This window comes from Giraffa tippelskirchi, chromosome 2, assembly GCF_054371585.1.
Source record: "Giraffa tippelskirchi isolate mGirTip1 chromosome 2, T2T-mGirTip1v1.2.pri, whole genome shotgun sequence".
NCBI lineage: Eukaryota > Metazoa > Chordata > Mammalia > Artiodactyla > Giraffidae > Giraffa > Giraffa tippelskirchi.
This window is the reverse complement of record NC_137276.1, coordinates 29,310,687-29,454,370: the sequence shown is the minus strand read 5'-3', so window position 1 is coordinate 29,454,370 and position 143,684 is coordinate 29,310,687. Positions and strand designations below refer to the sequence as shown.

Genomic DNA, 143,684 nt, shown 5'->3' with positions numbered 1-143,684 from the left:
TGTCTGGGAGCCATCTTAAACTTCTCTACCTTCTGTTGCTACGGTATGGTGTAGAAGTGTTTTTTACGTTCAGAGTAATGATCCTGAGGCATTGCAGGATGCTGAATCAGTAAGACAAGGCTTAATTATGTTCATTAGACTACCTATTAAAGCAAGAAAATGACTGAGGCGATATAGAGAGATTTCAAACAAAACTGTCTTCTCATAACACAGTTAATCCGAAACCCAATTAACCAGTATGCTCCAGTCCAAGAGTTTACAGTTTTCAGACTTATTTATTCTTCTTTACAATCATGACCAAGTCACTGATCCAGATCCCAGCCATTTCACACTGATTGCACTAAAATCAGTGGATTATGTCTCCTTCAAACAACATGAGATGAACTGAGAACTTCCAGATGTACAAGCTGGATTTAGAAAAGGCAGAGGAATCAGAGATCAAATTGCCAACATCCGTTGGATCATAGAAAAAGCAAGAGAATTCCAGAAAAACTTCTGCTTCATTGACTATGTTAAAGCCTTTGACTGTGTGTATCGCAACAAACTGGAAAATTCTTAAAGTGATGGCAATACCAGATCACCTTGCCTGCCCCTGAGAAATCTGTATGCAGATCAAGAAGCAACAGTTAGAACTGGACATGAAACAATGGACTGGTTCCAAATTGGGAAAGGAGTACATCAAGGCTATGTAGTTTAAATAAATAAGTTTATTTAATTTATATGCAGAGTACATTGTGTGAAATGCCAGTTGAAGGATAAGCTGGAATCAAGATTGCTGGAAGAGATATCAATAACCTCAGATATGCAGATGATACTACCCTAAGGGCAGAAAGCAAAGAGGAACTAAAGAGCCTCTTGTAGGTGAAGAGGAGAGTGAAAAAGCTGGCCTAAATTCAACATTCAAAAAATGAAGATCATGGCATCCAGTCCCATCACTTCATGGCAAATAGATGGGAAAACAATGGAAACAATGACAGACTATTTTCTTGGGCTTCAAAATCACTGTGGACGGTGACTGCAGCCATGAAGTTAAGACAGTTGCTCCTTGGAAGGAAAGTTATGACAAACCTAGATGGCATATTAAAAAGCAGAGACAGTACTTTGCTGATGACGGCCCATATAGTCAAAGCTATGGTTTTTTCAGTAGTCATGTACGGATGTGAAAGCTGGACAACAAAAAAGGCTGAGCATTGAAGAATCAATGCCTTCTCAACTGTGGTGCTGGAGAAGACTCTTGAGAGTCTGTTGAACAGCAAGGAGATCAAACCAGTCAATCCTAAAGGAAATCAACCCTGAATATTCATTGGATGAACTGATCCTGAAGTTGAAGCTCCAATACTTTAGCCACCTGATGGGAAGAGCTGACTCATTGGAAAAGACCCTGATGCTGGGAAAGATTGAAGGCAGGAGGAGAAGGGGACAACAGAGGATGAGATGGTTGGATTGCATCACTGACTCAAGGATGTGAGTCCGAGCAACTCCGGGAGTTGGTGATGGACAGGGAAGCCTGGCGTGCTGCAGTCCATGGGGTTGCAAAGAGTCAGACATGACTGAGCAACTGAACAACAACCACCACCAAAACAATCACTTCAAAGACAGGAAAAAAAGTTATTTAAATAAGAAACAGACTTATATAAGACCTATATAAGTCTTTTTATGTTAAATAAGAAACAGATTGAGTGAAATGATACAATTCTGAGTTGTGTGTGTTTTAAATGAAGGGGCCAAGGCCCAGGATAGGTTAGACACTTAAAGGACTAGGTGCCTGAGACAGAACAGACACCAAGAGATAGCTCAGTAGACAGAAGGCATATAAAGTGGTAGGTGCTCAGGAGAGCTGGGAATTTTTCAGGAGACTAAAGGCAAGCCTGGAAGACATTTAAAGAGGCAAGAGCTGGGGTATGAGAACATATTTATTAAAGAGGCAGGAAAAGGGAGTATCTTGTCAGGGGCCTGGGTAGGAAGAAAGAACATCCACTCCTTCTCTTCTCCATGTGAAAGAAAGAAAGGAAGAGAGAAAGAAAGAAAAAATATGAGCCAAGTGATAAGGTTCTGAGTTTTGTTTTACAACATTCCAGATGTATTCTATCAAGTATATGTGCAACTAAAAAGCAAGTGAAAATAAGAAATAAAACATCTCTTTTCCAAGTATGCTTTTACTTCAATAAATCTTAATCCTGTCTAAATTCTAAGCATTAAAATATTCGAAGTAAGGGTCTCTGGAAAACATGCCTCGCTGATAAGGCTGAGTGTTGGAAAGGCTGCAGTGGCACTAGTGGTAAAGAACACACCTGCCAGGGCAGGAGACATAAGAGACGTGAGTTCAACTCCAGGGTTGGGAAGATCCCCTGGAGGAGGGCATGGCAACCCACTCCAGTACTCCTGCCTGGAGAATCCCATGGCCAGAGGAGTCTGATGAGCTACAGTCCATAGGGTCACAAGGAGTCGGACATGACTCAGCGACTTAGGACGGACGGATGGAAAACATGCCTCACTGATAAAGCTGAGTGTTGGAAAGGCAAGACTGTCCTCCTCCTCAATTCATGGTATCTAAGGAGCTAAAGCTGGAGAAGGAAATGGCACCCCACTCCAGTATTCTTGCCTGGAGAGTACTGTGGACAGAGGAGCCTGGTGGGCTGCTGTCCATGGGGTCGCAGCTTGATTCTTATAGAAGAATAAAGTCAGATTTCAAAATGGCTTTGGTCTTCAATATTTGATTGTAACATGCAGGAAGAATTTGAAGTCTGGCCTATTGTTTTAAAGCTGTGTTCATTCACCAACTGGGTGAATTTACAACTCACACATTCCAAAAGTATAACTTTCTTTCATAGGATACCTTTTGAAACATTCATCTTGGTCATCATTCAGTGAAGAAATCTTATTTTCCTCGTGTATGAATCACAATATCTCCTCAGAAGTTATTGTCCACAGTAGCATTTCCACTTTTTGAAAAAACTAGACTAATTTCCTCCCTTCATGTCGCCTCTGATTAGACCTTCTCTTCTGTTTTCCTTTTCTGAAACTACTTTCTGCCACTGGTCAGTTAAATCAGTCTTTTAGAAACATTATTTTTTACCCCTTTCACTTTCCTGGCTCTCCTTCACCTCTCCTTCTCTTAAAACACCTCTCCCCATTATTCAGTCAGCCCAAACATTCATGCTGACCAGACAGTGCACGTCCAACAATGTAGGTGTCTGAAGGCTAGAAGAGATCTCGGCTTGGAACCTTCAGTCAAGGGGCTTTCAGTCTGGTTAGGGAGACAGCAAGCATATCTGAGCAAACAAAACCACAAGGAAACCAGGACACTAGACCCTGTGATCCAGCTACCAGATCTGAGCTCTAGAGTTCAGAAAACCAAGCAGCCTGAAGTTGCAAAGCAGAGAAACAAAGCCACACCATCATCTGCCAAGAAATTGTACACAAATCTGCAGAGACACAGATCCTGCCCAGTGTGACTTCCCAACTTTGGAGCCAATATGGAACTGTTACAAAACAAGAAGAGAAGGCAACCAGGTAGACTATGATTTTATGTACACTTTTAACATCTTCTTTCTAGCTGTATTAATTTGTTAGCTGGATCACTAAAGATGATTAGGCCATTGAAAAAGGTGTCCATAAATATCAGAAACATGAGTGTGTGCATGTGAGAAATAGACACACAGAGATGGAGGGAGACTTAGCCAGGTAGGAATCAATCAAAAGGTGAATAATCAGAACACAATGTACCCCAACATGCTCCATCAATATAGCCAATGTGTCACTGTGGAGAAATAGCACCAGTTAAGAGTTCTGATATATTAATTAATGCTTGAATTATCATATGAAAAATAAACATTTCCAAGATATACCTTACAGCAGGTACTACCTGAGATAGATTTTTTTTTTTTTTGCTTTTGTGTAATAAAGTTTTATTAAAGTATAAAGGAGATAGAGAAAGCTTCAGACATAGGCGTCAGAACAAGGGCAGAAAGAGTACCCACTTGCTAGTGTTAGCAGTGGAGTTATGTACTCTAAGATAACAGGATTAGCCAGAAGGTCTAATCCAGAGACTGTCCTCAGGCAGGATATATTATTGTTATATAATCCTAAGGAATGTAGAGAGAAAAGAAAAAAGTTTGTCCTTTCTTCCTCCTTGAGAATTACAGACCCCTCTCTCCTTGGGGACCCCTAGACTTCTTATCAACCTGCCTAGGAAAGGACTTTCTCATTCCCCCCTTTTCTTTTAGGAGAATTATGTTGCCAAGGGAAAGGGGCATCGTTTTCATTCCATAACTACTTCCTGCTGTTTAGGGTAGTAGTCCCTAAATTGTTGAGGCAACATATTCTCCTAACCCTCATATTCAGGGTCTCTGATCCGGGGGCTCCAAGTAATAGTTGGAGGAGGCTGTGGCACTCGTAGGGGCTCAGACAACCATTTGTAAATTAAAAGCTTTTAGATGGTTAGAAAACCCCATTATACAGTTACAGATGTAAGGCAAAATAGTCATTTAACCAAGTTAAAATCAAAATGAAAAGTCACATTATGTCCATAGTTACATCAGTCCATCTTAAGGTCGTTAGATGTCATCAGTTTAAGAAGAGGCATCACATGCGATTGTTGTTGAAGGTATTTGCAGACTTGTTGTTGCTATGTTGCTAAGTCGCTTCAGTCGTGTCCGACTCTGTGCGACCCCATAGACGACAGCCCACCAAGCTCCCCCGTCCCTGGGATTCTCCAGGCAAGAATACTGGAGTGGGTTGCCATTTCCTTCTCCAATACATGAAAGTGAAAAGTGAAAGTGAAGTCGCTCAGTCGTGTCCGACTCTTAGCGATCCCATGGACTGCAGCCCACCAGGCTCCTCCGTCCATGGGATTTTCCAGGCAAGAGTACTGGAGTGGGGTGCCATTGCCTTCTCCAACTTGGAGAAAGTCTTTTCCTTGAAGTGGAGATGTATGTCTACCACGAGAAGCCTTCTACTGATGAAGAGGGGAGTGCTCCACAGATCCAGCAGTTAGACCGATTATGAGAGGCAGCATAGGAGTGAGCCCAGGACAGGAAGACATTGTCTTGAGGATCAAACAGCAGACTCAGGATCTTTGGCATCAGCAGAAGTAGGCTCACATAGATTATCAGGCTCATCTTTTGGCTTGTCCAGACAGTCACATTACGGAAGCGGATCGGGGAAGAAAGTGGGCCAGGGGCTTCAGTAAGCACGGAGTAAGTCGCCCCAGTATCTAAAAGGGAATGGACGGAGTGGCCTCCCACATTTATTAATACCCAGGGTTCCTTGGGTGTAATTAGGATGGGAGCTTGTGTGGGGACCCCTGGGCACCTTCAGTCCTGACTGTCTTGAGAGTCTGACCCCTGAAACCTACGTCTCTGGGGGCAGTCTCTCTTCCAGTGTGGTCCCTTGCAGACCCGACATGGAGCAAGGGGTGGCTTAGATGCCTGAGGGCAATCCCACTTGAGGTGTCCCTCCTTTCCACAGTAATAACAAGCCCATCCCTTTTCACCTGGGTCCCTCTGGGCATTTTTGTCAGGCTGTTTAAGAACAGTTCTTACAGCCATTGAGAAGGCTTCCGCCTGTTTGTCTTTTTCTGCCTTTCTTTTTTTCCCTCATATTCCCTACCATAATAGACTGTCTGAGCCAGTTGTAAGAGATTATCTAAAGACTGGTTAGGTCCATACGCCCGTTTTAATAGCTTACGGCGGATATCTGGAGCCGACTGAGTGAGAAATCTATCTTTTAAGATCACTTTTCCCTCCTCATTTTCAGGATCAATCTCAGTGAATCTGAGAAGGGCTTCTCTCAGTCTATGTAGGAATTTACCAGGAGCTTTCTTCTCCTCCTGTTCTATGCTTGCCAATTTGCCATAGTTCAAAGGCTTAGCACCAGCCTGCCTGACCTTAGCCAGGCTAAGACCGCTGGGGGGAAGCATTAGTCATCTGAGTGCCTGTGCATGACCCTGAGTACATTCCTGACCACAATAAGACCGATACGAACATAAAACTGAGATGTTCCTTCTACATGTCACCACACCAGTATAAGAGTCTCCTCTGGTCCACTAAGAGCCAGCGCTACCAAAGGAAATAACCATTGCAGTTCCAATCCGAATATCCTTTAACCTCAGAGATGTTCTTGTAGCTAGAGCTCTGTCTAACTTCCGAACTTTCGATTCCTAACGAGGCTAGGTACTTCCTGACTACCAATCCAAGCTTGGGACCTAAGTCACAGTACACAGTAACAGCATAAATCACAAGTCCCTTGAAAGTCTATGATCCGATAGATTAGGTTAGTACTTCTAATTCCCAAGGAGTTATGAAATGGTCAAAGAGACTGAAAAGTTTGACCGAGAAAGGAGAGTTCGGTCCACACGCTTTGCCCATTTCTGGTTGGTCCAAAGGAGACATTGGGTGCCTCTTGGCATTGGCAGGTCGGTATAAAAACCCCACAGGTTTCTGCCATAAGCCATATGAGGCCACCGCAGAACCGCAGAGCAGGGCTCCTCGCTGCTTCCGCACAGGGCATTTCATTCATTCACACAAGCACACCGTAGAGTTAGTAAAGTACAGCAGAAAACGTGTTCGCTAGGAGAACTAGAGCTCCAAGCAGCCTTACCTTGTCCTGAAGAATCCCCGACGAGCCCCCAGGATGAAAGGATTTTGCTGAATCACGAAAAGACGGGGATTCTTGGCCTCCGGAGGAGAAGAATTCAATCCGGGGTCAGAGACAAGGCTTGATCGCTCAGAGCTTTTGTGTAATAAAGTTTTATTAAAATATAAAGGAGTCAGAGAAAGCTTCTGACATAGGCATCAGAAGGGGGCAGAAAGAGTACCCCGAGATAGATATTTTTTAAATGAAGTCATATATTGACTGAGAAACCGGGACCACTCTAGTCTTTCCCTGAGCAAGACAGTCACAGAGCTTGGCATTTAACATCAGCAGAAGGCTTGGCCATGCCTGCATACCTAGTCATCCCAGTTTGTTCTAGTTTCACAGCGAGGAGATTTTTGGTTTCTATCTGTCGCAATGTTCCTTCCACCTCGTGCCTTTCTTTAAGGATGTTTACTAAGGTCACCCCACACAGGTAAGGAAAGAAACTGCCTCACCTAAAAATGTAAGGAAATGGTGCTCTCTGCAGGACAAAATGGTAACCGCAGCCGCAGTGACCCATGAGGACGGCGTCGTGCTTTTTGTAGTACAATACTCTTTCTCTCCACAATGTGGCGCTGCTGCTCTAAACGTTTTTCAGCCAGTTTTGGGTGGCAAAGAGGGTGATGGCGACAGTGAAGATATAGGGTGGGAAGTACAAGCGAATTACGCGGAGAGATTGGCTAAGGAAGAAAGCAGACTCTTTCTGCCCGAGAGGGCTTGTCTGGCAACTCAAATCAGACCCATTCCAATTAGGAAAGTTACCCCCGAGCCCAGGTAATTCATTTTGGATCATTTAATCCAAACCTTCTGACCAACAGAATCACCAGGGAACTTTTAAAAAAAGATATAGATCCCCAGATTCTACCCCCAAGAAACTCTGATTCATAAATCTGGGGAGGAGCCCAGCCACTTGTCTTTTTAAAAAGCTCTCCCAAAGATCATTGGTGTTTCATTTATGCAAGTTTTGGAGAGGAAAACAAAAATTTTAAGAGGAATCAATTCTTGCAGCATACAGTTTCCATTTCTCAATTCAATAACAACTAATGCCATGAGAATCTATTCTGTGGTTATGAGCATCTGTTCCTGAGTTCTCCAGGAAATCAGAGCACAATTGATTGACGATGCCCAACTGTCTCCTTGAAGTGCTTACTAAACAGACCTCTATTCCGTGTTTCCTCTCACCAGCTATGGGCAAAGACTGTGACCCAACAAACAGAACCATAAATCCCTAGTACCAGACCACACTGTCTCCTTTCCATGCACTGATCACCCCAGTTAGAGAGCAGAGGTGGTCTGGCTAACTTTGGCATCATTTAGAACTGAGTTTGAATCCTAACCCAACAACTCATCGGCTACGGGGCATTTAAAAATTTACCTAACCTTTCTGAACCTTTATTTATAATAGGAGATAGTCATACTTGCCTCTGAAGGCTGTAGAAGACTCAAATGAGGTGATTTAATGCCCATACATCCTGCCTGGCACAGGATGGTTAATGAATGGTATTTATTACTGGCAGTGTTAGTCATGCTGCCTGTGATCTCTGGAACTTCTCTCCAGCACCCGCACAATCTAAAGATTCTCTCCATACATGATAGTTTCTGCATCCTAATGCCTTGTTTTGAGAAAGACTGCTCAGCCTTGTTTCTAATAACCTGTTTAAAAAGTAAGGAAAGTGTCTTTCCCTTCTCTGAATCATAGCAGATAGACAAAATGAATACCTTTAGCAATCCTTAATCCCCCAATCATTCATGTTAGAATGATACCATTGGAACTTACCTTAGCAGGAGTTGTCAGGTTTTGGTGAGTGATCGAATCCTCCAGAGCACATATTGAAAGTGCAGTTTCCTAGGCTATGGCTCATGATTCTTGATTAAGTTAACCTGGCATGGAGGCCGGGCATCATTACTTCAACAATCCGCACACTTACACTGTGAAAAACATGGCCTTAAAAATAACTTAGTCCCAGGTGATGGGTGTTAACAAAACAGGGTGGTGATCCTCTTGCAATATATATGTCTGTTGAATCAGGTTGTACACCTTAAACTTCTACAATGCTATGTATCAATTATATTTCAATAAAATGGGAAAAATTACCCAGTTCCAGGGTATCAAACTCAAAAGCTTTCAGAAGCCAAGCAGATTGTGCATGTACAGGAAGGGACAGGGTGTCAGGTAAAAATGGCGTGATGCTTACCAAATGGAACTGGAAAGCACCTGCCCTGTCTTCTTTACTTTTTAAAAATTAAGTTACGATGCATTTGGAAACAATTTGCTAGACAAATGGAATTTGTCTCTGAGCATAGGAAGGTAAAATGACTTGCTCTTTATCATTTGAGGAGTGGTGGAGCGATACTCACTTTGTGAATGTCCTGGTTACTGTGCCATGTTACAGCCTCTTGAGTGGAACTCAGTAGTCTCCTTCTTTTTTGGCCTGAGACTAAATTTTATATTCAGTTGGAGAAAAGGAAAAACAGCACTGAGAGAGCACAGCTCAGAGGGTGACTCCAGCCTAGACTGTTCCCCTAAAGAAATGTTTTTTTTTAAGCAAAGAAGCCTAGAGTTCACAGAGGAGGTCTTTATCCGGTGGTCCTGGGTGCCAAGACCTCTCAAACTGCAGACAAAGATGTCCCATCAATTATTTTTGATGGACTTTAACACTACTTAAATGTTTATTTTCAAAGCAACCAGAAGCAGCTTGTCTCCTTCCTGAGAGAACTATCCACCTGGTGTGTGCTGTGCTTAGTTGCTCAGTTGTGTTCACCTGGTAATGGTGACCAATAGAGCCAAGGAAAGACAGAGGCTGATTAAATGGGGGAAGGGAACAATGTCAGGAAACTCGGGGAAAGCAAGACATGGCATTTTTAAACATGATTCGCCTGTCTCATAAAATTTCAGGAAAACCAACATCCCATAAAAATAAGCAACAGAAAAGTATCAAGGTTAAATCCAGTAAAGGTTATCATGAGGAAAAGGAAAATGAGAAGCAGATAACATTTTTACGAACAGTGAAAATGAAAGCACACCATGAACAGATGAAAGCTACTATATTCTGCTCCAAAATGAACTGAAAAACACTTTTAAATGATACAAGACATAAAACAATAGTAGAAATCAGAAGTAGAGATACTTGAAATAAACTGACAGAACTTATGAAAGGACTAGAAATAAAAGAAAAAATTCAGAGACTGGAACACCAGAGTGAACAAACAGAAAACACCTTAACAGACATAGAAGGTGAAAAAGAAGAAAACTTTAAAATCAAAAAGAAATTTAAAATATTAAAGAGAAAGTGACAAATATTAAAGGCAAACTAAAGCGAAAGTGAAAGTCGCTCAGTCATGTCCGACTCTTTGCAACCCCATGGTCTATACAGTCCATGGAATTCTCCAGGCTGGAATAGTGGAGTGGGTAGTCTTTCCCTTCTCCAGGGGATCTTCCCAACCCAGGGATCGAACCCAGGTCTCCCACATTGCAAGCGGATTCTTTACCAGCTGAGCCACAAGGGAAGCCCCCAAAAGACAAACTAAGGGCATCCAATATACCAATGATAGCTTTATACTATCATAGTTGGGAGAGATCCCAACTAAATTGGAAACATAAATGTTTAAAAATTTTAAATTTTTTAGTTTATCTTAAACTTTAGGATTAAAATTCATTCAATGATTTTGAAGTTTTTCACTGATTAGAACCCAAATCCACCCCCTTCCTGGAACTCATCATGTGAACCAGCCATTCCATTTCTAAGTATTTACCTCCAAATAAACGAAAGTATATGTTCATACAAAGACTTGTATTAAATGTTAATAGCAGCTTTCTTTGTAAAAGCTAAGAACTGGAAGGGCTTCCCTAGTGGATCAGTGGTAAAGAATCCACCTGCAATGCAGGAGACCAGGTTCAGTCCCTGGGTTGGGAAGATCCCCTGGAGAAGGAAATGGCAATCCATTCCAGTATTCTTGCCTGGGAAATCCCATAGACAGAGGAGCCTGGTGGGCTACAGTCCATGGCCTTGCAAAAGAGTCGGATATAACTTTGCGATTAAACAACAACTGGAAACAACCCTTATGACCACCTACAGGTGAACAGGTAAGCAAAATGTGGTACATTCATGCAATGGAATACTACTTAGCAAAAAGAAAAGAAAAGAAATGAACTTGATAAATGAACAATTTGGAAAAACCTCAAAAACATTATATTGAATGAAATAACACAGACAAAAAAGTACATACTGTATATGATTCCATTCACATAAAAAATTCTTGGGCTTCCTTGGTGGTCCAGTGGTTAAGAATCTGCCTGCCAATGCAGGAGACATGGGTTCGATCCCTAATCCGGGAATATTCTACATGCTGTGGAGCAACTAAGCCTGTGTGCTGCAACTATTGAGCCTGTTCTCTAGAACCCAGGAGCCAAAACAAATGAGCCCACGTGCCACAACTATTGAAGTCCTCACACCCTACAGCCTGTGCTCCACAATAAGAGAAGCTACTGCAATGAGAAACCCACGCACTGCAACTAGAGAGTAGCCCTTGCTCACTGTAGCTAGAGAAAAGTCCTTGAAACAACAAACACTCAGCACGGCCAAAAATAAATAAAATTTTTTTAAATTATAAAAAATGCAGACAAATCTAGAGTGATAGAAAGATGAGTGGTTGCTTGGAAAATGTAATAGGAAACGGGGGTGGGGGGGTAGAAGTTGGTAACATGATATCATATAATTGAAATTGTCTAGGAGAGTAGAATTTCTAAGTGTCCACACACAAAGAGAAAAGATGAATATGCAAGGTGATGGATGTGTTCATTAACTAATGGGAGGGAGCCTTTCATATGTACATGTATATTAAATCATCAAGATGTACATTTTAAATATCTTACAATTTTATTTGTCAATTATACCTCAATATGGCTGAATTACAGAGAGAAAGAGAGACTAGGGGAATGACTGATAAAGAAAGGATAACCATGACTAGTGGGAAACACACCAATAAATCACCCTCACAGGGAGCCACCTAGGCTGGTGCTCAGAAAACCTGGGTAGTTAAACAGTTCAGGCAATGGCCAGGCCAAAGCTATCTAAAGCTGTAGGTGAGGTGTCACTTCATCACGGCTCCTCTAGCACATTAGCAGAGGTATGGGCATTTGGGTGAGGATAGTTTTGTGTATTGCTTGGTGCTTTTTTTTTTTTTTAATATTAAATGTATTTCTTCAGAAGTCCAGAGTAAAATAAAACACCAGAGGGTTTTTTGGAGGGCAGGCTTTTGGACAGGGGGAGACCATTAGATACTATGTTTCAGTCTTGCAGAACTTAAGCTGAATAGTTACCATGGGTCCCCTTGACTTGTCCTGGTTACCATGGGTCCCCTTGACTTGTCCTGTAATTGACTGTACTAAGGCATTCTTCTCTCTCGCCAGCCTGTCTTTTGGTAGATTGCAGCTGCTGACACAAAATAGCTTGCCTTTATTACCCTTTCCTTTATTTCCTCTTTGTTTTTTTTTAAAAAAAATTGTGATTAAAAATATATAATATAAAATCTACCATCTTAACTATTTTTAACAGTATAGTTCAGAAACGTTAAGTATAATTCTCATCATTGTGAAACAGATCCATTCTATTTCCTCTTGCCCCAAACCATCTCCTTTTCTGTTCTCCACTTTCCCTTAATAAGCATCCTACTTTTCGATTCAAAATCTCAGAAACAACCTTTGTCTACTTCTATTCCACTTGCTAATTCCAGTCAGTTCCATCTGTAAGTTGTGTTAGAGGCTGTAAGTCAGCCTCCTAACTTTCTCATCTCATCAGTTCCTTTCTTTCTCATCTGTCTCTATCCTAGTCTAAAGCCTTATTACTTCTTGCCTGGATAACTGTTTTATAAGTGATCCTCTTATCTCCAGGATCTCTCCCCCTTTGAGCCATTCTTTACCAAATTAACATTTTTTAATAAAAGTGTTTAAACATAGTATTCATCTGCTCAGAAACATCTTCCATGACTCCCCCATAAAATATAATATGGTGTCCTTACCCTATCATACAAGGGTCTGCATGATGTGCCATAAATTATCTTTCTAGCCTCTTCACTAATAAGCATGGTGCAACTTCAGAGGACTGAGAAGAAAAGAACCATTGTCAATGTACAAAGCAGAGAACATGTCTCCATCGAGACCATTCCGTAACAGCACATGACACTGATTTCACCAGTGCTCTTGTTTCAAGGAATGCCTTTCCCTTCCCCCAGATAATGTAAGTGTACAAGCCATTGTGAAATCATAGGCACTAAAAGTTATATGGTCATGCTTCTTGCATGCCTACATTATTTTTCTTTTGGAAATAAAAATATTAATTTCCTTGGACAATCATAGAACCAATGTACTGGAAAAAGTCTTCATATCTGTCTACTTCTCTTTTCATCTACTGCTACCACTCTTGGCCAAACCACCATCATCTTCTGCTTGGACCTCCAGAGAAGTCTCCTAAATGTTTCTCTCTGTTTCTATTCAATCATTTGTCTAAAATGTTCTTCACACAGCAACCAGGATACATTTTTCAATAATGTTAGCTATATTATGATACTACTCTCCTGCTTAAAATCCTCCTATGACTTCTCATTGTCTTAGAATCAAATCCAAATATCTTGTAGGCTCTTCCTGATCTAGTTTATTCTATCTATTTGATCTTATCTCCAACTATTTTCCCCTTTCTGCTTACTAGGCTTCAGCCACACAGGTTTTCTTTTGGTTCCATAAATCTGCCCGACTTGTTCCTACCTCTGGACCTTTGCATCTACTGTTCCATTCACTGAAATGTTCCTCTGTGAATCCATGCCTGGTGGCTCCTTCCTGTCTTTCATGTCTCATTTCATATATTCCTCTCTTCAGAAATTCCTTCCATCATCACCTGATCTAAAGTAGGTCTCTGGTCATTTATTTTTTTAAACTTAAGTATAGTTGATTTACAATGTTATGCCAACCTCTGTTGTACAGCAAAGTGACTCAGTTACACACATATATACATTCTTTTTATATATTCTTTTCCATTATGCTTTATCCCAGGATATTGAATATAGTTCCCTGTCCTATTAGTCATTTCTTATTAATTATCCTGTTTGATAGCATGTATCATCTGAAATTGCTGTGTCATTTATTCATTATCTATCTCCCCTACCATCAGCACCTCTGTAATGTGAAGTTCCATGACAAAAGTTCATTTCTATGTTTTCACAGCTGTCTCTCTTGTGCATAGAACAGCATCTAGAACAATAGAGGCACGTATTAAATATGTGTTGAATGAATGAATGAACTACTTCCAAGCAGACTGAAGGGAAACAGATTGTCCTCTCCTTAAACATCTCCAGAGATGATACCACCATTTTTCTGAAAATGAATTCCAGCATCCAATAATTTTTGTCAGAAAGTTCTTCCTAATATCCAACCTAAATCCTTTCTAAAGCAATTTCTGTCTCTTCCTATTTGGTTCTCAATGGAATCATTAAATTGTCTTCTTACAGTCAATCATAAATTTGTTATTAGACCCTCTTAACACTGTTTTTACTCTTCACATTTTCTAACATTGTTATCTTCTTCTGTCCTTGTCAAATTCTCCATCCTAAACTTTGTGAGCCCAATATTAGACACAAATATTACTGCTTAAAATAATGCCTATGTAAGAAAACCTCAGCTTATAAGTACCTACCTTAAAGAAGAGCAGTTCTCCGCCAGTCCAGGTTCGATGCATGAGACAAGTGCTCAGGGCTGGGGCAATGGGATGACCCAGAGGGATGGGATGGGGAGGGAGGTGGGAGGGGGGTTCAGGATGGGGAACACATGTAAACCCATGGCTGATTCATGTTAATGTATGGCAAAAACCACTACAATATTGTAAAGTAATTAGCCTCCAACTAAAATAAATAAATTAATTAAAAAAAAGAGCAGTTCTCATTGTCATCCCACCTCTTTCTTAATCTCTTTTTCTACAGGTTCCATATGTGTTTTTATAAGAGACTTTTATGAAAATGCTTGGATTTTATGAGACTCTGTAAGTTCAAATGAGAATTGAAATAGCTGAAGGACACAGATCCTAGAAAAGATCCTCAATTTGACTGATCTATCTGTATTTTAGCCTAAACTCCACACAAAGCAGATTATAGGCACAAAGTCTGAGGTTCCAGCAACCCAGAGGAAGGTTGAATGGATAACAGTGAAAGCACACTTCAGTGAGAAGTTATTAAGACTAAAAGAGAGTTTTAGGGGTAAATCTCTTCAAAGATGAGATGGGGAGGAAGTAAACAGAACTTTTAAACTAGCTGTTTAAAAGGAATCTTTAAACTAGCTGATATTCAAGAATGTGGCATAATTTTATTTACAAGAGCCAAGACATGGAAGCGACCTAAATGTCAATCAACAGATGCGTGGATAAAGAAAGATGTGGTACATATATATAATGGAATACTAATAAGCTGTAAAAAAGAATGAAATAATGCCATTTGCAGCAACATAGATGGACCTAGAGATTGTGATACTAAGTGAAGTAAGTCAGAAAGAGAAAGACAAATACCATATGATATCACTTATATGTGAAATCTAAAATATGACACAAATGAACTTATCTATGAAACAGAAACAGACTCACAGACATAGAGGACAGACTTGTGGTTTCCAAGGGAGAGGGAGGATGTGAATGATGGATTGGAAGTTTGGGATTATCAGATGCAAGCTATTATATAGAGAATGGATAAACAACAAGGTCCTACCGTATAGTACAGGGAACTGAATTCAGCATCCTTTGATAAACCATAATGGAAAAGAATATAAAGAAGAATGTGTGTATGTGTGTGTAAAACTGAATTACTTTGATATACAGCAGAAATTAACACAACATTGTAAATCAACTATACATCAATAAAATAGATTTTTTTAAAAAGAAACCCATCTTTAGAAACAGTGTGGTGTAGCTGCAGGATGCCCAAGACAAAAAAAAACTATCTTAAAATCAGACAGAAAGTCACTCCTTTCAAAGGAAAGATTATTAGATTTACATCTGACATTTCAGTAGGAACAATGGAAGCCAGAAAACAGTAATGTGTTCAATATGCTCAAATGAAATAAGCATAAACTAGAAATGTGTATTTAGTAAAACTGTCTTTCAAAAGGGGCTTCCCTGATAGCTCAGTTGGTAAAGAATTCCGCCTGCAATGCGGCAGACCTGGGTTTGATCCCTGGGTTGGGAAATGCTACCCACTCCAGTATTCTGGCCTGGAAAATTCCATGGACTGTATAGTCCATGGGGTCTCAAAGGGTCGGACATGACTGAATGACTTAATATCTTTCAAAAACAAGAATGAAATAAAAATATTACAAACAAATATTGAGAGTTTGCCACAACACTGCAGGAATTCTAAGAGTTATAATTGAGGTAAAGGAAAATGACCTGCTTCTTCCAAAATAATTAGCAAAGAAAATGGTAAATATGTGGATGACTCTAAAAAAACAGTAACTAGATGAAATAATGACAACATCTTATGGGGTTTAAATAAAACAAGATAGAATTAAAATGCATGAAAACAATAGCATATAAATTGCAAGAGAGATCTTTGGAGGCAAAATTTTCTACTGTCTTTTTTATTGTCAGGTGTGGTAAAGACATTGATTACCTCTGGACTTTGAAAAGTTGAATATGGATAATAAAATCTCAAGGGTAAACACTAAAAAAAATAGAGCAAGTGTATAATTTCTAAGTTACTGCTGGGAAATAAAGAATGAAAAAATATTCAATCACTTTAAAAGAGGCAAGAAAAGATAGAAAAAGATACATGCGGAAAGGTGGGACAAAGAGAAATCACATAGAAAGACAAATACGTCTGTAATCACAATAAATATAAATGGGTTAAATGGTTCCATTTAATCAGATTGATTAAAAGTAAGTTCATCTATATGAGGTTTTATAAGAGAGACATAAACCATAACAACTTTTCAAGTAAAAAGATGGAAAAAATACACCAGGAAAACACTAGCAACAACAATTTGGTTAGTTATATTAATATTGGACAAATCAATGTTAAAGCAAAAAGCGTTACCTGAGATAATGCAGATCAATTCAAGAAAGTTCAGCAATTCTGAAAAACATAATTCACAATTTAATCTAATAGATCTAGCAGATACCCAACACTACAAGGTATATACTCTCTAGAATTCAAAAATACTTTAAACTGAGTGACATATACCATATATGTGATACAGCTAAAGCAATACTTAAAAGGAAGTTTATAACATTAAATGCTTTTGAAAAGAGGATGATCATACTAGGGCTGATAAGCGTTCCCCCAACACAGCAGTTAGATTCTCCCAGAGCAAGTCATCCAGGAATGAGAAAAAAATGGCATATAGCTTAAGAAGTTAAAAAAAGGGAAATAATAAATCCAAAAAAAAAGTAACTAAAATGAAGGAAATAATCAAGATAACCTCAGAAAGTAAGACTTTACATAGAACTTTCCACGTGCAGGGTAGTGTTCTAAATTCTTAGCACTTATTAACAAAACCATGCAAAATAGAAAAGAACATAGGCAAAACAGTTTTGGGCATGCCAAGAAGAACACGAAAAAATGCTCAGCATCACTAATTAATGGAGAAATGCAAATTAAAACCACAATGAGGTATCAACTCACATTGAGTCACAATGGCCATCATCAAAAAGCCTACAAATTACAAATGCTGAAGAGGGTGTGCAGAAAAGGGAACCCTCCTGTACTGTTGGTGGGAATGTAACTTGTGTAGTGACTATGAAAAACAGTATCAAGATTCCTTAAAAACTAAAAATAGAGTTACTACATAATCCAGTAAGCCCACTCCTGGATATATATCTAGAAAAGATGAAAATTCTAATTCAAAAGGGTACATGCACCCTTATGATCATAGCAGCACTGTTTATATTAGCCAAGACATGGAAGCAACCTAAATGTCCATTGGCAAATGAATGAAGAAGTGGTTTATATAGACAATGGAATATTATTCAACAATAAAAAGAACAAAATAATGCCATTTGCAGCAACATGGATGGACCTAGAGAATATCTTACTAAATGAAGTAAGTCAAATAGAGAAAGACAAATATTGGTATAAATTACATGTGGAATCTTAAAAAAAAAAGTGACACAAATGAACTTATTTACAAAATGGAAACAAACTCACAGACATAGAAAACTAGCTTAAGGTTACCAGAATGGAAAGGGATGGGGAGAAGAGATAAATTAGGAGTATGGGACTAATAGATACAAACTACTATACATAAAGTAGATAAGGAACAAGGATTTACTGTATAACACAGTGGACTATATGCAATGTCTTGTAATAACCTATGATGGAAACTAATCTGAAATATATATATCTGAATCACCTTCCTGTACACCTAAAACTAACACAAAATTGTAAGTCAACTACACTCCAATTTAAAAAGAAAGAAAATCATATAACAGAAAGAATGAACAAAATCAAAGCTTCATTTTTAGAAAAAAACTGTTAAAAATTTAAAATCTCTGGCAAGGTTGATCAAGTAAGGGCAGGGGGGTCCAAATAGTAATAAGTATAAAAATGACAGAGATTAAGTAGGTAATAAGAGTATATTATGATAAAAAACAACATAAATGAAAACTTGCATGAAATGAACCAACTTCCAGAAAAAAAATATAACTTTCTCAAACAGACTTAGGAATAAACAAAAATCTTGACTAATTCTATAATCATTAAGTCATTGAAACAATAGTTGAAAATCTTCCCAGATAGAAATCAGGTCCAGATTGTTTTACCAGTGAGTTAAAATACACATTGAAGAGCCAAGCAGTTTCACTTTACATAAGCCAATCCAGAGTATGGAAAAAAATAAATTACTCCCCAACTAATGAAAAGCAAAATCCCAGCACCAAAACTTGACAAGGACTTTATGAGAAAGGGGGCTTCCCTGGTGGCTCAGTCGGTAAAGAATCTGCCTGCAATCCGGGAGACCCAAGTTTGACCCCTGGGTCAGGAAGGTCCCCTGGAGAAGGGAATGGCTACCCACTCCAGTATTCTTGCCTGGAGACTCTCATGAACAGAGGAGCCTGGTGGGCAGAGGAAGATTGTAGGTCAGACTCATTCAATAACATAGATGCAAAAATCCTAATAAAGTAGTAAAAAACTAAATCCAATAATGTAAAAAAGGATAATACATTATGACCAAGTTGGGTTTATCCTAGAAATACAAGCTTGTTTTAACATTAGAAAATCAACCAATATAACTAATCATAGTAGTAGCGTTGTGTCACTCAGTTGTGTCTGAATCTTTGCAACTCTGTGGACTAGAACCCACCAGGCTCCTCTGTCCATAGGATTCTCCAGGCAAGAATACTGGAGTGGGTTGCCATTTCCTCCTCCAGGGGATCTTCCCAATCCAGGGATCAAACCTAGGTCTCTCCCATTGCAGGCAGATTCTCTACTGTCTGGGTCACCAGGGAAGCATAGCTAATCATGCTTGCATATTAAAGAATGATAATATGTTCACTCACTAGATGGATAAAATTCATATAATATTCAACATCAATTCATAATTGTAAAAACTATCTTATGAATGTAGAAATCAATGGCAACTTCCTTAATCTGATAAAGCTTCTACAAAATCTCCCTGTATTTGTTGTTCATTTTATACAATAAATTACCCCCAATGTTAATAGCTTCACTCAATAATAAGCATTCATGCTTTCACATGATTTCTGTGGGTTAGAAATTCAGGACAACTGGTTAGGGTTTCAAACAAGGTTTCAGTCAAGAATGTTGGCCAGTACTGCAGTCTCCCAAAGACTTGACTAGGCCTGGAGGGCCCACTTCCAAGGAGGCTTACTCATAGAACTGGCAAATTGATGCTGGCTGCTGGCAAGAGGCCTCTGTCACACTGACCCCGCCATAGGGCTGCTTGAGTAGGCGCCCAACACAGCATGTTTTCCAAAGTAGAGCAAAGTGGAAGCAGCAGTATCTCTTACAATCCAGCCTCAGAAGTCGCACATGGAAGTGACACACTGTCATTTCCACAACATCTTGTTACACAGGTCAACCCTATTCAGCATTGGGTTGTGAATATCATTAGGCAAAAATCATCTGAAGCCATCCTGAGGACTGGTTATCACAAAGCTATGACAAATGTTTTGTGGTGAAGCATTGAAAATATTGCAATTTCACAAACAGGACAAAGGACTATCATCACTTCTATTCAATATGGAACTAGAGGTCTTGGCTGATACAGAAAAACAAGAAAAAGAAACAGTCACTATTTTCAGATTATATAATGTATCAACAAAGAAACAACAAATAAATATACCACAAAATAATAGAATTAAGGTGAATAATATTATGTTTCTAGATAAAAAGTCAATTTATGAAATTCACTTTAAAAAATTTACATTAAAAAAACATTTGTTTTATTTATTTGACTGTGTCAGTGCCTAGTTGCAGCACTCAGGATCTTTGATCCTTGCTTCAGCATGAAGGTTTGCAGGATTTTTTTTTTCGGCTGCCACATGCAGGATCCAGTCCCTGACTAGGGATCGAACTCAGGCCCCCTGCATTGGAAGTGTGGTGCCCCAGCCACTGGACCACCAGGGAAGTCCCAATCAGTTGAATTTTTACACATTAGCAGCAATGTTAGAAAATTCAATTTAAAAGATGATTTAACTTACAATAGCATAAAAATTATGAAGTACCTAGGAATAAACCTGACAAAATATATCTGAGACCTTGGAGGAGAATATCATAAGACTTCGCTGAGTAACATTAGCGATCACCTAATAATGGAGGCATGTATCACCATCGTGGACTGGAAGACTCAGTGATGCAAGGGTGCCAGTTCCCCCCAAATTAATCTGCAGATCTGATAAATTCCAATCAAAAGCCTAAGAGAGTTTTGGGAGGAGAGAATTCACAAAGTGATTCTAAAGAGCTAGACAGGAGGACTTGCCATACAAAATATAAAGAATGATTATAAATCCCTAATAATTAAACTATATCTTACTAATATAGAGATAAAAATGTAGCCATTGAAATAAAGTGGCCCAGAAACAGACTCATGAATAAAAGAAAACTTGACTTATGATAGATCTGGTAAAAAAGGGCAGAGGAAAAAGGATAACTTTTTTTGATAGATACTTGGTTATCCATATGAAAAGTAATTAAATTGGACCCCTACCTTACAACATAAACAAAAATCAATTCTTAGTGAATTCAGAATCTAAATATAAAGGGCAGACTATAATATTTTTATAACACAATATCAGAGATTATCTTTATAACCTATGGATAGGAAAGAATTTCTTAAACAAGACAAAAAAGGTGCAAGTCGTTAAAAATAATGATACTAATAACAACAGAAACACTAAATTTCATAGAATGTCAGATGCCAAAGATTATACAATGCACAACTACTTCTAAAATAGGAAAAATATGTCAATTAAACTATAGGACAGTTATCTTACTAATCAGGATTTTTAACCTTATATTTTATAAACTTACTTAAACAAAGATTTTATGTACGTACATGCATAAGAAAGACAATTTGAGAGAAATAAACTGATTAAAATATTCAATATCCAGTCTATACAAAGAATTTATATACTTCATTAAAAGAGGAAAGGCAAATAAAGCCAATAGAAAAAAATAGGTGAAAGATTTGACATTACACATCATAAAGTACCCAACAGAGTATAAAATACTAGTTGGAATGTAAATTAGTATAATTGCTTTGGGAAATAATTTAATATCATCTTCCAAAGTGGAAGCTGAACTAGCCCTATGATCGTGGCATTTCACTTTAGGTATATATTCTAAAGAAACTGCTGTGAATGTGTACAAAAGACATCTATAATAACATTCACAGCACCTCTCTTATGGACTAGCAAAAGATATGACATAGCCCAAATGCTATCAACAGTAACATGGATAAATTGTAAACTATTTATACAATTAAATAGTCTATCGCGGTGAAAATGAATGCACTACAGCTATACATTAACAGCATGGATCATCTCAGGAATGTAATGTTAAGTTAAAAAAGGAAATTGCAGAAGAATACATACAGTATGATTTCATTAATATAAGTTCAAAAACACAAAACCAGGGGACTTCCCTGGTGGTACAGTTAAGAATCCACCTTGTAATGCAAGGGGTGCAGGTTTGATCCCTGGTTGGGGAGCTAAATCCCCACATGCCATGGAGCAACAAAGCCCCTGTGCCACAAGTACAGAGCCTGCATGCTGCAACTAAGAACTGACGCAGTGAAATAAACAAACACTAGAAAAAACAAAACAAAAACACAAATCAAACATTGTTTAGGAATAAAACATGTGAACAGCAAAAGCATGTTAATGGAAAAAAATTCAAGATATTATCTTATCTATCTCTGAAGGGGGAATAAAGGAGCTTGGGATGAGATATAAAGTACATTTCAAATATAATAGATTATTCTATTACTTGTATTAAGCTACATAGGTGTTCATTGTATCTTGTCTTTAAATTTTTAATGTATACTTATAAATTTTATTTTCATATTAATTAATATCTAAAGACAATTTTTAAAAGCTAGATATAATAGTACATGTAAGACTCACACCTACTTTTCAAACACAAATCAAACAGTCATGTAACTTGAAAGAAAATCTCAAGGAACTTAAAAAAAGTCATGATTATACAAGCTACACTCTTTGATCACAATATAATAAAGTTAAAGATTAACAATGATTTTTTAAAAGGCATCCATTTATAAAATATAAAATGCCTAATTAAATAATTCAGATTAGAGCTGAAATCAAGACAGAAATGTAAAAATATGGGATATGGCTAAGCAGTTCTCAGAGAAAAAATTTAAATGCATATACTAGAAATTAATGATGGAAAATGAATAAAGCATATAATGCAAGAAGCTCTAAAAAATAAAATAAATTAATTGAAGCAGATGAAGTTAGTAAAGTTAAAAGTCAAAATGAAATAGAAAGCAAATGATAGGAAGAAGCAACTCATGGAATAACAATCTGAATAACTGTCATTGGTAATCAATAAAATGCAAATTAAAATGAGATACCATTTTTACAAAAGAAATACTATTTCACACTCATTAGATTGAAAAAATGTAAAATGTAAAAATAACCACTATAGAATCTAAAGAATCTTTCATTTAATAAAAAGGAAAAGGAAAAAATTGTGAAAATACCAAATGTGGATGAAGATGTGAAGAAACAAGAATTTTCATATTGCTTACGGGAATATAAATCGGTATGAATACTATGGAAAAAAATTTGGCAGAATCTGGCAAAGCCAAGAAAGCATATTTTGGGGACAAACAATTATATTTATAGTTATATATTTCATAGAAACTCTGATATAGGAGTTCCAGGACACACGAATATCTGTGTAAAAATTTCTTAAATATACATCAAGAAAGAATGGATAAATAAATTTAGTATATTCATGAAAGGTATTGAGAGAGTCCTTTCCTAGGCAGGTTGATAAGAAGTCTAGGAGTCCCCAAGGAGAGAGGGGTCTGGAATTCTCAAGGAGGAAGAAAGGGCAAACTTTTTTTTTTCTTTTCTCTCTACATTCCTTAGGATTATATAACAAGAATGTATCCTGCCTGAGAACAGTCTCTGGATTAAACTCTCTGGATTCTAATTCTGTTATCTTAAAATATAAATTATGGGAGTAGGTCTGTCTTTACAAGGATTATAACAATAATGTATCCTGCCTGAAGGACAGTCTCTGGATTAAACCTTCTGGGTAATCCTGTTATCTTAGAGTATATAACTCCACTGCTAACACTAGCAAGGGGGTACTCTTTCTGCCCCCTTCTGATGCCTATGTCAGAAACTTTCTCTGTCTCCTTTATACTTTAATAAAACTTTATTACACAAAAGCTCTGAGCGATCAAGCTTCGTCTCTGGCCCCGGATTGAATTCTTCTCCTCTGGAGGCCAAGAAGCCCGGCGTCTTTTCGTGATCCAGCAAACAACCTTTCAGTATGTTATGTGGTAGTCTAAATGAAGAAACTAGGTTACGTGAATCTACATGAATAAATGACTAAAGAAGAAAAAAAAAACAAGGAAGACATAAAATTATGTGGCATGTGATTGCATTTGTAGAAATATTGAAAACATCCAAAATGATACTACATGTTACTTACGAATACATATGTATTAAAGTATAAAACTTGCTTGGGAATTATAAGCACCAAATGCAGAATAATGATATGCCTAGGGAAAGAATGAAGGGAAGAGAATTGGGATGTAGTATGTCAGAGACTTCGAGTAAATCTGCTATCCTTTATTTCTTTTTTAAAAATTAAGCAAATAAATTATGACTTCCCTCATAACTCAGTTGGTAAAGTATCCGCCTGCAATGCAGGAAAGCCGAGTTCAATCCCTGGGTCAGGAAGATTCCCTGGAGAAGGAAATGGCAACCCACTCCAGTATTCTTGCCTGGGAAATCCCATGGACAGAGGAATCTGACAGTCCATAGGGTTGCAAGAGTCAGACACGACTTAGCAACTAAACCACCATGAAGCAAATAAAACAAAATGTTTGGATTTGATGGAGGCAAGATGAGTACAGATGTTTGTTATGTTTCAGTTCCGAATGATATATTTTATAATATTTTAAATACTTTTAAATGACTCAAGAATATGTAGAAAACCTGAAAAGACAGATATTTACAAAAGAAATGAATATGTTCTACTCAAGACAACAGCATCTGATTCATATAATTTTATATGAGTCCTAACAAATCTTAAAGAAATGATAATTTTTATGTTATTTGTATCAGGACTTAGAAAAGGATGAAAGTCCTTCAGTTTGTTCCAAAAATTTAGCATAATCCTGCTACCAATACCAAACTAGGATGACATTTAACATTTTAAAAAGGGAGGCAGGTAGGGTTAAATTTACTTACACTCATAGATGAAATATCTGAAATGATATGTTAACAAATTAATCCAGCAATACAGTAAAGTAATAATACATCATGAACCAGAAAGTTCATCCCAGAAATCCATGAATGATTTTGAATTAGGAATTATGTTGATATAATTCACTACATTAACATAGTAAAGGAGGAAAACCTATCATCTCAATAGATACCACCAAGATAATTTAATAAGATCAAAACCCATAACAGATTTTTAAAAACTCAGCAGAAATATTAAGAAAATTTCTCAGTCTCATGTAGGATACTAATCTACAACAAAAATCATATTTAATGATGAAATATTTAGCAGCATTGCCACCTAAATAGAATAAGATAAAAATGACTACTATCAACATTACACTCAAATTTAGTCAAAGCAATAAAATAATAGAAAAATAATATAAGAAAAAATGGGCCTATAAGAAAAATAAAATAAGAAAAAGTGATGGGCCTATAAGAAAAATAAAATAAGAAAAATAATTGAGAAATATAAATACTAAAAAGAAAAAGCAATTTGGTAGTATCTACCAGAAAACTAAGTATGTATATACACAAGTTTCAGATGGCTGTGAACACATAGTTTTCCTCATTCCCTATTGGCACCACACTCCATTAAAATGGTGTCAGAGAACTTATGGTTGCCAGGGAGAAGAGATAGTTAGGGACTTTGGGAAGGTCATGTACACAGTGCTACATTTGAAGTAGATAACCAACAAGACCTGTTGTATAGCATGTGGAACTCTGCTCAATGTTATGTGGCAGCATGAATGGGAGTGGGGTTTGGAGGAGAATGGATACATCAATATGTACGGCTGAGTCCCTTTGCTGTTCACCTGAAACTACAACATTGTTAATCAGCTATACACTGATACAAAATAAAAAGTTTAAAGTTTGGGTTAAAAAAAATTATGACAGAGAAATACACATAAATTAAGTGGTACAAATACTGAGGTAGTCTATAAGCAAAGGAAAGATTTCAACCAATATTTGGAAGTTAGAGAATGGATAAAGAAAGGGAAATGGATGAAGCCAGTAAGAGGAAGTTACTGCTCAGAGTATGGAGAGAGGGATACAGCCAAGGGCACTAACCAGTTTGTCAGAATCCCTGAGAAGCTCTTAGCTGGGAAGCCCCAGGTACAACAGAGGGAAAAAGTGAGATGTGGTGCTTATTAATTAAAAGTCCATTTACACAAGAGTTAAGCCATCAATTTTACACTCCCTCCATCAGTCAAGTATCTATCCCTCTGGCAAATAAATGAAGAGTTTTCAAAATAAACCAGAGGGTGCAATGAGAAAAATGGCTCAAAGGCTCAATATGAAAAATGCAGGCTCTAGAGTCACAGAACTTTCCCTCATCTGATATGTGGGATTTGATCACCCAAGTGAAAGGTTCCAAAGAGATAAATATGAGATTATACAACATCTGAATAAGAGTTGGAAGCTTGTTGGAGTCATGTGTGATAGGCTCAATTGTGATCCCTAAAAGATATTTTGAAGTCATAACCCCGAGTACCTCAGAATGTGAACTTATTTGGAAATAAGATCACTGCTGATGTAGTTAGTTAAGATGAGGTCGTCTGGGGTAGGGTGGGCTCTTAATCTAATAGCTGCTGCTGCTGCTGCTTCACTTCAGTTGTGTCCGACTCTGTGTGACCCCTAGACAGCAGCCCACCAGGCTCCCTCGTCCCTGGGATTCTCCAGGCAAGAACACTGGAGTGGGTTGCCATTTCCTTCTCCGATGCATGAAAGTGAAAAGTGAAAATTGAAAGTGAAGCCACTCAGTCGTGTCTGACTCCTAGCGACCCCATGGACCGCAGCCTACCAGGCTCCTCTGTCCATAGTATTTTCCAGGCAAGAGTACTGGAGTGGGTTGCCATTGCCTTCTCCAAATCTAATAGCTAGTATCCTTATAAGAAGAGGAGAAGAGACACAGAGAGGCAGACACACAGGGAGAGCACCAAAGAAGGACACAAGCAGAGACTGGAGTGATGGGCCTACAAGTTATTGTTGTTATTTAGTTGCTAGGTTGCGTCTGACTCTTTGCAATCCCATGGACTGTAGCCCACTAGGCTCCTCTGTCCATTGGATATTGCAAGCAAGAATACTGGAGTGGGTTGCTATTTCCTTCTCCAGGGGATCTTCCCAACTCAGGGATTGAACTCGTGTGTCCTGAGTCTGTTGCATTGCAGGTGGATTCTTTATTGCTGAGCCACCAGTGAAGCCACCTACAAGCTATTACAGTGTTTCTAGATTCCTAAGTCATCTACTTTAGAAAGCATTTTGCTATCCCATGCTTTTCTTTTCTGTTCTCAGCATTCTTCTCCTTTTGGAAAAAAAAAAAAAAGGACTATCCAGAAGTTCAGCTTGACAGAGGTACTGTTTCCTCTCTGTCTTCCAAATTTCCAGGGAAGGAAATGTGACTGGCTCAGCTGGGGTGAGTATCAACTTTGTTATGACCACTGAGGGTGTTGGGGAAAGACTGCTACATGGTACATGGTACAAAATCACTTCTGGAGGTCAGCCATTGGAAGTAAGACAGTCCATAAAAGCAGTCACCATGAGCTCGGTAGACATTGCAAAAATTTTCTACTAAAACTATTATTTATAATAACTCAATAGATATCCTTGTAAGTATGTCTTGACAGACATTATCTGATTACTTCCTTATGATAAATTCCTAAAGGTAGAATTATTGGCTCAAATGTATTATTATGATTAAAGTTTTAAATTCATGTTATCAAAATTGTTTTTCGTTGGGTTAATTCACACCCCTATCAGCAGTATTACAAAATGACCACTTGATAAAACACAATTCCTTTGTCAGTACTGGGTCTCATTTTTCTTAACCTTTGACAATGTGATAAATGAAGCTCATGTCTCATTGTTTTTATCTATCTTTTCTCTTATAATCAAGAAAGCTGAATATTTTTATTTGCTTTGGGGATATTTTTACTTCTATGTTTTTGAAGCATCTAATTATATAAATCAGCCATTTTTAAATAGAGCTACTTTTTTCATCCTAATGGCTCATAATAGCTCTTTATATATTAATATATAAGAAATTTACTTTTTAAGATCTATGTTGAAAATATTTCTATTTCTATTTTTGTTTATAGAGAGGGGTTTTTTTTTTGGATGCCAGATTAAGTCTAAGAAGATGATTTTACTTACATATGAATTGTCTTCAGATCAACTTTAATAATAGATTTTTAAAAATAATATGGAGAACAATAGAGTAAATATTAACAAATGAATCTTGAATACTTAATGAGTATGAGGTGCCAAGCAAATATGCACTCATGGAAGCCTCTGTTATATTAATGGCGATCTAATTCCATCCTCTTTTAATCATTGTGATAATTCAGTCTTTGTCTCTTCTCACCTGGATTTCTTCAACTGGCCCTAAATTCTCTCTGCCTCTAGTTTCAGCCAAGCCATCTTTCACCACTGCCCCCAAATAATCTTTCTGATATACGTATTTCATGTCACACATCTGCTTAACCCTCTTTGATGGGTTCTAGTTGCCTTCACGATAAAATCCAAACTCTTAGCACAGGGTCCTTCCCCACCTGGATCCTACCAAATGTCTCTGGCTTTTCTTCTGTCTTCATGTCACACACACTTCAGCCAAACAGACTAATTATAGTTCTCCAAATGTACCTTGTTGCTTCACAGATCTGCAATACCTTCTGTTATTTCTTCTATACGGAACCTCCTTACTCTCAGTCACTACTGATGAACTCGTTCATTTTTTTAAGACCTACACAAGTATTTGTATACTCTAGGAAGTCTTTCTACCTCTCTCTCCTGTTCCTGTATGGAGATGGCCTCTAGGCTGCCACAGCACTTTATACCAATCTTTCCCTTAGCACTTCTGAGTCTAAGTCTGCAAGTCTGTTTCTCCCAGAAGACCATCAATGTGGTGAAAGCTTCCTCTCTCCTCATAAGGCATGGTCTTACACAAAGCAAGTGAACCAATGTCAAAGTTTTAAATAGGGATTAAACAATACAGCAGAGAGTCAGGACGTTAATAGCAATCATTTGTAAAGTTCATATCATTTAGAGTACTCATTATATTGCTTTTTTTGCATATGCCTTAATTTCCACATTTTTAGGTTTAAAAGAATATTATCAAGCAAATATCTTCAGACAATAAACTAGAATTGAAGGAAATTAAGAAACTTAGTTGTAAGATGCTTCAATATGTCAGAGGCTGCTATAAAATTCCAGGAGACCTAAGAACATCTTATTTTCAAATATCTATAATATTGAAAAGTTATGGAATAATGCAATATAGTTCATTTTTAGAGGAATAATGCAAATGTAGTTCATTTTTAAGTCAGACCCCTGATTTGAGACATCAAGTGGAAACTCCAGACCTAGAGTTTGGAGAAGATGAGAGGAGATAAGAAGGTAATAGAAACCTCGAAGTTGCTAAAAGACTAAGACTTGTTCTCACAATAAAAAAGAAATGATAATTACGTGACATGATAAGGCACTAACACCTTAATGGTAATCGTCTTGCAATGTTTCAAATCAGCATGTATCGGATCAGCTTACACAATGCTGCATGGCAATTATATATCAATTAAGAAAAGAAGATTAAAAAGTTGAGCACAAACACAAAGGTACTGTGAAACTCATAACTTTATGTAGAATCCATTGTACCTCAGACATTGAGATAACTCCTTTTTCCAGTATCAAAGTGATTAAAACAACATTGTGTGCAGGTGTGCTAAGTCGCTTTGTCGTGTCCAATTCTTTGTGACTCTATGGACTGTAGCCTGCTGGGCTCCTTAACTCCAAATTGAAATAAATCAAAAAGTTTCCAGTTTCTTTGCTAGACTGAAAATAACCCAAGGATTCAGCAAAGTAAGAGTGCTGACAATTTATATTACCATGGTCTTAAAATAAGTGAGAGGTCTTTAGGCCCTAGCACAGGGAGCTGTATAATATTAAATGAGGAAAGCAACTTGCAAAATATAATCTATATAATCTCATTTTTGTGAAAAATCTTAATATACATGTTTATATTCATATATTTATTTATTTATTTAAAAACCCAAAACACCATCCAAAATTTAGTTGTTATCCTGGAGTAGGGAGAAGGCAGTTCAGCAAGGGGACGTGTGCTCTCTCCTTCATACGTTTCTGTTAGGCTTGAGTTTTCACAATGAGAAGGCATTAGCCTTGTTCAAAACAATATGAGTATGAAATCTTTCCTTCGTGGGAAAAAATTCTGAGGGAGTAGGAGAGCACATCAAAAAACTTGTTTTAAACCAGATCTCCCTCTTCACAGAAAAGTCACCCAAGTCCGTTCTACTTCCTACAAGTCTTTCCCTCCCCTGGGAATTTCCTCGTCAAGTAACTGTAGAGAACTCTGTCCCTGTTGTCAGGGAAGAAGTTAGGACTGAAATTCATGAGTCATTGTGCCTTGTTTTCCTAGGACTTAACTCTGGGTCTTAAACAGACTCTGTGGCTCCCTTTCTGAAAGATGAAAGAGAGAAAGACCTACAAAGGGTACAAACTTTCAGTTACAAGATGAACAAGTTCTAGAGATCTAATGTAGAGCATAGTAACTATAGTTAATAATACTGTATTGTACACTTGAAATTTGCTAAGGGAGTAGATATTCAGTGTTCTCATCATACACACACACACACTGTTACCATGTGAGGTGATGGATGTATAAATTAACTTGATTGTGGTGATCATTTCACAATACAGACATATATCAAACTGTCACATTGGACACCTTAAGTACATACAATTTTCATTTGTTAATTATACTTCAATAAAGCCTAGGAGAAAAAAAGAGAGTGTGAAGGACCTAAAGCTCTTTGTGTGGGGGTCAAAACTGACTGAATTTATCTCACTGAGATCCCTTATCTTAAGAGATCTCAAATAAAGATCTGGAAGATTCAAAATGGACAACAAAGTTCATGGTCAAAATATTCAATACAGGAGTTCTGTCTTCTGGCCTGAATAATCCAATAATGAATGGATCTAATAATTCTTTATTTTCAGTTCCCTTTGCCAGTGTAGATCTGGCCAGAGAGCGTTCTGAAGCAAGAGAAATAAAGATGAAGGGAAGGAAACAAAGACAGACCATTGTTTCTGGGGAGCCCTAAGGAAAGGTGATGCAGACACTGAAGCAGATGTGACCACATGGAAGTGTGTTGGGGGCCCTTTGGGTTCCTGTGCTGTGACTCAGGTGACCCTTCCTTCCTAAGTGGAACAGAAGGGAAAGCAGCTCTGAGATGTGAGAACAAGAAGCTTGGGTGCCCTCTTGGCTTCACCTTAGGGACTTGGTTGCCTTTTGAAATCTCATCCTTTCTTTGAAGCTCAAATTCTACCTTCTTCAGAAAACCTTCCCCAAATAAGCCTACATGATTTATACTCAGTTTGTAGCAGTTTAATACCTTATTAAATGACATTCTTGTATTATCACCTTACTAGGTTGTAGGTGTCTTTAGGGTAGAAATCCTATTTTGGTTTTAAAAAATGTCCACAATGTCTAGTGTTGGGTTGAGAAAGTAATGTGTTCAACAAGTAAGTGTTTAATGGAAAAGTTGAAAGGAAGAAACCATCAGGCTCCTAAAGTTGCCTAAGCTTCATTCTAACTTGAAGAATACAGAGGGTTGAGTCATATCCCTGCATTCTCAAATCAGAGGGTGAGGTTCACCGGGTACATGGTATATTTTTCTCTGAAGAAAGCTACCCTGAATGCAAATGAAGTCTCAAAGCCCTACAGAGTACAGTCGGGAAAACACAGTTCCTTCTAAATCCCTTTGGGGACCAGGCTCCCCTCTCCGCGTGTCTGTGTCTGCGGTGAGTATGCCTGGGTGGGGGAGGCTGGGGTGGGGTGTGAGGAGGCAGAGGGAGGAGAAAGACTCCATGCAGTGATTATGTGGAGGGGATTTGCTATGTCCCTTTTCTCCCTCCCCCCCCTTTTTCTTTGTCCTCTTTCTCTGTGTTCCTCTCTTTGTCCCCTTTTCCTTGTCCCCTTCTTCTGCATTTGTCTGGGAGAGGATCCTGGAGTGTTCTTTTGATCGAATCAATCTTTCTCTGGCACTTGAGTTCTGATTGGCTGAAGGACTTAGGGAGGAAAAAAAACTTTAATTAAGGAGATAATCTCTTCTTTGGAAGTTTGGCAGCTCCATTTCACCTCCCCTTAACTCTGTTTGGGATCACTTACATACCAAGGAAGTTAGGGTTTGAGGGGAATTCTACCCCACTACCACTGAAGAGAATACTTTTCCGTCTTACCTCTCTGTCTCCCAAAGTTTAGAATTTTCTATCCTTATTACTCCAAAGGATTAGGATGCTTGTGAAGCCTTCTGTGTGCATCTTTCTTTTCACCTGTGTCTTCCAACTCAGCCATACCTGGTAAGTAACCTGGACCCTTACCTGGAACTGGGAATAGGTAATTGTGTGTAATCTATTGGAGAGAGCTTATTATTTCATTTCCAGAACTGTAGGAAGTCTTGGGATCTCTCCTAGGGGGAAAAAAAATTGTTCCACGGAGTAGGACTCTTTCTAAATTTACAGTCGGTTTTAGTAAATCTTTAAGATTCTTGGCAATATAGGAATGGATTATAAGATGAGGGGTTCTTACTTGTATAAATTGCTGGACCACATATATTCAAGTCATTTTGGGGGAAACGGACAGTAGCCCTTTTTACCAAATTCTGATGTCAGCATTGTGGTGAAGAAGAAGGTGGTTCAGAGCAAGATCTACTGTAAGCTGAATCTGATCTTTGAGGTGGAAGCGAGAGACAAAATTCAATGGAATCTTATTTTGCACTTTCTGACTTAAATATTTTTTTCAGAACATTCTAAGTAACTGCTCATATCGACACTTCCTAGACACTGAAAAATTTACTCAAGCTACTGAGTTGGTACTAGGTTAACAAACATGTTTGAAATAAACTGTTTTAGAAACCTAAACTTCTCTACAAATGTATTTAATTTATTCCATTTACACATATTTCTAAATTGCTCAGAAAATGAGAAAATGTGTCTGAAAATGCTTTGTAATCTATAAACTATTACACAAATCATAGATGATATTATCATCCTTTTCATTTAGCTCTTGGAAACCATATAAATATCTATATAAGGAAATGTTAACAAGCAAGTATGCAATAACATACAGAAGAAAGACCTGGGAGATACATGTCACGAGGTGTTTGGAATTTCTCCCCAATTAAAATATAAACTCAGTTTCTCTCTTTATCTGTTTTAGCTTTGCCCATCTATGTAACCAAGATATAAATCCAATTGCTGCATAAACTATTGAGAAAACAAAAATAGGAATTTCATTGCTAAAATCAGCTTCCTATGCTAGTTGAGAGTATATTCTAATTTTAAATGAGTAAAGCCATCTTTATTAGAGAGTCCATCAGAAGTGTGTCAAATGAATACAACAACTTGCAAGCTAACACAATAATTTGCAACATCGATGATTATGAACTGAACCACCAAATAACTGGTCAGTTTTTAATTGGCATTTTAATTAAATATGTCATGTTAAAAAAAAATCTGTCTTCTCTCTCCTTCATGAGAACAAAAAGACAAAAGGGAGAGGAGACTATTTCAGAGCATTTCTACTGACGTTCATGGTATTCTTCAGCTGATTCAGTATCCGCAAAAGAGAAACACGAGATTCCTTTCCCCAGTCACCAGGGCAGTGTGAAGAATTGTTCTATAAAAATACCTTTACTGTGTGTTCCTTCCCTGCTGGAGGGGGTCATGTTCATTTCATTCCGATACTGACACAGCCACACTGAAAGGTGGCTGGGTTGCTTGTCTGTCCAAATTCAAGTGTCTGGATTCAAAAAGAGACAAGAAAAAAAGAGATGTGAAAGAAAGTTCTAATTTAAAAACAGGGTTTAAGAACCCCTTCTTGCCTCGCCTGACTTTGAGGAGAAAATGTACAAATCTCCTGTATAATGCAATTAGATTTTAATTGCCTTTCCCCTATAAGCCCCAATTTGAATGCAACATTTATAGTTTGACAAGAGTCTGATTTGGGTAGAGTTTGAAAGTGATTTTTAAGCTTCACATTAAATCTTGATTATTCTTATAATGGAACTATCAGGGTTTTACATAAGGTCATCCTTCCCTTTGTGCCATGCAGAGAAATTTGACCAACCGCAGCCTTTCAGAGTTTCTCTTAATACTTCATTATCAACCTTTTATGTAAGGATCCCAAAAGCATTTAACAAATAGAGAACCACAATTTCTGCTTGGCTGTTCAATTGTACGCTTTCTTGAAATTGCTGTCTAAAGGAGTCTATCAACAGAAATTCCTGAGCTTGAAAAGGAGAGAATAAAGATGACATTCACCTATAATCTGCAATTTTACTAGATATCTCAGTGCAAGATAATTAGGAGGAAAAAAGTATTCTCCACAGTTCCTTCTTGTTGGGACTTCTCTGTGAATAATTTTTTTTAGTAACTTGAGAAAAATCTTTTCTTTGAATCTGTTTGTCTTAATCCTAATGGCTTAAGAGAGAGAGAGAATGGGAATATATGAGTGCATGACACAGCCAAGCAGATGGTGATGGTTATAATGGTGGCCAGAGATAAGCCAATTTGAATTTTCACTTCCAATACTGGTATTTATCTGGAGTGAACAGGCCTAGAACATGTTTTTTCTTAACTTTTACTTCATTTTACTCCAAATGATGTCTCATAATGATACTAGGTCTTGCTCAGTACTATCCACTTCTCTTTCTTTCTGCTCCACTCAATCACCAAATCAGAAAGATGCACTGGGACACAGATGTTAGCCCTGGCTCTGCCCTCATGCTTTAAAAGAGGTTTTTAACTACCTCACCTTCTTTACAGAGGAGTTAAACAGGGTCAGTCTCTTTTCTGCAGTATAGAAAGAATTTATCTGAAAACTTAGGGTTTTAAGGCAGCTTTGAAATATATAATTCCTTGGTTCTCTGCAGGTGCATTTTTTTGGGGTAACCTTTCTATGGCTCTTGAAATTTCATCTGATAATGACATGCAAAACCTCTGATTTGAGATTATGTGTGTGTGTTTGGGGCGGGGCTTGAGTCCATATTCTCACCAATCATCATCTATAGTTTATTATTTTTTCCATGTATGTGAAACTATTTTTCATATAAATTATGAATAATAAAACACACACTCATTTAAAAATAATTGAATTCATGGTAATTTGTTGCATATTAAGTTTTTGTTGAGTTCTTCCCCCTGATAGATATGAAAAGAACAGGTGCGATCGGGAGAGAATCCATTCCATTTCGTCAAACTAAGAGGATTCTCATCCCCACAGAAGTTGGGGATTTTCAAAGTTGGGGACATAAAAAGTAAGGTGTGTGAAATTGCTTTGGAATCTAGAAAATAATATGCCAATATGAAAGATTCACGTGCCTAATAGCTTCCCTGCTCAATAAAAAAGGTTTATAGCCCATTAAAAAAAAAGGCTTGAGATTTGTGGAGTAACTTGGAGGTGGGTTATGTTGGCAGCTGCACAGTAGGAAGTCCTTCTAAGGGCTTGCGACATGATTACTGAAATTTAATTTCCATTTTGTGATTGATTTCTCAACAGTGGAGCCATGCATCGTTTCTTTCAGAGTCTCTGTATCTCTTGCCACATATAATAATATTAATATAATAACTATTATTATTTACAAATGCTGTGAGGTCTGGAGGAGACACTTCATTATAGCTTTTCTTAGAAGCGATGATGACAATGCTCCATGATACATCTTCATTTTTGTGTGTGTTGATGATAATGTGATACAAAGAAAGATCTTCTTTTTATGATATTATAGAAAGAAAATTGGGCTTTCCTGATGGCTCAGTGGTAAAGAATTTGCCTGCCAATGCAGGAGACGTGGGTTCAATCTCTGGGTTGGGAAGATCCCCTGGAGAAGGAAATGGCAACCCACTCTGGTATTCTTGCCTCGGAAATCCCATGGACAGGGGAGCCTTGTAGAATACAGTATATGGGGTCACAAAGAGTCAGACATGACTTAGTGACTAAACAACAACAATAATAAGCAAATCAGGGGTATTTTTTAAAAGGGTCAGAAGAAAAGAGGTTTCAAACCAAACCCTCTCTCTTCCATGGAAAGATTTACTTTTTCCCCTTTTTCCCAGCTGGGACAATTGGCTTAATGCTACTCTGTATTGGGTAATGCTATTCTCTCCGGGACTATTAATAAAATCCCTTTTTCTTGGACTCCATTTAGTCTTTTCTTTTTTTTTATCCAATTCATATAATCAATTTCTCTTAATCTGCTGGCTGATTATTATTATTATAAGTCAGGACATTTCTAAAGGATTTCATTTGCTCACATTTGGTTGAAATGGGTTTTTGGCTCAAAGATTCCAAAGATTCCACTAAACCTTGCCATCTACTCATCCTTAAAGACTTAGCTCAGGTACTCCCTCCTCCAGGAAGTCTTCCTAAATTGAATTAGCTACCTCTGCCTCCATTTTTCATGTTTTGTAGTTTAAAAATAGAAAGTTGCCTGGCTTACTGAAGTTCTTACTGCTGTATAGCTATAAGCTCCTGAGAAAGGGGAACTTATGATTAGCTTTGGCTTTGTCCCAGATTTGTCTTGGGACACAATCTATACTCAGGAATAATAATGATGTGAACCAATAGTTAGTGAGCATTCACTCTGTAACTTCGCCAAAGACACATAGCTTGTTAGTAGTGTGACAGGAATTCGACTCAACATCACTTGCTACGATGAACCACCAAACCATCCTGTGTCAGATAGGATTGCTTTGTTTCCTCTGCCCATGATTTGTAGCTCAGTAGCCAGAATACTGGACCGTGCTCCTTCATACTACGGCCAGACTTCTTTCTCTGTCTGGCACTCCAATTCTTCTGGGAATTTTAAATGATATTAAGTTTAGTCTGACAAACATGCAGAAATCTGGCACTGAGGAACAAAAGCTTATACCTGTCTAATATTTTTATTTTTAAAAGGATTTCTTCTGTTAGCTTACTTAAATTGTCTCTTACATTAATTATCCATAGAATGCACTTTTATTTCATTCCTTTCATCTCACTGAAGACTATCTTCTACCTCTTGATTTGGATTAGATATATGAAGTACTGGCTTTTGTCCCCAAACTCAAATTACCTGTTCTTTTCAAGATAGCAGGTTTGTGTTTGTATGGAGATCAGTGCAAAAACTTCTGTGCTATCTGTACTGCTTCTGACGTTAGATGTTTACTTGCAATATAAGGAAGCTAGTTCTGACTATATTCTCCTAAGAATAAAGACATATATTTGTAGCATCTGTTAGAATTTCCAGGAGTCCAAGAATGATTATGAATATCCTCCATTTCATCATTTTTCATTTAACAGTTTTTAAATAAACACTTGGGAATCTTTAGAGCTCTTTTGCCTTTTGGTTATCAAAGTAACTAGCCAATAGTAAAAACAAATTACCCAATATTCCTAATTTAATTGCACGACAAGGAGACATATAGAATAAATGTTTAGTGTTGATCTTAAACCAAACACACCCAAAAAACTCTTCCCTATTTACATCAGAAAGGCAGAGGAGATTTCATAGAGTTTAGAGAGAAAGGGCAATACAATTTTTCTTAGGATAAACTCTCATTTTTCAGAAAGCAGATTTCTCTTCTTAGGTAAAAGATCAGGCTGGGTTAATAGCTGGGGGAACTCTGAGCTTGGTTCACATAAACAACATTCCCCACTGCCTCTCATTTGAAATATACCTACACTCTGAGGGCCTCTCGCAAGAAACTACCAACCACTTTGGACAGACTCTCTAGTCTCATTATGAGCCAAACTTTTACGGTTTGTTTTTCTCAATCTTTATTGTTGGCTGTTGTTATTGATCATATCATTTCACTGTATGCTTCTAAGATCAGAGCTTTCTCCAGACCAAGAGAAATCAAACCATAAGGGGATCATTTAAATCCACTATTATCTGACCAGTTCAAATTCACTTTTCTTAATAGGATATTTTCCCAACTTCAGCATCCTCTGGTACCAGCACAGTGTGAGGCTATGTGCCAGCAGTCTCAAAAAGACCCTGTAAGTTAGACAATAGTTCAATCTTTCTATGCAATTCCCTAAATGAAATTCTTACATTTACTAGGTCAAGCTTAAACCATCCTTCAAAAGGAGAAATTCCCCTTCATTTAAAACTAATTCTTTTTTGCTCTCATAAATCACAGCCCTTTTGCTTTACTCAGGCCCTCCATATCAGACTTTGAAGGTTTCATTTCATACTAATATCCAAGCTAATAAATAGTGATAGTTGAACCATTTTATCCTGTCTGGCATTTCTTCATATTAATCTAAGGCATCTGTTAGAGACTAGACTGCACAGATGGTTGGTTCTGTTCAGACTATTTACTCTGTTGTTTAATTCTATATTATAAACATTTTCTTAGAAAGATAGAGTAGCATATAGAATGAACTGCCATAGTTCAGCTTCAACAGTTATCAACTGCTGGCTCATCCTGCTTCATCTATACTTTCTGTATTATTGTCAACTGCATATATTTCTCTTTGTCTAAACTTTCCATGGTAAATACTACGATGGTTCAAAATAGGAAAAAGAAGGATAGGAAAAGGATTCTTGTGCCTGAGAGATCTTGAGCCAGTAATTAGAGTGAATCTTCGGGAACATCATACAGATATGACTGCCCTTGTTGGGGGGGGCGGTGGTGAATCAAGAATACAAATTAGTGAAAAGAGAAAATTTATTCAAACAGATATTTGAGTTTATTTCTATTTGAGCTGTGGCTGGTTAGCATAGGCAACAGAAATTGATAGTTGGGTCAGATTGAGGAAAGAAAACTTTTACCATCCATTTGGATTTAGTTCCATTAAGTAATGAAAATGGTACCAAAGTGCCAATGCTTGTCAATTTTCCCACCTTGAACTGGTCACCTAATTGTATTGTAAGATAATTCTTACAGTTACCATACATATTTTCCTCCTTGATCCTGACATAAACCGACTGACTGATCCATCAGTGCAACTGAGAACATGAATATTTTCTAAAGTCTATACTAGGGACCAAAGTTAAAGATCATAAGACAAAACAAAGTTTTCTGCCTTCATAACAATCCTGGAAGAGGTTCCTGCAATCCCAGGCTTTCTGGGAACCACAGAACAGAGAATGAGTTCAGTTTATTCCCAGTTAGAGTCCTCATTTACATGCTAAGTGTTGAAGTGCTTTTTTGTAGCTCAGTGTTTCTCAGCAGAGTTTGCTACAATACATAAAGAAGGAGGGAAATGAGGACAGAAAGACGGCTCTATAAAATATCCTGGAATACAAATGCCTTTTCAGTTTCAAGGGAAAAGATTATCCCTTGAATATTTGCGATTTCCTTGGGAAAGGAATCTGCCTGAGATTGTTTTGCAGAGACGCATGATACATCGTTGCCTGTGGGCTACTATATATTATCTTTGCCTTTGCTGGTAGTTACTTGGCAAGGGCTAGATCTGAGATAACGGGATTTTAATACAAGTGTTAAGGACAACTGTTAAAACTGAAGCATCTATTTAACATTTCTTTCTTTATAGCCAAGTGGTGAAACGCTTTTTCTTAGTATTTTAGAGCACTGCATTATAATATAGAAAATTTACATTTATATAAAACAGTTTGAGAATTATTTATAGAGCTGAATTCCCTTTGAAGAATGAGAAGGAGTTTAAAACCATGAAACAGATAATGGGGATATGGCCAAAACTACACATTCGTTACTTTTTCCTTTCCTACTGATCTTGAAAAAAACCTTCACTTGACTCCAGTCTTCACCGCAATCATTTCTCTCTTTCCTTTCACATCCACACTCCTTCAATGAATCTATGCTAGTTGCTTTCGTTTCACAACTGTTTACCCGCTATAATCTGGCCTCTGTTCTATTTCTCCGTTGAAATAGATCTCTCCATTGATATCACTTCTGTTCCTTCCTGACAAATTTTTAAGTTGGAGGAAGCTTATCTTTGAAATCCTGAATCCTTCTCTTCCCTTCAAGACTTTAAATATCTTGGGCCTTCTACTTTCTAATCCCATCCAATGACTAAATCGGAAGGAGCCCGATTTCAATTATTTTTACTTTACAATGTGTAAGAATTAGTCATGCTGGTCACTCTTGGAAAAGTCTTCATTTTAAACTTAACCCTCTCTAATTGTACAGTGAATTGTTTCTAGCTCAAATCTCCTTAGATACTATCAGCAAAGGTAGTGAAAATGTTTGGATCAATGAGATATTATTTCAGTCACCAGTAAGGCTTGCCTTCTATGTATATAATTGTGTATATGTACATATCTGTGTGTGTGCGCTGCAGGTCCGATGTTGCAGAGGCTAGAGTCACAATGAAATTTGCTCAGAAGAGCTGACCTTGGGTTTTCCCCAGCCCAACGCATCTTGTAAATTCCATGGGGTGAAACACCCGGCCGTTAGACATACATTCTAAGAGAAAGCTCTTTCACTGGTGTGTCTGCCAGCAGCTCCACTAGTCTGGACCCTCCCCTCAACCTTCTCCTCCTTTCCCCTGCACTCTCTCTGTGCCAAACCACCAGCTCCAGCTGAAGATCTGTATCTACATTCATTTACCACCACTTCTCCTCTTCCCTGGGCTTCACCCAAAGTTATTATTATCAGACTGTCTTCCTGAAGCAGGCCAACTAGGACTTCATGACCCAGAGACTCTGCGGACCTCAAAGGCCAAAGAGAAGCCAAACCTGTTACTAAAGGACTTGTGGGGAGAGTGAACCAAGGAGGGATCAGAGGGCATAGAGATGAAAGTCCTGGGCATTGAGAAGACATCAAATCCTGGAAAATTCTGTTTAGAACCTTTAAAAAAAAATTAGGTGTGTGAAAGGAGAAAAGGGAATCCTAACTTAGAGTGAAGCTATATCAACCACTGGAGTTCCAATGTATCTGGTTATACTTGCAATCAGTGAGGTTGGCCTGTAAGACTTGCTGCATGAGTCTGAGTTCTTTCCTGGGAGAGACTCTCGTCCTGAGGGGAGAGCGAGTCGTGCCCACAAACTTGGCACAGTAACAAGGTCCTGGTCATGCAAAGGGATGAGTAGGTCTGCAGGTAGCATGCTGGGTGCTCCTTCCTGGGGCTGTGCTGGTCTGTGCTGTGGGGCTGTACAGAATCAGGCATGTATCCTCACGAGGGCTGCCACACCACTCAGAGCACAAGGTGATGGGCTACAGACCTCCTCATGGGTTACACTAGTTTGGAGAAAGCCTACAAATAGGGAGAAATAAGTAAAACTAATTGGACAGTGTTTGCCCACAATTAGATATAACTAAGAGTGCCCAGGTGATGCTAGTGGTAAAGAATCCGTCTGTTGATGCAGGAGACATAAGAGGTGTGGGTTTGATCCCTGGATTGGGAAGATCCCCTGGAGGAGGGCATGACAACCCACTCCAGTGTTCTTGCCTGGAGAATCCCATGGACAGAGGAGCCCAGCGGGCTCTAGGACTCCTGAGCAACTGCGCACACATGCAGGCAGGAAGTTCCAGAAAATTGCAGGTTCCCATTCTCTATTAGTTATGTCTGCATGCATGAATGCTAAGTTGCTTCAGTCATGTCCAACTCTTTGCGACCCCACGGACTGTAGCCCGCCAGGCTCCTCTGTCCATGGGACTCTCCAGGCAAGAATACTGGAGTGGGATGCCATGCCCTCCTACAGGGGATCTTCCTGACCCCGGGATTGAATCCAAATCTCCTGAGTCTCCTGCATTGGCAGGAGGTTCTTTACCGCTAGTGCCACCTGGGAAGACCCTAGAACTTCCTAAGCGGGTAAAATAAAGTACATTTCTTCAAATAGTATCAGGTGAAGAAGGGCTTTGAAAATCTGAGTGTATGGCTCTATGGATAATAAATGTTAGGTAAGAAAAGACAAACAAAGAAACTTGGAGGCTTTCCAAGAGCTAAAAGAGAGGCTTGTGGCATTTGTATTTGGGTTGATCCAAAGTCCCTCCTGTCCTGTACCAGCTCCCTGGGAAAATTTTGCTGGTGATCAGGCTGATTCTGGAATAGCCAATTCAGCAGGCCAGATAGCTCATGAAAAAAGCTGTGTAATGTTGGAAGCTGTGGGTGTTTATGCTCTAGATTAAAGAATTTTGAATTATGGTTAGATTGTGGGCAGATTACAGCTACTGAGGTACTTCAAGTTTAGAAGGTCCCCAGAGCAGAGAAGCAATGGGGAAATTATTAAAAAATAAATAAATAAAAGGTCCACAGGGCTCTGCTTCAGCAGTTATTCACAGCCTCAGAACTGCTAATGTATCTGTATCTATGGATGGTTGCTTAACAAGAGTTGAAAAGATATTTAGTGATGGAGAAAACAGCAAGGACCTAAACTCACATTAAAGGGGAGGGGAAGGAACTTGTTAATGTTGATATTATAGGGGTTGTGGCAAAAGGTAGTGAAGACAAGACAAAAGGACACAATGTGGCCAGTCAGCCCAGATGGGAGCAAGTAAAAGCAGAGGTAGTTCCAGTGAAACATTGAGAGATCTCAGAATGAATGATGGAGAGAGAGTGGTGGGGGTGGTGGGGGGCAGGGGTGGGGTGGGGGGAAGATCTGATTGCTCTTTCAAATGTGTCCCGTTGGTAAATTAACTTGGAAGGAGAATGAAATAGCTTTAGAAGCTTGTAGGAAAAAGCATAAAGCAAAACATGAGTCACAGACTCCCTTTAGGGTTAATGACGAGAGTGTGGAGGTGGCCTGAGAATATAGAATACTAGTTATGGCATTAAAGACTTCTGTGAGTGAAAGTAGTTAGCATGTTTCCTAGAGGACAGAGGGCCCCTAGATAAAGATCCAGAATCCTTGTGGGCATATCCCACTCTCCTCAAATAAATATTTTACCCTTGGCATGGGAAAGATGGGCATCAACAGGGCAGCTGAAATTGCCAGGAAAACTGGTACCAAGAATAAACTGCAGGGAAGGAAGGAGATCCATGGTTTTCATTCTCAATGCAGTCAGACTCAGCCCCTCAAGACAGGGACCAGCAAGAACTTTGGGAACCACACAAACCTGAAGGTGCTCCATCCAGACACCAAAGAAGAGAATGTCCACCTGTTTGTTACTGTTGCAGTTGGAGCAGCCATTTTCCAGAAGATCGAGGCAATATTTGAGTCTCCCAGGCCCTCAAATTATACCTAGGCATGGGATGCTTGTCGGGACCTCCCTGTTCTCCCTGTGACCAGTGCTTCTCAAAGCGGACTCTCAGGATCATCAGCAATACAGATTCTACCCACTCTCCCATCAACACTCTACTGCCCAACAAAGAGTCTCTGGAGCTGCGGGCCTTCATGTTTAATAAACTCCCCAGAAGATTCTCATGCACTCTATGGATAATACATCTGGATTGATTTTCAAACTCTGTAATGAAGTCCATTCTCCAAATCTCTGGCACTCCAGATTATGTATATATACATGTTGTGATTTTTACATAATTATTATAAAAGATTTACAGAAGGTTGCAAAGAAATGTACAGGGAAGTTCTATGCCCTCTTTCCCCAGCCTCCCCCAGCATTAACATCTTACAAGTATAGTATGATATTCATAAAGCTTATTCAGACTTTACCAGTTTTACATACACCACAGTCAGCACTTCACTGTCCTAGACTAATGGAATACCTCTAAAAGATCACCAAAGGAAGACAGATGGGAGGAGAAAGGAGGTTGGGAAAGAATCAAGTCCTGTCCAGGTCAGGCACTATGGTGCAGCATGGCTGTGGCTTACACCATTTTCCACTGGGACTAACAGTAAATCCGGGGCAGGTCTGAGGAGATACTCTCATCAAATTCGTTGTCTTCAGGCATCTGAAGACAAGGGAAGGGCTGGAGCTTCAGTTGGAGTCTTATTGAGGAATCATCCTGCTTCTCTGGCCAAATCCAAGTCTCCGTGTCTTCGCTTTTGAGCCACTGGAAACTGTTAGCTTCCAAGGTAATAGTCTTCCCTAAAATCAGAAATTCTTCAGAGGTTTTGTAGGAGTGGAAGTAGTCCTGGGTGGGTGAATCAATAATGGCCAGAGTGCCAAGACTAAGCACACTGTTCTTATGTGGGCAAAGCACTATTTGCACAAGATTCCTAAAGGCTAATCCCAAGAAAAGTACTGAAAGAATACTACAGAGTCTAATACTTAAAAAAATTTCCCATTTCCTTGCAAAGATGGCACCCTTTGAAAGGGCCACCTTATGAAGGGGCTCCAGGCTGGGATCACTGCTTGGATTCAGCATATTGCAGGCAGATCAGGAAAACTGGGAGAGCTCAGGCCCCAGACGTTTATCTAAAGGAGTAACTATGGAGTCTTCCTAAGAGAGCATTCTCTCTAAAGGAAGGGAATTGAGAAGATCAGCTCTTAAATCTGGTCACTGGAATTTGCTAGCAAGCCCCTCAGTTTCAGTGCAGTGAAGGAAGTTGGAGGGTGACCAGGAGGAGGTTATAAGCAAAAACAAAAGAACAGTTTCATGAAACCCTGTAAGACTTGTACACAAACAGCAGTTTTGATACGAAGTGGAAAAGTAAAACTCTAAAAGGGGTTAAAAGATATTTGCCTTGACATTTAAAAAATACACTTTTAAAAGGAGAAGTTTTAGGTTTACAGAAAATCAGAGCAGAGAGTACAGAATCCACATCTATCTGCTTCCCTTCTCCCCTGCACAGTTCTCCCAATTATTAATATCTTACATTAGTGTGGTACATTTGTTTGTCCCTGCTTTTTCATCTGTTGAGCCCAATGGGAGCAGGAACAGTACCCCAAAATGTACCCAGGAGACGTGGTGGTAGATGAAGCAGAGCCTGGCAGATATGGGTGCTTGGTGGGCATGAAGGCAAAGAAAGAGTTAGAGCAATGGAATAATAGAAAACCAGCAGAGACAAGGTGATAGTTAACTGAACCTTTTATGACTGTGGGCAAAGCACCCCTAAAACCTCCAAGAAATACCAAGAAATTTTCGGGGATCTGGAGTCCTCAATTAGCATGTGGGAATAAGAGCAAGAGAAATATGAGTTGCAGAAAAGCACAGCAGTAAGGGAGTACATGCTCCAGAAATCAGACCGACCAGGTTCCAATTCTGTCTTTACCATTTAACTAGCTGTGTGACCCTGGCTAACACTCTGTTTCTGTGACTGTAAAACGGAAGATACACTAGCTTCTACCTCATATAATTGTTGTAATAATTATGTGAGCTTAAAACATGTAAAGCACTAAAAAGAGTATTTTGTGTGCATAGAATAAACACCCAATAAGTCGTGCAGTAACTACTCCATGGGGTTGTTATAAAAAAATTGAAAATGATGATACAGGTAGAGCACCCAAAAGAGTTCCTTATGTATCTAATAAATTCTAATTATTACTTGTGTGATAAAAATTAAACTTTATATGGGATAGTATATATACTGGAGGAATAACCAAAGGAGAGGAAACAACTGTAAAATTTTTATTTGGCAGCGTAAAAGCAAAACTAACTACAGTTATTTATGTAAATTGCTTGCTACTTATGCCTAATTGCTATGAAGCACAATAACAATTATACACAGCATTAAGTGTGTCAGATTAACGTTGCTAAAAGTTCTGATTATAACATCAGCCTCTGTGTACATATGCTCAGTGTTCATTGATGCTCTTGTGGAATGATCTGCTAATGTACCATGCTCATCTGCTCACCATGCTAGAAAATTAGTGGGAGCACAGGCTTGTCACAAACTTCTTTCTCATATCCCCCCAAATCTTTTTTCAGTCCTTTTTATGCTAGAATTTTCTGTTGATTCTGATGATCCTCTCATTATTTTTGCAAAATATTTTAATTTATTTTTATTGGGTACTTGCTATGTTCAAGGTACTATATTAGGAGCTGGAGGGGATACAATGATAACAAAGACAGCCTCTACTTCAAGTTGAGTATAAGGGAATAAAGGAAAACCTTTATATGAGGCAGAAAAAAGTTGCTGTGAGTCTTCAAGAAACTGGTTGTGGCTTTTGAGTTAGATACTAATTTAAGAATAAGTAAGATTTTTTACATATTCAGTTCAGTTCAGTTCAGTCGCTCAATCATGTCTGACTCTTTGCGATCCCATGGACTGCAGCATGCCAGGCCTCCCTGTCTATCACCAACTCCTGGAGTTTACTCAAACTCATGTCCATTGAGTGAGTGATGCCATCCAACCATCTCATCTTCTGTCGGCACCTTCTCCTCCCGCCTTCAATCTTTCAGCATCAGGGTCTTTTCAAATGAGTCAATCTTTGCAACAGGTGGTCAAAGTATTGGAGTTTCAGCTTCAACATCAGTCCTTCCAATGAATACTCAGGACTGATTTCCTTTAGGATGGACTGGTTGGATCTCCTTGCAGTCCAAGGGACTCTCAAGAGTCTTCTCCAACACCACAGTTCAAAAGCATCGATTCTTCGGCTCTCAGCTTTCTTTATAGTCCAACTCTCACATTCATACATGACTACTGGAAAAACCATAGCTTTGACTAGACGGACCTTTGTTGGCAAAGTAATGTCTCTGCTTTTTAATATGCTGTCTAGGTTGGTCATAAGTTTTCTTCCAAGGAGCAAGCGTCTTTTAATTTCATGGCTGCAGTCACCATCTGCAGTGATTCTGGAGCACCCCCAAAATAAAGTCTGTCACTGTTTACACTATTTCCCCATCTATTTGCCATGAAGTGATGGCACCAGATGCCATGATCTTAGTTTTCTGAATGTTGAGCTTTAAGCCAACTTTTTCACTCTCCTCTTTCACTTTCATCAAGAGGCTCTTTCGTTCTTCTTCGCTTTCTGCCATAAGGGTGGTGTCATCTGCATATCATTGGAGAAGGAAATGGCAACCCACTCCAGTATCCTTGCCTGGAGAATCCCAGGGACAAGGGAGCCTGCTAGGCTGCAGTCTATGGGGTTGCACAGAGTCAGACAAGACTGAAGGGACTTAGCAGCAGCAGCAGCATCTGCATATCTGAGGTTATTGGTATTTCTCCCAGCAATCTTGATTCCACCTTGTGCTTCATCCAGCCCAGCGTTTCTCATGATGTACTCTGCATATAAGTTAAATAAGCAAAGAGAAAATATACAGCCTTGATGTACTCCTTTCCCGATTTGGAACCAGTCTGTTGTTCCATGTACAGTTCTAACTGTTGCTTTCTGACCTGCACACAGATTTCTCAAGAGGCAGGTCAGGTGGTCTGGTATTCCCATCTCTTGAAGAATTTTCCAGTTTGTTGTGATCCACACAGTTAAAGGCTTTGGCATAGTCAATAAAGCAGAAGTATATGTTTTTCTGGAATTCTCTTGCTTTTTTTGCTGATCCAGCAGATTTTGGCAACTTGATCTCTGGTTCCTCTGCCTTTTCTAAATCCAGCTTGAACATCTGGAAGTTCATGGTTCACGTACTGTTGAAGCCTGGCTTGGAGAATTTTGAGCATTACTTTACTAGCCTGTGAGATGAGTACAATTGTGCAGTAGTTAGAACATTCTTTGGCATTACTTTCTTTGGGATTGGAATGAAAACTGACCTTTTCCAGTCCTGTGGTCACTATTAAGTTTTCCAAATTTGCTGACATATTGAGTGCAGCACTTTCACAACATCATCTTTTAGGATTTGAAATAGCTCAACTGGAATTCCATCACCTCCTCTAGCTTTGTTTGTAGTGATGCTTCCTAAGGCCCACTTGACTTTGCATTCCAGGATGTCTGGCTCTAGGTGAGTGATCACACCACTGTGATTATCTGGGTCATGAAGATCTTTTTTGTATATTTCTTCTGTGTATTCTTGCTACCTCTTCTTACTATCTTCTGCCTCTGTTAGATCCATACCATTTCTGTCCTTTATTGTGCCCATCTTTGCTTGAAAAGTTTTTTGGTATCTCTAATTTTCTTGAAGAGATCTCTAGTCTTTCCCATTCTATTGTTTTCCTCTATTTCTTTGCACTGATCACAGAGGAAGGCTTTCTTATCTCTCCTTGCTATTCTTTTTTACATATTAATTGAGATATAATTCATGCATTATAAAATTTACCCTCTTAAAGTGTACACATCAATGGGTTTCAGGATATTAAAAGATCTGTACAACCCTCACCACAATCTATTTTAGAACATTTTCACCACCTTAAAAAGAAATCCCTTATCCATTAGAAGCCACATCCCATTCTTCCACCCCTTAGTCCTTGGCAACTACTAATCTACTTTTGGTTTCTATGGAATTGCTTGTTCTGGACATTTGCATAAAAAGAATCATATAACATATGGCCTTTTGTGTCTGAGTTTCATTTAGAATGATATTTTCAAGGTTCATTCATGTTGTAGCATTAGTAGTCCATTCCTTTTTATGGCCAAATAATATTCCATTGTATGAATAGACCACAGTTTATTTATTCATCCATTCATAACTTGATAGACATTTGGGTTGTTTTCACTTTTTGGCCATCATGAATAATGCTGCTATGAACACTCATGCATTACAAGTTTTTGTTGGACACATGCTTTTACTTCTCTTGAGTAAATGCCTAGGAGTGGAATTGCTGGGTCATATAGTAACTCTGTTTAACCTTTTGAAGAATTGTCAGACTATTCTCCAAAGTAGTTACACTATTTTGTAATCCCACCAGCAATGTATGAAGGTTTTGATTTCTCCACATTCTTGACAATACTTCTTATAGTTTTTTTAATTTTTTAGTTTAGTGGGTGTGAATTCTTGTTGTGTTTTTTATTTGTATTTTCATGATAACTAACAATGTGGCTTCCCTGGTGGCTCAGTAGTAAAGAATCTGCCTGCAGTGCAGGAGCCACAGAAGATCCCTGGGTTGGGAAGATCCCCTGGAGGAGGGCATGGCACCCACTCCAGTACTCTTGCCTGGAGAACCCCATGAACAGACTATAGTTCATAGGGTCGCAAAGAGTCGGACACAACTGAAGTGACTTAGGACGCATGCAATGATGTTTGGCATCTTACGTAGTTAGTGGCCATTTGCACACCTTCTTTGGAGAAATTTTTATTCAGATCCTCTGTCCATTTTATTTTTCTTTCAATTGATTTTTGTCAGAGTATACCTGCTCTACAATGTTGTGTTAGTTTCCAGTGTAGAGCAAAGTGAATCAGCTATGTGTATACATACAACTCTTTTTTTTTGGATTTCCTTACCATTTAGGTCCCCACAGAGCATTGAGTAGAGTTCCTTGTGCTATACAGTAGGTCCTTTGCTCATTTTCAAATTAAGCTATTTGCCTTTTCACTCTTTAGTTGAAGCACTCTTTATATGTTCTGGTAGTGTCTAACCAGATATATGACTTGCAGACATTTTCTTCCATTCTATGGGGTGTCTTTTTACTTTCTTGATGGTGTCTTTTGAAGCATAAGAATTTTTAATTTTGATGAAGTCTAATTTATCTATGTTTTCTTTGGTGACATGTGCTTTTGGTATATCTAAGAAACCATTGCCTGATTCCAGGTCATGAAAAATTAAAACTGTGTTTTTGTCTAAGAGTTTTGTAGTTTTAGCTCTCACACTTAGATCTATAATTCATTTTTAGTTAATTTTTATGTGGTGTGAGGTAGAGATCCAACCTCATTCTTTTGTATGTGGATATACAGTTGTCCCAGCACTATTGGCTGACAATACTAAGAATAGGTAAGATTAACGGAACAGCATAATCAAAGGAATAGAGGCATGAATGCATGGATTTCCAAGAATAGCAACTGGTTAGGGCTGACTAGGGGCTTCCTGTTGGCTCAGACGGTAAAGAACCTGCCTGCAAAGCAGGAGACTTGGGTTTGATCCCTGAGTTGGGAAGATCCTCTGGAGGAGGGCATGGCAACCCACTCCAGTATTCTTGCCTGGAGAATCCCATGGACAGAGGAGCCTGGTGGGCTACAGTCCATGGGGTCACAAAGAGTCGGACAGAACTGAGCAACTAAGCACAGCAGAGGCCTGACTAGAGGACTAGACAAGTAGTGGTGTTTAATGGGAAATGAGGCTGGAAAGGGATGTAGGGTCAGATTATGGAGGGCCTGAAGTGGCCAGAGTTGGAGAACTACAAAAGACTCGAGTAGGATGACATTGGAATCAGGCTTTCAGAAGACTGATCTAGCTCAGACCGTTCCTGACAGGAATTGGATAAAAACTGTTAAGTAGAGAGATTAATCAGCAGAGTTCTACAGTGGTTTAGGTCGGGGGCCACAACTCATGCTGCAACAGTGAGAGTCACTGAGACAACGAGAAAGAAAAGAGGGAACTTGTATGTGTAAAATATCACAAAGGTAAGATACACTCGGGTTTTAATAACTGGTTGGGTGCTGAGAATGGATTGAGAGAGACTGGGTAGTGGGGGTGGGGGAGTAGGAAACAGTGAAGTCAGGAGAAGTGGCTAGTTGGCAGGGAATATGAGTTAACTTTTAAATATTCTGTTCTCCATTGTTTACTGGCTATTTCTCTTTCTTTTGGGATTTGTTGTTCATATCCTTTTTTTAAAAAAATGTTCGTTCTTGTTAATATGTAAGAGCTCTTCATGTGTCATATATTGTAAGCATTTCCCCCAATTTGTCATATGTCCTATACAAGTAATATCTCATCTGACCCTCTCAATAGCTTCTTAAGTTGCCACATCATCCCCCCATCAGTTATAGTTGAGGTTAACTGAGCACAGACTAGTCTCTTTCCCAGGGTCACACAGTTAGCAAGTAGCAGAGCTGGGACACTGACCCTCTGGCTCTAGAACTTCTTCTCTCAGCTTTTCTGTCTAATAAGGCAAATTTAGTAATAGTTTCCTAGAGAATAACTTAAAATGAATTTTAAAGAAAATAGGATATATTTAAATCTTTTATAGTATTTTCTTTGCACACACCAACTTAATTGCATGTATTTGTGTTTCTCTTTTCTTGATGGCTCTAGCTAGAGATTTGCTCTCTTATTATCTTTCAAAGACAGCCCTATACAACTACTGTTTTTCTGGCTTCTAATTCTTTAACTTTTGCTCTTATCTTATAGTTCCCTATTTTTCTTACGTTCACTTTGCTGATTTCAAGAACACATAGCAAATTTTTTTTAACTCTTAAAAAAAGTGCTTAGAGTTTTTCTCTTAATATAATAGTGACTTTTAACCAGCATGAGAATGGGGATGCAGGCTAATTATAATCTCCAGGAGGACTTTTTCATAGATAATCTACTATTCTCTTGTCCCTTGCACCAACTGCCCATGCCCCCCCCAACCTATGAGGAATATACTATTTTGAGAATGCTTTCTAATAGCAGTGTGTTTCCCCTGTAAGAAAAAAACTCAAGTTTTAACCACATCCCATGAGTCTTCATATGATATTCTCATTGTTAATATTTAAATAGGCATTGAAGTTATTTGGAAGGTGTGCTTTTTCATATTAAATGGTAAAAATTAAAAAAATAAACATACTGTCATCACAGTCTGAAGCAGTCCCAGCAGAGAAGTCTAGCATTTGTCTGAAAACATAGTTCTGGATCTCAAGATGGAAGTCAGGGTTGGAGGTAAAGATTTGGGAGATATTGCATATTCACGGTGGTAAGACCTTGCGCATGAATGAAGGATTCTCTCCTTTCCCCGTCTCTCTAGATTGCTGTTCCTTCTGAGTTTCCTCAGATGATACTTCTTCCTGCTCCCACCCCTAAATGTGAGTTCCTTTGTTCTTTCATTCAACAAATATTTATTAAATGGTTACTATCCTCAGGCACTGTTCAAGGCATTGATAATATTTGGTGAACAAAACAGACCAAAAGAAAAAAACAAGGGGAAAAAAAACCCTTGCCTAATGAAGCTTACAATTTAGTGGAAGGAAAATATACAAATAAAGATGTAAAACATGGCATTTAGATGATGAAAAGTGCCATGGAGAAAAATGGAGCTGAGAGAGGGAGTGGAAGAAGTTGCAATTTTTAAATAGATGACCCAGGAAAGCCTCAGGGAAGATGACACATTTGATTAAAAGGCCGGTGCAAGTGAAGGAACAAGCTATATGGTTATATGGGAAAAGCATTCCAGACAGAAAAGATAGCCCATGCAATAGCCCAGAGGCTGGAGAGTACCTGGTGTGCTAGAGAAACAAGAGGACCAGTCTGGCTAGAGCAGATTAAGTGAGGGGAGAGTAGCAGATTAGGCCGTAGGCATAACTGGGTACCTGATTGCATAGGATCTCACAAACCACAATGAGAATTTGGCTATCATTCTATGTGAGATTTAAGAATCAAAACAAGACACTAGAGGATTTTGAGCAGAGTGGCAAAAATTTGATTTATATTTTAAATGGATCACCTTTTAAAGGGATCAATCATTTTGAGCATAGATTGTGGGAAGATTAAGGGTAGAACCAAGGGGTTCAGTTAGCAGGCTATAACAACAGTCCAGGCAAGAGATAATGACAGCTTGGACCAGGGTAATAGCAGTGAAGGTGTTGGGAACTGGTTAGAGTCTGGATATATTTTTAACTGGAGCTGGCAGGAGTTGATGACAGACTGAACACAGGATCTGAGAGAAAGGAAGGAGTTAAAGATGACATCCAGCAGCTGGAAGAAAGAACTGTCCTTTCCTTAGATGAGGAATACAATGGGAGGAACAGGTTTGAAATGGTGACAGCGAAGATCAAAACTGTTTGGACATGTTAAGTTTGAGCTGCCTATTAAAGCCTGAAGTGATGTCAAGAATACAGTTGGGGGAATTCCTGTGGTCCAGTGGTTAGCTCTCTGAGTTTCCACTGCAGGGGTCCCAGGTCCAGTCCCTGGTCAGGGAAGTAAGGTCCTGTAAGCCATGCAGCGTGGCCAAAACATAAATAAATAAATAAATTATGCCTCAAACCCTAGTTCCTTTATATATATATCGCTTCCCTGGTGGCTCAGTCGGTAAAGAATCTGCCTGCCACGTGGGAGACCCAGGTTCAATCCCTGGGTCAGCTGGAGAAGAGAATGGCAACCCACTCCAGGTTTCTTGCCTGGAGAATTCCATGGACAGAGAAGCCTGTCAGGTTGTATTCCATGGGGTCACAAAGAGTCAGACACAACTGAGTTTTATATATTATATATATTTATGCAAGGCTGGAGTTTAACAAAAGGTCAGAGAAGAGCTGGGAGGGTCCAGAAAGACACAAACCCTTTGACACCAGCCTGGGTCGTGTCATCAGCAACTATGTAAAGGGAATGGGAAGCTTACACCTCCATGTAGTAGTAGTATGCTGCTTGAACCACATTCTGTAGAGCCGTCTCCATCTTCCACTGTCTGTTAGCATCTTTCCTTTAATCATATTACTGTCCCTAGGTGGCACACATATACACTTAAGTCCTTCCTCTTTGGCTCTCCTCACATTATACACTCACTATGCCTTCTATAATCCATATTCTTTGTCACTCCCTAAAAGGACATATAAGACTGCAAACTTAATCAATAAATGTGTGGGTTCTGACTGATCCACCCACCAGCCCTTCTCATCTCTCTCCCTCTCCTCGGGCTTCCCTATTCCCTGACACAACAATATTGGAATTAGGCCAGTTGAAAACACCACAATGATCTCTAAGGGTTCCAATGAAAACAAGAATCACTCACTTTAAATCAAAAGCTATAAATTATTAAGTTTAGTGAGGAAGTTAGGCTTCTTTCCCAAACATGGTGAATGCAAAGGAAAAGTTCTTAAGGAAATTTAAAGTGCTGCTCCAGTGAACACAAGAATGATAAGTGAGAGGCTCTTCCTTGGTGGCTCAGTGGTAAAGAATCTGCCTGCCAATCAATGCAGGAGACAGATTCGATCACTGATCCGGGAAGATCCCACATGCTATGGAGTAACTAAGCCTGTGCACCACAACTACTGAGCCTGTGCTCTAGAACCTGGAAGCCACAACTACTGAACCCATGTGTTGCAACTACTGAGGTCCACACGCACCTTAGAGACTATGCTCCTCAGCAGGAGAAGCCACAGCAATGAGAAGCCTGCACCCAGCAACAAGAGAATGGCCCCTGCTCTCTGCAACTAGAGAAAAGCCTGCACAGCAATGAGGACCCAACACAACCAAAAAAAAAAGAATGATAAATGAAACAGTCTATATGGAGACAGTATTAGTATTAGTGGTCTGGCTAGAAGATCAAACCAGTCACAATATTCTCTTAAGCCAAAGCCTAACCCAAAGCAAGAACCTAACTTTTTAATTCTGTGAAGCCTGAGAGAGGTCAGGAAGCTGCAAAAGAGAAGTTTGAAGCTATCAGAGGTTGGTTTGTGATACTTACAGAAAAGAAGCCATCTCCATAATATCAAAATGCAAGGGCAGACAGCAAATGCTGATGGAAATCTGCAGCAAATTATCCAGATTCCAGATCTAGTCAAAATAATTAATGAAGGAGGCTAAATTAAACAACAGATTTTCAATGTAGATGAAACAGCCTTCTACTGAAAGAAGATGCCATCTAGGACTTTCATAGCTAGAGAGAAAAAGTCAATGTCCAGTTTCAGAACTTCAAAAGACAGGCTGACTCGTTAGGGACTAAGGCAGCTTGCGATATAGACTTAAGTCAACGTTCATTTACCCTTTTGAAATTAAGAATTATGCTAATTCTGCTCTATAAATGAAACAACAAAGCCTGGATTACAGCACATCTGTTTACAACATGGTTTACTGAATATTTTAAGCCCAATGTTGAGAACTACTGCTCAGAAAAAAAGATTCTGTTCAAAATATGACTGCTTACTGACAATACACCTGAGAACTCTGATGGAGATGTACAGTAAGATTAATGCTATTTTTCATGCCTGCTAACACAACATTCATTCTGCAGCCCATGAATCCAGGAATAATTTTGACTTTCAAGTACTATTATTTAAGAGATACATTTTATAAGACTATAACTGCCATGAATGAGTCCTCTGTACAAAGTTAATTGAGAGCCTTCTGAAAAGGCTGCACCATTCTAGATAACTAAGAACATTTAGGATTCATGGGAAGATGTCAAAACATCAAGTTTAACAGGGGTTTGGAAGAATTTGATTCCAATCCTCATGGATGACTTTGTGAAGTTCAAGATTTCACTGGAGGAAATAACTGCAGGTGGAAAGAGAACTAGAATTAGAAGCAGAGTCTGAAATGTGACTGAATTGCTACAATTTCATAATAAAACTTGAATGGATGAGAAGTTGCTTCTTATGGATGAGCAAAGAAAATGGTTTCTTGAGATGAACTCTACCCATGGTGAAGAGGCTATAAAGATTGTTGAAATGACAACAAAGGATTTAGAATATTACATAAACTTAGTTGATAAAGCAGTGGCACTATTTGAGAGGATTGACTCCAATTTTGAAAGAAGTTCTACTCTGGGCAAAATGCTATCAAACAGCACTGCATACTACAGAGGAATCATTCATGAAAGGAAGAACCAACCAATACGGCAAAATTTATTGTCTTATTTTAAGAAACTGCCATATCTACTCCAGCCTTCAGCAACCATCACCCCGGTCAGTCAGCAGACATCAACATCAACACAAGACCCTCTACCAGCGAAAAGATTATGACTCAGGAAGCCTCAGGTGATGGTTAGCACTTTCAACAATAAGCTATTCTTTTTTTAGAACTTCCCTGGTGGTCCAGTGGTTAAGAATCCGCCTGCAGAGGACTTGGGTTCAATCTCTGCTTGGGGAAGATTCATATGCCATGGGGCAACTAAGCCTGGACACCATAACTACTAAGTCAGCACTTTAGAGCCTGTGCTCTGCAACAAGAGAAGCGGTGGCAATGAGAAGCCCATACACCACAGTGAAGAGTAGCCCCTCCCCCCACAACTAGAGAAAGTCCGCATGCAGCAACGAAGACCCAGCACAGCCAAAGATAAATAAATAAATGTCAAGGTTGTAAAATCCATTAAAAAATAAAGTATTTTAAAATTAGGGTACATATATTGTATTTTTTTAAGACGATGCTATTGTACACTTAATAGACAACAGTATAGTGTGAACATAGCTTTTATATGTACTGGAAAACCAAAAAATTCATGTGATTGGCTTTATGGCAATATTTGCTTTATTGCAGTGGTCTGAAACCAAACCAGGAATGTCACTGAGGTATGCCTATATATTTGCTGAAGTAATTCTTAAAACTCTAGGCATCAGAAATGAGTCAGTGTATCTCTATTGTGCTCTGTGGTTTTTCTCTCTTCTAGGTCAGTGAACAATTTCCTGATGACTGGTCCAAAGGTAAGAAAAAAATTCCTTTGATTTATTTGGACTTCACTTAGCTTCTTGACTGAAAACTATACATGTCAATTTCTTTTCATTATATCCACATCTTTTATTATCCTGTGTATCTTTTAGGCAGAAAAACTGTGGCACAGACAGGGATACACCCCAAATCACACAGCAAACTAATGTCAGAGCCTGGACAAGAACTCAGGAATATTGACTCTGAATTTATGGCCAGAATAAAAGTTTTCTTTCGTAGTGTCAGGCTATAGTCAGCCATCCTTCTCAGGGCGGGGTGGGCAGGCCGTCCTCCAGCTTTAAAATGCTGGCAGTCTACTACATGACCTCTAAGAATATTTCCAGATACAAAATGTTCTCTTCATAGGATGAAAACAGTTGAAAATTCATGAATCACGTAACCGAGTCTCGTTTTGAAGTGACAGAGTACAGTGAATAGAGGTAGTGAGGTCTAGAGTCTAATGAAACACCAGTTTCATTCCTGCTTCCACCATTTGCTAGTGGTGGGACCTTGAGCAAATTGTTTTACATCACCTCTCCGAGTCTTAGGTTTCTATTCTATAAAATGGTACCAATTTCACAAGGTTATTTGTGAAATCACATGAGACGGCATATTGAAAGTGCTTCAGTTCAGTCACTCAGCCATGTCTGACTCTTTGCGACCCCATGAACCACAAACATGCCAGGCCTTCCTGTCCATCACCAACTGCCAAAGTTTACCCAAACTCATGTCCATTGAGTTGGTGATGCCATCTAACCATCTCATCCTCTGTCGGCCCCTTCTTCTCCTGCCTTCAATCTTTCCCAACATCAGGGTCTTTTCAAATGAGTCAGCTCTTTGCATCAGGTGGCCAAAATATTGGAGTTTCAGCTTCAACATCTGTCCTTCCAATGAACACCCAGGACTGATCTCCTTTAGGATGGACTGGTTGGATCTCCTTGCAGTCCAAGGGACTCTCAAGAGTCTTCTCCAACACCACAGTTCAAAAGCATCAATTCTTCTGCACTCAGCTTTCTTTATAGTCCAACTCTTATATCCATACATGACTACTGGAAAAACCTTGTAAGTGTTTACTCTGTCATTAATTTGGAGGAGTGGCAAAGTGTGCAGGAAAAGACGTGCCTGGACACTTTAAGGCAAACACCTACTAAGTTCAGCTGCTGTGAGTCTGAAGTTTGACTCCTGTGTCCCTGCAGGCTTACCTGATCTACTCCAGCAGCGTGGCAGCTGGTGCCCAGAGTGGAATTGAAGAATGCAAATACCAGTTTGCTTGGGACCGCTGGAACTGCCCTGAGAGAGCCCTGCAGCTGTCCAGCCATGGCGGCCTTCGCAGTGGTAAGGAAAGCTTCAGCCACAGGTCCCTGGACCCCTTGGCCACAGGTTAGAGCTCCACTCTCCAGGGATGGAACTCAGCCTCCTCTCTATCTTTGTTCCTCAGCTGGTCTCTGCTCTCAGGTCATCTCCCTCTCCAGTATCTTCTGTTTTTTGCTCCAGCTCCTCTTTTTCTTTACCGACACCCTCTCTACTCAACAAATGGCCCTTGCCTCATCCCCAATCCTATACCATCTGCAGCCGCCTAGCTTCCTCAAAATATAAATAGGTAGGTAGGTAGAGGTCATATATTTTCATGCCTGTTAGCCTCCTCCTTTAGCAGGCTCAGTAGAGAGGTACAGGGCAAGTGGGAACTGACTTGGAGACCAGATTCCCATACAGAAGATTAAAAAGTGGCCATACCAGGAAATGATTCAGGACTAGCTAGCACCTCTCAGAAGCCTCTCAGACTTCGATGTTTCAAGAGAAAGTGGGGATGGGTTCTTTACAACCTGACCTTCAGATTCTTCCCCATTTCTTTCTTGGTCTCTTTCCCACCTAAATGCCACCCATATCAACAATACTCTAACCACTCAGTCGTAAAACGTGTAACCTGAAAAGATAGGAAGAGAGAAGAGCTGAGCTGAGACCAGGACTGGAGCAGATCCTGGAACAGAGTAAGGTACATTATAAAGGTGGTAAGATATTGAGTTGGCCAAACAGTTTGCTGGGGTTTTCCATAAGATCCTGTGGAAAAACCTGAACTAACTTTTTGGCCAACCCAATAGAATGGAGCAGAGTGAGGAGGGTATAATGATGGTATTAAAGGTATGTCTTTGGGCTGTAACTCCTCCCTCTAACTCACTCAATTTTTGGTTCCTGTCAGCTAATCGGGAGACAGCATTTGTACATGCCATCAGTTCTGCCGGGGTCATGTACACTCTGACTAGAAACTGCAGCCTTGGAGATTTTGACAACTGTGGCTGTGATGACTCCCGCAATGGGCAACTGGGTAAGTAGTGAACTTGGGGGTGGGTAGGGCAGCCCAATGAAGTTCACTCAGGCAGTGAAAAGCTTGGCAGGTACTTGGTGGAGTGAAGAAGGTTTGTAGTCTTCTAAATCTGAGGAAAATCAAGGTGGACCACTTTGAGCCCAAGCACTACAGTGACAAACAAGGATATAGGTAGCTGGGAGCCCTTCTCTCACTGGGTGGTTCCCTTAATTTAAATACAATAGCGATAAAGGAAAAACATTCCCTTCAGATTCTAACCTATTACTGTCTCAACCATGGGGGGGGGGGGCCCTTCCACACTGCCTAATGAAGGAAATCTATACAGGTCCTCCCCACCGTTCTATACAGAATAAAGAACTTTCTCCCTGGAAGAAAGGAAGGGACATTAAGATTGATTACGTTCAGCTCCCAGCCGATCCGTCTCCGGCCAATCTCAGGAATTCCTTGCCTAACTAACTAACTAACTTCCTAGCTAACTAATCAAAAATAATCATGAGGAAAAACAGACCCCCCTCAAAATAATGTATCTACACACATACATGTTTTCTATATATACCTACTCTCTTTTTGATTTAGTGCAGCAGCCCACTAATCTGACTTGCTGCCCCTTCTCGCCTCATTAAAGGTGATCTGTTTCTGTAAAGTGCCGGTTGTTGTTTTTTTTTTCCTCGAACATCACCTTCTCTAACTCCCTTACCTTACACCTATCCCTATCTCATTTCCCGTTTACCTCCACTGTCCTCTGCAATCCTCTGCCCTCCACCTCAACTGCCAACTGCTGTTCCGTATTATCTCAATTGGCCTCTCTCCCTCTCAATGTCTGCGCTTTCCTCACCTTTTCCACACCATTTTGTGCCTTGCGGACATCAGTCTCTGGCAGAGCATGTGTACACTCTGCCTGAAGGCCAGAAACATAGCCTGGTGAGCAGGCACCTGCCTCCCCTGGTAGCTACTTATGTCATGGAGTCCTGAGCAGGGGATGGGCTGAATCTAGGAGTACAAAGGTGTCAAAAATAAATCTGGGGTGAAACTAATCTGGAGCGAGGGCACTCACCTCACCTGAATCCTTCCCTAATCCCCCTAACCCACTTAGAACCACCACCCCAGGAGGCTCCCTGCGGCCTGCTCAACGGCCTTTCTTCCCACCACTTTTTCCAGGGGGCCAAGGCTGGCTGTGGGGAGGCTGCAGCGACAACGTGGGCTTCGGAGAGGCAATATCCAAGCAGTTCGTCGATGCCCTGGAGACAGGACAGGATGCTCGGGCAGCCATGAACCTGCACAACAACGAGGCCGGCCGCAAGGTGAGTCCTGCAGCCCCTGGAATCAGGCACCTGGCTCCATCCACTACCAGGCCTAGGTGCAGATAGCCCTAGGCTTGTCAAGTCTTTTATCTGACTGGGCAAACGTGGTACCGAGCCGGGTGGCCAAGTAGACTTGCAGGAAGCCTCGCAACTCGCCAGAGGGCGAGACTCCCCAGGGGCGCAATCCCTGGCCTGCTCACTCCTAGCTCTCTCCCCAGGCGGTGAAGGGCACCATGAAACGCACGTGTAAGTGCCACGGGGTGTCTGGCAGCTGCACCACGCAGACCTGCTGGCTGCAGCTGCCGGAGTTCCGAGAGGTGGGCGCGCACCTGAAAGAGAAGTACCACGCAGCTCTCAAGGTGGACCTGCTACAGGGTGCAGGCAACAGCGCGGCGGGCCGCGGCGCCATCGCTGACACCTTTCGCTCCATCTCCACGCGGGAGCTGGTGCACCTGGAGGACTCCCCGGACTACTGCCTGGAGAACAAGACCCTAGGGCTGCTGGGCACCGAAGGCAGAGAGTGCCTGCGGCGTGGCCGGGCCTTGGGCCGCTGGGAGCGCCGCAGCTGCCGTCGTCTCTGCGGGGACTGCGGGCTGGCGGTGGAGGAGCGCCGCGCCGAGACCGTGTCCAGTTGCAATTGCAAGTTTCACTGGTGCTGCGCGGTCCGCTGCGAGCAGTGCCGCCGGCGGGTCACCAAGTACTTCTGCAGCCGCGCGGATCGGCCACGGAGGGGCGCAGCGCACGAAGCCGGGAGAAAACCCTAAGCGACTCCTCTCCCCTCTCGTTTCCCCGTTGGTCCTTGGCTTTTTTTAGAGACCCCAGTAGTGAGGAATCTAGGGAATAGGGACCCCACACTACCAAGGCCAGGGATCCCGAGGGGGAGAGCTGCTGCATTCTCTTCCAGAGCTCGCCACTTTCCAACCTGTTTCCACAGTTCCTCTGCTGTCGGCATCGTCCGCCCACCACACTGAGACCTGACAGCGATCTGTTCTGAGACTCTGAGCTATTGATCTTTCCAGGACTACGAAGAGAATGGGCGTTCCTTCTCCCGGTCCTACCTGCCCTAATGCCTGACCTAGCCTGTGGAACTTAGGAACTGGAAGAAACCTTCTGAGAGATGCAGGGCCCAGAGAAAGCATGGCTTTTTTTTACCCATCTTCCCCCCCTCTACCCTACTCCCCAGTTTTCTGCTGTCAGCTCTCTGCCACAGCCACACCTTCCTTGGGCAGAAGCCCTCCTGTGCTTCTGATACCCTAACTGCTGGCATAGTCTCCCCAAGAATCTCTACTTTCCCTCCCCTTATCCTTTCTTCTTTCTCTGAAAGAGATACTGAGGAAACTGACCCAAGAAAAAGCATGTCTTTAGGGGTTGGTTCCTAGAGGTGGAAGTTGAAGATGGAGGAAGTGGGAACGCTTGAGTGCTGATGATGAAAACCAAGGGTGCCACTCACCCCTGTCATGTCTCTAATGGACTTTGCCAGTGGGGCAACGACCTTCCTAGATAATCATCCAAGGTGCCCCAGACACATACCCACAACATCCAGGAAAGAGGTAAGGGGGGAGTGCCAGTTATTTCCTACCCTTTCAAATAAGCTTCTCCGTGCTCCTAACCTACATTCTCCTAGCAACCAACTTTACCTCTTCTCTTCCCCAAAGGATCTTATTTCCCTGAGCCAAGACTGAGATAAATAAAGCTAATTTCCCTTCAGACCCTGGTTTGTACCTCTGAAGACAGGTCATGAGGAATGAGAAGCTGGGATCCCTCCTTTTCACTAACCTGATTTTCAAACAGGCAGGATTCAGGCACTGGATACTTTCCTTCAATATGTAAACTTCCTGCAATGAAACTGTTAATAGGAAGTTCAGTACCTTGAACCTTAATTTATTGCAGTTACTGTGACATCTGTCTTTTTTCCCAGGTATTGAACTTATTCTTGGGGCTATGGGGAGGAGTGTATGGAAGATATAACCCCTAGGCCCTCTCCTCACTCCCACCTTGCCTGGATACTATCCTCCTGTGGGCCTCACTTCCCTGATGGCCTAAATAGTTATCCTGGCCTGACTGAGGTTCATCTGCCAAGTGTTAGGAAATCATGCCCATAAATCTTCCACTGACACATTGACTCAGTGGCTAAGACCTTGCTACTTGTGGTGCTTGAATATTCTGATTCTCTTCTCAGAAGGAAGCAGTACAGCAGGGACTTGCTGATGGAATAGGGCTCGGGAAGGGAAGAACTAACTCCTGACAGACCCTCTGCAGCCCAAGGAGCCTCCCAGTCATCTCCCTTCCCTAGGCTGGTCCTGGATCTGGGTGCCAGGCAACCCTCTGGAGTAGAATGGGTCAAATGCTAGAAGACTTCATCTCATCTCTTGTAGAGGAGAGCACAGGGGAAGAGTAGCTCCAAGTGGGTAAAATGGGAGGAGGCTCTAAGGGTCGATCAGTGAGAGCAGAATGGCTCCTATACTCCAAACTGAGACAACAGCAAGGGAAGACCTCAAATCCCTGGCCTCATCCCTACACGTCTTCTGGTCCCATTAACACCTACTGAGGAGAGAGGCTCACCTTCCCTCCTTACAGGGTCCATGCTGCCCTTCATGGTATTGGAGTGCTTCACTTCCAGTTCTATCAGCAAAGGGCTTTTGCTCTTTTCCTCAGCTTTGATCTGGGCCTTATGGATCTCCCAACTAGCCCTTTGTCCCTAATCAAGCAGTAGCATGCACTAACTTGGCTGTCCCACTTGGCAGAAATGCTTGACAGTGTTCAGTAAGAAAATCTGGCAAGGCAGCTAGAAAATATAAAAGTAAAACCTTGTAAAGGAAAGCAACATTCCCCAGGAGGTCTCTCAGCATACTAGTAGGAGAACCATCGTGCTTCATGGGTGACAACTCCAGGTTGGTATTTGAAACATGTCATGCTGCCAGAAAGTTCTTTCACAGGTTATTGTTTTATATCCCCAAATGGCTATGATTGATACCACACTCATTTGTGTCTATAAAGAAAACAATACTGAGCTACCTTAGATCTGGATTGCTTCCCCCCCCCCCACCCGGCCCCTTACATTATCCATTGATTCATTTATTCATTCAACAAACACCACAGTAGAAATACAGTGGTGAACAACACGCTGACCTCCTGCATTCGTGGAGTTTAAGTTCTCTCTTATAATCAATCACCAGTGCTGTGTTCCCCTTTATAAATGTGGACAACCAGACTGGCTGCTTGGGAAGACAACTTCAAGGTCAGCAAGTGAAAAATCTTTTGTTTTACAGATTTAAACTGATGCTGAGAAAGATGTCTGGCTTGTTCCACCAACTAGTAAGGTACCATGGGGTGAGTTCTGGAACCCAGGCCCCTCCCCTCCTCTTGTGTGCTCCTCTTGTGTGCTCCTTAGGAGTCCATCTGTCTCAGCCAGGGGACCCAAGCGGAGGGAGGTCCTGAGAAGTGACAAGGATGCTGGGTGGAGGGGACAAAACACTGTCTCCTTCCTGTCCCTGGCCTGTGAGCCTGCACACAGGCAGGGCTTTCTTTCCTTGAAAAGAATCTCAGCCTCAACTGGCCTTAGCAGCAGGTTAGGGCAAAGACAGAGACAGGGTCGTGCTCAGCGCTGGCGGTGCTGGGGGTGGTGGGAGAGAAGGGCAGGCCAGGGCACTCGCCTATTGTGGGTCTGGATTGGATGCTTCCACTCATTCATTTCCTTTTAATTAACCCGCATTCCTGGAGGAGAAATATTTATGTTGGCTCCCATAGAGGCAATCTGCGGACTGGAAAGAAGGGGGAAGAAAGCCGGCCTTAGCAAAACAATATCTCTAAAGAGCTCAAGAAGAGAAAATAAGAGAACAAAATGCCATTAAAATAGCCTTCTACCCCCACCGGAGTCAATGAAAACTTCATTTCACATGCTAATCCCCCACTCCGCCCCCTTCCCTTCTCACAACACCTTTCCGAAAGTGTTTGGGAAAAGTCTTCGCAGTCAGTACACAGCTCCCCGCAGCTCAGACTTCTCCTTGTGTTAGTTCAGGGCCCCAAGTGGGGCTCTCGCTCCAGCAGCGGCTTTTTTCTCCCCCCCTTTAATTTAAACAAAGACTTCAGAGTTCATCAACCTCCCACTGAAATTCACAGCTGCTGAACAAACTAATCCCCTCTCCCGGCCTTTCTTCCCCTCAATGGGCTCTTGGCTTCAAAGACACTTTGGGAAAGGACTTTGCTGGGGCTCACACTGCTTCATCAATAGAAGTTAGTGCAAGTATTATCTGAAGAGCAAGTGGCTTTACAAACAAATACTGCCTAACAATCCCTTCCTCCCAAACACACACATCTAGCCTGCAGACATGATGGGATCTACAACAGGATTAGAGATCATACCCCTGGCTTCACACCCAGCCCCTTTGTGTAGCTGAGCTCAGCCCTGACATGGTGTGAGGAAAACCCTGGAGCTGAATGTCAGGCATGGATGGAGACACACACACACCTACATACACACACACACAAAGTGGTGTGGGGAAAACCCTGGAACTGAATGTCAGGCACAGATGGAGACACACACACACACATATGAAGTGGTGTGGGGAAAACCCTGGAGCTGAATGTCAGGCACAGATAGAGACGGAGACATACACACACACACCCCCCTCCAAGTGGCCATAAATGCTGCAAGGAGAGAGCCTAATTCAGTGCCACCTCCTTTCTTCAACTCTGACTTCCTATCTGTCCCCAAGCCGCTCCCCTGCCTTACTGAGGTACAGGGAGCAAGAACAAAGGACTGGGAAGACAGGTAAGAGCAAAATAGGACCCAGAGGAGATAATAATTGGGAGATGACTGGGAAAACCAAACTAAAGCAGCTTTATTACACATAAAGTACATCAGGGCTTCAGTGCAGAGTCCAACCATGAAAGTGCAGCCAGAGAGAGAAGGCAGCCCTGAGATGTGTGGGGGTGGGGAAGAAGGGCCTCCAAGCCTTGAAGAAGAGTGCCAGAAGAGTCTTTCATTAATATCGCTCCTATTCCAGAACCAGGCTTCTAATCACAGAATGAATGGGTCTAGATCTTGCCTGGGCCAGGACTCAGGCAGGCTGAGTCAGGAGCTGCTCCCCACGGGCAGTGGTCCCTCTGCTCCTATCCCATAGCTTAAGACAGCTCTCAGCAAAAGGCAGTGCACCCCTTCCACCCTCCACCTCACCTAGTTCACCCTTAACAATGCTGGCAGAGGAGAAGTCCCTTCTTAAAAGGGCCCGAGTTCCTTTTCTTGGTTCTGCTCAGCACCTATCACTCATGTCTAGGATTTGTTGAAAGGGTGAGCAGCGGTCAACTCTACCCCAGTCTCTGGGGCTCAGAGAAGTATGGAAACATGAAGTGAGAGGCAAGGAGAAGGTAAAGTCAGGCTCATAGTCAGGCTCCACAGAAGGGAAAAGACAAAAGACCCACACGATGGGTTCGGCAGAGGTAGACTTGAAAAAATGATCCTGCTCACCCTCTCAGAAACCACTTGAGAGAAGGCACCCTGTTGAAGTATAGTTTTAGGGAAAGTGAAGGAGAACAGGCTGAGCGAGCCCTGGGCAGATCCCAGAGGGCCAGGCATAAAGGGGTAGAGAGCAGGCACTCTGCTAGTTCAGAGCCAAGCCTACAGCATCATATACCTGGCAGCAAGGGAGGAAGGCAGGGAAAAACAAACAGAATCTGTTCCAAAATTCCCTTCCTGCAGGAAGGAATTAAGTAACAGTAAAAGTGGTCTCCTGGCAAGAGGAGCTGCCTGGTTTAGACGTGCAGCTTATGAGCAATGGTGAGGACAGACTTCAGGACAGGCATGAAGCTGGAGACCTCACTGAAGCTGCTGCAGCCCACCACCTGGGCATGTACCACGAGGCCCTGCTCAGAGCTTCCTGCGTCCACACATCGGGCAATCTCATGGAGCCCGGCCAGCACAGGAGGCAAGAGCTGTGAAGGGATTGGCCCAGAGTTAGTAAACCCAACTCCACCCCTACCCTGGAGGCATGGAAGGGAGAAGCGAGGACTCCCTTCTGGCGTTCTGGAGCCCAGTCCAGGCAACATGTCTATATTCTGTAGGGAACCCAAGGTCAGTGGGGCTTATGGGAAGGGACACTACATGCCCGTTGGCCATGGGTGGGGGTGGAAAAGCAGGAGCCAGAGGAGCACCACTGAGTGTACTTACTGTCCCCTCACAGAGCTTGTCATACAGACATTCTAGACGTTGCGCAGCTTCATCTAGCTTCCGTTTTGTCTTCTGCAGGGAGGGAAATGGATTCTAATTCCAGCCCCTAAGCCTAATACTACACAGGACCGTAAAGAATCATGGTACCTTAGAGCTAGAATGGCTCAATGCTCTTTCTTTCATTTGACAGAGGACAAAATGGAGACCTGAAGAGGGTAAGTGACTTGCTCTAGCTGACTCAGCCAGGAATGAATGGCAGGTCTCCTCACTACTGGTCTCACCCTCCTTCCAGTACTCCCTGCTGCCTTTCCAAGAGCTAAGTCTCGGTGCTGTTGGGTCCTGCTACCAAGGAGCTAAACTCCAGACCAGACAAGTCCTCCCCAACTCCACACCGACAATATCAAATAAGTATAAGCTACAGACAGCATGTCCAGGGACAGTAAGAAGATTCACACAAGGAACTAGTGTTACAGTTAAGGGATCCTGGGACCAGCTGGGGTCGGAAGGGAGCATCATGGGGAAGGTTCAGACTCACTAAGTCAGTGGCAGACAGGGAGCAGCGCTGCAGAAGTGCCTCAAAACTGATCTTCAAGGACTGGTGTTCAGGGGGCTGCTCCTTCCTGTCCATCTTCTCCAGTGGCCATGGACATTGCTGAGGAGAGAGCAGGGAGACAGGAGACATAGGCAAGCTGTCCTGCTTATGGCTCTCCTCAGGACTAGTCCTCGGTGACTTGGGGTCATGCTGCTACCACTGGAGCAGAGCTGGGGAGGGGCATCCCCCTTCTCTGCAGTAGGGACACTTGGTATCTGCCTCCCACCCCATCTCTTTCAGCCCAGAGTCTGCCTCCAACTTGAGGAATGAAGCCATCTTCCATGCTCCCTGCTTTTCTACACCCAAGAAAAGAAGGTTTCCAAGAGGAAGGAAAACACATCATTCCTGTCAGCTGCCGGCTGAGTTCTCGTGGGGCTCCGGGGGAAGCATGACTCACATTGGGGACAGCGGGTTGTGAGGAAAGGACCCCTCAAGGCTCAGGGGCGAGGCACATAACTGGAGCAGTAATTGGTGCTGGGGGCATAAATGTCTCTGGCAACTAAAGAGAGAGAAAAGAAAGGCACATGAGTCTAAGCTGAAAGACCCCTTCCACCCTGCTTTGAAGGAGTAGCAGAAACTATGAATGAACACGGGCACAGAACAGTGAGTGGGGAACCTAGAAGTCAGAAGATGGAAAGAAGGAAAAGAGGAGGTGGCTGAGGGGAGAAGAGTGAGTGGGGAGAGAGAGGGGACAGAGTGCCCGTCTGAGAATGGGAAGGACGAGGCTGCTTCTGTAAGGAACTAGAGCGTGGCTCGTTGGTGAATGTATGAGGGTTGAGTGGGGAGAGATGTATTCACCTTTTTCCTCTGGAGGTTTCCCTTGGGCATTGGAGCATTTTTCAAGGAATCCTGAGGTCCTGCATAGTATAAACATAGGGGTATTCATGGGCATGACCAGAAACACTGAAATTTTTCGTCTGAAGATCAGTAAAATTATTTTAGTTGGAGTCTTCCACACACACCCTCTGCAGACCAGCCACACTCTCAGGGTTGACATTCCTAACCCTAGTTCACTGGGTTGAGGAAAGAGACTCCCAGAGTGGTAGTAGGGAGGGGAGGAGAGGGAGGCCATGGGAGAAGACTGACCTAGGTGAGGAGTCAAGATGCCAGTGGTTGGGAGGACACCAGCGCATGGAGTGCCTGGCCCTCCTGGAGGGTGGGCCGCAGGGAAGCTGACAGGAGGGGCTGGTGGCTGGGAGCTCATAGGGCTGAAGCCTGGCGCTCTCACAGGAAGCAGAGGGAGCACTGGAGGAGCCCCAGGCAGGGGGACAGAGCCAGGCTGCATAATGTCTGGGGGTGCTGTGGGTGGAGCCAGAAGAGGCCATGTTCCAGGGAATCCCACAGGGTTAGGAGCTTGCGCCTTTTGCCCTCGTAGCAGCTGAGGCTGAGATAAAGCTGAAAAGGGACAGAGAAGAGATTCAGACCACATCAGAGAGGAATCACGGAGGAATAAAAACAAAACTATAATAATAATAAATAATACAAGTGTATGTGAAGTGAAGTGAAGTTGCTCAGTTGTGTCCGACTCTTTGCGACCCCATGGACTGTAGCCTCCCAGGCTCCTCCGTCCATGGGATTTTCCAAGCAAGAGTACTGGAGTGGGTTGCCATTTCCTTCTCCAGGGGATCTTCCCAACTCAGGGATTGAACCCGGGTCTCCCACATTGCAGGCAGACTCTTTCTCCTCTAAGCCACCAGGGAAGGGGCATAAGTGTATGGAGATCTACCATTTACAAACTACTTTTAACTATATTCCTTATTTGACCCTCAAAACAATCCTGTGGGGTTGAAATGACCAATATAACAATCACTCTCAATTTTCAAAAGAAACAAAGTGGCTAGGTATAGTGCCCAAAGTACAAAGCCAAGTACTGACAGTATTAAGAATTCAGACTCCAAGCTCCTCTCACTAGATGGACATATTACTTCCCAAATCCATGCCAGCCATGCCAGCTGTTTTTCTCTGTGCTCTGGCTAGACAGATCTCCACTCAGTTGGTCACTCACCAGGCCTTACCCCAGGGCCCAGAGGCAAAGGCTGTTCTTCCTGGACCCCAGATGGCCTATAGTCACTTGTATTCTGCATTCTGGAGCCCTGATAAGGGCTAGGATGGGAAGGTATCAAGGACATCATTAGTGATGACTGAGGCATTCTGGAACCCTGATAAGGGCTAGGATGGGAAGGTGTCAAGGACATCATCAGTGATGACTGAGGTGTAAAAATCCTTGGCCTTGGAGGTAGAATTGGAACCTGTAGGAAGAGACAAAAGGATCAGCATCTTGGAAAGGAAAAGAAAGTACTAAGTAACTGAAAATGGAAAAACAACAGGGAAAATGAAACCAAAGGCTAACTTTTAAAAAAAATCAACAAAATTGATAAATCTTTATAAAGACTGACAAAGATAAAGAGAGAAGACACAATTCATCAAGATAAGAGGACAAAGCAGGGAATACTCCAACAGACCTTGCATCCATGAAAGAGATGATAAGGAATGTTACAAATAACTTTACAAATAATTTGACAACTTAGAAAAATGGACCAATTCCTCAAGAACCACAAACTACCAAAACTCTGCCAAAATTAAACCAAACACCTGAATGTTCTATAACTATTAAAGGAATTAAATTTGTAATTAAAAACCTCCTCCCACTCCCTTCCCCAAAAAGTTTATAGGTAGACCTAGACAGTTTCACTGGAGAAATTTTACCAAACATTCAAAGAATTGACACAAAGGTTCCATAATCTCTTCTAGAGTATAGAAGGACCATTTCCTAATTTACTTTATGAGGTCAGTACTACTCTGACACCAACACCACAAAACAAAACTACAGATCAATAGTTCTCATAAACTTAGGCACAAAAATCCTCAGCAAAATTTTAGTAAATCAAATCCAACAATGTATATAAAAATAATATACCACAACCAAATAGGATTTATTCCTGGTCATGGAATATATATCATGATATATTTAAAAATCAATCAACGCAATCCACCATATCAGAAGAAAAATCATTTGATCATACAAAATGATGCAGAAAAAACATCTGATAAAATTCAGCATTGATTCATGATTCAATACACCAGGAAAAGAAGGAATTTCCTTAGCTTCACAAACAGCATATACAAAAACCTAGAGCTACTATTATTCTTGGTGTTGAAAGACTGAATGTTCTCCCTCTAAGACTGGAAGCAAGGTTAAGGTGTTCATACTCACCATTCTCATTTTAATACTACAAAAAAGCAAGAGAAATTAAAGGCATGTAATCTGGGTAAAAAGGAAGAGGGATAGCCTTTTTAATAAATGATTCTGGATATCCATTGGCAAAAAAAATAAACCTTGACTCAAATTTCACACTTACACAAAAATTAACCCAAAGTGGAACATGAACTTAAAACATAAAACTACTTCTAGAAAAAAAGAGTAGGAAATTTAGGGGACCTTGTACAGGCTAACAGTTCTTTGACTTGACATGAAAAGCATGAACCATAGAAAGAAAACTTTATAAATTGGACCTTATAAAATTATTATTTTTTTTGCTCTGTGAAGGACTATTAAAAAGATGAAAAGAAAAATTCTTACATAGTTATACACACACACACACGAGGACATGTAAAACCAGTGAAATGTGTGGATAATACTAATGTCAATTTCCTGGCCTTGCTATTGTATTGTGGTTGTCTGAGATACTGACATGGGATGTGGTGGGCCTGTTATGCATGAGACTTTCCAGTACATTTCATTGTGTCTTCTTGTGAATCTATAATTATTTCAAAATAGAAAAGAAAGAGGAAGGTTGGGGAGGGAGGGAAAGAAAATGAACAAGTAGGAAAATACAAGGAGGTTGAGCAGAGGGAGGGACAAAAATGAGGGTGGAAATTAAAAGATGGGACAGGATAAATCATCAGAATTTTCCTGCCTAATATCTTTATCTACAGTCTCCCTGGATTTTGCTCCCCTCTGGTAGGCTCCTGGTCTCATAAATTAACAGCATCCTATCCATCTGGGCACTGTCCTCTACACCATCATCAGTTTCTGTCAATTCTACCTACTAAATATCTCAAATCCAACCTCACTTTCTAGTTTTAGATCATTTCATTCCTTCATCATCTCCCACTATGCTCCTAACCGTCTCTAGCCTTGTCCTTCCTAGACACATAGCTAATCCTTCCTCTGCATAAGACCACTCAATAGCTCCAGAATGCCTTCAGGGTCAAGTTTAAACTCTTGAACATAGAAATGCCAGGTCTCTCCTGATCTAACTATACATACTGTTACCCCAGCCTCACTAACTCATTCCACTGCCACAAACACCTGCTTTGTAACCTCATTAAAATGTTAGTCATTCCTCAAACAGGCTTTGCTTACTTTCCCTTTACTGCCTTAGCAGATGCCATTCCCTCTGCCTGAAATAACCTTACTTCTCTCTTCCTTTGCTTAAATAACTTTTAATCTTTAAGACTCAGTTCAAATATCAGTAAATTGCTTTCTGTGTAATCTCAGGGCTCTTTGATCATATCCCAATCAGGGCATTTATGAATTTTACTGTAGTTAATTTTTACATATCTATCTTTTCACTAGACTATGAGCAAATTAAGGGCAAGGATCATGGTTTGTATACTTTTCTGTTTGAAGCACCTAGCAGTTGTTCAATAAATAGCTATTTAAAAATAACTGAATCTATGCTTTATGAAGATAGGAATTTTCATCATTTTTTTCATTAATATTCCAATCATGCCTGGTACTTGCTGCTGCTGCTAAGTCGCTTCAGTCGTGTCCGACTCTGTGCGACCCCATAGACGGCAGCCCACCAGGCTCCCCCGTCCCTGGGATTCTCCAGGCAAGAACTCTGGAGTGGGTTGCCAGTTCCTTCTCCAATGCATGAAAGTGAAAAGTGAAAGTGAAGTCGCTCAGTTGTGTCCGACTCTTAGCGACCCCATGGACTGCAGCCTACCAGGCTCCTCCATCCTTGGTAGACATTTAATAGGTATTTTTGAATGACTGAACAAGTAGGGTCTTACCTGGTGAGAAGACTGGAATTTCAGTCTGGGAGAGGATGTCTCTTGAGAGTAGGGGGTAGCTCCCACGACAACCCGGGGAAAAGGGAAAGGGGGAGACTGCTGGCCCAAGACACCAGAACCCTGGGCATGAAAAAGTCGATCTCTCAGCTGCTGAACTGATGGCTATAAAAGTTACAATAATGAAAGACTGTGTTAAGTAAAATTAAAACAAGCACACATCCTCTCTTACAAGCCTAGCCCCACATAGCTTTCAAACCTCAGCTGACCCTCCACATTTTAGCCATCTCAGAGAACTCAAAAGGTCTCTAACCCCTGCCAAACTGACATCTGCTTTACTAGTTATTTCTCTTTGAAGGTCCAACTCAACTGTTTTAAACCATTGAGAAGCCTTCTTCGGCTTCTCCAGACAAAGCCAGCCCGTTGCCTGTGAAGTTCCACAATGCTTAGTATAAGCTTCTGTTATGGCAGGATAAATTATTGACATCTGGTTTTCCTCCAAGAGACTATGAACTTCCTGAAGGACTAGGTCTTATTTATCCTGGGAGCTTTAGCATTCAGCATAGTGTCTGTAACACAGAAGTGCTCAGCCAGTGTTAAGATGACTGAAAGAAATGGTTTGCTCTCTCCACATGCTCCCACTCACCTGAGCACAGTCACTGGGTAGGTAGCTCATGGCAGTGGCCAGGCGGCCCTGGGCTGCCAGGAGGTTGGCATACTGAGTGATTCTGTAGGTTGTGGCAGGGCCTGGGCTCACCCCATCAGGACCACGCAGTAGCTTCAAGCTCCTGTTAAGGACCATCACTTTCTCCATCAGGTCCTGGAGGGACAAAGAAAAGGGAGTCAGTCCTCTTCAAATCACACCCTGCTCTCTTAGCTCAGGCAGCTCAACCAAGGACTTCCCTGCTATGGATAGCAGGTGATGATATATGATATGTAAGAGACGCGACAGCCAGAGAAAGGCCACTTGGCTTCACCTCCCAAGCTGTTTGGGTCTTGCACTCTTGTACATTTCTGCCTCTTCATTTTGGATTATTTACCTTTTATGCTAATACATCTCAATTTCAGATTCTGTTATCCTTTTATTTCATGTGTGACTCTGTCTCCCCGTGACTGTGATCACCATCTTCTCTGGGCACCCACAGAGTATCTGGTACAACTTAGATTTAGAGGACTTTTCATAGACGCTAATAGAAGGCCCAAACTCAGCATTATTCAAACACAGAGTAAACTTATATACCCAAACCTAAAGTGGGAAAAAATTATGAAGTTAATATCTAAGCAGCCGCTACTCAATCTTCCTTGACTGAGGAGGGAAGATGACAGCTTATCCATGGAAAAGGTCCCAGACTTTGAGGGCCCTTCCCTCTTCCTTAAAACTCCTGATTCCAGCCTGGATACCTAGAAGACTTGCCTCTGATGTCCCTGCAATCTCCACTGCTAGCCTCTCCTGAAGGCCTGGTATGGAGGGACCAGGGCCCTGAAGTGAAGGGGTACCTGTAAAGCCGTGGGGGATGAAGCCGGCTGGCATTTTGCCCAGCACTCCACCAGCCGCTCCACACTCCCTGAGCACACGTAACAGAGTCTGGCTTCAGAGGTGAGTGCCCAGCCACTCTCCTGCTCCATACGAGTTCCCAGCCTGTCTGCAGAGAGATAGAAGCTTCTTAAAATGGCACAGCTTCCCTGTGCTTCTTCTCCTTCTCCTGTTTGAAAACAGGTGGGGGACCATGAGCTATGGGACAAGTAGCCACAGTGGCTTTAAGACAACACTGGGGCTAATCCTGCTCTGCAGTGAAGGGGAAAGCTTTTGCACTGAGATCTGACAAGAAAAAGTAAAAGAGGACAATAAACGCCCTCCACAGAAAGTAGAAATGCACTCTAGTCCCTGATGACATGGCTTGGCCTCCCAGAGTTCAGGCTGCACCTCTGTCTCCTCCCTCAGTGTGTCCACTGACTCCATGCTAGAGTCACACCACTCCATCCTGGAGCCAAGGGCCACCTACCACAGAGCTCGGGGAATTTCTCTGGCTCTGAGTATGTCAGCAGCAAGGCCAGAGCCTCTCTCCAGTTCTTCAGGCTACAGGCACACACCATGTCTTCCCAATTCTTCTGTATAATGCAGGCTAGCAGCTGTAATGAGCAGTGAAGGAAGCAGGCCATCAGCTGTTCATGCAGCATAGGCAGCAGGAGTGACACACAGGGATGCGCTGAGAAAAGCCCCTGCTAAGCAGCCTTCCTATTTGACCACTGACTAGGGGCTCAGGGTAAGGTAAGGGTGGTTGGAGTAGGAGGAAAGAGAGGCAGATTCTCTAAATGCCAGTCCCGTAGTGTGGACAGCCACTTGACAAGGTCCAAGTAATCCCCTCCTCCTCCTCTCTGCATGGTGGGCAGTTACCGGGGCGATTCTGGTTTTCTTCTTGGCCAAGTAGCGCTCCTGTGCTTACTTCAGCAGATCTGCACCTCCAGCCTCGGCCAGGATGATGGCATCAGCAAAGCGCTCTTCCGTCAGACACAGCTCCACGGTAGGGCCCAGTTCTCCAAGCAGGAGAGCCTGGCTCAGGAGTCCCTCTGTGTCTGCAGGCAGAGCATCCCCTCTGCATCAGCCTGCCCTCAGACCAGCGCTTTCTGTCCCCACCTCCTGTACCCTGCCTCCCTGAGTCTCCCTCACCCCAAACTCCCAAGATTCATTCCTTCATAACAAAATGCAGGGGGGTATCCAGGGGTGCCCAGGTCCAGTGGTAAATCTCTAAGGACAGAACCCAAGCCAAGGGAGGGACTCGTGGCAGCATCACAGGTGTGCCGTGTGTTTGCTCAACAAGAAGAGGGTCACAGTTCTTTAAGCAGGAAGACAGAAGGATGAAGAAAATACCTTGGTAGAAGGCCTTCTGTATGAAGGACCCATCCATGAAAATCTTCAGCCAGAGAGAGCTCTGACTGGTACAGGACCACCTAGCATTTGTGATCACGAGGGGAAGCAGGAAGCCGGGGACAAGAAGGCAGTGTCTTCAAGTCTCGAGAACTCTGAGCCCAGCTACCCCCACACAGAGGGTTCCTCTCCCTCAGGGTCAGGGTACCTTCTGTGATGGGGATCTCCCACAGAGTCATGTTTTGAGGGATCAGCTCATCAAAGAAGGCTGAGGAGGCTGAAGCTTCCCAAGTAGTATGTTTGGAGGTCTGTACAAAGAAGGACAAAAGTGGCTACTTGGGAAATGAGCCTAGAAGACAGAGTTGGCTTAGTCGCTCTCTCTGAGAGTGCTATTAAGAGTTGCCCCTTCAATAGAAACAGAAGCAAAAATAAACAAATGGGACGTAATCAAACTTGCAAGCTTTTGCACAGCAAAGAAAAACAAAAGACAATATACAGAATGGGAGAAAATATTTACAAACGATGTGACTGACAAGGGCTTAATTTCCAAAATATACAAAACAGCTCATACAATTCAACAACAACAAAAAACAACCCAACTGAAAAATGGGCAGACAACCTAAACAGATATTTTTCCAAAGAAGACATACAAATGGTCAACAGGCACATGAAAAGATGCTCAATTATTGAGAGGTGGAAATCAAAACTACAGTGAGATATTACCTTACACTAATCAGAATGGCCATCATTAAAACGTCTACAAATAAATGCTGGAGAGGGTGTGGAAAAAAGGGAACCCTCCTACACTGTTGGTGGGAATGTAAGCTGGTGTAGCCAAAACAGTATGGAGGTTCCTTAAAAAACTAGAGTTTCCATATGATCCAGCAATCCCTCTCCTGAGCATATATATATGGACAAAACTATAATTCAAAAAGATACATGCATCCCTATGTTCACAGCAGCACTATTCACAACAGCCAAGACAGGAAACAACCTAAATGTTCACTGACAGACAAATGGACAAGGAGGATGTGATACATACACAGTGGAATACTACTCAGCCATAAAAAATGAAATAATGCCATTTGCAGCAAGATGAAGAAAGACAAATACCATATGATATCATTTATATGTGAAATCTAAAATATGACACAAATGAACTTCTCTATGAAACAGAAACAGACTCATGGACATAGAGAACAGACTTGTGGTTGCCAAGGGGGAGGGAGGTGAAGAAGAGATGGAGTGGGAGTGTGGGATTAGCAGATGCGAACTAATGTACATAGAATGGATAAACAAGGTTCTACTGTACAGCACGGGGAATTATATTCAGTATCTTGTGATAAACCATAATGGAAAAGAATATAAAAAGGAATGCATATATATACAAAACTAAATCACTTTGTAGTACTGCAGAAATTAACACAACATTGTAAATCAACAATATTTCAATTAAAAAAAAAAAACAAGTTGGCCCTTAATGAGTAAAGCTAAAAGAATAACCAGGTAAAGTTTGGGAAGTGTTATACTTCATGGTTAAAAGAGCTCCACTCCTAGCTCCAAACCTTATGGGTTCTGTGTCTCCCCCTGGTTCAAAATGAGTGAGGAGTTTGAAAACTTCCACAGAAATTGAGCACTTATTGAGAGCAAAGTGAAGGAAGGGCTAGGAAGGGGAAGATTCCCTAAGGGCAGGTTTTCCATGCTACCCTAGATGGGGCTGGCTGGGCTCCTTCCATACCTGTATGGAGAAGGCCTGTTGTCTGTTACTGCTGAGGTCATCTCCCTTGGACTGAGGGCTCTCACCCATCCTCAAATCACTCCTCAACCATGTGGCCACCTGCAGGGAGAAACATATGAATACCGCTCTTCCCAACACAAGATCAAATAAATATTAAGCTTTTCTTCCCACCTTCATACTCCACCAACTGGACTTACTAAGATCTTTGTACTATTTTCCTGGGAAACAGAATAACTCCAGGAGGTAAAATGCTCATATATACATTATTGAAGCCCAGTAAGAGGTATTCTGAGATGGTTTCCACCAGCAGGATTCTCTTTTTCTGCAACAAACATGTATTTCTGATGTGAAAGCAGCTTACCTTCTTCTGAAGTTCATCTTTACTGTATCCTAATAGCTTCAGGAATTTCATTCTGGAGTCCTTCTCTAAAGTCACCTAGGAGCCACAGAACACAGGAGGGTCCATTAAATGAATGTGAATGACTCTCTCCTGCACCAGTTGGACATCTGTGCTAGTGTACCCTCAAATGTAGCTCTACCAGAAGTGCCCCCTGAGGCCAACACCATCTCTCCCCTCTTTACGGCAGACTTGATTCCTGTGGGGTTATGGCTAGATGTGTTAACAAACCTTTTCTCCCTTCTGCATGAGAACTGGACCTTCAAGTTGACTTCCTAGATCTATCACGCTGGTAACCTGATAAGAGTAAAATGTCAGCTATGTTTCTAGGCAACACTGCTTGTGACTGGTAAATTGCATCTGGACTGGTACTATATAAATTATAAATAATTGATGTGGACACCATGCTATGGGCTTCCCTGATAGCAAGGACTCTTGTACTAAACAAATCCCTTGCAGGAACCCTAGAAGCTATGCTTCTGGAGTTCATAAAAGAGATACTGGCCCTTGTGGGACTGAGGCTTCTAAGCCAGGGCAGCTAACACACCAGCTTGATGTATATCTCATCTTCTTGCACCTGAGTTGTCTTCTGAGGAGCTGAAGGGAAGAACTCTAAGCTGCTGCATGGACTGCAACAAGGACTCCCACAGAAGAGAACCACTTGATGCAGTCTCGTGAATCTAAATGGCTAGGTGAGATGACTCCTAAGTAGAAGTTGCATGGATGTGGCAAACAGTAAGCTTACCTACTCATGTTCGACATACTGAGGGCCAAGGTTTCCTGAAGCCCTATCGTAATGGGTTAGCTGACCTGGGCCCTTCATTTATTCCACACTGAACCATAATCTTTCGCAAAGTCTCTCAGGGACCCCTCCTTCTTCTATGTTCTTCTAGAAATGCTTATCCACACTCAGCTTTAGAACTGTTATGATAGACAGCTCTTGCATAGCTTTAAATCAGACTCCCCTCTGTCCTATGGGTGACAGTGCCTCCTTTGTTCAGCAGAGTAAAGGCTGAACTCTTGATTATTCCCTCTACCCTTTCTCACTCCATCATTCCTGGAGCTATTACCTGTATCTTGCTTATAACAAAAGCATTATTTCTTACTATCTTCCTCCCACATCTTTTTCTAGCTTCACTCTACAGTTGATCTTTCTCATATTCTTTTCCTCTTCTCAGACTTCTGGTGTCTACCTTCATAAAGTTCTAGTATGTCTGAAGCACAGACTCCGATTTCTTCTCAAAATCCGCAGAACAAGACCTGTACTCTTTTGCATTCTACTTTATAATCCCAAAGATCTGATTAATCCTCTCACTGCCTGTCCAGTTGCTTCTCCTTCTTCCTTCAGCTCTCTCATGAGCTCACTTCCTTTGATCAGTAAAGCACTCCTCCTCGTGTCATAAACAACCTGAAATTGGATTGACGCTGGAACTGAAGCCATGCTTCCAGAGTAGAGTGGGACTTGAGCCTGCCACAGTGACTTGCCTTGGGTTACCTGAAAAAACTCAAAGCCTTCCAGCTGATCTTCTTCCCTTCCTTTCTTCTCCATTCCCATCACCTAAACTGCCCCATGGCATGGCACTGGAAAAGCCTTCACCTTGGCTCTGGTAAAGTACCCAGGACATAAGCAATAGTAGAAAAAAGGCCAATGTCATTTGTATTCCTCAGTTTCCCTAGCTATAGAGAGTCTCTAAGCCTCTGGTAAAATGAAGATTTTGTTCCCAGGATGGGTGCTGTATAGGAAAAAAACCCAGCAGGGTTAGGCCTCTGTAATCTGGGCCATAGGGTGGTTGTTGACAGACGGTGGGGTATCTGGCTTTGGGGAGACACTTCTGAGCAGCCAGCCTTCAGGCTTCCTACCTTCAGGAACTGCCAGAGCATCTTTTCACTTTGCAGTGATGCTTGCTGGATCTTGTTCTGACAGTAATTCAGGAGATTTCCTGATCCCAGGGCCTCCTTCAGCTCAGCTGACTGTGTCAGGAACTCAGGTTCTGTGGTGACCTGACAGATAAAGACTAGGTGGAGGCGAGGCTGTGGCACTTGATGGACAGGGGTGCTGGGGAGGCCAAAGGTCACCAGCTTGCCCCCAAACTGATAAAGAAAAACAAGAAGGGTAGGGCAAAAATTAACACCAAGTCAGGATTACAGGGGAGGCTATCTATTGGTCAACCCTAAAAGATAGGAAAGCAGTAAAAAAAAAAAAAACTCCTGGGGGTGGAAAGAATCAAGAATTGAGTAGTGAATGTGCCCACATCCCAAAACCACCCTTGCACTTTCAGCACCATTAACTTAAAGGGTACAGTCCATGGTACTCATCCTTTCCTCACCTGTTCTGGTACCATCATTCTCCTAGAGTTTTATGACAGTTATCACTATCCCAGGTAGGGGGCTTCCCTGGTGTCTCAGACGGTAAAGCGTCTGCCTGCAATGCGGGAGACCGGGTTCGATCCCTGGGTTGGGAAGGTCCCCTGGAGAAGGAAATGGCAACCCATTCCAGTACTCTTGCCTGGAAAATCCCATGGATGGAGGAGCCTGGTAGACTACAGTCCATGGGGTCGCAAAGAATTGGACACAACTGATAGTTATCACTTGGAGAAGGCAATGGCACCCCACTCCAGTACTCTTGCCTGGAAAATCCCATGGACGGAGGAGCCTAGTAGGCTACAGTCCATGGGGTCGCTAAGAGTCGGACATGACTGAGCGACTTCACTTTCACTTTACCCTTTCACGCACTGGAGAAGGAAATGGCAACCCACTCCAGTATTCTTGCCTGGAGAATCCCAGGGACGGCGGAGCCTGGTGGGCTGCCGTCTATGGGGTCGCACAGAGTCGGACACGACTGAAGCGACTTAGCAGCAGATAGTTATCACTATCCCAGGTAACTCTGGACTAAACTCCTTGTCATTATCACAGTCTTTTTACCCACTGTAGCTGAGCAACAATAAAATTTTCCCCCTTCTTGTTCAGTGTCTCCCATTCCCTGTGCTAGCATTTTCCTCCTCCATTCCAAGCCCTATACTACCACCCTTTTCCCACAGCCATCCAGGAGCTTGTATTGGTTTCACAAGGCCACAGGAGAGAGTTTAAGCTCCTCTGCCTATAATGCACAAAATCTTTCAAAATCAGGACCAGACCTGCCTCTCCAGCACCGTTCTCTCTGTTCATTCATGTGATCACTCTGTGTCTCCAAAGTGCCCAGTACATCCCTGCTTCTATGCCTTCATCCACCACAACACTCCCACCTGAGCATCCTTCTCACCAAATTAGGTACTTTATTATATAAAGCACCTGGCACAAAAGCAGAGCCCAGGCAAGTTCCTCTACTCCAGCATTTCTTCACCTCGGCTGCACATTAAAACCACCTGGGGAGTTATCCAAAGTCACCAGGCTGTACCCCAGACAAAAAAATCAGAAGCTCTGGAGGTGGTACCCAGGCACTGGTAATTTTTTTAAAGTTCTTCAGTTTATTCCAATTGCAGTCATGCTAGACAACTACTGCTCTACTCCCCAACCATTCACTACTCTCTCTCTTTCATGAGTGCTTCTAGCCAGAATTCTTCTCCTTACTCTTACAGCACAAAATCTACACTACAGATCAGTGCTAAACACAGCTCTCTTTAATTTCTGATTTGTATAATACTCAATAGTTTTACAAACTGCTTATATGTATTCTTTTTTGAATGCTGGATGGCATGGACTATTTGCTAACCTCTGTTCTCCTAGGGCAGGAGAGGTGGGGGGTATCAAGTTCTCTACCCTCTTCCTCCTGTTCTTCCTAAGGAGAGATTTCTATTTCTCCTTGGCCCTACTCCCTAGCTGAGTCTCAGACACAGACAGAGGGACTGAGGGTTAAGAGGGGATGTTGGTGGGAGGCATGCAGGAAAATCCTTCCCTCTGCTGTCCCCCACTGGGAGAAGGGTTGCGTTTGGAATGTGAGAACAGTACAATAAACATTGTTTAGGGTAGTGCCCCTCATCCCCCATAAATTGTCACCCTGCTTATTTAACTTCTATGCAGAGTACATCATTCGAAATGCTGGGCTGGATGAATCACAAACCGGAATCAAGATTCCTGAGAGAAATATCAACAGCTTCAGAAATGCAGATGATACCACTCTAATGGCAGAAAGTGAAGAGGAACTAAAGAGCCTCTTGGTGAGAGTGAAAGAAGAGAGTGCCAAAGCTGACTTAAAATGCAACACTCAAAAAACTAAGCTCATGGCATCTGGTTCCATCACATCATGGCAAAGAGAAGGGAAAAAAAGTGGAAACAGTGACAGATTTTATTTCTTGGGCTCTAAAATCACTGTGGATGGTGACTGCAGCCACAAAATTAAAAGACGCTTGCTTGTTGGAAGGAAACCTATGACAAACCTAGACAGAGTATTAAAAAGCAGAAACATCACTTTGCCAATAAAAGTCCATGTAGTCAAAGCTATGGTTTTCCAGTAGCCATGTACAGATGTGAGAATTGGACCATAAAGAAGGCTAAGCACTGAAGAATTGATGCTTTCCAATTATGGTGCCAGAGAAGACTCTTGAGAGTCCCTTGGACTGCAAGGAGATTAAACCAGTCAATCTTAAAGAAAGTCAACCCTGAATATTCACTGGAAGGACTGATGCCAAAGCTCCAATGCTTTGGCCACCTGATGCAAAGAGCCAACTCATTGGAAAGACCCTGATGCTGGGAAAGACTGATGGCAGAAGGAGAAGGCGGCGACAGAGGATGAGATGGTTGGATGGCATCACTGACTCAATGGACATGAGTTTGAGCAAACTCCGGGAGACAGTGGAGGACAGAGGAGCGCCTGGCGTGCTACAGTCCATGGGGTTGCAAAGAGTCTGACATGACTTAGCAACTGAACAACAAGAACAACCCCCATCCCCAACCATCCCTGGAGGTAAATGGGACTCTGTGTACATTTGGCCTTGAGTCTATAAGGCAATGGCAGTGGGGAGGGTCAAAGGTTTTGAGCAGGGGAGAGGAGATTTACATTCTTTCTCCTCGGCTTTCTATTCATTCCGTTCTTGCTTTGTATTCTTACCATGCCTGGACTCACTATCAGTCCAAGTATGCAGGAAAATCAGATGGAATGGCAGGCAGTTCTCCATAAGTGAGAGTTCAAAAGCAATCAATTCTTTTAGACAGGACTGGCACTGCAAGCAGGGTGAAGGGGTTGAGAAGAAAGCTTAGCAAATTGCTGCTTGAGCAATAAAATGGGACCTGATCTGAGACTCAGGCAGTGAGAATAAACTTATAATACAGAGCTCCATGCTGGGGACACAGTAGGCTATACACACACACTACACTTACAGCAAATGAAACACCTGCTGGCCTCCTCATCCATTTGGGGGTTTTTTTCAGGGGAGGTATCAGTGATGCTTGGGCCACTTGCTTTGGCACCTGCAATGGTGGGAGAGGCTGGCCTTTGCTGAAGGAAGAAGAGATCTGGGGACAAAAGGACACCTGCATCACCAGTGTGGAGTGGTGGCTTAGCCAGGAACTCTACCTACAAAGTCCATTTTGGGAGGGATCCTTGAGATACCCAATCTGGCCCACAAAAATCAGGACTCGCATATTTCAGGGGGCTGGTAGTAAGGATGGGATGCTCATGCAGCAGGCTCCTGGAAAGCCAACTGCATCCAATGTCTACAGTGAACTGTGACTCAAAATGTATCTATAGGAGACAGAGAGGTAAGTTCATTCTTCAAAAGTGGAGGGTCCCAGCATGGAAGTCCAATTCCCCTGAAATACCACAAGGAACATCCAAGAACAAGAGTCAAAGTAAAGGCCTCCTTTGTATTAGGCAGGAACTGACATCCCTCCAGGAGGATGGACACTGGTGTAAAGGTTCACAAACCTGGGATTCCCGAACCCAGGGCCCTAGTCTCCCAAGTCTTCAGTAGTCCCCACTTCTTCCCAGGCTTATGTCCTTTGTTCTCCCACTGAACAGAGACAGTCCCTTCCCTCCAGCATTTTCCACCAAGCCCTTCAAACCTTGTCAGCCTGTCTCATCTGCTGGACTTCCCAGCTCCTACCCACCACAGAGTATAAATTGATCCAGCCATCAAAGGAGGCAGCAGAGAACACCAAAGGGTCCCCAGGGCACCACTGCACATCAAAGCACCAGCTGCTCAGCGTGGGTAGTTTATACACCACCTATTGTGAGGGAACATAACCAAGAGGGAAACCCTGACTTAGGTAAGGCAACTAGAGCACAGAGGTGCAGCTGGGACTGCCCTACCATCCCAGCATACCCACAGAAAGGCCAGCCTACCTCACTGCTCCCCAGGTTCCAACACAAGATCTGGTTGTCCTTGGCACTACTGAGAAGCAGCTCAGCATCAGCCTGACTCCACAACACTGACAGGATCCCCCTAAAAAGGAAAGGAAAGAGGAACTAACATTTGTTGAATGCCTACTATGAGTAGTGTGCCTTATGTATCTTGGGTAAATGTCATCCCCTTAAAATAAGCAGTGTGGCTTCATTTTACAAATGAGGAAGATGAGGCTTGGGAAGAAATTGAGGAACTTGCAGCAGTCATGCAGCCAGAACCCAAGTCAAATTTCAGAGTGTGGGCATGATGTGCTATAACTGCTCTGCCACCCACAGGTCCCTGCAGGATGGCCTGCTTCTCTTCCCTGATTGTAGGGTGGGTAGAAATTCTGAATCAGCATGAATCAGGGAAGCACCCATTCCTATGGGTGCTTTTAGCCCAGGAGAGTAGTGAGGACCTAACTCTCAGAAGTCTCCAAGGAAGTACAAAGGCATGACCTGTGAGTTAGAAAGAACAGACTATGGGGCTGCTTCTTCTGCTGTAGACCCAAGAGCTAGAGCTTGAGGCAAGCCTGTTTACAGGAAAAACAGGAGCCAAGGTCCTTTATTAAGGAGAAGTCTTGGAGGAGACAACCTAATTACCTAAGAAATGAGCATGTCCTCAGATAAGAGCCTGGAGGCTCTCCCAGAGGAACTAAACATTGGCTCCAATATTTCTCATGACCCTACCCCCACTCGCATGTCTGGAGGTTACATGGAATCTCGGGCTCTTTTCTATAACCTCAGGGTCTACAGGAACTCTTGATTGGAGGTGGGGCTAGAACTGGGTAACTGTGTGTTCACCAGGATGGCTCTGAAGCTGGGGAGAACATCTGCTAGCCAAAGTGAGGCACATACTACCCTCTACCCAGGTCAGCTATGCCCTGCCCTCCACCAAGGATGACATGCTACCTGCTGTGACTCTCCAGCACCTTTAGGGGTGAGGAGGCAAAGCGCAAGTCCCACAGCTGAATTACTGGAAGACGATCATCTTCTGAACAAAGCACCAACTGGGTGGCTACGTCTGGGTGCCAGGCCAGGACTGAGCAGTGCATCTGTGAACAAAGCAGATCCCAATGGGCAATACAACCTGACTCTTCTTTTTATGAACCCTTTTTGTCTAGCTGAAATTGGACCTCTCTGAGGGTTTTGTGTCTTTGTGTTTTGTGTCTTTCTTATGTAATTGGGAACACCACAGGTACTGGGGAACAAGTGATGACCGTAAGCAAGGAGCACTAAAAGCCTCCAGATCAGCTCATTTTGGCTTCTCTGAGCTTTCACTCTCAACAGGAAATCTACTACAGGGCTGAATCCACACGTGTAACAGCTGAAAGCAGAACCCTGGCCTGGGGGAAAGCAGCTCCAATGCTAGGCCTGAGCGAGACAGCAGAGCCTGAGCCTATGTTCTGCCTGTATTCAACTCACCCTGTTGCTGTGATCACTGACTTTGATGACAGGTTCATTCTTCCTGAGATCCCACACGACTGCCTTGCCGCTGGGGTGAGCAGAAGACAGAATGTGTTGAACTTGACGGTTCCAAGAGAGAGCCTTGATATCTTCCAGGGGCTGCTAAGGCAGAACGGGGCAGGGGGCGGGATGAGAACAACCTGTCACCCCTGGACAAAGAGACAGCTGGTCTGCCACTGCTCCCAACCACCCACAGAAAAGCCAAGAGTAGACGTGGGGCTACTTAAACCATGCCAATCTCAGGAAGCTGGAAGGGCAGTTTTCCAGACAGGATCCTTTAGAAAATGATGTAGAGGCTGAGAGAAGGACAGGTGCACTTGGGCTTTACTCCTATCCCAAGGTGCTCCTGAGAGGATAGAGTCAAGATTTTAAAAAGAGCCTTCTCAACTATGACAAGAGAGAGAGGGAGAGGAGAAAGGTGAGGGTAGGAAGGGGGGAAATATAGACACCCAAGACCCCCAGGGAGAATGAGGCAGAGAGAAAAGCCATTGATACTTTAGGGCACAGGATGCTATCAAATTCATACTGAACTTACCTCACGATACTGTATGCATAAAACAGAAAAGCCAGGAAGAAAAAGATGGGGGCCCAGTTACAGACCGACAAGACAGGTACACTCAGATACAGAGATACAGGAGACCCCCAGCTGCATGGGGGAACAGGACACGAGGACAAAGCTGACCTTTCCACAAAAGGACAAGGGTGTATCTGGGTGTCCTACTCTTGCGCCTGGTTGGCTAAACCTAGGGCCCAGCCTTGCTTAAATTATACTATGATACACAGTACAGTCACCCCTTCTCTCAGTCTTTTACTCCCCTCACTCTTCTTGCCCTCCAGAAACTTCTAGGACAGTTAATGATCACAAGCCACTTCCACCCCTACCCCTATTCCCAGACCTCCCACCAGTCCCCGTCCACCCTCTATTATCGGGCTGGTAGGCAACGTTAGTCTGTGGAGCTTTACTGTCCTCCAGTGGTGAAGACTGAAATCTGTGCGCTGGCTGCGTCCAGAATTTAATTCTCCCAGGGAAAATCAGCTGCACACTTTTAAGCAGCAGCACCGGGAGCCTCCTCACCTGTGACTTGGATCCTGGGGTCATTGGCACACTCAGGTTATTCAAATCCCAAATGAAGATTTCAGAATCATTGGCCCCTGAGGCCAGGAGGTTGCCCTGTATGAAGGAATACGCCTTTGGAGACACACCATCCCAGGAAGAGATGAGAGCAGAAAAAGGGGAAAGAGACCCACATTTGGGTCCAAAGCCACCCCCGTAACAACTTGGGAAGGCTCAGAGTTACAGACCAGAGGTCACAAGTAAACTCTTCCCTTCGGATCTGTTGCTCCATGCCTCCCAGGTTGGGTGCAAAGCCACCCCCGTAACAACCTGGGAAGGCTCAGAGTTACAGACCAGAGGTCACAAGTAAACTCTTCCCTTCGAATCTGTTGCTCCATGCCTCCCAGGTTGGGTCCAAAGCCACCCCCGTAACAACCTGGGAAGGCTCAGAGTTACAGACCAGAGGTCACAAGTAAACTCTTCCCTTCAGATCTGTTGTTCCATGCCTCCCAGGTCTGATCAACTGAGATGTAGTACCTGGAAAGGATTAAAGTCAAGGGCTCGAGTGCTTCTGTCTCCGGGCAATCACAGGCTCCTTTCCCGAAGACAAGATGTTGGTCACATTGTACAAAGTAAGCATGCCATTGTCCCCGCCGCCTGCAATGACCCCAGAGGCTTCCAGAAGCCCATTGCCAAAGCTCCCCCAGATCAGCTTGTGAAACCTACAGAGAGGAGGATCTGGCATCAGCAACAACTCAGGTCCACGTCAGTCAGTAGAAAATGGGCATCTTTGTCAGCCTCTGCCATTACGCAGGCATCCCCACCCTTAGGGCCTGCCTGTCTCCCTCTTTCCCAGACGCAGAACAGAAGTCTCCTCTGCCTGGCCCTGCCCTTTGGCTATAAAAAATACTTCAAATAGATTACTTCACTTAATCCTCTCAACTCACATAACAATGCTTATGGATAACTTCCTATGTACTAGGCACTGTTTTAAGTGCTTTATATGTATTAGCCGATCAACAATCCCATGAGGTATTTACCTTATTTTCAACTGAGGAAAGTGAGGCACAGAGAAGTTACAAAACATCTGTTATACAGCTAGTAATTTTACTCCCATTTAACGGCTAGGAAATGACAGACTCAAGGTTCAAAGTCAGGCCCATCTTATGCCAAAGCCTGAGCTTTTAACCATCATAAAATATGGTCTTCTATTGAGAGGACGATCCAAACTCTTCCATACCTGAATAGAAGCAGGTTCCCTAGGCCAACAGTTGCTGTCCCCTCTTAAATAGGAGGTGAGAAAAGATCTATAGACCTTCCCTTCCCATGCCATGCTCATGTGACTAGTCCACTGGAGCTGCCATATGTATTCTGTGGGCCAGCCTTAGAGAAACACAGAGGCATGAAGAATAAATGCACTGCTTGGGAAACACTTTTTGGGCTTTCTGAGCATCTTGCATTCTGGCACACAAGAAAGAGATGGACCCTGGGCTCCGTGGTCAAGAACAGGTCCCCTGAAAAGCCCCTAGGGAAGGCATGTGAAACCCCCAATGCCTCACAGGTGGTCTTCCCTCCATTTCACAGCTGTTAGCCAAGGATATTTCCACAGCCCTTTCGAGAAGGCAGATTTCACACTGAATGATGTCATGTAAGATCCCTAACTGAAATTAAACGTTTCCATACTCTGGGAACAGTCATCAAAGAAATTGAATGGGGAAACCAGGCAGGAACCTGTCTAGCCAGTCCTTAGATCAGAGCCAACCTCTCAGAAGTGAAGAGCTGAGCACTAGTTCAGACAAGGTCAGGATCTGAACAGAAACAGCACAGCTGAACAAACAGTGGGTCTAAAGCTACTGTCAGAAAGGCTATGTTTTCTAAAGTTATGGTGATGTTAACAGGGCAGAAGAACGTGTTCCATGCTGGCTCCAGAGGATGCCATGTCATCCAAGGGTTAGAACTCAGCATGGGCAGAAAGCAAGACGACAGATTACCCAGAGAAGCCTGAAATAGGTCACACAAGAAGCAGAGGAAGGTATGCCCAGGGAAACTCACATGGGAATGCAGTGACCTCAGTATGGTCATAGCACATGACATACAAATCAGAGTAAAAGGTACCTGAGACCTCAAAGGAGTCACCACAGGGCTAGAGAAGAGGGCCCAGTTACTTTAGAGTGGCTGAAATGCAGAATACAGGGTGCGACAAAAGCATCATTCTTTGTGTACGCATGTAGAAAGTACATTCCTATTGTTAACACTTCACTGAGAGTGGAACTGGAGCCTGAATAGCTGTGATAGACAACACCTGGGGGAGGGGAACACCTGGGAGAGTCCGGCAAGAAGACTTAGTTGTGTGTGTGTGTGTGTGTGTGTGTGTGTACAAAGAGAGCACACAGCATGTGAGCAAATGTGACATGTTAGCGTTAAAACATTAACAACTGATGAGTCTAAGTGAAGGTATGTGTGCTTAGTCGCTCAGTCGTCTGACTTTGCAACCCATGGATTGTAGCCCGCTAGCCTCCTCTGTCCATGGGATTTCCAGGCGAGAAGACTGGAGTGGGTTGCCATTTCCTTCTCCAGGGGATCTTCCTGACCCAGGAATCGAACCTGCGTTTCCTGAGTCTCTTGCATTGCAGGTGGATTCTTCACCATTGAGCCACCAGGGAAGGCTTTATTCATTGCAATATTCTGCAACTTTTCTATGTTTGAATATTTTGAAAACAAAAAGTTATAAAACAAAACCAAAAAAATGGCCTGAAAATAGGAACTAAAAGATTTAAGGAGAAGGTATAGGGAGAACAGTTTGTATAGGAAGGTGGGAACTTTGAGAACATGAAAGTACAGGTGGAATTCTTTGCTAAAGCACTTCCCAGGATAATGATGGCAGTGATGGAGACCATACAGCATCACAGAATGAGAGGAGGCACTTGAAGAATATACAGGTTCCTTGATTCCCTCCCGGGCCTTCTGAAGCAGAATTTCCAGAGTCAGGCCCTTAGAATCTACATTGCTAAAAAGTGCCCCCCGTGATTCTAACAAGGTGCCAAGGTTGAGATACATCAGGCTGCATACCAGCCTAGAACAACAGGAAGTAGTTGAATTCATCAAGACAGAACCAGCCCCAACAATCAACTCATGGCTACACTTTTGGTAAAAAGGAAAAGACAAGGCTGGAGAGAATAAACTGAGACCTGTGAGATCAGATTATTGTACCAGCTAAGCTCAACCGAGGCCAAGCTTCAGCTGCCATATGATTAGGAATACGTGCTATATAAATTCTTGTTCCCATGATTTCTGTACTTCTCTATTTTGGATTTTTATTTTATTTGCTTAGTAAAGTTCCTTATGAAAAACCCCAACCTCATGTTAGTGGGTTAAAATGAAATGAGTTTGTCCACATCCTGGCCAAAATAACTGAGGAAATCCAAGTTTCCTTAGAAGTTAAACAGAGCAATGAGAGCAGTGCTCCAAGCTGCAGAATGAAGACACTGGGGTGGAGTGATAGCTGTTTGAGAGGAGAACTACTTTTCTGAATGCCTAGTATGCACTAGTGGAGAAGGCAATGGCACCCCACTCCAGTACTCTTGCCTGGAAAATCCCACGGACGGAGGAGCCTGGTAGGCTGCAGTCCATGGGGTCGCTACGAGTCGGACATGGCTGAGCGACTTCACTTTCACTTTTCCCTTTTGTGCATTGGAGAAGGAAATGGCAACCCACTCCAGTGTTCTTGCCTGGAGAATCCCAGGGAAGGTGGAGACTGGTGGGCTGCCGTCTATGGGGTCGCACAGAGTCGGGCACGACTGAAGCGTCTTAGCAGCAGCAGCAGCAGCAGCAGTATGCACTAGGCTACAATGTGCTGACTATATATCTCAAATTTACAGGAGAGAAAACAGGGTCAGAGAAGTTAAAATAAGGTGCCCAATAGGACAGCATATGGCAAAGCTGGGATTTGAACCCAACAACAAAGCCCATGCTCTCTCTACTCTGTGATCCTAATGTCTCTAAAGAGAAGGCAAGTCTTAGAAACAAGAAAACTAGGAGTAGTAACAAAATGATCTCTTAACTGCTTGGTGTTATCCCTTACAGAGGTACCTAAAGAGGGGTCATAGTGCCCCCCAAGGAGCTGAACTGACATAAATGTATTGGAAGATAGATCACCTACTTTCTCCATGTTACTAGAAGATGAGTCAGACATAGGTTACAGAGGCCACTCAGAGATCTAGAACCTCAGTGTAGACAGAGGTAGAGTGCAGCAAATCACCCACTGACCTTTGAACTCATTCAGGCATAGGCAGCCATGTCCTCAACCCAAAAGTCAATATATAAACAATGTATTATTCTCCCAGAAAGCTTTCTTCTTGAGTGGGATTCATCTAACAAACCAAACATCACTTGCATCAGTGCACATGCTAATCCATATTGATGCTGACTGCACCCAGTGGCATTTATCCATACGCTCTCTTCACTCTATTTATAGCTTTCGGCTATCTCTTACCTACAATCAAACACTCTTCGCTTTCAGAACATTCCTCTTTCAGTCAGGTATTTCTAAGTAGATAATATTTCTCTGATGCATCATGGATTGAGGATAAGGGGATATTCAGGATTCAAACGTAGTTGAGGCCTGGGTCTGGTAAAAAGGGCTGGCAATGGAAGGGGGAAGATTTTGAAAAGTATGTTAAATCAATAATAAAAGAGATACAGAGAGGTTGTTTTTTGTTTGTTTTTTTTTTAAGGGGAAAAGGAAGGAAATTAAGCTAGAAAAAGGGAAGAACATAAGACCTAAATTTGGAGTTCAGTAGGTTCTTAGAAGTTATCTTATACAACCTCTTCTTTATACATAAGTGAGGAAACCTAAGATCACTGATGGAATTAAATTTGCCCAAAGTCACATAGTTTTAGGCAAGGCAGCAATCCAACACAACTGTGCTTTCCATTAAACCATGCAGAAGATGACACAGAAAAGAGGAAAGCATAAAGCAAAGGATGGGTTGACCTTTATCTACCCTGATCGCTTTGGTCAATTGTTTGTGATGCTGACTTTTGAGTAAGCGACCTAACCCAGGCTAGGATGGAAAGAAGTGAGTGCCTTAGACCCTGGAGCATCTAAGATGATTTTTTCAGAAAGGCCACAACAGAACTGCATCAAAGGTAATCCCCTAGGTCTTCGAGAATGAGAATCAATCTTTAGACACAATTATAGAGGTGAAAAAAGGAAGCTGCTTCAACCTAGTTGACTGCAAAACAGATTGTTACCCTTGAAAAGCTCTTCAGGCACTAAGACTAACAGAAGATTGACCATAACTAACTGAAGTGGTGGATATGAATGCTCAGGTTGGTAACCCAGAATTTTCTAATATCACTCATTTATTCTACAGACATTTTTTCAACTACCTAATGCCAGGCACTATTCTAGATGCTAGAAGTGAAGTGAAGAAGCGAAGTCACTCAGTCGTGTCCGACTTTTTGCGACCCCATGGACTGTAGCATGCCAGGCTCCTCTGTCCATGGGATTTTCCAGGCAAGGGTACTGGAGTGAGTTGCCATTTCCTTCTCCAGAGGATCTTCCCGACCCAGGGATCGAACCCGGGTCTCCCACATTGCAGGCAGACGCTTTACCGTTTGAGCCACCAGGGAAGCCTCCTCTAGATGCTAGAGATACAGCAATAAATAAAACATACAAAAATATCTGCCTACATGGTTCTCAGGATTCAGTTTCAAGGTTTCTTAAGCAATTAGCTCTTTCTTAAGAATTCTTGGCCTTAAGGAGCCACTATCGTGTTAAAGCTGCTACTTGGCTGGTTGAAGAAAAGAGCCCTTGCCCACTGCCCCTTTTCTTATCTTCAGGAGTATAAACATGATTAAATTAGCTCTCTTCTTTCAGCAGCCCTTTCTGTAATGCCTATTTACAGGCTAAGAATATCTCATCATTACTGGTAAAATTGCCAAGGCCTCCCTTCAAAAGGTACAGGTACTGGAAATACAAAGAAATGTAAAAAACTACAAAATAAGGGATACTGTAATAAAGTGATAAAGGAGTGATAAATAATAAAGAAGTGATAAAGTGATATACGAGCTCAAGAAAGTAAGAAGAATAACTAATTTTCATTATTAAGTTAAGCCATGAAAAGAAAGAGGAGGGTACTTCTAAGTATCTTAATCTAATCACTCAGATGAACCAAAAAATGCATAAGATGAAAAGTTACATAACAGACCAGCAATCTCTTAAGGGGGATGGCAAAAAAATCCTCTGGGCTATAACAAAAGGATTTATATTTTTATATTAAAAATAATACAGTAATACATGTATATTATTTATATTGAAAATATACTTGAGTGCAGTGAATATTCACATTTCTCCTGATGGTGCAAAAATCTGGGGATCACTGATTCAGACTGTAAGCCTCATCTTTAAAAAACTAATAAAAGGACAGTTGAATAATAGAAAGCAGGTCTTGGAGTCAGCTAGGACTAGACTTAAATTCTAGCTTCCCCGGGTTTTGGTTCCCTCCTATGTAAAATGGAAATAATGGTATTTATTGGCTAGGCTCATTTTGAGAAATGAATACAATATACAGAGCCCCAGCATAGTGCCTGGCATGTGTACACGTGCTCAGCAAATGCTCATACCCAGCCCTGTAAGTCTGCCAGAGCCATGAAATCCATGAGTGCCCAATCAGTGCCTGACAGCAAAGAGGAGAGGATCATTCATTCGCCTCTCATTGGCAGAAAAGGGAGATACTGTGTAAGGCTGTTACTTTCACAAAAGCCAAGGGAGGAAGGAGCCAACATTTCTGTGTTCCAGAGAGAGATCAGGTACTCGTGGGTCCAGGCTTGTGTGAGGCGTCTCTATCACGTCATTCTGCCTGATGCTGCTGCTGACCATAAAGGTGTGAGTGGGAGTTTTCAAAATCTTCTTGCAAAATAAACCCAGAATTAACTTCTCTCCAACGTAAAGATCATTCTCCCCTCACTTGTCCCCTCATGAGCCCTGAGAAACACCCCGTTCCTGAGATTCCCCATCAAGGTCTATATCAGGATCTGCCCTGCATACCCATCAACAGTTCAGACATAGCACCTGCTGGAGGCAGAAAGGACTCCCTTGCGTTTCAAGTCCAGAGAGGGGTCCCTGAAATCAACCTCAAAGATTTCCAATGTGCCATTTGTACTAAAAGAGGCATCTAGCTGCTGGGCAGATGTTCCTAGGCACAAGAAAAGTCAGGAAGAGGCAGCATGTGAGCAACAATATATGCATGGATTTGGGGTATAAATGGTTAGGCAGTAGAGAAAAGGAGCAATAGGAGAGAACTGGATATACCCTTTTTCAAATGGTACCTCCAAAAACCCCAAGAAAGCATGAAGTGCTTAGCCTTGAGCCATAATCCAAGATTGTCCCCAGGGACTAAAACTCCTAATAGCCCCTTGCTTATGCTGCCAGCCAACCCCACCTTTCCATGACTCTGAAACTTTCTCTGAAGCACAATCAAGAACACTGGATACTGAGTTTCCCTTCAATCTATCCAGCAGATCCTCATCTACAGTACCACCATACCTGTGGCCATATACACAGGGTACTGGCTGGCTGGGCTCCACACCTGGACGGCTTGTCGTTCAAGCTCCTTCAGCTTCATGGTCTGTCCTGTAGGTGGCAGAAAAGTGACATGATCCTCAGCCTACTGAAAACAACAGTAGAAACCACAAACTTTTGGGCCAGATCAAGGGAACACCTGTAGACATGAGTACCTGTTTTCCTCACTCCACCATAGGATGGGAATATTTGGGGGCAATACAGGGTGACAAATACATGATCGGCTGCAGATCTGTAATGACAATTCATTTACCCAGTTGGACAGGTAAACGTGGTGTGCTACAGTCCATGGGGTCGCAAACAGTCGGACACAACTGAGCTACTGAACTGAACTTAACCCAGTTATTGAAATCTAATGCTTTAAATCCTAAAAGATACTGAACCACACTGGTTGCCACAGGCCCAGTGATGATGATAACCATCAAAGCAGAAAATCTCAGTCACCCTATCCATTTCCTTGGTTTTAAACATTATCTATATGCTGATGACTGCCAAATTTCTATCACCAACACAAATCTCTCCACTGAGTTACAAGTTCTTATATACAACTGCCATTTATACAAGTTCTTATATACAACTGCTAATCAAATATTTCCACTTGGGTATAGTAAAGATACCTAAAAGTTAGTCTGTCTAAAATGGAATTCTCTGTTCTACCATCTCACCCCTTCATCTGTTGTTCCTTCAGGTTTCTTCATTTCAGCAAACAGCCAATTGCTCAACCCCAAAACCTGCAAATCACCCTAGATCCCTCCTTCTTCCTCTTTCCCTTCTAATCTATCATTAAGTCTTCCAGCTTTTACCTCCAAAATATATCTTGATCTATTTTTCTCCATCTTCACCACCACTACTCTATTTGAAGACACTATCATCTATCACCTAGATTACTGGTCATCTCCCTGCTGCTCATCTCCATCACCCAATTCTTTCTTTGCATAGAGCAAGAGTAAACTTTTAAAATAAAAAATAGGATTTTGGCATTCCATGCTTAAAGTTTTGCAGTGGCTTCTATCATACTTAATAAAACAAACCCCCTTGAGCCCTGCTCACAACTACCACTTCAACTTCCTCTCTTGCTACTCTCCCCCTTACTTATTGGGTTCCATCTGCATTAGTCTTTTCTTTCAATTTCTTGGCTTTTCCCCACTTTAGAGCTTTGTAAATTAGGTTTGCTATACTTTGAAAGCTTTTCATTTCATTCTCTGGATAAGTGGTTCCTTACCACATCTTTCAGGGTTCAGCTCTCACCTACTCAAGGAGGTGAGTCCCCCAATCCAAAATAGTACTTTTTGCTTCTTAGCAATTTGTAATTGTATATTCATTTATATCTACATTGTTTGTGTTGTACACTTATAAGTAAACTCCATGAAAGCTACCGCTGTGTCTGCTTTGTTCACCATGTTATACCTAGTGTCAGAAGAATGTCTAGCACATAGTAAGTGTTCAATAATATTTTATGAATGAATGCAGACATCTATTTTAACTCGAGTTTCCAAACCAATTCTAACACATACTCAAGGTGCCATTCCAACAGGCTCGCAAAGCAGCAGGAAAGTTAAAAAAACAATAACAAAAAACCAATGAACTTGATGGAGTAAACTTGGGACCCACTGTGACCTGCTTGAGCAAGCCACAGCCAGGTTAGTCTTGACCAACAAAAACAAAAGTTTTGTTACTTAATCTCAAATGTACTGTCCAGCTTGAAGAAAGCTTAGGGCTCCCAACTCAACCAAGACTTCCCGGGCACCTCTAAACACTTGAGGCTACACCAGGATTCCTCTGATGAGATTGCACATCATACTATACGGTCACCAGTGCCACCTGCTGGTTAAGATCATTTTCACGTTTCTGGAGAAAGGTCTCTTAAGTAGGAGCTACAATTAGCTCAGTGCACTTAACGTGCACCTCCCATTTAATTCTAACAATGGTTCTGTGAGGTCAGTACTGTTACTATCCCCATTTTACAGGGAAGAAAACTGGCTGGGCCAAGCTGTGAACCCCAACCAGCCTTCAGAGCCCGTTGCCTTTAACCATTATACCAGTCTAAAGTAAACTCCATAGTGTTTAAATCCCAGACAACCTACAAATTGAGAAGGCTTGTCATCTACTTTGTTCAGAGGCAACTGTTGGCAAAAATGGTCCCCCATGCGGTCAGAATGGCGGGGCCTGGGAGCGTCAAAGGTGGGGAGAGCTATGATCATGCAACCAAGAGCTGGACACACTGGAGCAGTGAAGGGGGAAAGTCAGCATTCCTTGGCTGTCCACTCCCTCTGGAGGACGGTTGGCCTTCCCCGCGGCTCACCGGCGTCAGCACCGCCGGGCGTTTTCGCTCGGGCGGGACGCACAGACCGGCGGCTGACTCTGGGCCCCGGACAGGTCAGGGCCCAGGGCTGCTGAGGGAGGCGCGAGGGCAGCGCTGGAGAGAGATCGTCGTCGGGCTGCGAGGCCCAGGCGCCGCAGGGAGAGTGAGCCGGCTGCAGTCCGGGAGCAGGGCGGGCATCGTGGGGCCCCCTGAGAGGCACACCGGCCGGAGCCCCCCGGCGGGAGCCGGGTGGGCCGGGTTCTCCACCGAGTACGAGAGCCCCCCGGCACTCTCGCGAGAGAGGAACCGCGCTCTGTGTCCCCGGCGCGCCTTCTGCTCTCAGGAGCCCCGGGACAGGCGGGGAAAACCAACCTGCTCGGAGAGCCCAGCTCAAAGGTCTGGCGCCGCAGAGCTGGAGTCGCAGCCGGTTCCCTCAGGGCCTTGGAGCTCAGCGGGCGCTGTGGACGGCGGCTGAGGAGGGCCAAACGTAGTCCGGGCCGCGGGCACCGCCGCCCACGGGCGCAGCCAGGCGCCAGGCCCGGGACCCGGACAACCCACGGGGAACGTCCCCTCATACAAATATAGCTTTTAATGGGCCTTCCCTCACCTGTCCTGTGATTATGCAGTGGGTCAGATCCCGCGACTATTAAAGTTCTGGTGTATTCGAGTCAGGCTCCGGGGGTATCCTCCGAAAAGGGAAAATACTAATTGAAGCGGAAAAGACCCGGTCCTAGCTCCAGGAGCGCTCTGTGGAATCCACTTAGCTGAAAAGGTGAAAAGCAATCTAGGCCAGGTGGGGCTAGCGATAACCCGCCTACCAATGCAGGAGACGTAAAAGACGCGGCTTCCTTCTCTAGGTTGGGAAGATTGCCTGGAGGAGGGCATGGCAACCCACTTCAGTATCCTTGCCTGGAGAAGCCTGTGGACAGAAGCACCTAACGGGCTACAGTCCATAGGGTCACAAGGAATCGGACCCGACTGAAACGACTTAGCCCGCACAGGCCTTAATACCGGAGTGACTTTCTGCGGGGACCAAAAACTGGTGCTCCCAAACGTCGGTCGAACTAATTAAGGGCTGTAGATGGGTGGAGGGCGAGGTACTGTAGACCAGGGGTTACCTGGAAGGTATCAGAGACGAGACAGGTGTTACATGCTGAAGTTTCAAGAAGATAGGTGATGCCCCAACAAGGAGAAAGGGGCCCAACGGACTGATAGGCGCCCTGCCATTTCCCATACTGTGAATGAAAGCAGCTACAGTTGGGGAAGTGGGCTGACTACAGATTGTGGAATACTAATTCCACTCTGCAGGTAATTGGGAGTTACTGAAAATTATAGGTAGATACAGTGGCTCAGGGGTAAAGAAGCTGCCTGCTAATGCAGGAGACGCTGGTTTGATCCCGGGGTTGGGAAGATCCCCTGGAGAAGCAAAAGGCAACCCACTCCAGTATTTTCTTGCCTGGGAAAAACCGTGGACAGAGGAGCCTGGCGGACTGTAGCCCGTTGGGTTGCAAGAGTCGGAACCAACTTAGTGACTGAACAACATGCAGTAAGATTATATCACTAGCAATATGGATCCCCTTAGAGAGAGAACAGAACTGGAGGCAGGGAATCAAATTTAAGAGACTAACAATTCAGGTACCAGGTGATGAACTCTTGGATTAACGGATTGTAATAGATTGTAATAGCTGAACAGGCTCTTGTGACTGATACAGGTAAACAGTTGGCAGGGGTATCTGTGATCATATACATCTATTGATTGAGGGAATTATGGCATTTCCAAATAAAATGTTCTGTAGGCAGCTGAAGATTTTAGACCTAAGTTATTTTGATTCAAAACTTTAATGCATGAATTCTACTGTAGTTCAGTCTGATATACCTCCAAAGATGGTGAGCTGGTTATGACTGGGCCCCAAGTCTTTGTGACACAGCTCTAGATTTCCTTTTCACGTGGATATGGGAATTTTGAACTCAGAACAGAAAAGAACATAGGGTACTGGTGGTGCCTGCCCACTCTTTTTATGTACTATCTCTTGAATTTCTCAGCACAACAGTGGATAACAAACAGGATTGAAAACTGAACCTCAGGCAACACCTCAAAGGAGGGAATGAGGCCAAGGTGTCACTGAAGTGTTCTGAAAGAAATCTGAACCAAAGGCATAAGGTTACAGTTTCAAGTAGGACGTGATTTAAAAAAAAAAACACTCTTCCTGCAACTGCGACATCTTAGAAATTCTTTTCACCTTGTTTTATAAATGCTAATCTTCTCTTCCAGGTAACTCATTGAAGGCAATTATTTTCTTGTTCAACTTTATATCCCCAAGGCCTATCAGTGTCATATATATTAGGCAGACAGATGTTTGTTAAATGATTATCAAATGCTCTAAAGGACAGAGAATGAAGACATATAAAAAGCAGTGGAGACCTTCAGACAGGCATTTCAAAAAAGAAAAAAAAACAGGCATTTCAGTAGACCCACTCACTGATCTCATAAACGTCTTTCACTGTCTTTACATCAGTAAAGGACCCCTTGTCTAACGTGAATGGACTTGGCTTCCGCAGATCATGCTGAATGTATACTTTTTTATGGGACAGGTTTTTAGGCAGTTATCATTGTAATTTAAGAAAATGTCCCTAAAGCGAAGAAAAGAACATAAATTAGTTCTCTTTAACAGATGCATTGAGATAGACCCTCAAAAACATGGTTTTTCTCTTTCTAAAGGCTATTATAGGAGCTTGGATCAATCATTAAGGTAATGAAAGCCATGCATAGGTTCAGTAATAACTCAGTGACTATCCTCTAATTCATAAATATAAGTAATGTCAACTTGTAACAGTCTAGGATTCAGAAGCTGCTTTGGAATACATATTCTTTTCTTAAAATGAAGTATAGTTGATTTACAATCCTGTGTTTTTAATAAATACATATTCTTATAAGATACATACAAAATTAGAGGCAATCACAGCCCTAGGTCTGTCCCAGAAACCTATTTATCCTATAGTATTTTGAAACATGTTAGAGTACACTTTTTTTAGCTAACTACTATTATTAAAAAGTTATTTTTTATGGGAAATAAATCTGTTCCAACTTGAAAAGTCAGAAAATCCTGTAAATGGGGAGCTACCCATACCTATCTGCTGCACAACTGGAACCCTCAACTACCTTTCCCAGCGAAATTAACAAATCAACATCTTCTTATGCTTCAGTTCAGGTTAGTCGCTCAGTCGTGTCCGACTCTTTGAGACCCCATGGACTGCAGCATGCCAGGCCTCCCTGTCCATCACCAGCTCCCGGAGTCTACCCAAACTCATGTCCATTGAGTCGGTGATGCCATATAACCATCTCATCCTCTGTTGTCCCCTTCTCCGCCTGCCCTCAATCTTTCCCAGCATCAGGGTCTTTTCAAATGAGTCATGCTTAAGCAGTAGCTGTTCCTGGGGGGAAATGAGGCACAGATACCACAGCACTAAGTTTTATTAGGGATTTCATTAAAGTTAAATTTCTAGAGTTGAAGGAGTCAGTTAGGGAACACAAAGCTCACGAAGCCTCCTCAGATCTCATAGTGAACCACTGGCTCAGGTTCTTTGTTGGGATCGCCACCTCGTTCCAGGTACAGATTATTGTAAGGATACTGCTTTGGCCCCTAAGGAAAAAACACAGGTCAGCAAGAACAACATATATCCAGCCAACACCTGGCCACAGCCTACCCTGAGTGAAGAATCACACACAGTAAACAGGTACACGGTAGCTTCTGGTCAGACCTAGCTGGGCCAGAACAGCAGGGACAGCACTCTTCTTCCCAGCTCAGCACAAGGCAGTGAGAAAGCCTAGATTTTAAGAGAAGTGGTGCCTACAGAAATAGAGAGAGAGAGAGAGAGTGTGTGTGTGTGTGTGTGTGTAAGAGAAGGGGTGCCTACAGAGAGAGAGAGTGTGTGTAAGAGAAAGGGTGCCTACAGAGGTAGAGTGTGTGTGTGTGTGTGTGTGTGTGTGTGTGTGAAAGAGAAGTGGTGCCTATAGTGTATGTGTGTGTGAGAGAGAAAGAAAGAGAAGGAGGGAGAGGGAGGGAGAGAGAGAAAGGGAGAGCATGAGGGAAGCTTTCTAAATGAGACGATGCATCCATCCATCCCACTCTCTCGGGGTCGAGACAGTCTCAATCTCCTTGAAGTCACTCAGCCTCTAATGGTTCCACCACTAAAGTGGCCTAGCAAATGAGGCGTGCAGGAGCAGCAGTGGGGGAAAGCACAGAGGAAACATGGGTTGGACGTGCTTTAGGGGCTGCTGGCTTTACCAACAAACAGCTGTCAGAGAACACAGCTTAAGGGGAGGAGAAAAGGGTGATGTGCTTATAGAACTGAAAAATGGAGGAGCCACACTGCGTTTCTTGCTCCCCTGAAGTGGTTAGTGCTCACACCAGCCCTATGTGCACTCTCCAGCCTGGGGCCCCTGGGCTCGGTAGGAAGGCTTGTGTCAGTGCACAGACATACGCACTACCATTAGGACATTGCCTATCTCAGCAGAGGTAGCACTGTGCAGCCAACTGGAGACACGGCAGCCTCCTGCTTTTAGTACTTTTCTCAGAGTCTGCCCTGTAGACCATTCCCAGGTTAATCTTTTAAAAACCTAGGCATCATTACAGCATTCTTCTGTTCAAAATCCAAACATGGCTTCCTGCTTCCTAGAGGCAGGCCAAGTCATCAATGTATTCCCAACCCTTAGCACCTTCTGTACCTGGTACATGACAGGAGCTTCATAAACATTTACTGAATTAATGCATTACTATACCATCAAGTCCAGATCTCTCAGCCACACAATAAAAGGTGCCCAACCAAACTGATCAAATGCACTTCACAATATTTTTAACACAGCAGTTTCCACACCTGATTTCCTAGCACATCAAAATTACCTGGGAACCCGTTAAATATTGATTGTAGGACCCCACTGTGGAGTTGCTGATTAGGCTCTCCAAGAGCTAAGGAATCTGACTTTTTAGCAGTTCCCCAGGTGCAGCTGGTTGTCTGGGAGCTATTTATAAACCTATTCCACTCCAACTAACTCACTGTTCTCTTCCTCCATTCTGTTTTCTTTTTCCCAAGATGTTCTCTTCAACTTCTCTCCATCATCTAAAAATATATCTGTTTTAGCATCTAGCATAATCCTCCCTAACAGCAACAAGCAAATATATTCACTATGCAGTTCAATTCAGTAGCTCAGTCGTGTCCAACTCTTTGCAACCCCATGAACCACAGCACGCCAGGCCTCCCTGTCCATCACAACTCCTGGAGTCCACCCAAACCCATGTCCATCGAGTCGATGATGCCATCCAGCCATCTCATCCTCTGTTGTCCCCTTCTCCTCCTGCCCTCAATCTTTCCCAGCATCAGGGTCTTTTCCAATGAGTCAACTCTTCACATCAGGTGGCCAAAGTATTGGAGTTTCAGCTTCAACATCAGTCCTTCCAATGAACACCCAGGACTGATCTCCTTTAGGATGGACTGGTTGGATCTCCTTGCAGTCCAAGGGACTCTCAAGAGTCTTCTCCAACACCACAGTTCAAAAGCATCAATTCTTCTGCACTCAGCTTTCTTTATAGTCCAAATCTCACATCCATACATGACTACTGGAAAAACCATAGCCTTGACTAGACGGACCTTTGTTGACAAAGTAATGTCTCTGCTTTTTAATATGCTGTCTAGGTTGGTCATAACTTTCCTTCCAAGGAGTAAGCGTCATTTAATTTCATGGCTGCAGTCACCATCTGCAGTGATTTTGGAGCCCCCAAAAATCAAGTCTGACACTGTTTCCATTGTTTCCCCATCTATCTGCCATGAAGTGATGGGACCGGATGCCATGATCTTCGTTTTCTGAATGCTGCGCTTTAAGCCAACTTTTTCACTCTCCTCTTTCACTTTCATCAAGAGGCTCTTTAGTTCTTCTTCACTTTCTGCCATAAGGGTGGTATCATCTGCATATCTGAGGTTATTGATATTTCTCTCAGCAATCTTGATTCCAGCTTGTGCTTCATTCAGCCCAGTGTTTCTCACAATGTACTCTGCATATAAGTTAAATAAGCAGGGTGACAATATACAGCCTTGATGTACTCCTTTTCCTATTTGGAACCAGTCTGTTGTTCCATGTCCAGTTCTAACTGTTGCTTCCTGACTTACATACAGGTTTCTCAAGAGGCAGGTCAGGTGGTCTGGTATTCCCATCTCTTGAAGAATTTTCCACAGTTTATTCTGATCCACACAGTCAAAGGCTTTGGCATAGTCAATAAAGCAGAAATAGATGTTTTTCTGAAACTCTCTTGCTTTTTCGATGATCCATCGGATGTTGGCAATTTGATCTCTGGTTCCTTGCCTTTTCTAAAACCAGCTTGAACATCTGGAAGTTCACAGTTCACACATTGCTGAAGCCTGGCTTGGAGAATTTTAAGCATTACTTTACTAGCGTGTGAGATGAGTGCAATTGTGTGGTAGTCTGAGCATTCTTTGGCATTTCCTTTCTTTGGGACTGGAATGAAAACTGACCTTTTCCAGTCCTGCGGCCACTGTTGAGTTTTCCATATTTGCTGGCATATTGAGTGCAGCACTTTCACAGCATCATCTTTCAGGATTTGAAATAGCTCAACTGGAATTCCATCACCTCCACTAGCTTTGTTCGTAGTGACGCTTCCTAAGGCCCATTTGACTTCACATTTCAGGACATCTGGCTCTAGGTGAGTGATCACATAATCGTGATTGTCTGGGTTGTGAAGAACTTTTTTGTACAATTCTTCTGTGTATTCTTGCTACCTCTTCTTAATCTGCTTCTGTTAGGTCCCTACCATTTCTGTCCTTTATTGAGCCCATCTTTGCATGAAATGTTCCCTTGGTATCTCTAATTTTCTTGAAAAGATCTCTAGTCGTTCTCATTCTGTTGTTCTCCTCTATATCTTTGCATTGATCGCTGAGGAAGGCTTTCTTATCTCTCCTTGCTATTCTTTGGAACTCTGCATTCAGATGGTGTATCTTTCCTTTTCTCCTTTGCTTTTCATTTCCCGTCTTTTCACAGCTATTTGTAAGGCCTCCTCAGATAGCCATTTTGCTTTTTTGCATTTCTTTTTCTTGGGGATGGTTTTGATTCCTGTCTCCTGTACAATGTCACGAACCTCCATACATAGTTCATCAGGCATTCTGTCTGTCAGATCTAGTCCTTTAAATCTATTTCTCACTTCTACTGTACAGTCATAAGGGATTTGATTTAGGTCATACCTGAATGGTCTAGTGGTTTTCTCCACTTTCTTCAATTTCAGTCTGAATTTGGCAATAAGGAGTTCATGATCTGATCCACAGTCAGCTCCCGGTCTTGTTTTTGCTGACTGTATAGAGCTTCTCCATCTTTGGCTGCAAAGAATACAGTCAGTCTGACTTCGGTGTCGACCATCTGGTGATGTCCATGTGTAGTCTTCTCTTGTGTTGTTGGAAGAGGGTGTTTGCTATGACCAGTGCGTTCTCTTGGCAGAACTCTATTAGCCTTTGCCCTGCTTCATTCTGTACTCCAAAGCCAAATTTGCCTGTTAGTCCAGGTGTTTCTTAACTTCCTACTTTTGCATTCCAGTCCCCTATAATGAAAAGGACATCTTTTTGGGGTGTTAGTTCTAAAAGGTCTTGTAGGTCTTCATAGAACTGTTCAACTTCAGCTTCTTCAGCGTTACTGGTCGGGGCATAGACTTGAATTACCGTGATACTGAATGGTTTGCCTTGGAAACGAACAGAGATCATTCTGTCGTGTTTGAGATTGCATCCAAGTACTGCATTTCGGACTCTTTTGTTGACTATGATGGCTTCTCCATTTCTTCTAAGGGATTCCTGCCCACAGTAGTATATATAATGGTCATCCGAGTTAAATACACCCATTCCAGTCCATCTTAGTTCACTGATTCCTAGAATGTCGATGTTCACTCTTGTCATCTCCTGTTTGACCACTTCCAATTTGCTTTGATTCATGGACCTAACATTCCAGGTTCTTATGCAATATTGCTCTTTACAGCATCGAATCTTGCTTCTATCACCAGTCCCATTCACAACTGGGTGTTGTTTTTGCTTTGGCTCCATCCCTTCACTACGCACATATATACACAAAAACTGTGCCAAATTCCTCTATCTGTTCCAATGTTGCTCACGTCACATATCTAAATTTACTTATCCAAATTAAATGTCCTCAAAGCTAGACAGTATGTTTGCATTCTTTTTTTAGTTTATTTAAGTATATTTGATTTACAATGTTTGTTAATTCCTGCTGTACAGCAAAGTGATTCAGTTATGTATGTGTGTGTGTGTGTGTATAGACACACTTTTTCATATTCTTTTCCATTATGGTTTATCACAGGATATTTAATATAGTTCCCTGTGCTTTACAATAGGACCTTGTTGTTTATCCATTCTATTTATACTAGTTTGCATCTACTAATCCCAAATTCTCAATCCATCCCTTCCCCACCCCCTCCCTGGCAACAAGTCTGTTCTATAGAGACAGTATATTTGCTGTGTCCTTCATGTTCTCTAAAATTAACTGTCTATGCTTGTAGTAAACATTTAATTGCTTCCTATAGAAAATGCCCTTCACACCAATAAAGGATAAGCTTTCAACTTGAGATTCCTGGACTCTACCTTAAAAGATCACTTGCTGAAATATGGTGGTAAGTACAGTTCCCCAAATGGCAACTCTAAAGACTAGCTGGCTTCTTCATTCTCATTCCTCACCTAGTCCTACAGTTTCTTCTCACTCAGACTGACCCAAGATACAGGCAAAAGCTGTGCTCTAGTACTTGTTCCAGGCCATTAGCTAAGGCCCTCTATAGGCCTCACCAGGAAGCCAAGCTTGGTATCAGGTAGATCTCTACTCCAGAGACTGCATTCCCTCAGGAAAGTGTGCCTGAGGGAGCACTCCTCAGATACTCACCACAGGCTGGTAGGTGGGGTAAGTCTCCCCTACCCAAAACATGAACAGCATGAAGGCGATGAAGCCGAAGAGGTGCTTACACATGAAGTTCCAATTAACAGGAGTTGGTGACGTGTCCACACGGTTTCTGATATACATGTCCAGGTCCCAGTGCATCTGAGACAGAAAGGCAGATCACTGTCACATACTGCTCTTCCTGTAAAAGGCAGGCAGTCCAGAGTGATCAGAGCCTCATATAAGACTTGAAAGGCATTCTCCTGCCCTGGGCAATATTCTGAGAGCCACATTTGAGATACTCTGGCCCACAGGACTGGATGCTAGCTTATGTCTGGGTTTGGCTGATCAGAGACAGTCCCAATCATGAACATTCACAACTCAGAGCTTCAATTATTCTCAGAAGTCCTATTCCACACACACACACACAGGGAACCTCAGATGTCAGAACACTTGAACCTGCTTCCTTGGGCAGAAAAACCTTAGTGTTGTTGATGTTTAGTCACTAAGTCATGTCTGATTCTTTGTGACCCCATGGACTGTCCATGGGATTCTCCCAGCAAGAATGCTAGAGTGGGATGCCATTTCCTTCTCCAGGGGATTTTCCCAAATCAGGGATCAAACCCGTGTCTCCTGCAGTGGCAAGCAGATTCTTCACCACTGAGCCACCAGGAAAGCCCACTTGGGCAGAAAAGTGCCATCTGATCTACAGAAGACACAGGGAAAAGGAAGGAAGGGCTAATGGGACATCATTCTCTCACCGGTTCACCCCAGTTCAACCGCAGGTCTGGGTGGTCCCAGTCATACCATGGATCCCTCTCCTGCTGTGAGCGGTCAGGCAGTTTCGGATAGTCACCAAACCTGAAAGACAGCAAGAACTTCTGGACACGGCTTTGAGAGCCTCAGACAATGCACAGCCTCCTCATCTCTGAGATGAGAAACCAAGTGACAAGATAATGCCCTCCCCCTAAGGACAGAGGAACTAACCTTCCAATCAAGATCTCAGTGTTTTCCTGTGGTGCACATATTGAGAAATGCTGGGTTAAAGGGCTGCTGGTAAATATCCCAAATATCCCCTTAGAAAGACTGTGGCAATTTACATTCTTACAAATGGTATAAAAGAGATTAATTTTCCTGAATGCTTTCCAGTATCAAAATTATCATTAATAAAATATTTGCTGTTTCATTAAATCTCAATTTTTACTCACTAAGCACAGCGCTAACTGCAGAAGTCCAAATTGTTATTAAAAATTCATGTCAAACTCTGAAACATTATTTAACATATGTAAGCTTTTCTTAACTTCTTTCAACAAAAAGGAAAAAAAGTCATGCCATGTTATAATGTTAGCAATGGAAGGGAATTTAACAATCAATCACTCTGTTTTCCTCAGTAGACAGAAAAAGAAACTGAAGTTTAGAGTCTGAACCTAAGGTTGCCCAGTTAACTGGAGTAAAAACAAAAAGGTATAGATGAGAGAAGCACTTTTCATAGCAACTGTGTTTCTCAACCACAAAACTGACATGCATCTCCAAGCCTCAAACACCTTATGGGTGTGATAGGCTGGATTTTTCACCAACAAGTCCAGGTTCAACTTATACAGACTGCTACCGAGGCTGCTCTTGTCCACAACACAATAAAAGTCATAGGAAATGATGACAACTAGACATGTGTCACAGAAAGTGATTGGAAAACAACAAGACGAATAGGAGCTGCTCAAACCACCGCTGAAAGAGTGATGCTAGGGAGAAAATGAGGGTGACGATAATCAATTCAGGTAATTAACCACAGAGATGTTACAGGGTATGGGGGAAAACCATCAACTGGAATACGAGTTAGCTATTTAACCTTTTAAAGTTGCTAAGATTTCCACAACGCTAACAGCAACGATAAAAAAAGAGAGAGAAATATACACATATTAATATAGAGTACTCTATCTACAAATAAGGTTCTCACGACAGGAGTCCGGCTCCAGCCTGGTCATGTGCCTGGCTGACAGCACCTGAGCCCAGCAGATGCTCAATCTAAATGAAACCTTGCACTCTGGATGGACCAAGGAGGGTTCCCGCTATTCAGGGGTCCTCAAGGGAGCTATTAAAACCTCAGCTTCCTCATCTGAGGAAACAGCCTGAACCAAGGAGAAAATTAAAGTCCTCTCGACTGCAGCTGCTCACCCACCCCCTCCCACCTCTCTCCACCGAGAAAAGCACCCACACCACTGACTCTGAGGGGTCACGAAAAGGTTCGGGGGAAAGGGTCAGAGTAGAGCCACCCACCCAGTCCGAACTTCTCCCATTACTACCCGGGTGCGAGCAGACCCTATCTCACCCCATGCCATCATCTGGGTACGGCTCGTAGTCTTCCACCCGCATATTATACTTCTTGGCGGCGGCAGCCCGTTCTTCTGGGGTCTTGGGATAGGGTCCCGGGAGCATGTCCTCGGTAATGTGGGAGGCTGGAGGGCAGACGAGGGCAGGTCAAAAGCGACTCCATTTTTCCTGCCACTCTAAAGGCTTCAGGCTTCAAAGTCAGAGCCCGAGGCTTAGAGGGACCGGCAGACCTTCCTTCCGTTTTTGTGGATATCCCAACTCCACCTCCGCCCTTCCCCGGACTCGGCGCCCGTGATGCCCCACCAAATCCACCCTGCGCCCGACACAATAAACCTCAGGCACTCCTCCCTCCCACCCACACTGAGGCCTCGCCCGTTCTAGCGGACCTGTCCGTGCACCCATCGGCACCACGTTTCGGGCTGCCTTTTGCAGCCATCGGACTCCCAGGACCCCCGCCCTGGCCGCCGCCATCTTCACCTTCTTCCCGTTTCACCCCGCACATGCGCAAAGACCTTGTCACGGCGGCTGAGCCGGGCCAAACGCGATTAGGGAGAAAAGTGTTAAAGGTTCAGTAAGGGCGGGGCTTAAACTGTGCTGAGAAGCCAGAGTAAGGTGAGCGGATCGGTAGAGGCTGAGAGGGAAGGCAGGAAGGACAGAAAAACAAGCGGGTCACTGCTTTGACATTTCTGATTGTTGAGTCCCTTTTCTTCCTCTGCTGACTTAGACGTATCCCGGAATAGCGGGCACTTGGAACCTAAGCATCTCGGGTGGACAGCTGACCCACCTCACCCAGGACCTGTATAAGTAAAATGAGCCTGTTTAATCTCTTTTTTAGGGCTTCCCTCATAGCTCAGTCAGTAAAGAATCTGCCTGCAATGCAGGAGACCCGAGTTCGATTCCTGGGTTGAGAAGATCCCCTGGAGAAGGAAATGTTATTGCCCGGAGAATCCCATGGACAGAGGAGCCTGGCAGCCTACAGTCCATCGGGTCGCAAGAGTCGGACACAACTTAGCGACTAAAGAGAGAGAATCTCTTCTCTGAGTGCTTGCCCTGTTCTTCTCCTTCAGTGACAGTTCGTTCCTCTTTCCATATTCAAATGTGCTCATTCTTCAAATTTAGATCTTGGTTTTGTTTGTTGATGTTTTGTTTTCCACATTAATTATTTCCTTCAGTTAGAGGCACGATGCAACACACAAATTGGCCCCAAACTGGTTGTTTTGTTTCGGCCGCGCGGCTGGCGGGATCCCAATTTCTCGACCAGGGATTGAACCCGCACCCTTGGTCTTGAAAGCGAGGAGTCCCAACCACTGGACCACCAGGGAAACCCTAACCCCCCGCCCCGCAAATGGTTCTTCAGTTTCAGTCCCGTGTTTACATCCGAGTGTCTCAGTCACCTCAACCCAACAAATATAAAACCAGTCCTATTATTTGAACCCGCCTCATATTTGCTTGACTTGGATAACACACTTCCAGCGGAACCACAATTAGCGAACACTAGCCCAACAAAAGAATGGGAGGGGCATTATTGTTCGCATATGAATGTTTTTTTTACACAAGTATGATTTGCATAATTTACAGTATATACATGCACATATTTCCAGGAACTTTTAGGGTGATTACTGTTTTGGAGTAGAATACATTATTATAGACATTCCCAAATATGTATCAGAGCAATAAAAACTGATATATACTCTTCAGTATATGAAATTTGGGGGAGAATTACTTTACAGCAACTTGCCCTTTTGCAAATGAGCAACTAATTGATGTTCAGAATGGTGGGATGACATCTGCACTCGATCAGTAGCAAACCCTGATCTAATTCAGTGGAGAAACAGAGTTGGACTATAGCAAAAATGCCTTTTAATTAGGTGACATAGCAGATAAATCAAATGGTGCCAACCAAAAAACAAAAAAACAAAAACCGCCTTTGATTTCAGAAGAATTCAAGTTGCCATATATTTTTTTGCAAAGACATTAAGATCAAACTTGGCTCAACATCTATGTATTGGACAACTGCTTTTCCTTCTGACTTCCTTAGGTGGGTCAAGTTTGTGTCTCTCCCCATCTGTCAGGGTAAAATTTAATGCCTCACTAAACTTGCCTTCTTTGCCTTTTGTGTAGGCCTGGACACACTGAACAATAATATTTTGTGAACTGGTTAGCCCAATGATTACCCCTACTCAGTGAAACAATTGTCTAGTCCTAGGTCTACAGATTCTGAAAGAAATGGGAACACCAGACCACCTGACCTGCCTCTTGAGAAACCTGTATGCAGGTCAAGAAGCAACAGTTAGAACTGGACGTGGAACAACAGACTGGTTCCAAATAGGAAAAGGAGTACATCAAGGCTGTATATTGTCACCCTGCTTATTTAACTTATATGCGGAGAACATCATGAGAAACGCTGGGCTGGAGGAAGCACAAGCCGAAATCAAGATTTCCGGGAGAAATATCAATAACCTCAGATACGCAGATGACACCACCCTTATGGCAGAAAGTGAAGAAGAACTAAAAAGCCTCTTGATGAAAGTGAGAGAGGAGAGTGAAAAAGTTGACTTAAAGCTCAACATTCAGAAAACTAAGATCATGGCATCTGTTCGCATCACTTCATGGGAAATAGATGGGGAAACAGTGGAAACAATGTCAGACTTTATTTTGGGGGGCTCCAAAGTCACTGCAGATAGTGACTGCAGCCATGAAATTAAAAGACGCTTACTCCTTGGAAAGTTATGACCAACCTATATAGCATATTAAAAAGCAGAGACATTACTTTGTCAACAAAGGTCCGTCTAGTCAAGGCTATGGTTTTTCCAGTAGTCATGTATGGATGTGAGAGTTGGACTATAAAGAAAGCTGAGCGCCCAAGAATTGATGCTTTTGAACTGTGGTGTTGGAGAAGACTCTTGAGAGTCCCTTGGACTGCAAGGAGATCCAACCAGTCCATCCTAAAGGAGATCAGTCCTGGGTGTTCATTGGAAGGACTGATGTTGAAGCTGAAACTCCAATACTTTGGCCACCTGATGCGAAGAGTTGACTCATTGGAAAAGCCCCTGATGCTGGGAAGGATTGGGGGCAGGAGGAGAAGGGGCCGACAGAGGATGAGATGGCTGGATGGCATCACCGACTCGATGGACATGAGTTTGAGCAAGCTCCGGGAGTTGGTGATGGACAGGGAGGCTTGGTGTGCTGCGATTCACGGGGTCGCTAAGAGTCGGACACGACTGAGCGACTGAACTGAACTGAACTGAGGTCTACAATGTCGAGCTATCGGTTACCATTAGGAGGCACTCCCCAAGGGCTCGGGCCGGCGTTCTTAATGTCTCTGGGCAGCTCTCTCTTGCCGCCTATCTCTATGGTTTCTGTTGTATTTTTGTCCGGAATAGGCGCAGCTTCCGCTTCCGGTGGGGCCGTCCCTAGCGGTAGAGATGGCGGCGACTGCAACGGAGGCTGCGTCCTCGGCCTCTGGAGAACCCCGGGAAGAGGCTGAAGGCCCGGGCCCCGCCTGGGATGAGTCCCAACTGCGCAGTTATACCTTCCCGACTCGACCTATACCGCGTCTGAGTCAAAGCGACCCCCGGGCGGAGGAGCTTATCGAGAATGAGGTAGGGGGCGGAGCCGCTTTCGAAGCGGGAGGGGGAAGGGACCAGGTTGGGAGGAGAGGTCAAAGGCGAATGGTGGTAGAAGGGAGGCACCGGCTGGGCTGTGGACTAGGGCCTAAGCGGGGATGGAGAGGGAAGCGAGGAGAAATGGAACTTGGGGGTTCATGCTGGTTAACAGAAATTATTTTGAAGTTGGGAAATAGTTGGAATCTTGGGACAAAAACCCACCAACTCCTTAGGACAAATTGATTTTTTTTTTCTATTTAGGAGCCTGTGGTGCTGACGGACACAAATCTTGTGTATCCTGCACTAAAATGGGACCTTGAGTACCTGCAAGAAAATATTGGCAACGGTGACTTCTCCGTGTACAGTGCCAGCACCCACAAGTTCTTGTACTATGATGAGAAGAAGATGGCTAATTTCCAGAACTTTAAGCCAAGGTCCAACAGGGAAGAAATGAAATTTCATGAGTTTGTTGAGAAACTGCAGGATATACAGCAGCGAGGAGGTGAAGAGAGGTAAGTTCCAAGATCATGGCTTTTTTCATTGAATCTAAGGCATCCATTTTTTTTCCTGTATTTATTTGAGGCTGAATTTTCTAGCTTGAGGGATGATGGAATGACTAGACTTGAAGTGTGACTCTCAAATTTGTTGTCTTTATAAAGTGAGAGTCACACTTGCCTAGCAGAGTCTGGTAGGTGAATGAAATGAGTGAAAGTTTGGGTGAAAGCTGTGATGAAGCTGAAGGCATATGCCCTGTTCAGAGTGAGAAGTCATTACTTAACTCTTGTTTCCATTTTGGAGTGCAGCCCCAGGGTTGCCAGATAGTCTGATTTCCCTGCCTGCCCCCTCCCCAGGAGAAACTAGAAATCAGGATTTCTATTTAAAAAAATTTTTAAGCTTTAAATGTGGGCAGCTAATTCAAGTTTTTAAAAATGCTGCAAGAGGCCAGTTTAAAATGTCACTGAATTTCCTGAGACTGCAGGTTTGCAGCCTTTGTCCTAAAATACATGAATGGGGGCGGTGCAGGCCGAAAAGTTGAATAGGTGAGGGTAGGGAGAATATTGATGTTCTGCGTTGTATTGACAACAGCAAACACAAGACACCCACACATAGGGGAGTGACTTATCTCTCCCTTTTAACTCTCTTTATGAGGACTTTCTCTTATGTAGTTCTCAGACAGCATTCAGTCCTGCTTTAACTTTGCTCCTGGGGAATTGCTGTTACTGAGTACTTGACTGACTATCTCCATCTCACATTTGGTGACCAACCCTCGGCTTTTCTTCAGTTTCCAGCCCCGTTTCTCTTTCAGACTCTGTTAGCAGTATGTGGCAGAGTGAAAGGATTTGAAATATCCGCCTCCCTCCCCCCCTCTTTTTTGTCTTCCTAACTCGTAGCTATTGTCATAATGTTGGAACTTTGACCAAAAGAGTTTCCAGAATCTGAACTACAATAGATTTGTTCTTTGTGTTTTATAGAGACTGTTGCAGTTGAATCCATTCATGCATTAATGTTCTCAAATTTACCACACTGTGCACTCATGCACACACAGACAAACACACACACACAACCAACATTGAGAAGAAAGATTGATTTAAATGATGCTGGTGGAGTGTAAATCTGTTGGGTGAGCATATACACTAGAATGAGCATGAGATAAGATATGAGTCTTCTGATTTCTCAGTCATTTAAGGTTCTTGTTTCCCATAGTGAGAACATTTTGCCTAAATGTGAGCTAGGAGTGTAGTCTGTACTTTATGGATGACTTAAGGAAAATTTCTTTACTGTTTGCAGATTTTTCCCTACCAGCTGACTTTAGCACCAACTAACCCCATTGTATAATGATACAGGTTGTTACGAATCTGAGGTAAACGGTATTAGGATCCTCTTTGAGCTGTTTTGAGCATTTACTGTTAAGGTTTCAGAGGAATTGTTTAGATTCCTGCTTGGGAAGTGTTTCTGACTCTTTCCGAGTTACTTGAGAAATGTTTATGAATATATGTACTTCATAATCTCTGGGGAGCATTCCAAGGTTGTATTCAAGTCTTGAGGGTTCCATGTCCCCACACAGGTAGCTCTTTTCAAGTCAGCAAGATTTTTAATTGAAGTTGCTTTAAACATCATGGTTATCATCAGGCACTGAGATATCTTTGAGCCTTTTGAAATAATGTTCTCAGCACCATTACTTTTTTCCTTCATGTTTGCCCCCTAAATAATATTTCTTTGGGGACTTGAGCAGCTGTGTTTGGGTTTTCATATGTATTAAGTAACTTCTTGCCTTCCTCAGGCGTGTTAGGTGCCCTGAGTCTGCAGAAAGCTTAGTGAGGTTTCTTCCTTCAGTTCCAGATGGCTGCTATAGATAGGTAGCTGAATCAGTTAAGATAAACTAGGCTTCATTCCAGGACTCAGCCACGTGAAGCAACAAAGGTTTATTTTTCACACATGCTACATGTCCATCTTGGGTCACCTGGAGGCTCTGCTCTTGGGTCATCTTTTCTACTTTGGGACCCAGACTGCTCCAGCAGTTGCTATCTGAAACTTCGGAGTTGCTGTGGCAGAGGGAAAGTAATGTGGTGGTAATGTGTACTGGTTCTTAAAGTTTGGAAGCAGCATCAGTCACTTATGTGGACAACTTGGTGGCCAAAGAAGTTAAATAAGCAAGCCTTACTTCAAGGAGGTGCAGAAGAATAACTCTCACAAGGAAGGAATACGATCTGCCACGATGGCTGTTGGAGGCCAAAGGAGACCTCTCAGGCCCTGAGAGTTTCTGGAACAGGCTGAGTCATCATTCTAGGGTCTATGGGTAGGCTTTGAGGAATCTATGAAATTAAATGAAAGTTTGATGTATGTGCATTTTTACGGGGAACCTCCCTTGGGTACTTTTTTCCCCTCTTGGATTCATAAGAGATTCATAATGTGACCCAGAAAAGCCAAGAATCACTTCTTTAAAATACAAAACGATGTTGAACAGAGCTCAAAGAAGGATAGGAGAGGATTCAGCTCTGTGAGTCCCATGACTGCAGCTGTGTTTGTTAGAAATGTTGGTTATGGGCTTAGGTTTGAATTTCCAGGTGTAGGGAGGCCATGCCACAGACAGTGTGTACATGCACTAATGGGATTTTCTTTTTGGGGAACATAGGTTGTATCTACAGCAAACACTCAATGATACTGTGGGCAGGAAGATTGTCATGGACTTCTTGGGTTTTAACTGGAACTGGATTAATAAGCAACAGGGAAAGCGTGGCTGGGGGCAGCTGACCTCTAACCTGCTGCTTATCGGCATGGAAGGTAAGAAATCTTTCAGAAAGCAGCATGACTTGGGGTCACATGAACTGATTTCTAATCCTTTCCCCACCACTTACTCGATCCATGACTTGGAACAAGTCATGTAACTTTCTTAAGCCTCAGTCTCCTAATTTGTAAAACAGACACAGTAATACCTTAAAAGTGACTATGAAAGTTCAATGAAATTAATATATGTTTCATCTTTAAACTAACTTAAGGCACTCTAAAAAGAAAGTTCCCTTTTCCCTTCCTCAGCTGCTTTGTGAGTACATACACTCTGATACTGGAGATCTCTCTAAAATTCTGCTGTTTTCTGTTGGATGTGTGTGCAGATTTTTATCCTAGTAGAAGAGAAATATTTTTCCAATGTAAATTGAACTTATCTTTTGAACAGATAATACATTTTTGGGGTTAAATTCAAAAGGTATAAATAGGGATGTAGTAATAAATCTCTCCTACACTCCAGTTTCCCAGTTTCCATCCCTCCCTGGAGGCACCAAATGTTGTTAGCTGCTTCTGTATCCTGCTAGAAGATTTTACACGTACATAAGCAAATACTTGAATACTTTTTTTTTTTTAATTTAAAAGAGACACCTTTAAACTCCAATGAGGTGAAAGAAAGCTACTTACCAACCAGGGTCATTGTCTCAATTCTGTCACTAGCTCAATGCCAGGCTCATAGTAGAAGTACTTAGTAAATGGTGAGTAAATTGAGTTGAACAAGGAAGCAGAGTAATTACTCATTATCAGTCACCACTAGGCTCTGAAGTCTCTTCATCCCCTTTGATTGTCTTTTCTCCAGATTTGTATCTTTTACTGCTAGTATTAATGAAAGCTTCTAGTATTGCAGCTTATGAATTGACCCTTAGCCTGCCGCTTTGAAAGCCAACTCTTGGTTGACCTACCAGGAGCCAGTTCTTGTTTACTTGACTCTGAATGTTGCCTTTCTATCCTGTGGTAGAGAGCAAGAAAGCAGATCCAGCAGCTAGAGATGAGAGAGCAAGTCTTCTTCAGGGATGCATATGGACTCTGCACCTAGTAAAGTGGCTGTCTTGGTCCACTCAGGCAAACTGGGGAATGTTTTCTAAACTCCATGCCTTTCAGAGGGCCCTTGAGCTCTCAAGGACAGTGCAGAGAAACAGTGGGGCTCTTTATAATTGTCAGATGCAGCCCCAGTTATAAAGAGGAGCATGCATACACAAGGGCAGATAATTCAAAATGTCATTTTAGGTGATTTGTGTTATTCAGAGTACACAACACTCTTCAGGAATTTGTTATGCTCCCCCTGCCCCCATGAGATTCAACAGCTCCAGTGCTGGTATAAAGAAGTGTTGCAGTCCAACAGGTGTGTTGAAGTGGGAGCAAAGGTTGAGAATCTTTGAGCTCCAGAAAGTGTTGGTCACTCAGTTGTGTCCGACTCTTTGCAACCCTATGGGCAGTAGCCCACCAGGCTCCTCTATCCATGGAATTCTTCAAGCAAAATTACTGGAGTGGGTAGCCATTCCCTTCTCCAGGGGATTTTCCTGACCTAGGGATCGAACCCATGTCTCCTGCATTGCAGGCAGATTCTTTACTGTCTAAGCCACCAGGAAAGCCCCTGGTGAGCTCCAGAAGAGCTACCCAAAGTAAGTACATATATACAACTTAAAATGACTGGTTAACTCCATCAAAGAACAGCATGCATGCATTGCTGATACCAGTCATTTCAACTGTTTCTAACTCTTGCTTGTGTTTCCCTTGAATTTGTGCCATTGTCAAGAAGAGTACAAGTACAGATTCCCACTAGCTGTCTGGAAGCAGACCATCTTGGTGAAACCTTCTATAAGCTAAGATGATGTAAAACAAAGAAGCAATTATCCTAGGACCCATCTCGCTGACGGATGCACAAAGTAAATAGAGATAAAGCACAGATGCTCCCAGACACAATCAGAGCTGTGGTGGCCTGATGCTGAGTGTAGTTTCCAGGGGAGGAGGTTGGCAGTGCCACTCTTACTGCTCATGCTCACTGCCTCTGTAACTGCTCACTCCAGAGCAAACACTGAATGATACTTTTGCCTTTTTCTTTGTAAAAATGAAAATTCTCTTTGAATTTCTTTCAGTTAGCAAAATAGGTACAAATATAGGTCTTCTGTAAAAGCAAAGTGGTGTAAAGTGGACTTCTGAAAAGCAGGGCATAGCTGTTATGGAGTGTATTGTTTTGTCATGCTTGTATCATTTAGACGTGCAGTTGTATACAGTAAGGGCAGCAGCCATCATTTAAGGAAGTCTACTCTGCTAATTCATGGTGAACCCTTAGCCAGTGATGTTTGCTACTAGACCTATCACCTATTAAAAGTGTAACACCTAATTGAATGAGAGTTGTGATTACAGTCTCCCTGATTTTGATTTGGAACCTTTTGCTGAGAGGGCAGGCCAGGTTTCTCTATAACATTGAAGCCTGTGTCCATCCTGTGCAGTAGAGCTACTGTCTTGAATAAGAAAATGTCTTTCTTCCTACAGGAAATGTGACACCTGCTCACTATGATGAGCAACAGAACTTCTTTGCTCAGATAAAAGGCTATAAGCGATGCATTTTGTTCCCTCCGGATCAGTTTGAGTGCCTCTACCCATATCCTGTTCATCATCCCTGTGACAGACAGAGCCAGGTGAGCTTGTGTGATCCAAGGAGGTTATAGAACTCCTTTGAGGTCCAAGATGAGCATGGGTCCCCCTTCTCTGTGGCAGTATGCTAGGTTTGGATAAACTCAGAGGACAGTTTCACAATGTAGCTTACATATTTCTGGCCCCTGTGGCGGTCCCCAGATGTTTAGGGCAAAGCCCTCACTAATGCTGGTGGGCTCTAGTTACTCGGTTTGATTGGATTATAAATTCATGAAACAAAATGTGTATGTCTCAATTAGATATTATGATTGTTTACTTTTGTCACAGATGCTACTTCTTTTTGATAAAGAGAAGGATGAATAGAATTGAGATATGTCACTTAAGGTCTTTTCTGGATCTCAGTGAGGTATGTAGTTGACTTTGTGGCCAACCAGAGAGCCCCTCTTCTTCCTTGAGGAGAAAGCTGCTTAGCTGCCTTGTGTAGGAGTCTTTGCTGGTTAGAATATGTGTTTGGGAGAAAGTTTCTGAAACTTTGTCTGAAAGATGAGTGCTAATTCCTCAAATCTGCAGGCCATGAGTAGGTTTCTGACCTGTAAACCTTGATGATTGGCTTTTGACCTCAGGATCGTGAGGCCTAGTATTCATTTAACATTCAGCAGTGCCCATCTTCTTACGTCATTCTCTGAGAGAGTTTGCGTATGTTTAATGTGTGTTATGTCTTTTGCTGGATAAAAAAAAAATTCTCAAGACTTAAGAGATCTTTCTTGATTACCAAAGTAAAGAAACAGATAAAAATTTGGTGATTGATTGATTTTTTTTTTTTCTCCTCTTGAACCTCTCAGGTGGACTTTGACAATCCTGACTACGAAAGGTTTCCCAATTTCCAGAACGTGGTTGGTTACGAAACAGTGGTTGGCCCCGGTGATGTTCTTTACATCCCAATGTACTGGTGAGGACGGGGCTAGGACTGGGAGCTTCTGGGGAGCTTTCTTTCCCATTCCCTGGAAAGCCTTATCCATGTCCCTTCTTTTGAGTTGTGGCAGGATTAGACTTAATGTGATGTACAGGAAGGTTGGCATATCCAGATGATGGGCATACTTAACGTGGGGGAAATGACAGCACTGTCTCTAGACAAGATAACAGTTCCTCTGGTCCAAAGAAGCCCCAGAGACTTGAGGTTTGGCTGTTTGGTATTTGAAGACCAAACACCACTCCCTCTAGCTCCAGGGTGTGTTTGATAGGATGAGTGTGAAGATACTGTCTTCCTTATATCCCCTAGCTGGACTCTGCCTAGTTTCAGAGGATCTGACCCTCTGAAAAGTACTGGTGGCAAACAGCAACCTGTTTATTTTCTTGCAGGTGGCATCACATAGAGTCATTACTAAATGGGGGGATAACCATCACTGTGAACTTCTGGTATAAGGTGACTATGATTTTTTGTTCTAGATGGGAGTGGGATGAGGTAGGTGTGATGAATTATTTGTGGGTGGGGCAGGGAGGTTGGCTGTCTCTGGAAGTGATTGCCGGGTCTTTGGGGAGATGAAGAGGGTTGGGGTTGAACTGGGTTTCTTAAGAGAGGATGGTGCTTGATACAGTGGGTGACACTGAAGCCTGCTAAAGACATTTCCTGAGCTGCTGCTTCCTTTTCAGGGGGCCCCGACTCCTAAGAGAATTGAATATCCTCTCAAAGCCCATCAGAAAGTGGCCATAATGAGAAACATTGAGAAGATGCTTGGAGAGGCCTTGGGGAACCCACAAGAGGTATGTGGCTGCCCCAAAGTGGCACTCCTGTAACTGGGGAGAATGACCAGGGAAAGTCAGGGTTGGTGTCATGTTCTCTATAGCTCATCTGTTTCAGTATCTGTTGTCCTCTCTCTTCATAGAGGTTATAGGGATGTTCAGAAAATTCTAATTTTTTGGTGAGAGCTGGGCTTGACTGGCGGATCAATTATAATCTGTTCCATGCTAGTAGTAATGTTCCTCATGGGGCTTGTGTGCCAGCTGGGGACCCCTGAGGGGATTCTTCTGGAGCAGAAAGCGAGCAGTAAAGCATCTTCTCGCATGCTTCCAGCTGTGCCAAGGCTGCTCTAGGTAATGTTGAGACCTGCTTCCCACACAGGTGTGCCAGTGGCCTGTTGCATAAATGGGGGAAATTTGTATTTGTGATGCTCTTTACCTCTGTCCTGTGGATAGCCTCTGCATCCATAGCACCTGTGGGGAGAGCACCAGCCCCAACTGCAAGTGATCCTTTCAGGATAAAGAAGCATTTAAGATTCTTAAGGCACGTTTACAAAACACGCAGATAGACACTCTGAGGTGTCTGGGGAGTGTTAGCTCCTCTGACCGTCTGTCTGTCAGTTTGGTGCTGCTTATATGTATAGGGTGTTGTGAGAGGGAAGGTAATCCAACATGGACCCAGAGGAGAGGACCATGCCCCAGAATACTGGGTTGACCTCCAGGAAGAGAGTTGATTAGAGGGTTTACAGGATTGAATGAAACCTTGTCCTTGCCCTTGGCTGGACGTCGATGTCTCCAGACACACCCTGTCCCGCTCTGGGGCTAGAGGACAGACAGTTCTGACTGGCTCCTCATGTCTTTCCACAGGTGGGGCCCTTGTTGAACACAATGATCAAGGGCCGATACAACTAGCCTGCCAGGAGTCAAGGCCTCCTGCCAGGTGACTGCTAGCCCGTCCACACCGCTTCATTGATGAGGACAGGAGACTCCAAGCGCTAGTATTGCACGCTGCACTTAATGGACTGGACTCTTGCCATGGCCCTGGAGGCAGGTGTTTGGGGCAAGGCAGGGTGGTTGGCACTCCACTCTCATTTGGAGGGACTTCTTACCCTTGCCTCTGTGCCCCAGCACCTTCACTCTCTGCCCCCTAAAGTCCTGCATTCAGTGTGTGGAGTCCCCAGCTTCTGGTTGTCATCATGTCTGTGAGTCTGTCAACCTCGGGGTGTGTGTGCGTGCGTGTGCCTGCACACGCGTGTATGTGTTTGTTCCTTGCTCCCTCCTTTTGGGTCAGGATGCCACTTCTGGCTCTTGGCTCTGTCTCCTACAACCCCAGTGCCTCAGCCTGAGAGGGAGGAGATGCTCTCAGATGCCCCCACATCTGGGCTACAGGGCCACAGCTGTCCCGTCTGTGAGGTCAGTCTGCCCCCTCCCAGTTTTCACAGAGTGAGGCTCTATGCTGGTAGGAATGCTACTGGGACTCTAATGGGAGAGAGAGGGAGGGGGAGGCTTCCCTTTGAGAGCCTCAATAGCTTCCTAGGAGAGCGCATTAGGCAGGGTTCCAACTTGGACCTTCAAGCTCAAGCCATACATAGAAAAGCGCCTTGGGACAAAGGAACCAAGGATTGTGCAAAACTTTCAAATTACAGGAGTTTTTACATACAGCTTCTCTCTTTCAGCACCAGCTCTTGCTCTCTGTCCTGGGTGCCAGGGGAGTCCTCTAGCAGTGGCTTCTGTAGGTTCTAAGGGTGCAAGCCTCTTGTGGATGTGTGTGCGTGTGTGCATGCATGTGTGTCTACACTGGCCTGCCTCTCTGCTTACCAAGTTTCTGCTGCTTAACCTTGTCCAATGGAACATACAGCAGGAGCTCCAAGGCAATACTGCCTGACCTGGTCTAAAGCTTTTAAACTCATTTTTAGCCATTGGATGTTGGTCAGGCCTCACTGCAACAACCTGCCTGAGACTGACTGGCTAGAGTCTCCAGATCCTATGACACTCCCTGCCCAGGCCAAGTCCTCTGCTACATCTGTGGAGCTTCCTGGTTCAAGTAGACTTAAGTGAGGTCAAGCTGAGGCAGCTAACTCACCACCTGTCATCCACCTCATGGCAAGGGCAAAAATGTAGCCTTGCCTCTTAAAGCCAGCGCCTCTGCCAGACCCCACTGTAATGTTCCACAAACACCCTCAAAAGTCAGGGCAACTGGTGGAGCATGGAGTGGAATTCCTTTTCTGTTCATAGTTACTTGTGGGAACCCCTCTCAGGGCTGCAGCTTACAGCTGGGTCATTGGGGACTGCACAACTCGAAGGGCCGTCATTCACACCTATATGGTGGAAGTGGGGCCCTTGGAATTGGGCAGGTGGTAGCCCTGCGTCCTGTCACCTCCACTCCCATCTCCACACCCCTTCTCTCTGGAAGGAAAAAGGAGTTGGAAGTCTCTGGGTTCATTTTTTCCCTTTTTTTTTTTTTAGCCAAAGGTTTACTTCTAGTGTCTGAGCTGTGGCTCTCACCCCCAGAGCTCAGTTTATAGTTACAGTGCACTGATGGACTGAGAGGATGCGCGTGTGTGTGTGCATGAGCGCACCTGTGTGTATTTTGGGGTGGGGTGTTTATTTTTAGTACCCCATGCTGGGGTTCTTTGATGCAGTGTGGGTGTTCAAACACGGTACCTTCGAAAGTGTAGTTCTTTCAAATATAGCCAATGCTGGAAAATTTGACCGCAGTGGTCTCCATCCCTCCATCTCTTTTGGGAAAAAGGAACACAGCAAAGAAAATAGGACAGAGGAAGGATAAATTGACCACACTCACATTTTGAAATATAGCACATTCTTTTCATTCTCCTCAGCATGTCTGCAGCCTTCCTGGCTCATTCCTCAAAGATGTGGGTGATGGCTTGGTCCTCTCAGCTGATCTTCTTTGGGTGCTGTGCCCACCCGTGTCTGACTGAGGTGGAGGGGCCTTCACAGGTTGGGTCCTGATCCTTGGGTAATATCATAGGAACCCCTGACTATTAAGACACCTAATAGTGGCAAGTGCTTTTGTCTTTGTTGCTCGCTATCCTGCAAGGTAGGTATTCTCATTTTACAGCTCAAGAGTAAGTGATCGGTGGCAATCAGGATTCAAACCTAGTACTATTTGGCCACAAAACCCCTGCTGTGCTTCTCCAGCAAACTATGTTGATTCTCCTACCATACCTTCTCTGAACTACAGGCCTTGCTCAGATCTCACCCACTGGGCAGTATCTAGTACAGACAGGCTTAGCCCAAAAGAATACAGAAGGTACAGCTCAGGGTAAAAGCTCTTCTGGGCTCCAGCAAACACTTCTTGGGGAAAATGCCAGGAAGCCATACTATGGAGTTAAAAGAGTTCTGAAATGAGTTACAAGGAAACAGTTTTGGATCCCATTAATTACTTGTGTGTCCTTGAATAGGTCTGGTCACTTCTCCCAGCATGCTTGTGCATCTGGAGCGTTGAAGATCTAGGTCTGGAAGTTCACTGAGAACTGTGATTCATGTTCTGCTGCCTGTGTTTCCCCTGATAAAAGATTGAGGCCCTTCCCTTCACATAGCTAGGCTAGGGCTGTTCAGGCACAAATTCTGCTTGTTGCAGAGGAAGCGTCTCTGCCATGTTGCTTACACCTATCCTAACTAGCAGCATGAGGGCAGACACGAGGGAAAGGTAGGGGTTTGGGCCTGTATAGAGGTCAGCCATGTTGCATGCTCCTATTTTTACACCAGCAGGTACAGAGGAAACCACTCTCTTGTGAAGTCTAATATTTGTTGGGGGGTTGGAGGTGGGGGATGGAGGAGGGGCTGTTCTGGGCATCAGTTGAGCAGATGCCCAGGATGCCTGGGGGAGACCAGCTTCTCCTACAAATCAGAGCTCTAAATTACAAGGTTTTTACCAATGCGAACAGTTGGGGGAAGTCGTCTGCTCTCATTTGCGTAATGGTTTCTGTCACTGGTGATTAGACACAGGATGAAGGAAAAGAAATTTGACAATTAGGAATGAACGATCATTAATCTGAATCTGTTAGGAGACAGAGAGGGTGAGGATCCTTATCAATGGGCCAACCCAGTGTGAGGAGACCCTCCCTCTGTCCCCCAGAGACGCTTGGGCCACATACCCTTTCATTGTTTCCTCCACAGGCTGAGCTGTTATTTCTTAACAAAGGCTGGGTGGGCCCAGTCCCCAGGCTGAGGTACATACAGGAACAGACATCTAGAGGTGTGAGCCAACAAGGAGTGTCAAACGCAAGCGATAGGGCAAAGAATAGCAATAGAATGGTTTTGACATGTGTTTCTTGCTTGTGGAAAATGTTTTTGTAATCAACACTCCAGATACCCCACCTGTGAAAATTTGTTAGATTCCAACACCAAAGGATGTGGAGAAAACCTGCTCTTTTATCCTCCAGGAGCCTCTTTAGTTGAAGAGGAAAGCGCACGAAATACCCAGAGGTTATGAAGCCATGTGTCATGCACCCTATGAGGACAAGATTAGAGGCTGTTGAGAGAGGAAGAAGATGAGTGGGGAGCAAAGCTCAACCTCAGGGCTCCTCCCAGTTCTTGGGCTCATCAGGGAGGACGCTTCACCCTGGGCCTCCCCCCTCACATGTTATTGCGGCTGTAGTTATGTGGAAGGCCCTGATGTGTGAGCAGGTGATGAGATGAACTAACAGGCTGAGTGTTAAAGTGTGAAGAGTCCCTACTTGGATCTTGTGTCTCCATGTCACCTTGTCTCATCCTTCTGATTCTTCGAAGATCATGGACGGTATTTGCATCAGTTGGTATTTCTGTTTTGTGACTTACATGTTGGTGGTTCCTTAGGCCAGAGGCTCCCTCAGGGATTGGAGGCAGGGATGGCGGTGGTGGTGGTTCATTGTCTCCTCAGAATGGGAACTTCCTGTGGATAGGACTGTCTCTCCCCTTGGTAACTTCCCTACCTCTGGGTCTTCTACTGTTCAAAATCCAATGCAGAGGTCAGTAGGACTGCAGAGAGGGGTCCTCAGTGGTCAGTTTTACCCAAACAAGTTGGATATAGGGATGCACTTAAAAAGTGCTTGTGGACTTCCAGATGCCCTGGCCTTCCTGCCCGTGTCATCTTGCCTTTTTCTGGTACCTCTAGTGCTTCCCCTCGCCCACCCCCCCAGTCCCAACCTGCTTCTCTGGTATCCTCTCAAATTGCCTGCTCTAAAGAGACGTTCCAGCTTCCTTTTCCAGAGTACCCCCTCCCCACGTTTCTCCTACTTATCCTCTCCCTGCCTAGTCTCTCCAGCAGCTCCTTCACCAAGGTCCTTTTTGTAAACAGTCACTTTCTCAGAAGATCCCTGGCTGCAGGTGTTTGGATTGACTTTCTCTAGGGTTCCTCCATCTTCCTTTTCTGATCTGTAGTAATTCTGTGTACCTGTTTGTTGTGTGTCTGCTCTGTTCTCTTGCCATCCATTCTTTTGTCATGTCTGCACATCCTGGTTTGGCTTTGCTCACTCTGGAATCCCTTTCTGCTAGTCTTTATCCAGTTCCATTCAGTCCTCATAGGGTTTGGGGTCCTCAGCAGAGCCCTGCTGAGCACTTTTGGTGTGATTCTGGGGGACAAAGCCTCACACATGGGCAGCCTTGAGTCCCAGGGGCCTGTGGTTAGTGAGACCTCCAGTGAGGAGTGAGAGGAGGGAATCCAGAGTCATGGACAGTGGAGGACCAGTGAGTAGAGATTGAGCAGGAGACTCCCCAGGAGTGGAGCTGAGCCTGGCAAGCCTGGAGGGAAGAACTGAAGTTTGTGTTTCTGTCTACATGCGTTGGTGTGCCTTAGGGTCCAGCAGTTGAGGGGTGGTGGGTGTTTTGCGAATGTCCCCTGATTTCTCTCAGGTATCTTTGGTGATGCTCCGAGTCACCAAATTTGGCTCACTTCTGCATTTCAGTGTTTGCTGAAAGGGAGAAGCACACTGAGGAGTCGTGCGTCAGGAATGGGAGGTCTTAGATAAGGAAGACCCTGGAAGCCAGGGTAGCAGGAGACAGGGACCCGGTGGTCAGCTTATATAACCAGACTGTCACTTCACTCCTCCAGGTGTTTACTACAATAGCTGGTTAGAGGAGTTTAAAAAAAATTGGGCCTTGCTTTCCCCACTTAAATCTGGTCTTCAGGTGATGTTTTAGGAAGGAGCATGTATCCTTTAACTTCCAGTGAGAAACAGTGTAACAATGTAGTGTAGTGTGTAAAAGCATGGATTTGGGAATCAGATGTATTTGGTTCAGATCTCTAGTTCTGCTTCCCACTGGCTGGGCTGGACCGGACCTTGTTGATTGAGTTGACCTCTGTGAGCCTCAAGTTTCTTCAACTATAATGATATGTGTGTAGGGAGAGGGAGTGGGTGTTGAAAATATCTACCTCAGGGCTGATGAATTGATGGAAACAATGTTTGTAAAGCTTTAGCACAGTGCCTGGCAAGCACTTAATAAATGGCTGTGGTAGTTGTGGTTGTATTTTTTTATGTGACTTATTCAGAAACTCAATTTTAGTGATACCTTCACTCAAGAAAAGTGTAAGGAAGAATTATGCTGGAGAAGCTCATGTTGAGATGGGGACAGACGGAAGAGCCTTGGTATCTTAAACCCACCTTAGAGGGATGGAAATGGGGTAGAATCTGATGGCTTCTGCTTGGTCCACCAGACTTTTCCTCTCTACACCAGCCCAGGGCCGGCTTGAGAAGCTGTTAGGTGCAGGCTTTCCTTAGACTCTGAGGGCTGAAGGCAGCTGGATGAGTGTTCATTACACCTGAAGAAGCTGTTGCCAACCTTACACCATGAAACATTGCAGCAGCTAAGTCAGGCTCCCTCGGTGAATGGTATTTCATGTATTTAAGTTATATGTGTTAAGATTATTCTAGGACAGAAGGGCATTCAGAAGAAAATTCAGAAAAATAAGACCGGGATCTTTAATAGCTACCATTTGTGGAGCCCCTGGAGCATTTCTGTTCCAGACCCAGGGCTTGTCTCTACCCACATGTGCTCAGTTCATCGCGGCCGTCAAGCAGGCAGTTGGTGTCACAGGTCTGCAGAGGAGAAGCAGGCTCAGGTGCTCACAGGCTTCCTGCAAGAAGTCACATAGTCTAAGCTGATTCATGAAAGACAACCAGGGTTTGGGAGAACTGAAAGGCTTAAGTTTCTCCTCTGGCTTCTCTCTCTCCCAGTTCCCAAAGCAACACTCTCTTCCTCCATGTTTAAGCATTTTAAGAAGCACTTCTAGGAAGGAGCTAGACAGCGGACCCCCAAAAGAAGAAAACCCTTTGGTTAGCCAGAGAAACCTTTGAAAATCATTTTGGTTGTCAGCCCAGGTTTGTCCTGGAGTGCAAGTGGATTTGACTTGCTCAGTTGTAACCCCATCACTGCGTTCTTAGAAGACTGCATTCTTGCCTTTGGAGTTATACCTTGCCTCTCTGCCTGGAAGAGGTGCTGGATCCAGTACTTGGGCATCAGCCTGAGATGTACTCTGATTCCCTGGAATGCTCAGCCTTTTCCACACTGATACCCACTGATCTCTTAGGTTCTGCCTTCACCCTCTGCCACTCCCCTCCTCCCCACTGTGAGCCACTCATCCCTTAACATCTGACCCTGGTCTCCAGCCCTGTGGGTGAAGAAGACTTCTCTAGCAGGGCCCAAGCCATCTTTGGACTGCAGGCCATTCTGTAGTCACTTTGCAGTCACATCTAGATGTCTTTCTCCCTGGACTTTGGCAGCCTTTTCTCTGGCTGCAGAAAATGTTGCTATGTTTTTTTCAGTTTGCTTAAAACTTATTCACTTGGTCATTGAGGTCAGTCCTGCCCTTCAGGAAAGCTCTACTACTTATCTCCAAATCCTAGCTACTTCTGAGCTAGGTTCTGTTACCTCTTGAATGTGTAGTGTATGATGCAGTATAGGGTCATGGTTGAGAATGAGGACTTGGCATATTTGGCTTTGAATCTTAGGTCTGTCATCTTATGTGACCTTGAGTAAATGACACTGCCTGAAACTTCATATATATGGGTATAAATTACTTACCTTGTCAGGGTTAAATGAAATCAGGTATGTAAAGAAAGGCTCAGCAGGGTGAATGTTCCATATCTCAGACTCATTTTTCATTGGCCCCAGGCTTGTCTCTCAAAGCCTTTACTTCTCTTCCCATCTCGCTTTCTGACAAAGGTCCTGCTTCTACTCCCAGAGCAAGTCTAGTTGTCAGGTCATGAGCAGAGCAGAGATAGGAGCATAAATTTCCTGCTCACGTTACCATTTCCTACCCCTTCTTGGGTTTTCCTGGTGGCTCAGACAGTAAAGAATCCACCTGCAATGCTGGAGACCTGGGTTCAATCCATGGGTTGGGAAAATCCCCTGGAGGAAGGCATGTCAACCCACTCCTGTGTTCTTGCCTGGAGAATTCCCGCATGGACAGAAGAGCCTGGAGGCTACAGTCCATGGGGTTGCAAAGAGTTGGACATGACGGAGCAACTAAGCACCCCTTCTTAGTGATCTCCAACTTATTTTTTACAAGGACTCTAATCTACTATACTGCCATTGCTGGGGAATGATCTTCTGAAAGTTGTTTTCAATTATATTGAAAATATCTGAAACCACACACTGTCAGTGAAAATAAAAAACCTCAGACTTGCTGCCACTAAGGGGATCAGAGGCACTGAAAGTGTGTGGGCTGCCAGCACAACAGGTGTAAGGTGGGTGTGGCAGGGGCATGGGGGCAAGGAGGTTGGCACAGAAGCTGCCGTGCTCATCTAGAGGCAGCACATGGGCTTGTTAAATTTCCCCCCAAGTTTTTGAATAGTGAGCTTTTGATTTGTTGGAGCAAAACCCCACCCGCTTTACAGTCAGTACAGTCATTGTTCTCACAAGCCTTATGTGATGTTTTGACAAGAATGGAGGCATTGGATGTGACTCCTGGGCTTAAATCCCTATTGTCCACTTCCTAACTATAATCTCTTAAGTCTCTGTCTCTGCCACTTCATCTGTGAGGGGTTGAAAATAGCGCATGGCTTGCAACATCGTTATGAGCGTTTGTGATGATTTTTTTTATTGGAGGATAATTGCCCCACGATACTGTGTCAACCCCTGCCACACATCAACACGAATCAGCCACACAGGCACATACATGTCCCTCTCTCCCAAACCCTCCCCCATCCCTCCATTCCCATCCCAGCCCTCTAGGCCATTACAGAGGACCAGGCCAAACCCTGCATCACACAGCAAATTCCCAATTGCTGTCTGTTTTACATATGGTAATGAAGGTGTTTCCATGCTATTCTCTCATGATTTAAAAAATATATATATATATTTGTTTAACTGCACTGGGTCTTAGCTGCAGCATGTGGGATCTAATTCCCCAACCAGGGATTGAACCTGGGCCCCCTGCATTGGGAACGTGGAATCTTTGCCTCTGCACCACCAGGGAAGTCCTGTGTGATGATGTTTTTAAAACACTCAATTCAGTATGGGCACTCACAAAATGGTTTATTATGAAGACTCAGTATTTAGTTAGTGCTTGGAGGGCTGGGCTTTTTTGATCCTACCCTGACTCAATACGTGAAGTGGAATCACAGATATATTGGGGTGGGGGAAGCAAAATGGAAAAGATCAGGTTGTGAAAGAGACAAAGTCTGTGAAAGGCAGAGATGGGGACAAAGATGGTTTGGCTAGGATGAGGTCTTAAGGAGCAGAAGCAGAGACCTAGGTTCTTGCTTACCATCTGATTCATTCTACCATTCCTATAGAATGAAGGAAATGGGACAGGAGGGTGTCTGTGGATGACACGGTGTGGCTAAGTGGAAGGAACGTGAGGTTCAGGGACCATGAACCTATGTGTGACTCTTAGATGTCCTTTTCATAGGCTGAGTGACTTTGGGCACACTTGTCTCCATGCTTCAGTCTCCTCTTCCTTAACAGTGATTAGTATGACTACTGCCTCCTTTACAGGGTTGATGGGACAATATATGTGAGAATGCTGTCTAAACTGAGCACTGTTACTTGGGTGGTGGTTGGGGTCGGGGTTCAGGGAGCTTTCCCAGAGTGGTGGGTCATAGAATTGCAGGAGTTCACAGATAAGAGCCTCTTGCATTTTCAACAGGAGACAGTAAAGCAATGTTGTTTCCCACAAAAACACTGTCCTTTCACTCTGCTAACATTTGTCTGGTAAGGATTTTGTTTTAGTTTAAGAAGGAAAAGCAGTGTGCTGAGAAAGGTCGTGAGTTTTGAAGTTCCATGGATTAGGTTTGAATCAGTTTCACCACTCCCAGTGCTGAGAAGCTCAGTTTACTTATACTGTCTCTGAACTTCGGTTTCTTAGCAGGCCCCTTTGAGTGGCTATTGGGAATGAATGAGACACCTCAAGTAAACAACTCGGTGGTTAGTACCTCCCTAGTAGTTAGTGAAAGTTGCTCAGTCGTGTCCGATTCTTTGCAACCCAATGGACTATACGGTCCATGGAATTCTCCAGGCCAGGATACTGGTGTGGGTAGCCTTTCCCTTCTCCAGGGGATCTTCCCAACCCAGGGATCGAAACCAGGTCTCCCACATTGCAGGCAGATTCTTTACCAGCTGAGCCACAAGGGAAGCCCAAGAATACTGGAGTGAGTAGGCTTCCCGACCCAGGAATCAAACCAGGGTCTCCTGGTTGCAGGAGGATTCTTTACCAACTGAGCTATCAGGGAAGCCTCCCTAGTTAGTGCCCAATAAATATAAATTCCCTTTTCTTTCCTTTCTCTTCCTTTTAGTTCAATAGCTCAGTCGTGTCCAACTCTTTGCAACTCCATGGACTGCAGCACCCCAGGCTTCCCTGTCCATCACCAACTCCCAGAATTTGCTCAGACTCATGTCCATCAAGTTGGTGATGCCATCCAATCATCTCATCCTCTGTTATCCCCTTCTCATCCTGCTTTCAGTCTTTCTCAGCATCAGAGTCTTTTCCAGTGAGTCAGTTCTTCGCATCAGGTGGCCAAAGTATTGGAGATTCAGCTTCAGCATCAGTCCTTCCAGTGAATATTCAGGAATGATTTCCTTTAGGCTGACTGGTTTGATCTCACAGTTCAAGGGAATTTCAAGAGTCTTCTCCAGTACCACAGTTCAAAAGCATCAATTCTTCGGTGCTCAGCTTTCTTTATGGTTCAACTCACATCCATACGTGACTACTGGAAAAACCATAGCTTTGACTAGATGGACCTTTGTCGACAAAGTAATGTCTCTGCTTTTTAATATGCTGTCTAGGTTGGTCATAGCTTTTCTTCCAAGAAGCAAACGTCTTTTAACTTCATGGCTACAGTCCCCATCTGCAGTAATTTTGGAGCCAAGAAAAGAAAGTCTCTCACTGTTTCTATTGTTGCCCCATCTATTTGCCATGAAGTAATGGGACTGGATGCCATGATCTTAGTTTTTTGAATGCTGAGTTTTAAGCCAGCTTTTTCACTCTTCTCTCACTTTCATCAAGAGGCTCTTTAGTTCCTCTTCTCTTTCTGCCATAAGGATGGTGTCATCTGCATATCTGAGGTTATTGATGTTTCTCCCGGCAATCTTGGTTCCAGCTTGTGCTTCCTGCAGCCTAGCATTTCACATAATGTACTCAGCATATCAATTAAATAAACAAGGTGACAATATACAGCCTTGACATGCTCCTTTCCCAATTTGAAACAGTGTGTTGTTCCATGTCCAGTTCTAACTGTTGCTTCTTGACCTGCATACAGATTTCTCAGGAGGCAGATAAGGTGGTCTGGTATTCCTACCTGTTTAAGAATTTTCCACAGCTTGTTGTGATCCAAAACAGTCAAAGGCTTTGGAGTAGTCAGTAAAGCAGATTTTTTTTGGAACTCTCTTGCTTTTTCTATGATCCAACGGATGTTGGCAATTTGATCTCTGGTTCCTCTGCCTTTTCTAAACTCATCTGGAAGTTCTCAGTTCCCTACTATTCCTTTAGGAAGCATCTAGTTTACCCAGTGTAAAAGGAACTCAGTTGTCCATGCCTTAGTGTGAACAAGTAATATCAGAATTCCTTCTAGGATGACATCAATTGCCCTAAGGAGTGTGAGAAAGAATTTAGGGAGAAGAGTGCAAGGCTCTGCTATATTGGAGCTGGAGTAGCGCTTACTCCTTGGAAGGAACATTATGACCAACCTAGACAGCATATTAAAAAGCAGAGACATTACTTTGCCAACAAAGGCCCATCTGCTCAAGGCTATGGTTTTTCCAGTAGTCATGTATGGATGTGAGAGTTGGACTATAAAGAAAGCTGAGTGCCGAAAAATTGATGCTTTTGAACTGTGGTGTTGGAGAAGACTCTTGAGAGTCCCTTGGACTGCAAAGAGATCCAACCAGTCCATCCTAAAGGAGATCAGTCCTGGGTGTTCATTGGTAGGACTGATGTTGAAGCTGAAACTCCAATACTTTGGCCACCTGATGCAAAGAGCTGACTCATTTGAAAAGACCCTGATGCTGGGAAAAATTGAGGGCAGGAGAAGGGGACGACAGAGGATGAGATGGCTGGATGGCATCATCGACTCGATGGACATGGGTTTGGGTGGACTCAGGGAGTTGGTGATGGACAGGGAGGCCTGGCATGCTGTGGTTCATGGGGTCGCAAAGAGTCGGACACGACTGAGCGACTGAACTGAACTGAACTGACTGAGGGGTCCTTTGGTCATCTCATTGGCATGGGTGTAGGTGAAGAAACCATGGTGTTGAGAAATGAGTTTGAAGAAAGAAGGTGGGTGCTGAATGCTAGAAGGAAAAGTCAGTCGAGGAGGAGGCTGTGCGGAGTGGAAGACAGGGACAGGTTGGTGAGCTATGGATGAGATCAGAGTTCTGCCGGGAAAACCTTAGGAATTATGACTACAAATCAAAGTTATGAGGGAAGTCTTACATTCAGCCTGCTGTTATCTTAATACCTCTAAAACTTGTGGTCCTTCCAGAAAGGAAGAATATAAAAAGAAAGCAGAAATCTTCAGGATGGAAAGCCTTTTAAGTGTTTTCAGAGCCGAGGAAATGCACGACCTAAACAAGGTATCTGACAGCCTAGGTGGGGTTCAATATGTCTGAGAAAATGCAGTAGGTACTGAAGCACACCAAACTCAGGGATATGAGCTGAGGACCATCTCATTAGGTAATGTGATAAGGCTTTCAGAGACAATAAGGAATTTCTGGGTCCCTCTTTAGAATATAGTCAGTAGCCCAATCAGTGTTTCTGGTTGTTTTACCATCTTAACCATCTGAGAAGGCAACCTCCAAAATATATGGGGCAGCATCAGTTGTTTCCTTGACGGGAAAGCATCTTTTAACTCTGGAGAACTTAGAATGAAGGATAGCCATGTTTAAGAACATGGAACCTGCAGCATTACTATGTTTACTTGAAGGAATCTATGCAGTTTGTTTTTAAATCCTTTAATATAAGAGGGAGAATTCGCCTTTTAGTTTGATAGGTTTACCTTATAATACCAACTAACGTGTGTTGAATAATTTATTTAGGCTTGAATTTTAAGTTGAAATCTTGCCAAGTCTCTGTTGGTCTGGAAGATTTGAAATGATTTGAGATTTGCTGTATTAGTGTGATTTATTGGTGATATGATAAGTACTTGGGAAGGTTTGTTTTAGTCAGATAAACGAAGTACTTAAGGAAAAAAAATATATTAACCTTACATAACTCCTTTGTTTTATAAACAATAAGGTTTGCAAGCTGAACTTAACAGCTTAGGCAAGAACTAGGATTTTGAATAGGAACTTTGAAAACTGAGTATGACTCTTAAAATCAAAGTAATTTCTGGATAATTATTTTCTACACACAAAAGTATCAGACACCTCCCAGGGAAACTGCCTGTAGCATTAGTATTATAACAGACCCAGCCACTCAGCCTCTCCAGGTACCAGTCATTCTCCAAGCACTGGCAGCATTTAAGATGGCCACCGTAGGTCAAATCATAGCTACAGACATGGGTTTTGAAAGTTTTTGAAGTTGATTGGCAACATTTAGGGTAAACTTGAAAAACAAACAAAAACTTTTGGCTTCTCTGGAAAATTAGAAGATCTGGCAACAGTTAAATCACATTTCCCATTTGACAACAGTTGGCTCAAGCTGAGTAGCTACCACCATTTTGGGCATACTCCTTCCAGTTTGCCGGTCACCACTCTTCATTTTGGTACCTAATACGTGGTTTATCTCACCTCTGTGACCTGTGTGACTGACTTTTTTGCATGTCACCCCCAAACTAGAGATTTTTCAAGGTTCCTAACAGCTGATCGATAGCTGAGGTAAGGGCTCAGGAAAAGTGCAGTCCCTGCCTACCTCTCTGTTCTCATCATCCCTACCCTGGCTGGGCCATTTTTCCCATCCACGTGGCCCTAGGGCTGGCTTCAGCCCGTGGAGGAAATACACTGAAAGTTCCCTGTCTCAAACTTCTCCACATTTGCTGCTCTTGTCTATAACCAGACTGCTTCCAGATATTCTCTTGCCCAATCTGCCTGGGCTCTGACCTCACATCTCAGTTGATGTGAACTTCCTGCTTACCTTGGTTATTTAACCACAGCCTTGCTTTGGGGTTTAGGGCTCCCTGCTGCTGCTGCTGCTAAGTCGCTTCAGTCGTGTCCAACTCTGTGTGACCCTATAGACGGCAGCCCACCAGGCTCCGCCGTCCCTGGGATTCTCCAGGCAAGAATACTGGAGTGGGTTGCCGTTTCCTTCTCCAGTGCATGAAAGGGAAAAGTGAAAGTGAAGTTGCTCAGTCGTGTCTGACTCTTAGTGACCCTGTGGACTGTAGCCTACCAGGCTCCTCCGTCCATGGGATTTTCCAGGCAAGAGTACTGGAGTGGGGTTAGGGCTCCCAGGCTCTGCTTTATGAAGCTCCCATAGCTGACTCGGAAAAGGCACTGGCAACCTACTCCAGTACTCTTGCCTGGAAAATCCCATGGATGGAGGAGCCTGGTAGGCTGTGGTCCATGGGGTCGCACAGAGTCGGACATGACTGAAGCGACTTCACTTTCACTTTTCACTCTTATGCATTGGAGAAGGAAATGGCAACCCACTCCAGTACTCTTGCCTGGAGAATCCCAGGGACGAGGGAGCCTGGTGGGCTGCCATCTATGGGGTCGCACAGAGTTGGACATGACTGAAGCAGCAGCAGCAGCAGCAGCATAGCTGACTAGACCTGGTCTGTCAGGCTTGGTTGTGAATCTTTCGATTCAGACTCCCAAATCCCAACCCATCTCCACCATCACTGCTCACTCACTGGGCAGTGTGGTTACTCAGCTGAGGAATGGAGAACTGTTGAAGGTTCAGGAGACATGAGAGGTGAGGTTGGAAGTGTTTGCACTTTCAAGAGAAGGATGGAGGCTGAAGCCAATCACAGTGTAAGGAGGCAGACGGGAAGGCTTTTTAGGTGAGGGAGGCCAGCAAGCCTAGTTGTAGACAAGAGAAGGCAGCAGAAGAGAGAGAATTCAGGTGTGAGAAGAAGGTCACAGAGGAGGCATGGGGTGATAGGATAGGAAATAGCAATAGTTGGTGACACCCAGGGAGCTTCTGAAGCTTAGATGCAGCTTAACACCTCAAGAGTTGCAGGAGTGGGCACTGTTGGAATTCTGCAGTCCCCTAGAATTCAGTTCAGTAGCTCAGTTGTGTCTGACTCTTTGCGACCCCATGAACTGCAGCAAGCCGGGCCTCCCTGTCCATCACCAACTCCCAGGATCCACCCAAACCCGTGTCCATTGAGTCGGTGATGCCATCCAGCCATCTCATCCTCTGTCTAGAGTTAAGGTTAAGTGAATGATGTTACAGGTTAGGAGAGTAGAAAGAGGGCATGGCCATAGTGGGGCCAGACCTGGGGCAGGAGAAATTTCCAGCGGTGCAGCCAGCAGCATCTTGCAGTATCTGTAGACATAGTAGAAACATCTGAACCAAATGGTCATGAAGCTTGGTGAAAACGAGACCCAGTGAGGGTTGGTGTTGGATCCACAGCAGCCTAGACTAGAAAGATGTCTGCAGCAGTATGCCTTAGGGCTCAGTCTGGGCCTGTGTCCTGTCTGACATTTTTATTGACAACTGACCAAGGCGGCAGGCTCATCAAGTTTGCAGGTGATAGAGCTAGGAGGGGCAGCTAATACTTTGCATGAAAGAGTCAGGATTCAAAACGATTTCAACAGGCTGGAACACTGGGCTGGAACCAACAAGATTAAATTTAACAGGGATAAATGTAGAGTCCTGCACTTAGGTTAAAACAAAATCAATGACATAAGTACCGGGTAGGGGGGCAGACCAAGCTTGACAGCAGTTCATGAAGAAAAGACCTGGGGGGTTTAGTTGACTGCAAACTCAATATGAGTTAGCTGTGTGATGTGACTGCTAAAACCTCAAATACAATCACGAACTGCATTAACCAAAAAGGAGCAGCCAGATAAAGGGAAATGCTTACCCCACTACTTTCTGAGACTGTCAGGTCACGTCTGGAATACTGGGTCCAATTCTGAGGTCCATTTTCCTAAGGAGGTCAGTGACAAATGAGAGAATATTTTGAGCAAGCAGCCAGTGTGGCATTAGGCTTGAATACTGCCAGAAAGTTTCCAGAAATTCTGTGGTGCTGAAGTTCTGGGATGAAGGGCAGGAGTGACCCCTGGCAAAGATGGTTGTATCTGGAGCACTTTTCTGCTATTTGGGAGGCTTCCCTAGTTGCTCAGACAGTAAAGAATCTTCCTGCAATGTGGGAGACCCGGGATCAATCCCTGGATTGGGAAGATCCCCTGGGGAAGGAAATGGCAACCCACTCCAATATTCTTGCCTAGAGAATTCCATGGACAAAGGAGCCTGGGGAGCTACAGTTCCTGGGGTCACAAAACAATTGGACATGACTTAACGACTAACGCACACATATGGGGACCTACTTTTCCTTACTTCCTATGGGTACTCAGAGGCATTGGCCTGCGAATTTCATCCCGGATTTCCTGAAGTCAGGCAATTGGGAGTCACTTAGAAGGGGTCTAGGATGGGGATCAGTGTGAGAGCAGGTAGAGAAACGAGGCAGTGTCTCAGTAAGGAATCTGCACACTTGGACCTCAGCAACACCTTCCCAGCGTCCTTCTCCAGGACATGTAGTCCCCACTTCTGTCACAGCGTGGCGCCCTCACTCCATGCTGAGATCCTGAGTCCACAGCGGGAGCCAAGTGGGCAGCAAGGCTGCAGCTGCCCTTCCCACACTCCCCACTGCAGGGAGCCCATGGGGCCGCTCTGCTGATGTGTGACTGGCCTGGGGCTCCCGTGTGGCAAGAAGACAAACAGACATGGAATTCAGGTGTGGTTCCTGTTACAGCTGAGCATTCTGGCCTGAGCTACTGTGCACGCGGCCTCTTGTCTGCCCTGGCATGGAGCCCAGGGTGCAGAGAGCTGATCTCTGGCAGGAGGGTTCCTTGGCACCAAGAGCTTCATCTCTGTGGGGTCATGGACCAACCCAAATCCCTTGCCATGGGCTGGCTAACTGACTGCTAGCAGTTTACCTAAACTCAGTTTTGTTTGTCTTGAGTTCCTTAACTATTTGAAGTAGAATAACACTGCCAAGTTCATAGAGTTGTTAGGACTGAATGAGTCAGGCATCTAGGGCAATGATTCTGAACAGTCACAGGAATCACGAGAGGAGGTTGTTGAAAGTATAGATTTGTGGCTCCATCAGCAGTCATTTGGTAGTTCTGGATGAAGCTCAGGAATCTTTTTAGTCAGCTCCTCAGGTGATTCTGATGTCCATGGTATTTTGAGAAACTGACCTAGGACATACAAGACTACCTAGTATGCATTAGTTCTATTTTTCAGAGCACACAAGGACAGTGTGGCGATCAAGAGGACACAGTCTTGCTCTCTAGATTATTTAGCCAAGATGTTGGGAGGAGGAGGATGGGTCTGGGGACAGGGACACAATGTTTAAGCCCAGAATGGGTGTTTGAGACCTGAGGAGGGCCATAGAGGAGCTGGGGTGCTGGCATTGTTGGAGAGTGATGGAGGTGTGTCAGTGTATTGTAATGCTGAATGTAATGTGTTGTTGAAGGGAATGAGATCAAAGTGTACTCGGGGAAGGAGCGGAGAGGCTGGGTTGGGGTACATTGGCGTTTTCTTGAGCTGGAGCTGGATGGGGCCACGAAGATGAAGTGGTGGAAACTGTGATGCTCAGTGAAGCCCCACGGGGGCAGTCATGCTTCATGATTTATGGTGAGACATCAAGCCCAGGCTTCTGACTATTCTCTTTTTGGTTCTAAGAGGGGAGTGAATGCTCCTTAAGCTTCTGGGGGAACTTTTCTGCTCCCAGAATGTACCCGCGAAGTGTGTGTGTGTGGGGGGGGGGGTGTGTGTGGGTGTGAAGTGGGTGTGTGTGTGGGTGTGTGTGTGTGTGTGTGTCTGGGGGAACTTTTCTGCTCCCAGTGTGTGTGTGGGTGTGTGTGGGTGTGGGTGTGGGTGTGTGGGTGTGGGTGTGTGTGAAGTGGGTGTGTGTGTGTGTGTGTGTGTGTGTGTGTGTCTGGGGGAACTTTTCTGCTCCCAGAATGTACCGGCAAAGTGGGGTGTGTGTGTGTGTGTGTGTGTGTGTGTGTGTGTGTGTCTGGGGGAACTTTTCTGCTCCCAGAATGTACCGGCGAAGTGGGGTGTGTGTGTGTGTGTGTGTGTGTGAGTGACAGCAAGAGAATGGGGAGGGGAAGGTGAGCTTATGTGATGAGATTTTGAAAAGTCTTTCCCTGAATTTCCTGACTGACTTGAGGAGAGGGAGTCAGTCTCTACTCAGTCAGTCAGTTTCCTCTCCCCTACCTTCACATACAAAATGATGTTTGACCTGCCTGGTTTCTCTTGGGGTTCAACTTGCCAAAAGGGGGCACTCTTGTCAGCTGCTCGTGAACATGAGGATGTCTGCTAACTGAAAACACCTTCCAGAAGCTCTGAAGATCTTCCCAGAGGAACATTCTAGAAAGAATCCTCAAATTTCAAATCCTTGAATACTGGAATTGGAAGAAATCTTAGATGCCGCCTGATGCAGTCTCCCTCAGTTTGGTCCTGGAAAGACCTTGTGAGAACACCCTACCTTCTAAGCCTTTGGATATCCCAGAGCATGGTGTGGGAGACAACTCATATGTTTCCTAGGGAAAGGGGGGACTCAGTAGAGTCAGGTAGGGGTTTGTGGGTTCTGCTGGTAAACATCTAGGAGGTCAGAGGTAGGTGAGAGCCTATAGAGCCAGGCAGCTGGAGCTCCACCTTAAAATGGGTGGAGTTTATTTTTAGTTACACTTGTTTAATGATTTTATGAAAATTAAGGAAACAAAAAATACTGGGATGAAAAGGTGAGGCATCTGTCTGTAGGGGAGCCTGAATCCATCTGAGGTTTGGAAGACAGTAGAGAGACCACCTTGATTAGAGAGCTGGGACCACTGTCAGACCAGAGTAAGTGAGGAAGACAGAGTGGTCTGGCTGCGGCAGGAGGGGCGAGACTGGAAGCCAGAGGAAGGACACTGGGGGTTGGGCTCACAGCAGGGATGTTGAGGGTTGAGGCTTGAGGAGCAGTTGAGAGCACCCAGGAGACAGGAGAGAAGAGGTTTCGAGGGCCAGGTGTGAACATACATCCCATCCAGAGAAGCACTGCTCAAGGAAGCAGGAATGGAACCCAGAGAATGGAGGTCATTGAGCTGGAGAGAACACAGGAGGGGCAGTCACAGCTCAAACTCCAATAGCCTCATTTGGTATAGGAGGCAGGGGTAAAGACCAGTGAAGGTCCTTAGAGTTGGTGATTAAGAGGTCAGCAGAATAGTAGGGGTTAAAGAGTGAGTTGGGGGATAAGAAATGGGGCAGTAAGTATAGACCACTGTAAGTTATCCTTTGAGAAATATACAGAGGGCTGGAGATGGGCTGTAGTATGAAAAACAAGCTGCAGCAAAGCTTTGTTAGCCTTGGGGAGAGGAGTAAATCTGTGGACAGAGGACAGGGGACAAGGAGCAATTAGAGAGGAAGAGATTGAGCAGACACTGGGAAGAGCCAAGATGTAGACAGGGATCGAACCTGCATCTCCTACATTGGCAGGTGGATTCTTTACCACTGAGCCACCAGGGAAACCCATCCATGAATTAGGTAGATGCTGTTATTATTATTATTATTATTTTATAAATGAGGAAATTGAGGTTCAGAGAGGGGAAGTAACTTAGCTGAGGTCACACAGCCAGTCGCTGTCAGAGTTAAGTGTGGTTTTTCTTATTCCCAAGCATGTGCTTTCTGCTGTGCCTTTTAATCACTACTTACTAGGTAAGTGACCTTGAACAAATTAATTTCTTCCTCACTTTGTTCATCTGAAAAGTAGGGATAATAATAATGCTAGCACATAGATTTTTGTGAGGATTAAACTGATTAATATATGTAAAGGACTTAAAACAGGGTCTAGTGCATAGAAAGTGCTACTTAAGAGGATGCTGCCATTATTATTTGTCATTAATCCTCATAGCCTCCAGCCAGAAGCTAAGGACTTATTGGAAAGTGAAAGAAGATCTTGGAACATACAGGTAATTTAGAGAGGATCAAGTAGTGGGAGAAAAGTGAGAGAACCCTATCGTACCAGTGGTTCTCAACCAGGGATGTTTTGTTGATGTGCCCAGGAGGAGCTCCTGGGTTTTGGTGGAATCAGGAGTGTTAACAGTGTGCAGTCATTTCCCAGTTGAGAATGTGCAGGAGAAACTTAGCTAGAAAGGATGCTTGGTATTCAACTCCTCAGAAGAGTAGCAATTCCAGAGAATGGGAGCAGCTCGAGCAAGTGTCAGGAAGAGCTTGAAGATCTGCCTGGCTGGGGAGAATTAGACTCTGTTGGAGGCAAGTGTTCCTGGAGGGAAGGGAAGGGTTAGGGCTGCAGAGGAGGCTGGGAGCACATCCCAGAAGGTCAGATGGAGGGCTCTGGACACCAAGCAGAGAAATGGAAACCCATGGGGTTCTGGGTGAGAGCATGGCATACTTAGGGAGACCACTCATGCAGTCAGGGAAGGCACTGGGTGAGAGGGGGAGAATCTGGACCAAACCCTGGAGGAAAGACTCATGAATTGGACTAGATTGGGGACTGAAGTGTGTGAATAAGCAGCAACCTAAGGGTCACTTGAAGGAAAACTCTCGATGTGAAGATGCATGAATGGAGAGTGGGCTGAACCTGACCTAGCAGGCACATGACCTAGGAAAGAATTCTAGGAGAGGTGAGCTGGTTTGGGACTCAGGTGGTCACAGTGAATTTAGTGTGTAGTGATGGGGAGGAAGGAGATGTCTGGTAAGGAACTGGGGATGCTGGTTGAAAGTCAGGACTGAAGTACCGATTTGGGAGTCATTAATCCACATTATTGAGTACACTCAATACACATATAAAAGAGGGCCCCTTTGAGGGTCATTCCTATGGGGTTGCTAGTTGAATTTAAAGTCCTGCTTGTAGCTAAGTTGGTCATGGGAGACAGTATAGAGAGGAAAGCACTGGAAACCTTCAGACTTAGCCTTGGCCCCTTCTGCAGATAAGAAGAGTTGCTGGGAGAGAATCAGAGAGGTTGGAGAACTAGGAGAGGGCAGAAAGCTTCAAGGAGGGCATCACTAGCGCCAGGTACCCTAGAGAAGAGGCCTGGGGCTGGCTGCTTCCAGAGCAAGTGACTTCAGGACAGCAGTAGGGTGGAGGCCAGAGACAGGCAGAGGGACCACTAAAGGAAGGAGGCAGTGGGTAAGGATGGCTGGTGGGCTGGAGAAGTTTAGGAACTCAAGGAAAAAGAGAATTGAGGTTCCCGAGGCAGGTATATGAGAGAAGGGGTATATGAGAGAGAGGAAACACTGAGGCTGATGGAGTAGGAGAGGAAGCACTCTTCTGAGCTGAGGGTTTCCGAAGAACCACCTCCACCATAGGTACAAAGTAGTAGATTTCTCTTGGCTTCATTCTCTGGACTTTCTCTGCTCCTCTTGTAACCCCTAGTTTAGGCTATTATTTCCTCTCTCCCTGCCTGAAGAAACACAGAGAAAAACAGCCCATGTCCTATAGCTTTCTTGATGTATCTGGCGTTTGCACCCTGCCCTCCAGACTCAGCGATTCTCACCTCCTGTGCCCTCAGCCTTCCCTTCTCCAGGATAAAGTTCAGTTCCTATAAGGTGACTGGACTGTAGTTTTTTTTCCTGTCTGCCATCCTCAGTGCATGTGGGCTTTTCAGAAAGCTTGTGGACCACCCTGTGCCCTTCTCCCCCTCCCCCATTGTCTTCTGCTAGCCCTATTCAGGACGGACTGGCCTTTTTTTGTATGTTGCTTTGATCACAGTCCCTTCTGAGAAATGGTTCCCTGATCCCTCCCCCACCAACTCCCTGGTCTCTGAGTCTGTCACCAGACATAGGAATCAGCAAAGGATGTTGAAAACTCCTCTCCTCGAGGAATCCTCCACCAATTGGACTCATTCAATTCTTATTGCTACTTCCTGTGTCGATTTTGCAGATGGGGGTCCACTTAGATAACTTTGCAGATAAAAAGCAGCACGTTTTCTGGCATCTTCCTGTTTTGGAACTGTTCTGCTTCTATTGTAATATTCCAGAAGGCAGCTAGAGATCGCCTAGTTCAGGGATTTCAAAGACTATTTTAAATTTTAGAACCTGCAATTCTAAATACACACACACACACAGATAAAAGCAGAAATGCTGTGGCTGAAGTTTGCTCACCTTCGCTCCCATCCTTGCCCACAGCAGTTTGGGTGCTCCTGAGCCCCTGGAGCTCCCCAGGGCACATTTTGATGTCTTCATTTACAGGTGAGGAAATGAGGCCCAGAGAGATGAAGAGACTTGCCCAGAGTCACACAGCAAGAACAAACACTCAGGATTTCCCCATGATCTTCCCAGTTCTGGCATTCTAGGACTTAGTAACTAGCCAAGCTGTCCCTCTAGTGTTCTTTTATGTACTTTGTGCTTGTCATTCAGTCATTTAGATGTTTATTGAGCATCTGCTATGTGTTGGGTACAGAGTAGGCCCTCAGGACTATTAGGTAGCAGTCCTGGGAGTCAGTGAAAGCAAAAGCAGACACTGCTCTCATAGGGCCTTCAGTCCAGTGGTGGAAACTGAAAAACTGTACCTGTGAAGAGCACCATAATGGAGAGATCAGCAGTTTAATAAGGAGGGCTTATAAGTGGCTTGTCAGTCCTTTGGGGCTTTTAGAACAAAACACATAGACTGAGGAGCTTATAAACAACAGAAATTTATTTCTTACTGTTTCAGAGGCTGGGGAATCCAAGATCAAGACACCAACAGGGTTAGTTTCTGTTGAGGGCCCCCTCCTTGTTCATAAATGACTATCTTCTCATTGGGTCCACACACTACCGAAGGGCAAGGGAGCTCACTGGAGTCCCTCTCATAAGGACACCAATCGCTGCCCAAAGGCCCCACCTCCAGATACCATCATGGTGGTATCATGAATTTGGAGGGGTGCACAGACATTCAGTCTATAGCATGAGGGATTTAACCTAGTGAGGAAGTGACCTGAAGCCAAAAGCTGAACGTAAACTAGGAGAACAGAGGAGAGAAGATTCCAGGTGGAGGCAGCAGCTTAAGCAAAGCCCAGTGGAAGGAGGGAGCTGAGTGGGATGAGGAATGAAAGGAGGCCAGTATGACCTGAGCGTAGGAAGTAGGGCTGTGGCTGGGCAGGCAGACAGGGGCTGTGTACAAGACGGGGCAGTGCAGGCTGTTGAGTACTGGAATTAGATTTGTGTTGCAGAAACTTGTCTCCAGTTGCAAAAGTAACTGAATGCCTTGTCCCCAACTCTGTCCCAGCTGGGTTCCTTTCATTCCATCTCCTTCTTCTGTCTGCTTTTCTGACCTCAGTTACATGCTGCTTGGGGTGGTACTAGCAGAGTTTGTTTCCATTTTTTATGGCATATGCATTTCAGCTCTAAGGTATATGTGTGCAGTGTAGTGTGTGAATGTGCTATGACTGTATCATTTATTCATTCAATAAATATTAAGTTATTGAGTACCAAAGAATCTGCCTGCCAAAGCAGGAGATGCCAAGAGATGCAAATTTGATCCCTGAGTTAGGAAGATCCCTAGGAAATGGCAACACACTCCAGTATTCTTGCCTGGGAAATTCCATGGACAGAGGAGCCAGGTGGGCTACAGTCTACGGGATCACAGAGTCGGACACGACTGAGCAACCAAACATGCACACTTGAGCCAGGTACCATTTGATTATCATTATGGGCAACCAATAAGCTGAGTGATAGCATGTCCTAGTGTGTGATGTTGGTGTGTTGTGTCATCATGTGTGGGTGCCTGTGTGTGAATGTGTTGACTGTGTGCTCTTAATGATGGTCACTGCAGGTGGCTGTGTTACCACATGGCTATTGGTGTATGTCTCCCCTAGGTGTCCTTGTGTGTGACTGTTATTATGGGTGTTGTGTGTCACTCAATATAACAACAGTGGGTGTGGTTGAGGGTGTGGGTGTGTTGCTGTGCAGTGTGAATGTAGGACTGTCAGTGTATGGCATGCATGGCCTGGCCAGGTGAGGCTTGGTGTGTGATGTGTATGTGTGTCGGTGGGGGCCATGGGAGACCCCCATCTCCCGCTGTAAATCTGGAGGAGAATGAGCTTCCTAGACTGTTGGACTGCGGGAATGGAGCCTCCGCCTGGCACAGCCCTGGGACATTGGGGAGCCGGAGCCTCCCCCACTGGCGCTGGAGGGAGAGGAGTGATAGGGGCAACTAGGCAGCTCTGGGCTGGCCAGACAAGGCCAGATTAATAAAGAGGGACCTGGGGGAGGGAAGGCCAGGGCGGCGGCTGCAGCAGGAGGCAGCTGAGATGAAAGCGGCCCGACTGGTGAGCAGGCAGGTGGCCTCTCCCCTGCCCTGTCAGCACTTTTTAATGTCCCCCTGGTTAGACTGTGCGGGAGGACTGAGGCAGGGGAGCCAGAGCTCACCTTTCCCAGGCCCTGGGGGAGGGGCTGGGGTTGCTTTTGGTGGGGTGGGAGGAAAGTGGTCAGAGGTGTAACTGAGAGGCAGAGCCTGGCTCATGCCCTAAATGCTATCCCCCTAAACACTTACCTTGGCTCAGGCTATCCAGGGACAGCAAGGTTAGGAAGCAGCTGGAGAAACAGAAAACCAGAAAGTGGGGTAGAAGGAGGTGACCGTGTGTACAAATGTGGGCACAGCACATGAAGGTTACTCTCAGGTGGGGGGGTGTGTGTGTGTGTGAAATTGAACCAGCTACGTAAATGAGCATGAGGCTGAGTTCAAGAGAACATGTGAGCAAGACTAAGACTCTATGTGTTTGTGTTTGGTCAGCTCTCTGCGGTTGGCAACTTAAATTTTTAAACAGGACTCTCACCCTGGCTTGGCCTGTTGCTGGTATGTGGTTTGGGGAAGGTCGTTTAACCTCCCTGAGCTCACGTTCAACTGTAAGTCTCTCTATAAATGTTTGGGGTCATTGTTAATAACTGCACATGGGGTGTGTTGGATGACTGTGTGAAGGTGTGGTTGTGTCTGGAGGCCTGAGTGTCATGGTGGGTATCAGCCATAGTGGGTGCATGGGTGAGAGAACAAGTGTGTTAGTAAGTGTGGACTTTATTTGCAATGAACTGTTGTGGGAGGGAGTATACAGGTGTTCGAAATGTATTTGCTAATTGTAGTAAAATATACGAAAATATCTGTGTGGGGCCAAGAGTGAGGAGTGTGTCTGTGTGTGATCGTGAATGTGCATGTTTGGGTATCCACGTCATCCCATGTGTCTGTTGGCAGTGGGTGATTTTGTGTCTCAGGGTGTATCTGAGTTAGTTGTCCTGGCACCTGCGATGAATGGGTGCCTCTTAGAGCGTACACTGGCCGTGTGGGGGTGTGTGGGGATGGGTTTGCGTGTCCGTGTGTCTCTGGGTGTGTGTCCCAATGCAAGTGTGGTTGAATGTGCCTTTGTCTCAGTCGCGTGAGTGTGATGGCGGTATGTGGTGCCTTGGTGTGGCTGTGTGTGACAGTGTATGTGCGTGTGAGCGTGTGCGTGTGTGTTTGGTGAGCGGCTCTGCTGCCTTAAGCACCTTTCGAATACATTGGCCACAGCTCATTGAATCCTTTAACAATCTGACTCTGCTCTTCCTTCCCCGTTTTTTCTAATTCAGTTCCTCTTATTACAAAAATAAAAAATAAAGCACTGCCCCTTTCCAGTGGCTGGCCCCGCGGAGCCCCTGCCTCGGGACCAGCCTCGTTTCACTCCATTTCGGAGAAAACGGGAAGTCGGTAATTTTAAAAAATATTTTCTACTTTATTTGGGATTTAATGTTCTTACAGAATCCTGCTGCCTC

General features: G+C 43.4%; 4 protein-coding genes across 7 annotated transcripts; 2 read left to right on the top strand and 2 right to left on the bottom strand.

Annotated features, from left to right (window-relative positions):
• The first annotated feature begins 54,953 nt into the window (after window positions 1-54,953).
• On the top strand, window positions 54,954-61,132 carry WNT8B (Wnt family member 8B). 2 transcript variants are annotated; one of them, XM_081548462.1, is made up of 6 exons: window positions 54,954-54,972; window positions 55,763-55,797; window positions 56,998-57,136; window positions 57,999-58,124; window positions 59,283-59,425; window positions 59,644-61,132. In XM_081548462.1, the coding sequence occupies exons 2-6, from the start codon at window positions 55,783-55,785 to the stop codon at window positions 60,187-60,189; spliced, it is 969 nt and encodes a 322-aa protein (XP_081404588.1). In that variant the 5' UTR covers window positions 54,954-54,972; window positions 55,763-55,782; the 3' UTR covers window positions 60,190-61,132. The 2 variants fall into 2 exon arrangements, with proteins under 2 accessions (XP_081404588.1, XP_081404578.1); XM_081548452.1 differs by lacking the exon at window positions 54,954-54,972 and having other exon boundaries at window positions 55,762-55,797.
• A 3,110-nt stretch (window positions 61,133-64,242) lies between these two features.
• On the bottom strand, window positions 64,243-95,192 carry SEC31B (SEC31 homolog B, COPII component). The gene is given in 28 exon segments (XM_081548383.1): window positions 64,243-65,356; window positions 65,592-65,663; window positions 66,127-66,232; window positions 66,525-66,682; window positions 66,982-67,040; window positions 67,270-67,578; window positions 68,189-68,268; window positions 68,326-68,432; window positions 71,203-71,364; window positions 71,846-72,019; window positions 72,697-72,842; window positions 73,203-73,329; window positions 73,595-73,773; window positions 74,274-74,373; window positions 75,804-75,902; window positions 76,165-76,239; window positions 78,061-78,291; window positions 81,514-81,648; window positions 82,198-82,359; window positions 82,478-82,577; window positions 83,429-83,571; window positions 83,942-84,085; window positions 85,059-85,154; window positions 85,575-85,602; window positions 85,604-85,759; window positions 92,113-92,236; window positions 92,587-92,673; window positions 94,925-95,192. Coding segments are annotated over 27 exon segments (3,531 nt in total). The 5' UTR covers window positions 92,666-92,673; window positions 94,925-95,192; the 3' UTR covers window positions 64,243-65,176.
• A 3,186-nt stretch (window positions 95,193-98,378) lies between these two features.
• On the bottom strand, window positions 98,379-109,783 carry NDUFB8 (NADH:ubiquinone oxidoreductase subunit B8). 3 transcript variants are annotated; one of them, XM_081548436.1, is made up of 5 exons: window positions 109,460-109,783; window positions 106,183-106,309; window positions 104,618-104,717; window positions 103,863-104,018; window positions 98,379-98,565 (listed from the first exon to the last, which is right to left on the bottom strand). In XM_081548436.1, the coding sequence occupies exons 2-5, from the start codon at window positions 106,287-106,289 to the stop codon at window positions 98,473-98,475; spliced, it is 456 nt and encodes a 151-aa protein (XP_081404562.1). In that variant the 5' UTR covers window positions 106,290-106,309; window positions 109,460-109,783; the 3' UTR covers window positions 98,379-98,472. The 3 variants fall into 3 exon arrangements, with proteins under 3 accessions (XP_081404562.1, XP_081404540.1, XP_081404551.1); XM_081548414.1 differs by lacking the exon at window positions 109,460-109,783 and adding an exon at window positions 106,571-106,675; XM_081548425.1 differs by lacking the exons at window positions 98,379-98,565; window positions 109,460-109,783 and adding exons at window positions 98,742-98,779; window positions 106,571-106,675 and having other exon boundaries at window positions 103,865-104,018.
• On the top strand, window positions 109,590-120,118 carry HIF1AN (hypoxia inducible factor 1 subunit alpha inhibitor). Its single transcript, XM_081548398.1, has 8 exons — window positions 109,590-109,786; window positions 110,051-110,301; window positions 112,923-113,071; window positions 115,568-115,713; window positions 116,512-116,618; window positions 117,029-117,092; window positions 117,320-117,430; window positions 118,274-120,118. The coding sequence occupies exons 1-8, from the start codon at window positions 109,610-109,612 to the stop codon at window positions 118,316-118,318; spliced, it is 1,050 nt and encodes a 349-aa protein (XP_081404524.1). The 5' UTR covers window positions 109,590-109,609; the 3' UTR covers window positions 118,319-120,118.
• The last annotated feature ends 23,566 nt before the right edge of the window (window positions 120,119-143,684 follow it).

Excerpts from the sequence above, each read along its gene's own strand:
- WNT8B (XM_081548462.1), top strand. Across the intron at positions 58,125-59,282 it reads CTCCCGCAATGGGCAACTGG|GGGGCCAAGGCTGGCTGTGG; the intron begins GTAAGTAGTGAA and ends CACTTTTTCCAG. Across the intron at positions 59,426-59,643 it reads ACAACGAGGCCGGCCGCAAG|GCGGTGAAGGGCACCATGAA; the intron begins GTGAGTCCTGCA and ends CTCTCTCCCCAG.
- NDUFB8 (XM_081548414.1), bottom strand. The coding sequence starts at position 106,655 with ATGGCGGCGGCCAGGGCGGGGGTCCTGGGAGTCCGATGGCTGCAAAAG. Across the intron at positions 106,310-106,570 it reads GCCGATGGGTGCACGGACAG|CCTCCCACATTACCGAGGAC; the intron begins GTCCGCTAGAAC and ends TCTGCCCTCCAG. Across the intron at positions 104,019-104,617 it reads GGTTGAACTGGGGTGAACCG|ATGCACTGGGACCTGGACAT; the intron begins GTGAGAGAATGA and ends TTTCTGTCTCAG.
- HIF1AN (XM_081548398.1), top strand. The coding sequence starts at position 109,610 with ATGGCGGCGACTGCAACGGAGGCTGCGTCCTCGGCCTCTGGAGAACCC. Across the intron at positions 109,787-110,050 it reads AGGAGCTTATCGAGAATGAG|GAGCCTGTGGTGCTGACGGA; the intron begins GTAGGGGGCGGA and ends TTTTCTATTTAG. Across the intron at positions 117,093-117,319 it reads CTGTGAACTTCTGGTATAAG|GGGGCCCCGACTCCTAAGAG; the intron begins GTGACTATGATT and ends CTTCCTTTTCAG.